The sequence below is a fragment of the Garra rufa genome, chromosome 23 (assembly GCF_049309525.1).
Source record: "Garra rufa chromosome 23, GarRuf1.0, whole genome shotgun sequence".
NCBI classification, from domain to species: domain Eukaryota; kingdom Metazoa; phylum Chordata; class Actinopteri; order Cypriniformes; family Cyprinidae; genus Garra; species Garra rufa.
In genome coordinates this window covers 30,971,524-31,115,702 of record NC_133383.1, presented here as the reverse complement: position 1 = coordinate 31,115,702, position 144,179 = coordinate 30,971,524, and the positions used below count along the sequence as shown (strand labels likewise).

The 144,179-nt window shown below is 37.5% G+C and overlaps 3 protein-coding genes across 5 annotated transcripts; 2 read left to right on the top strand and 1 right to left on the bottom strand.

Annotated features, from left to right (window-relative positions):
- The first annotated feature begins 14,038 nt into the window (after positions 1–14,038).
- Positions 14,039–32,757, top strand: st8sia4 (ST8 alpha-N-acetyl-neuraminide alpha-2,8-sialyltransferase 4). Its single transcript, XM_073829705.1, has 5 exons — positions 14,039–14,202; positions 17,901–18,029; positions 19,431–19,688; positions 23,112–23,405; positions 31,219–32,757. The coding sequence occupies exons 1-5, from the start codon at positions 14,081–14,083 to the stop codon at positions 31,499–31,501; spliced, it is 1,086 nt and encodes a 361-aa protein (XP_073685806.1). The 5' UTR covers positions 14,039–14,080; the 3' UTR covers positions 31,502–32,757.
- A 47,424-nt stretch (positions 32,758–80,181) lies between these two features.
- LOC141299324 (GTP-binding protein Di-Ras2) lies at positions 80,182–82,172 on the bottom strand. Its single transcript, XM_073829680.1, has one exon. It carries the CDS (start codon positions 82,162–82,164, stop codon positions 81,565–81,567), a length of 600 nt encoding a protein of 199 aa, XP_073685781.1. The 5' UTR covers positions 82,165–82,172; the 3' UTR covers positions 80,182–81,564.
- Positions 82,173–84,141: 1,969 nt separating this feature from the next.
- syk (spleen tyrosine kinase) lies at positions 84,142–139,597 on the top strand. Of its 3 annotated transcripts, none has more exons than XM_073829369.1 (13): positions 84,142–84,283; positions 110,363–110,807; positions 114,026–114,186; positions 116,685–116,832; positions 122,520–122,603; positions 126,398–126,466; positions 131,322–131,391; positions 131,481–131,640; positions 132,061–132,270; positions 133,449–133,638; positions 134,027–134,167; positions 135,624–135,736; positions 138,673–139,597. In XM_073829369.1, the coding sequence occupies exons 2-13, from the start codon at positions 110,406–110,408 to the stop codon at positions 138,743–138,745; spliced, it is 1,821 nt and encodes a 606-aa protein (XP_073685470.1). In that variant the 5' UTR covers positions 84,142–84,283; positions 110,363–110,405; the 3' UTR covers positions 138,746–139,597. The 3 variants fall into 3 exon arrangements, with proteins under 3 accessions (XP_073685470.1, XP_073685469.1, XP_073685471.1); XM_073829368.1 differs by lacking the exon at positions 84,142–84,283 and adding an exon at positions 99,903–100,104; XM_073829370.1 differs by lacking the exons at positions 84,142–84,283; positions 126,398–126,466 and adding an exon at positions 99,903–100,104.
- Positions 139,598–144,179: the final 4,582 nt, after the last annotated feature.

The window sequence follows — 144,179 nt, the reverse complement described above, 5'->3', positions numbered from 1 at the left end:
AATATTTTCTGTTCAACTTATTAAATTAAGTAGAAATAAGTTTTAACATGCAAGCAACCATTGAATCAATGTCAAAAACAGTTGGTTTGTCAATGTTAATGACATTGAATTAATATCACCCGCTATTAATGCTGAAAAAATGTTGAAATTTCAACAAGCCACCGTTATTGTGATCAGCGATTGCTTTAGTTGAGCTCTTGACTCTTACCTTTTGTTAAGTTAATTTTTGGAGCTATAATAGTGTTTCAGTGTAAAGACTGATGCCAAATAAAGAGATGTATTAAAATTAAGTTGGAGTAGATTACTGTTTGTGAGGGTGCCAAAAAAAGTTACAGAAAATAAAGCTGAAAAATAATACTGAATAAAATTGATGATCTTTTATTACTGATGTAAATGTCCTGTATCACAAATGCAAATATTCTGTTGCATTTATCATAAAGTTTTAGACATCAACACTTATCATACAAACCTCAATGGTGATAGTCATCAAACTAATTCAGATAAACAGATCAACTGCAATGCATGCTGGGAATCATGAATGAGTTTTGTACTATGTTAATACCCAGCATGCACTGCTGAATAAAATTGTATTTTGCTGGATGTCACCATTGTTGAGTTTCATACACTGATTCTTGATGTCTAATTGATTCAGCAATGCTTTTTTTCCCTGTTAATTCATAAAATCTGTACGACTGCTTAAATCTCTCATTGTAGTATCTCACATTATATTAAACAAACATATAAAACCAAACACACGTGTGAACAAATATTTAAATAAACTCACAATGATTACAGTCAATATCATCATCTGATCCCAGTGGATCTCAGCTTCCATTGCCTTAACCAATGTATTTCAGCACATTGTTACAAAAGAAAATGAAAATCTAACATTAGAGTAAAGAGTCAAGTGTCCAACTAAAGCAAATACTGATCACAACAATGGTGCTTTGACCATTTTTAATAGCGAATGCAAAAGATTCAAAAATCAACATTTTTTTTTACATTGATTCAATGGTTGCTTGCATGTTAAAACTTATTTCAACTTACAACAACTTCACATTTGTGACCCTGGACCACAAAACCAATCTTAAATAGCATGGGTATATTCGTAGCGATAGCCAAAAATACATTGTATGGGTCAAAATGATACATTTTTCTTTGACGCCAAAAATCATTAGTATATTGTGTAAAGATCATGTTTCAACTGTAAATATATCAAAACTTAATTTTTGATTAGTAATATGCAAAGCTAAGAACTTCATTTGGACAACTTTAAAGACTATATTCTCAATATTTAGATTTTTTTGAACCTTCAGATTCCAGATTTTCAAATAGTTGTATCTCGGCCAAATATTGTCCTATCCTAACAAACCATAGATCAATGGAAAGCTTATTTATTCAGATTCCGTGCAATGTATAAATCATATGACTGGTTTTGTGGTCCAGGATCACAGAATTACCAACAGATAAATAAATTACAGTAAATATGAAATGAAATAACATTAGTTTACAAATGTGGCCCTGGACCACAAAACCAGTCTTAAGTAAAACAGTTAGATATGGGTCAAAATTATCAATTTTTCTTTCATGCCAAAAATCATTAGGATATTAAGTAAAAATCACGTTCCATGAAAATATTTTGTAAAATTTCCTACCGTAAATATATCAAAACTATTTTGATATTTTGAACCCTCAGATTCCAGATTTTCAAATAGTTGAAAGCCAAATATTGTTTAATCCCAACAAACTATGCATCAATGGAAAGCTTATTTATTCAGCTTTCAGATTTTGTATAAATCTCAATTTCGGAAAAAATACCCTTATGACTGGTTTTGTGGTCCAAGGTCACATTTCTAAAAACTTACTAATAAAATGCTTTATTACTCATCAGCTGATTGGTAGAGACTAAGTTACAAGACCTGAAATGGATGTGTCAGATAAGGGAGACTGAAAAATTGTACTGTAGTTGTAGGACTTTTTGTATGTGTGTGTGTGTGTGTGTGTGTGTGTGTGTACCTGGTATTCATCACGTTGTGGGGACCAAATGTCCCCACAAGGATAGGAATACCAGTAAATTTTGACCTTGTGGGGACATTTCTCAGGTCCCCATGAGGAAACAGGTTTATATATCATGCACAATGAGTTTTTTTGAGGAAGTAAAAGTTTGCACAATCTCCTGTGAGGGCTAGGTTTAGGTGTAGGGTAGGGTTAGGGCGATAGAAAATACGGTTTGTACAGTATAAAAACCATTACGCCTATGGAATGTCCCCATAAAACATGTAAACCAGTGTGTGTGTGTGTGTGTGTGTGATTTTGTTTGCCACAGTAATGTAATGTCTTTAAATCAACTTTCTTTGGGAACTATACAGTATAAGCGAACAATTTCATTTAAAAACAAATTTGATCAAATGACGACTCATGTAATAATAAATAAAGTAAAAAAATAAAAAAATAACTGTATTGACGTGATACCTAAAAACAGCAAAAAGTAACCCAAAGCATGATAAATACATTATTAAACATCATTAATGATAAAAAAGGTATAAATAATGCAAAAGTTTTTAACTTTAAAACAATATTTTAACTTTAAGGGGAGACACTACAGGCAAAAACACTGTTTTTTCATGAAACTATCAAGTTTGGATTTTGGGCTTTTTGGGTTTTCATAAAGTGTTTTTTCAGACTAGTGGAAAGAAAACATCCCAAAAACACTGTTAAGTGTTTCTTTTATAGCACTTTTATAGCATTTATTTGTGTCAATAGGTTTCAATTACAATGCATCTTTTTTAAGGCAATGAGTTTTTTCTGCTACACTGAGCCATAAATCTCCACTTCAGTAGCACTTACACACACCTAACTTAACATTTTTATTCCAGTCTATATTCTGAAGGTTTTTAAAGAGGGAATTGTTCATATATAAATTGCTTGATTTTATACATTTTATTCCCAAAAAATGGTTAAAAAAAAATTCCTGGCTGTTCTAAGTGTTCTCTGAATTATAGCATGACAAATTAAGATTCCCTCTGTAAAAACTTTTGACTCTAATATGTCAAAAAAAAAAAAAAAATACACAAGAATTTTGAAACTGACTTCATCCAGTGTTTAGATTTTTTCATTAAATAATGGCTCATTTGCATATCTAAACCTAACATTTTAGAAAACTTGTAATACAAAAAAAGGTTACAATTATTAATGTAATCAATCAACTGGGTAAGTAAGGTGATAACTATTAGTTTTTTACCCTATTCACCTGCAGTGTATCGCCTTAACTGCGATTATTAAAATATTTTTAAAACCTCAATAAACATTTATAGTTAACTTACATCCTAATAAGCAACAGCTGTCTATTTAGCCACATACTAAGCCTTCATTCAGTAAACAATCCGTTTGAGAATAAAACGTCAGATTTGCTATTAAATACACTTTCGTACTAGCTATTTGTATCAAACAGCTCTTCATTAAATATTTAATACAAGACCGAAAGTGAACGGCTAGTTGCTTTGCTAACCAATGACGTCGTCTGAAGTTCAGTAAACTTCACTGACACGGATCTAAAACTGAGAAAACACTGACTAAACGACAGACTTATGTGAGACTAACAAAAGAACACAAAATGACAATATACTCTAATCAGAAAAAGAGACAGTTATTTACCTTCACTTCTGTGCTTGTTTTGTTCATGTTCAGTGTCAGACCTGCAGACCAGTGTAATCGATACGTGAGCTCCTGAACGAACGAGCGAGAATACCACGTGATCACGTCTGGGCGAAAGAGTGAAAGTTATCCGTTTAATAATTAAAAAATAAAAATGAAAGAAACATTTTTAATTGACAAATAGACGTATTTAAAATAATAAATAGTTAAAAAAAATAATAACACAGTAAAACAAAGTTACATATTTAAAACGCCAGTTTAAAAAGTCATTGACCTTTCAGAGCGAAATTATCATTATGCTACACACGCAGAGTTGATTAAAGTTTTATGACTCAATCATAACACATTAAATGACTCATAAGTCATAACACGCTCTTTTGTCGCTACCTTGTGGTGTGAATATGAAGATCTCTGAACGAATTACTAAACAAATCTTTTTGTTGCATGAAGACTTTGGTTCAAAAGACTCGGTTCACTGGGATGAATCAAAAGACTCGTTTGAGAAGCCAAACCCATAGCATCAAAACATATTATGCAGTCTAGGGCGGAAATAGCGTGATTCACTCTCAAGAGGAAATATTTCTTTATATTGCTTTTATATGCAAATAACAATATCCAAAGTACATCCTATTTTATTAACCCACATACTAGCACACTGCTCTAAGTAGATAAACCTGTCTAGTATGTCCAATTTCATAATTCAGTAGCCTAGGCTGAAAGTATACCTGATGACCTACTTTCACTGAGATTCTGAAGAGGGCAACTGATGAACACTTTACTATCCCATGAGGCCACAGGAAACTAGATGTGAATAGCAATGTAGCAATGCAACTGACAGTGAACTTCAATTGGCAGTGACAACATAGTTCATTCGTATTCCACAGATTTGTACTATATGCAACGCTGGACCACAAAACCAGTCATAAGGGTCTTTTTTTATTGTGATACAACTTGAAAATCTTGAATCAGAAGGTGTGAAAAAAAAATCTAAATGCTGAGAAAATCGCCTTATCCAAAGTTGTTAGCAATGCATATTACTAATCAAAAATTAAGTTTTGATACATTTACGGTAGAAAATGTACTAAATTTCTTCATAGAACATGATTTTTGGCATAAAAGATCTATAATTTTGACCTATACAATGTATTTTTGGCTATTGCTACAAATATACCCATACCCACTAATAGTTATGAACTTACTTACCCAGTTGATTGATTACATTGATAATTGCAAACATTGTTTGTATTACAAGTTTTCTCAAATGTTAGGTTTAAATATGCAAATGAGGCATTATTTAATGAAGTATGCGCTAATTTGCATACATTTCTAGTACAAAAATCTGAATACTGGATGAAGTCATTTGAAAATTCTTGTTTAATTTTTTGACATATTAGAGTCAAATGTTTTTACAGAGGGAATTTTGGGTATTTCATTTCGTCATGACATAATATAGAAAAAACTTAGAACAGACAGGAAATGATATATTTTTTTTACCATTTTTGGGGGGGATAAAATGTATAAAATCAATCAAATTATATATAAACAAATCCTTCTGTAAAAACCTTCAGGATATAGACAAAACAAAATTAAAGTCTGGTGTGTGTAAGTGCTACTGAAGTGGAGATTTATGGCTCAGTGTATAGGAGAAAAAACTCATTTTGAGAAAACAGCCTTTAAAAAATACATTGTAATTGAAATCTAGTGACACAAATAAATGAAGTGCTATAAAAGAAACACTTAACAGTGTTTTTAGATGTTTTCTTTTCACCCAAAAAAAGCCCAAAATCTCAAACTTGATAGGTGCATGGGAAAAAAATGCATTTTTGCCTACAGTGTCTCCCCATTAGACCTTAAAGGAACACTCCACTTTTTTTGGAAATAGGCTCATTCTCCAACTCCCCCCGATTTAATAAGTTGATTTTTACCGTTTTTAAATCCATTCAGCCGTTCTCCTGTTCTGGCGATATCACTTTTAGCATAGCTTAGCATAGATCATTGAATCCTATGAGACCAATAGCATCGCGTTCAAAAATGACCAACGAGTTTCGATATTTGTCCTATTTAAAACTTGACTCTTCTGCAGTTATATCATGTACTAAGACCGGCGGAAAATGTAAAGCTGTGATTTTCTAGGATGATAAGATTAGGAACTACACTCCCATTCCGGTGTAATAGTCAAGGAAGTTTGCTGCCGTAATATGGCTGAAGCAGATGCAGTAATATCACACCGGTCACATTGGAAGTTACCTAGCTGGGAACTAATTTCAGGTGCTGTGTGATATTACTGGGGGAGTTGGAGAATGAGCCTATTTCCAAAAAAAGTGGAGTGTTCCTTTAAGAAAATACTTTTCTAATGGTCATTAAAAATCGTTTCTTATCAAATGTAGTACCTACTTGCAATTATGGAACGAGATTGACTCATTTCTGGCACGCTTCGCATGATTTTGCTCTTAAATGATCCTCCAGTCCGGTCACAACACTCCTTCACATCACAAAAGCAGAGAGTGATGGAGGGATGACGTATTTTCGTAGGCCAAAACTGTAAACAAGTTAGCATTTTAGCACTTTCAGTTCCATTGTCTTAAATCAGTGGGTTTTTGGTTAAGTAAACTCTGTGGTGAACACAAGTTAAATTTTCACAGCCTCATCAGTGTGTCTGTAATCATACTCGTGCAAACTATTCCACTGTAACTGAAACTTTCAGGGAAATGTTTTTGAAAATAAAGACTGAAAAAGTTGGAAGCTTAGTGGTGGTGAGTCATATGAATGTGGTGTATTTATTAACAGTACATTTAGCTTTGTACTTCTGCCGACTGTATGATGAACAAAATGTGTAAGAATCATAAACTTTATTTATATTTTACACTGATCCAAAAGACAATGGAAAAATCCTACTGGGTTTTTGTCAAGGAAATCCGGGTGATTCTAACCCAGCAGGCACCTGATATCAATATAAGGTCAGGTTGATGTTGGACCATTTTGGTTGAGAATGTAAATCAGGTTAACGTCAATTTGACGTCAGTATTTGACTTAACGTTGGATTTTGGTTACACAACCTAAAAACAACAAAATATCAATGTCAGATGACGTCGTTGTTGGACATCAAATTAATGCTGACAATAAACGTTTGGTTGACATTGAATTTTGGTCACCCAACGTCACAACCAAAAACCCTTGTTTTAAGGGAAGAGACTACAGGCAACCTGTCAAATTTGAGATTTTGGGCTTTTTGCTCTTTCATAAAGTGTTTTTTTTTTTTTAGACTAGTGGAAAGAAAACACCCAAAATACACTGTTAAGTGTTTCTTTTATAGCACTTTATCTATTTGTGTCAATAGATTTCAATTACAATACATCATTTTTAAGTCTATTTTCTCAAAAATCATTTTTTTCTCCTACACTGAGCCATAAATCTCCACTTCAGTAGCACTTACATCACTTACATCAAACTTTAAATTTTTATTCCTGTCTATATCCTGAAGGTTTTTCCAGAGGGATTTGTTTATATACAATTAGCTTGATTTTATACAACATTTGATTTCCCAAAAAATGGCAAAAATACATGGTTTTCTGTAAAAATATTTGACTCTACTATGCCAAAAAATTTAACAAGAATTTTGAAACTGACTTCATCCAGTGTTTAGATGATTTTACTGACAAAGATTATTGTACTAGAAATGGATGCAAATGTATGCAAATTAGTGCATATTTCATTAAATAATGGCTCATTTGCATATTTAAACTTAACATTTTAGAAAACTTGTAACACAAAAGATGTTTGCAATTATCAATGTAATCAATCAACTGAGTAAGTAAGGTGATAACTATTAGTTAATTTTTTTGCCCTATACACCTGCAGTGTCTCGCCTTATAGACAAATTGTTATACTAAATATTTTTATTACACATTTTTATAAATTATATATATATATATTTTAAATATCCTCAGCATTTTTTACTTTCACAGTCTGTTTGTGTCTCTTCAAGTCTCAGTAAGAGATAAAGCTTATACTTTTTACCTTACATATCCAGTTACTCTGAAGGTTAAGGAGACACATTACAGAATTATGTTTACGATTTACCCTGTGACCTATTTTTTACAAAAACAACTTCATTTTGAGGTGGGTCCGTGTGGTTTTTGTTCTTCTTTTCCTGAAACACTTGATCACCTATTCTTTTACTGTGAGGTTACTTCTGAATTCTGGGTTGATATTCATATAAAAATGGAAACATTTTCTTCATTTCTTATGCAAGACATCTTTTTTTATGTGTGATTTAAATTGTCTTTTTTCAGATGTTTTTCAACTTTGTTTTTTGTGGGTAAATATAATCATACATGTAAATGTCACACACACAGACGAATGCAGAGGCAGAGGTGAGTATACATAAAATAGTAAGTTTATTAACAGTGTTAAAGTAAACAGGATGCAGTAGAAGTGGTAGGTAAGTATGCTTAGCTGAATTGTCCTTTGAGTATCTGTATTGCAGGGATCCGGGAAACGAACAGAGAGACAGTAGTCCACGGAATGCAGCATAGGTCTGAGAGTGATCACGGGGATGTGAACGGTAGAACAGACGAGGAAGCACTGAGCAGTCCAGGTATATATAGGGCGGAGGTGACTGGAGTCAGGTGAGTCTCAGTAAGCGGGAGATGCAGATCGTGTGGGTGGAGCTTCAGAGGGAGTGGTTGGAATGGGTGGCTGTGGTGAATGCCAGACATTACCCCCTCCTCCAGGGGCGGCTCCTGACGCCCTCACATGACGTCGAGGACGACCACGATCGCAAGGGGCAGGTCGATCTGGATATTGTTGGTGGAAATCCAGTAGGAGTTGAGGATCGAGGATGTCATCTCTGGCTACCCAGGATCGTTCCTCAGGACCGTACCCCTCCCAGTCAACCAGGTATTCCAAAAGACCGCCTCGGCGTCGTGAATCCAAGATCTCCTGGACGGTGTACACAGAAGGTTGTTTAAGGATTTCAGGAGGAGGGGGTTCAGCTTCAGCTCTCTGAGTATCTGTGGCAGAGGGAGAAAAGGGTTTGAGAAGGGATACATGAAAAGTTGGATGAATGCGGGGGGGAGCTGAAGCTGGAAGGTGACTTCGTTGATCTGCCTCAGGATCGTGAAAGGACCAATGTAGTGGGGACTCAGCTTCTTACAGGTAACCTCAAGCGGATGTCCCTCGTGGAGAGCCAGACCTTGTCTCCAGGTTGGTACGGTGGAGCTGCCCTCCTACAAGCATCCTCGAAGTCCTTGTGACGTCTGATGGCACGTTGAAGATGGCGGTGAGCTGAGTCCCACACTCTCTCGCTCTCTCAAAACCAGTGGTCTACAGCTGGAACATTGGAAGGTTCCTCCGTCCAGGGAAACAGCGGAGGCTGAAAACCGAGTTCGCACTGGAAGGGTGTAAGGCCGGTAGTATCCTGGCGGAGAGAGTTCTGTGCATACTCGGCCCACGGGAGGAACCTGCTCCAGCTGTGTTGGTCGTCGGAGCAGTATGACCGTAGGTAACGTCCGAGCTCCTGGATCTTTCTCTCAGTCTGGCCATTGGTCTGCGGGTGGTAACCTGATGAGAGACACCAAGTAATCGGAAGAAGGCCCTCCAAACGTGTGAGATGAATTGTGGACCCTGGTCCGAGACAATCTCCTCGGGGAGACCGAAGTGACGGAAAACCTGGTGAAACAGTTGTTCTGCAGTTTCCATGGCTGTGGGTAATCCCCTTAAAGGGAGGAATTTACAGGTCTTCGGGAATCTGGTGGTACGATGGGTTCCGGTTCGGTGGGTGCGTCACTGGCGAATTGACGAGACAGAACATTAGCGGGAATGTTCTTGGAACCCGGACGGTAGGCAATCTGGAACTTTAACCGTGTGAGAAATAATGCCCATCTAGCTTGTCGAGGATTGAGTCTCTTAGCTTCTCGGAGGTATTGTAGGTTCTTGTGATCGGTTATGATGAGAAAAGGATGTTTAGCCCCCTCCAGCCAATGACGCCACTCCTCCAGGGCTAACTTGATGGCCAACAGTTCACAATTTCCCACATCGTAGTTCTGCTCCGCCGGTGATAACTTCTTGGAGAAGTATGCACAGGGATGGGGAAGAGAGGACTCACCGACCGCCTGAGAAAGCACCGCTCCTACCCCGACTGTGGAAGCGTCAACCTCCACTATGAAGGGTCTTTCGGGGTCCGGATGATGAAGGAGAGGAGCGGTGCTGAAGATGTTCTATAGATGATGGAATGGGCCGCGGGGTTCCAAGAGAGGTGCTTGGGTTGACCACGAAGGAGGGAGATTAATGGAGCTGTGATGGTACTGTAGTTCTTGATGAATCGTCTGTAGAAGTTTAATAAGCCTAGAAATCTCTGAAGTTCCTTGATGTTCTGGGGTTGGGGCCAGTTCTGGATGGCTTGACCCCCTGGTCCATCTGCACACCCTCGGAGCTGATGACATATCCTAGGAACTGGACAGAAGGTTTGTGGAACTCACACTTCTAGTTTGAGATATAAATGTTGTTGGCGTAGAATTTGAAGGACCTGACGGACGTGCTGGCGATGTTCGGCCAGGTTCCGGGAGTAAATGAGAATATCGTCAATATAGACGACCACAAAGCGATGGAGACACTCGTTCATAAACGTTTGGAAGACCGAGGGACTGATGGATAACCCGTACGGCATGACCAAGTATTCATAGTGCCCGGTAGGTGTAATAAACGCCGTTTTCGCCGTTTTCCACTCGTCCCCCTCACAAATACGAACGAGGTTGTAGGCACTCCGCAGGTCCAGCTTAGAAAAGATGTGAGCTCCACTAAGCTCCTCGAGAGTGGCGGGTACCAGGGGAAGTGGATAGGGTCGTGGGCTGACCTGTGAGTTGAGTTGACGGTGGTCGATGCACGGACGAAGTCCTCCATCCTTCTTGCCCACGAAGAGGAAGCTGGAGGCGGCCGGTGAGGTAGATGGTCGAATAAAACCCTGTGCTAGGGCTTCCTTGATGTATTCCTCCATCGCCTGGCGCTCCGGGTTGGACAGGGGGTAAACTCGACCCTTAGGTGGTTGGGCTCCAGGTAGCAAGTCAATAGCACAGTCCCATGGCCAATGTGGTGGAAGATGGGTGGCAGCTTGCTTACTGAACACATCCTGGAACTCCTCATACTCCGCTAGGAAATCTGGTTGTTGTATAGGTTCGGGGCTTTCAATCTGTGTGGACAACAGGGATAAGGGGACAGATACAGGTTGAGGGAGATTAGACAGACAGTGGTCGAAACAGTTCTTACTCCAGCATATGACATCGCAGGGATCCCAGCGGAGTTCAGGGTGGTGTAGATGAAGCCAAGGACGTCCCAGGATGATGCTCACGGTGGCACCCTCCAGTACCAGAAATTTTATTTCTTCAGAGTGAAATAATCCGATTTGTAGAATGACTGTGGGTGAAGAGTAACGGATCCGCCCACGCCCAAGTGGTTTTCCTTGAATAGTCTTTACTGAATACTCAGTATGATGACGTTAACGCTGAAGTTGGAGTTGATCTAAACAGTCTTGAGATATAAAGTTCCCGGAGGCGTCTGAATCGATCAGAGCAGAAACAGAAAGTGTACTTTCAACAGTATGAATGGTTACAGGAATTAGCGTAAATTTTGCTGTATTAACATCGGTCTGAATGGTACTCACCATAGGGCGTGGGGGTCTCACGGGGCAGTTGCGTAGTATATGTCCTGGTTTGCCACAGTAAATACATAATCCAGATCTGAGACGGCATGCTCTTTCAGTTTTGGAGAGGTGTGAATAATCAACTTGCATGGGTTCTGGTACTGGAGCGCAAGCTGCCATGTTCGCAGGCTGAGGAGCGGTTAATTCGGGCTGGCAGGCCGCTAGCTGCTGGGACACTCGGGTGGTTCGCTGAAGAAAAGCCTCCAGGCCGATAGAATCATCGTACAATGCCATAGCCGTGCGTATCTCGGAACGAAGTCCTTGCCTGTAGGCGCCCAGCAGTGCAGTCTCATTCCTGCTGCTAGCCACCGCCAGCGTGTGGAAGAGGAGTGTGTATTCACTGACCGAAGAAGTGCCTTGTTGCAAACGGAACAGCTGATCGGATACGGTGAGAATACTGGTTGTCGTGCTGAAAAACTCAGAGAAATGGTTAGTAAACTGTTCAAATGAATGGATTATGGGATTGTTAGAGTTCCAGATCGATTTGGCCCATAGAAGAGCTTTCCCAGTGAGTAATGAGATGAGAAGTGCTACCTTAGCGTCGTCAGAAGAGAAATGTTGTGATTGCATGTGCGTGTATAATTCCACTTGTAGAAGAAAACCGCTACACTCAGCCGCGTCTCCAGCGAACAGTGATGGTAAGGCCATGGGACTTCCTGAGGCAGATGGCGGCGCTGGTGTTGGTGTAATGGCCGCCTTGAAGGCATTCACAAGTTCTGTGAGGGAATTTGTTGCAGCGGCTTCCTCAGGATTCATTTTGTATAGGTCTGTTCTTCTGTCACACACACAGACGGATGCAGAGGCAGAGGTGAGTATACATAAAATAGTAAGTTTATTAACAGTGTTAAAGTAAACAGGATGCAGTAGAAGTGGTAGGTAAGTATGCTTAGCTGAATTGTCCTTTGAGTATCTGTATTGCAGGGATCCGGGAAACGAACAGAGAGACAGTAGTCCACGGAATGCAGCATAGGTCTGAGAGTGATCACGGGGATGTGAACGGTAGAACAGACGAGGAAGCACTGAGCAGTCCAGGTATATATAGGGCGGAGGTGATTGGAGTCAGGTGAGTCTCAGTAAGCAGGAGATGCAGATCGTGTGGGTGGAGCCTAGATGTAAGCCCTCTTTTAATGTATTTCTTTGTAAGTTTGTAAAAATAGAGTTTTAAGTACTTTAAAAATCTAAATAGAATGTCTGAAACTCTTTGCCTCTCTATCTCCAAATATGTATTATTTTAAAGGGGTCATCGGATGCAAAACTAAATTTTACATGTTGTTTGAACATTAATGTGTGTTGGTAGTTTGTTTTTAAAATAGTTTTTAAAATCAGGTCATTCTCAGCTTCTTGTGGGTGTGACGACACACAGACAGAGGCCACTACCACGATAGTTGATTGACATGAGCGCCTTGCCTTAGACCCGCCCTCAACCAAGCTGAAACAGTCCGACTCTGATCGCCATTGTGTGACTCAGGTGCAGAGGAAGACAAGAATGTCTCAGATTGAGCGATTGAGGTGTTCTGCTGTTGGATGTAATAATGAACATAGCAGTCATCATTTACTCCTGACATCTGAGCCGCTGAAGATGCAAATGAAAATGTTACTTCCATTTTTAAAAGGAAAGCTCCGATCAACATATGCCTCTACGTTCATGCGAAACATTTGTGATACTGCTTCACCCACAGAAGAAGTGAGTATAAAGGTTTTTTTATGCATCTTTGTGAATGGCCTTTCTTACTAATGTGCTTGTTGGCAAGTTTTGCCGCTAAAAGCGGCTAAACATGGCTAAACGCGCTAAAGTAAACATTATGTCTCATAATCCAAGAGAGGGGCAGGAAACGCAGAGCTCGTTTGTATTTAAAGGAACCATGTATTGATTTGTACCAGATTATTTTTTGGTAAAAAAGGTAAAAGGGTGTTTTTTTACACTACTATTGAGAATTTTTAACCAAAGTATATTACAGACTTTTCATTAAGACCCTAAAGATTCATATGAACTTGTGGAAAATGGGCATCTGATGACCCATTTAATATACTTTATTTGATTGTTCTTTTTATTGATTCTTGCTCTTTGTGTGTTTTTCTTTTCTTTTTCCTTATTCTTGTTATGTTGTTGGATGTATAATATTTATGTTGACTAATATAGTATTTATGGTGGTTGTGCCTTATATTGTTCCCTGTCTTATGTACATGTTCGCAATAAAAAAGTTTGAAATAAGTTTTTTTTTTTTTTGCTTGTTCTAAGCAAAAACTCACTTAATTTTGACTTGTTTTATTTCTGAAAACAAGAAAATAAATTTTACTCGTCTAAAATCTTAGAATCTTACATTTTTGGATATTTTGGCTGGAAACAAGACAAAAAAAATTAAGTAAGAAGGCACAAAAGTGTTCCTTTTAAAAAGGTACCGCCCCAGTGACAGCTTCTGTACCTTTTTTTCTGAGAGTGTGTCATGACGGACTCTGTGTGGACAACATTATATTTATAAAAAGAAATGTCCTGCTTCTCCTGCTTCATAGCGACTGATTTGATTTGAAAGATTATTAGCATGTAAATGACATTACTGGCTCCTGTTACGCGTTACTCACAGTGAGTGAGTGAGAGAGAGAGAGAGAGAGAGAGAGAGAGAGAGAGAGAGAGAGAGAGAGGCGTCTCTCTCTCTTGTTGCGTTGAGATGGGTAATGTGCGCTACTGGCGAGCACGCTTTCTTCTCATCTCCACACACCTTCGCAAGATTCATGTGTGAAATGAGGCTTACACGGAAACGGTGGACTATCTGCACTATAAGCATCCTCCTGATATTCTATAAGACGACAGAAATTGGCAAAAATGAAGTGCATCAGAAGACTGGATTGACAGGGTAAGGACTGTTCTGCTGTTAAAGAGTGAATTACCGCTCCTCATGTTATAAGCATCTAAATATGTTTAAGATGCAGCTTGTATATGCATCTTTTTAAACAATGCATTCATTTATGCTCATAAATGTATCGGTTTTTATTATTAACGTCTTATTGTAAACTATAGTTCATGTGCCCAGCTGTTCCATCTCAATTCAATTAAGATCGATTCACACTGTCCTTTGTTTGAGTCGAAATGGCCATTTTATTCTTACACCCTCTTGTGAAAAAGAAGTGGAATTAATTGAATGTGCACTTGTTGTGTACTTTGTAAAAATGTATATTTTAAGTACTTGTAAGTATACTCTGTATTGACAGATAATACAATATTAATGAACTTAAGAGAGACTTCTTAACTATGTTTTGTTATTATATTGAACATAACATGACAAACAAGTTTCAGTAGAAAATAACATATTTTAGTTACCATATATGCTTGTAGGTTACATTTCCACCATGTGTTTATAAAATTTATGAACATACTCTATAAAAATTCTACTTAAATAGATCCAAAAAGCACTCTTACACTAAAAACTTTTCACCATTCAACTTAAAAACCTAAGTTCAGCAGCTGCCTTAAGTTTTTAAGTTAAATCAGCTTAAAACTACAAGTCATTTTAACTTATTACAAAAAATGAGTTGATATAACTTGTGAGTTTAAATGACTTAAGTTGATTTAACTTAAATCTTATGACAGATGCTAAACTTAAGTTTTTAAGTTGAAACTGGTGAAAACTTTTTACAGTGTATGTTCTAAGAATTTCTAACTAATTTCAATAACATGTAATTAAGTGTCAAAAAACATTACATTCAGGTTATACTCAATTATTTTCATTTAAAATGTATTATTTCTTTAATAATTCATTTTTAAAACTAAACTAAAATGTATAAAAAACCTAAACGTACATGCATTTTTTCACTTTTTTTTTCTTTTTCTTTATGCACTTCTCAAATGTCAAATGTTTGCGTCAGTGTTTGTCAAGAGCAGTTGCAACTTCCCAGAGCTTTTGAAATGGATTTTTGTGTTATTTGTATCTGAATTTTTTACATTTTAAAATGCAAAATGCAAGGTTAATTTAGATGATTCACTGACAGACTTGCACTTGTTTTGTTCCAGGAACTGAAAAAAAAAATGTGGTCAAGTTCATACTTGCTCATAATTTGCTTTGCTTTAGAATTCACGCACATAGCATTGGGCAATTGTAGTTTTTCCACCACAGATGAGTTTTTATTATATTTTGGTGCCAAAAAAGAAAGAACTTGTGATACAACACAGACATTTCAGTATAGAGGTGACTTTGTGTTTTGCTTCTGACGTCTGTGTGTGTGCAAGAGTGTGTGTTTCTGGGTAAGTGAGAGGACAGCAGACAGTTTTTGCTCATCAGATGTGGTTTCCTTTAGTCTCTTGCACTCGTTGCGCATGATATGAAAAAAAAAAACAGAAGTGGAAAAAAACTCACAGTAAATGTCAACTGCTTCTGAACTTGAGTCTTCTCTAGGTTTCGATTTGATTTCATGTGATATAAATCTTTTGACACCTTGCAAAGAAAGTTTGCTCATTTCCAAACTTGTCCCTCAAAGAAAAAAAAAGGTTACATATACAAGAAACAAAATATTAACAAAACAAAACTGGAACACAGGAATCCAGAGAATATACCACAGCCTCTTACAAAAACACAGACAAAGCAAAACACGATTGGACAAAAGACAACTGAAACACAATAAAACAATGAGAACACAAAACTGAGTTATTATCTTTAACTGAAACTAAAACCAAATAATATAAAAAACATTTTCATTACTTGTATTATTAATATCAAATGAATAATTATAAATTATAAAATAATTATAAATTAATAATAATTCATTTTGGTGAAGTAGTCTACTAAAATAACTAAAAACTAAAATTAAAACAAAACTATTAACTAGCATGCTTTTTACTAGCATATTGGGTGTTTATTAGGGTTTATAAAGCACATATTAATGCCTCTTTCTGCACAACCATATTTTCAAACCCTTAATTCACTTCATACCTAAACTCAACAACTACCTTAAAAACTATTAATAAGCAGAAAATTAAAAGTGATTGAGGCAAAAGTTAATAAAACTTAAAATATTCTATAACCTATTTAAACATCATAATAAAGCTGTGAATTCACAAATTTTATGATTCAATTAAATAAATATATGCGCTTTAATTATTTATACATGCGTGTAGGTTACGTTTGTGTCAGAGTGGCTTCATTCACAGTAAATGCTGCCCCACACAAACTGTTATCATTTACATGTGTGGAGCGTCTCAAACTCTCCATCTTTTCATATTGTTGTGAATTTGGTTTTATTATAATGTTCATCTGGGAACGCAATGTGTGTTATTTCATCAGATTTGTAAGGTTTTGTAAATCATTTATAAACCTACGTAAACACAGAATGCATCATTATCTTTCTCAAGATGCTAATTGTTTAGTTTGACGTCCATCTGTTCAAGAAATTACAGTGGCTGTATAATTAATATTAAAGATTAAGTGGACATTTTAATTAAATGTTGTTTAGGTAATATTAAACAAGGGTTAGACTGTGCAAGAAAACCATATGATTACTTGCTTTTGATATTTTATTTGAACAAATTTGTATTGCCTCATTGCTATTTTATATGTATTTTGAGTAATTTCAAAGGCTTTTTTTATTACCACAAAAAATATATAATTTTCCAGTTACTCGATTAATTGCCAGAATAATCGTCTCGATTAGCAAAATAATTGTTAGTGACAACCCTATTAACAATATTTTATTATTAATTATACTAAAATAACACCGATATGCACAATCGATAACCGAGCAATCAATAAGAAAACCAAGCCAAAAAAAGAAGAAGAAAAAAGAGAAGACAGATATAAAATACTAAATAAGAGTCCACAAATGCTTCAAAATAAGGTCTGTGACAAATGCCAAGGTCTTTGGAAAGAGGTTTGTTTGAATTACTTTACTTCTTAAAAGAGACATTGGATGCAAAATTCACTTTTACATGGTGTATGCATATAAATGTGTCTTAGCAAGGTGTGAACACAACTACAATGATAAAAATCCATTCATTCCTTTTTTTAATCAACCAAAAAACCTAAACCGTTATTATCAAATTATCAAGCCGTTTTGATTTTCCTAACAGTATGAGGTCATATTGCTCAAGCCACGCCCATGACTGCTGACAGACTGCCCTATTTTAGCATATTTCCACCCTCAGCTAATTGTTGTATGCTGTCTGCACGCTTGAGCATCCTCCAGTCACTGAGGATGCAGCGGATTAGTTTTGTTTTTGATGGTAATGCGTCACTAAATACACAAAAAAATGGAAGAGGAGGCAGGGTGAAAAATAGCTCATTAGCATTTAAAGAGTCATGCACCGAAATGGGTCGCTGTGAACAGAGCTGTTTTTGACAAGGTAAAAAGGGTGTTGTTTTAATTGACCATTGAGGAATTTTAACCAAAGTATGAAAGACCCTATCATACCAACAATATGGGCCACTGATACCATGATGGATGCCAGTACTTTACGCTGTATGATTTGTGTGTGTGTGTGTGTGTTTGCCTACATAAACACAATATTAAACCCAATAAAAGTATGTTGCATATAATTACAATGTCACTTTCCATTTTTGAACAGGAAGTCTGAGCTGAGTTCCACTAGACTGATGGTCAACGGCTCTGAGAAATTTTTCGGCTTTAGTTTAAGTGATCTGAGTGACATGGGAGTGGGATGGAAGGTTAATACCACTCTTGTGACCATCATAAGGTGAGTAAGCTGCACTGTATTTTATGTACTAATATGTACAGTGAGGAAAGAAATTATTTGAACCCATGCTGATTTTGTATGTTTGCCCACTGACAAAGAAATGATCAGTATGCAATTTTACTGGGGGGTTTATTTGAACAGTGAGAGACAGAATAACAACATTTGCATTTTAATGACTGAAATAAGTATTTGATCCCATATTAATCAGCAAGATTTCTGGCTCCCAGGTGTATTTTTTACAGGTCACGAGCTGGAATGAAGAGTGCTCTCTTAAAGGGAGTGCTCCTAATCTCATCTTGTTACCTGTATAAAAGACACCTGTCCACAGAAGCAATCAATCAATCAATCAGATTCCAAACTCTCCACCATGGCCAAGACCAAAGAGCTGTGCAAGGATGTCAGGGACACGATTGTAGACCTACACAAGGCTGGAATGGGTTACAAGACCATCCCCAAGCAGCTTGGTGAGAAGGTGACAACCATTGGTATATTATTCACAAATGGAAGAAACACAAAATATCACAAAATGACCAAAATCCAGCTCTTTGGCATTAACTTAACTCGCCATGTTTGGAGGAGGAGGAATGCTGCCTATGACGCCAAGAACACCATCTCCACCATCAAACATGGAGGTGGAAACATTATGCTTTAGGTTTTTCTACTAAGGAGATGGGACAACTGCACCACATTAAAGGGACGATGGACAGGGCCATGTACCGTCAAATCTTGGGTGAGAACCATTAAAAATGGGTTGTGGATGGTTCCAGCATTAAAATTACCCAAAATGGCTAAGGCAACAAAGGAGTGGCTCAAGAAGAAGCACATGAAGGTCCTGGAGTAGCCTAGCCAGTCTCCAGACCTTAATCCCGTAGAAAATCTGTGGAGGGAGCTGAAGGTTCGAGTTGCCAAACGTCAGCAATGAAACCTTAATGACTTGAAGAGGATTTTCAAAGAGCAGTGTGACAAAATCCCTCCTGAGATGTGTGCAAACCTGGTGGACAACTACAAGAAACATCTGACCTCTGTGATTGCCAACAAGGGTTTTGCCACCAAGTACTAAGTCATGTTTTGCGAAGGGGTCAATACTTATTTCACTCATTAAAATGCAAATCAATTGATTACTTTTTTGATTTTTTTTTTGTTTTTATGGAATTTTTTGTTGTTATTCTGTCTCGCACTGTTTAAAATTATAGACTGATCATTTCTTTGTCAGTGGGCAAACATTCAAAATCAGTAGGGGATCAAATAGATTTTTTCCTCACTGTACATAAAGCATAGATTTGAGAGGGATGATATTGCTCAACAGTCCTATGAGCATGACATCTTGGGTCATTTTTAGAGCATGTTTTGCACGCTGGTATGAGTAATCTTTTCTCTTTATTTGCTTCCACACGTGGAAAGGAAGGACGTACTTCGCTTCTTGGATGCGGAGAGAGACGTGTCTGTTGTCAAGAGCAGTTTCAAACCAGGTGATACCGTCCACTACGTTCTGGACCGACGCAGGACATTCAATGTTTCTCAGACTTTACACAGTTTACTTCCCGAAGTCTCTCCATTAAAGAACAAGACTTTCAAGACATGTGCTGTGGTGGGAAACTCAGGCATTCTCCTAAACAGCGGATGTGGGAAGGAGATAGACAGCCATGGATTCGTTATACGGTAATGTATTTACTTCTTTGCAGTGATCTAATCATTACCGTCTTATGGCAAGGCATACGGTCTAACAAGGTCTAAATGCTCATTTATTCCTCACTGTATCAGTGTTTTCCCATCGGTAATTTGGCTTGAATGCTATTTGATCCCATTTTTGGAAACCTGAACCAGGAACAAAAGCTCATGTAATTTAGTACATAGCAGCTGAAGTCTGGTTTAGCTCTGGGCCAAGCAAGCAGTTACACTCGGCCCAAATGCAGCAAAAAATTGCGGCCCTTGTGTGGCCCAAACCTGGTCTACAGACATGAGCCACACATGAGCCATAACTGGCCCAAATCTCAGCCAAATAGTAACTAATCACCAGCCCTCAGCTGGGCCAGAATACAATAGTGGTACCCAATCTCAGCCTTCAGTCAACCACATAGAGACCTTCACATGACTTGTACATTCTGCAGTACTGCAATATTTTCACAGTTTTCACCCCCAAATGAAAGTTCTTCTCATCATGTCTTTCCAAATCAGTGTTATTTTGGTTTCATTGATATACTATAATAGTTTGTAATACTCAAAATTGGATTTTATCTTAATAATTTAAAAAAAGTGTTAATAATTTTGTTGAGTTTTATAATTTTTTAGTACTATTTACTATTAGTAAATTTTTTAAGCTGTTTTAGTACTAGAAAATGAATTGCCTAGCTGAAATAAAATGCTAAAATATATTTTTTATATTTTATTTGATTTCATTTAATTGCAGTTACTGTTTGTTTTATGTTAAGAAATAGCATTTTTTTTAATTATTTGCAAAATGTTAGTTGTTTTACCAAAATAAGAGGGATAATACAAAATGCATGTTATTGTTTATTTAGTACTGACCTAAATACGATATTTCACATAAAGGACATTTACATAGAGTTCACAAGAGAAAATAATAGTTGAATTTAATAAAAATGACCCAGTTCAAAAGTTTACATCCCCTTGATTCTTAAAGATCACATATTGTACACAGTTCTGGAGGTTTATTTTCGTTGTTGATGTCCATAACAATATGTATATGCGGTATAAGTGCCAAAATCCATCTCAACATATTTTACAGCTCTTTTTCTAGGAGCTCTGTCAAGAACAGGTCGATTTTGGCCCGTCTAATTAATATTCATGAGCCTCTCTTCTCATTGGCCTGTTGTTTTCTGAGTGACGCACGGCCAGGCCAATCACAAGTGACTACGGTCATGTATGCTGTAGCCTAGCCTGCTGTGGCTTGGTGATACTCAACAGGATGTTTCAGAATAGCACATTTTTTTTTCAAACACCGAATGCAGTAAGCTATGTAACTGTTGCTTTAGAAAAGCCCCTTTCACACTGCGGGCTGATTCCGGAAATTTACGGGGATGAGCACTGTGTGAACAAAAGCCAGAACCTAATGCCATAAAGGCAGTGTTGTAGTGATGATGCACATTATTGAGCAACTCTTCACAATGAAAAAATATGTGTAAGTGGAATTAAGCAGCGATCAGAGAGCTCCTCACTATCAGTTTGTTCGCCAGTTTAGTGAAACGTATGTGTCGCATTAAACCTCACATCCAAATGCCACATGTCTTTACGGGATCTTTATGGGTTATGTGTAAAGCATGCACATATTTTGGAAAATCACTGTGTGAATGAACCAAATCAAACAATTCCGGAACAAATCACAAGACACATTATCTGTGTATTTTCCGGAATAGCTGTGTGAAAGAGGCTGAAGTTGACGTGCCTCTGGTCTCTTATATTAATGTTGTTCAGAAGCCTGTGCAATGATGTAGTTTCCTGACATTAATAGACTGAACAGCTTTTCTCGATTTGTTTCCGTGTTGTTGTTCAGCAATGGCATGGACACTATGTTGTCTAGGGGTTTTGTAAAAGAAGGGTTGGACAGTGGCTCGTGCTCGGGGTGGTGACTGAAGGTGCTGACTGAGTAGATCGGACGTCACATTTTTATGGAAGTCACAGCGGCTCGTGAAAATGAACAACTACTTTAAGCAGGCTGTGTGCATTTTACTGTGGATTGACTGTTTTGAAACTTATATGGTAGTGACATAGCCCCTAGACCTCAGTTATCATAAAAAAGCCAGGAAATTTCAGTTTTGACAATATGAGACCTTTAATACTTGTTACCTAAATGATCCACAGGTTTGTTTGTTTAGTGATAGTTGTTCATGAGTCCCTTGTTTGTCCTGAACAGTTAAACTGCCTGCTGTTCTTCAGAAAAATCCTTCAGGTCCCACACATTCTTTGGTTTTTCACGTTTTAATGTATTTGAACCCTTTCCAACAATGACTGTATGATTTTGAGATCCATCTTTTCACACTAAGGACAACTGAGGGACTCATATGCAACTACTACAGAAGGTTCAAACACTCACTGATGCTCCAGAAGGAAAAAACATGGATTAAGAGCCGGGGGTGAAAACTTTTGAACAAAATGAAGATGTACTGTATATATTTTTCTTATTTTGCCTAAATGTCATTTTTTTTATTTAGTGCTGCCCTTCAGAGGCTACAAAAGATAGTTACATGTTTTTCAGAAGACAAAATAAGTTAAATTTAGAGTACCCTGATCTTCCAATGCTCTTAATGCATTGTGTTTCTGGATCATCAGTGAGCATTTGAACTTCTGTAATAGTTGCATATGAGTATATGAGTATTGCATATGAGTATATGTTGCATATGAGTCCCTCAGTTTCCTCAGTGTGAAAAGATGGATCTCAAAATTATACAGTCATTGTTGGAAAGGGTTCAAATACACAAAAATGCTGGAAAACCAAAGAATTTGTGGGACCTGAAGGATTTTTCTGAAAAAAAAAAAAAAAAAAGCAGGCAGTTTAAGTGTTCAGGACAAACAAGGGACTCATGAGCAACTATCACTAAACAAAGAAACACAGCTGTGGATCACTTAGGTAACAACACAGTATTAAGAATCAATCTTTTGAACAGGGCCATTTTTATAATTTCAACTATTATTTTCTCTTGTGGACTATATGTAAACATCTTTTATGTGAAATATCTCATTCAGGTCAGTACTAAATAAACAATAACATGCAGTTTGTATGATCCCTCTTATTTTTGTAAACTAATTAACATGCAGATTCTGAAAAGGGGGATGTAAACTTTTGACCTCAACTGTAGTCAAACTATGGCTTTATATTAAGAACTTAGTATTACTACTTTAAGTAAGTGTTTACTTCTGAATTAATACCCTACATTATGTTTCACATGGTTGAATGGCATTTTTATGGTAGTTCTATGGTACCCAGTAGCCATCTCAAAACATCTGTGTTTTGAAAAAGCTTTATTTTTAGTTTGTTCTTTAAATAAACTGCAATTTGTCTTATTTTCCACATATTTTTGAAGACCCCTGTCTCTGACGTTTGCCTGTTCTTTCATTCTGGAGCAGATGTAACCTCGCTCCACTGGAGGATTTTGCAGAAGATGTGGGTTTAAGGTCAGACTTCACCACAATGAACCCCTCTGTGATCCCGCGGGTCTATGGGGGTCTGCGGGACGAAAGACAGCAGGAGAGTTTCATCCGGCGTTTACAGCAGCTAAACAACAGCGTTCTCTGGATCCCTGCCTTCATGGTGAAGGGTGGAGAGAGGCACGTGGATATTGTGAACGATCTCATTCTTAAACACAAAATCAAAGTGCGAACAGCGTATCCTTCACTCCGTCTGATCCACGCTGTACGAGGGTGAGTTATAACATTTCATATTCCAGCATTCGGTTTGAACTGAGTAACAGAAAAGTTTAAATTCAAATTTAAATGTAATGAAGTCAAATTTAAAATGAATGGACATTCTAAAAGTGATGTCAGACCAAAAGTTTGGACACACCTTCTCATTCAGGTGTGTCCAAACTTTTGGTCTGTACTGTAGAAATGAATTCAACTGAAAAAACTTGTGAAAAAATATCTTTTAGGTGGTCAAATAGCAAATAGCAAATAGTGGAGCTCTGCAGCCACCTACTGGTAAAATATATATTTTTTTACTTTTAAAACTGGATTTTCCAAAAGATGGGCAAAAATCTTACACTAAACCATGTGAAATTATCCATGTTATGCCCATCAGTGATGCGTGGGTTGATCCAAAATGAGCGGGTGCCTGCGGTTACCCGCGGATTACGAGTCATCCAAAAATATTTTTAATGATATTCGGGTCGCGGTCGGTCAGGTCGTTTGAAATAAAGATGCCAATTAAACCTTTGTAATTTATATAGTACTAGACACATTTTTTTATGAAATACATAGACCAACACTTTATTGGCTGAATATTTACCTTCTGAATGTTGAGCTGACGCGGGACAAAATGCCCGATTTCCCAACACGTTGAACTGAGCAATGCCATTGTACCATTTTAATAGGCTACTTTTAAACGCATATAGCTCAGTAATGTCAGCTTTATGTATTTTCTGAGAGGGGGTGGGATTTTTGTTGGGAAAGTCGGGGAAGAGACGCACACTTCGATTAGACTGGATAAACACATGCAGCATCTTAATTGTTAAGAAAATGGCATTCCTAATACATGTCTTGAATATTTTGATTATGTCCAATGCTTCTCTTTCTTTTTGGAATTATTAGAAACATTTCACTATGTCTTTTCAAATGCCTAGGTCTGTTTAATTTCCTTAATTATAAAATTTCTAGCACTATTTTAAATGTTTATTCAAGTAATAATATATAAATGATCTCATGTATATGCTTGTTTAAAACCAGGGATTAAAAACGAATTCCAAGTAAAACTGTATTTTTTCTTTACATTTCCAGAGAGCGAAACAAACGAAATTAAACATTACTTAATAAATTCAAGGCATCTATAATTTCCTTATTCATTTGATACAACTATTATAGCTATACAATTAATATATATATAAAATAATATTATTTTGTCATATTCGTGATTCCTGAATTTTTATATGAAAACTTAGTTTTGAAGTGCATTCGTTATGTTTGTATAAGAAAAGTCGTTAACCTAGCCTATTAAGTTGATTTAATATTCTTGATAATTTTTTAGAAGAAGTTAAATGCTAAGAAGAAAGGAATTAGCTTGTAGTCTATATATATTTAGGGCTATAGGCTAATCTTTTTCTTAACTTTTATTACACTGTAGATCAAAATAAAATAATTCTTGATCATATTTAACATCAGAGAATCACTGACATCATTTAGAGTACTTCGAAAACAAAACTATTTAAATCTGTATAAAGGAAAGACAAAATAAATCACAACATGAACAATCTGTATTTTTCTTGTAATCAAGAACATTTCTTTTGACAAAATACCTAATTAATACCGAATGATGTTTGACAGTGAACGCATCTTCAACGCATAGCCGCATATAATCGCTGCTGTCAGTCGCAAATATTAATCATGCGGGTCAGGAAGCGGGTCGGGGACAATTTTTACTTTTTTTTTTTGTGGTCCAAGTTGCGGGCGGGTTAGTTGAAAATGTCGGTCGGGTTCGGGTTGTTTATACATTGACCCGCGCATCACTGATCCCCATGAATCAAAGTTGGAAATGTGGGTCTTTTATAAAGTGAATTTTACATAAAAAAGCATTTTTGTATAAAAACCGATTTAAAAAATATTTATTTATTAATTTATATATATTTAAAAAATATCACTAACCCACTGAAAACTGCACAAATGTAGAGTAAAAACTTTAATAAACAGAAAAATATACAGTACAGACCAAAAGTTTGGACACACTGTCACACCCTCTGCACGTTCCCTCAGCCCCAATCACCACGATCCTCCACCAACCAGCCAATCACCACCACAGCACACCCGTGAACCATCACCAGAATACTAATCACCGTCACCTGCACCGGCAATCACCACACCCTTTATATACCTACCTCTGCCACTCACTCATCGGCTGGTATCAAAGTTGCATGGATGTTTCTCTGTGGATCTTCTCCCCCTCCTGTTGTCTCTCCTGTGCTCCTCGTGGATTCTTCCGATGTTCTCCTGTGCTCCTCGTGGATTGTTCTGATGTTCTCCTGTGATACACGTTAATCGTGTTAAAGGGAAGTGACTATTGCTAACGCTATGATCCTTATGAACTTGAACTCACCTGTTGTGTTTGTTTGAAGATTTGACCACAGAGACCTTATTTCACCCGATTGCACGTGTGTTGTACTGTGCACGTTTGTTAATAAATACCTTGAAAGATACTCACCTTCTCCCTTTGTGTGTGGTCGTGACAGGATACCAGCCCATAAAATATTAACTCACCGCTTCACTCATGGAGGCGAGTGCCGCTATCACCGAAGACACCCCCGATCCATTTGCGGATATGGTAAACGTCCTTCGTCAATCTCTACCTGCTGCTCCAACGACGATTTCCAACACGCCCCTCTCTCGCCCCATGAGTTATTCCGGAGACCCGGGTGGTTGCAATGGTTTCCTCCTGCAAAGTTCCCTCTATATTGAAGCCAACGCACACCAGTTTCCTAACGAAATTTCTAAAATATCTTTTATGATTTCCCTCCTCACTGGACAGGCACTCCAATGGGCAGACGCACTCTGGAATTCACGGAGCGACGCTTTAATCTCCTATAATGCTTTCGTTGCCCACTTCAAGGACGTGTTTGGAGCTGCGCTCACTCCCCTTTCGGTGCACGACGAGCTGATCACTCTGAATCAAGGTGCGTCCAATATCCATGAATACACCCTGCGCTTCCGCTCCCTAGCGGCCACCAGTGGTTGGAACCAAGTAGCTCTCCTAGCAGCCTACCGTAAGGGGCTTAAACCCCAGATCCGCAAGCATATGGTTATTTACGATGACAACGTACCGCTGGAAACCTTTATTAAGAAGGCAGTAGGCATTTCTCAACATCTCTCAGCGTGTCCTTCTACAAAGTCTGTACCCAGCTTCCCTCCACTCCGAACACCGTCACCCCAACGAGACGCGGAGGAGCCTATGATTACTGACTCCTATCGCCTGGATCCTGCGGAGAGGAAACGACGAATTAATAATCATCTGTGCCTATATTGTGGAGAAGCCTCTCACTTCATCAGTGCCTGTCCAGTCCGCCCGCCTCGTCCAATGGTGAGTACCGTATCTATTACTCCGGCCATGTCTCTCTTACCCCATATTACCGCTAAACTAATAGTAAACTCTCGTACTCTCCCCATCTATGTGCTCGTGGATTCCGGAGCGGCTGGCAATTTTGTTTCATCACACTTCATTGCTAAACATCGAATTCCCACCGTTCAAAATGAGGTCACATACCACATAACCACAATCCAAAACTCACCATTGGGCGATGGTAAGATATCTCGCCGGACCAGAAAAGTGACCCTCGTCTCCCAACACAACCACCGGGAACATCTGACCCTCCTAGTACTCCCGCGAGCCAACGTGGATGTCATCCTGGGCAGACCATGGCTCATTAAGCACCAACCCCGCATAGATTGGAGCACAGGAGAGGTCCTGGAGTGGGGCGCAACGTGTGAGGACCACGGCTACCATCCTTCCTCGTCAGATGCAAAGTCTCCATACCGTCCTATCCCTCTGCACGCCACCACCATAGAGAGCCCTGCCACTCAATCCGCCACCACCATTCCCCCCGTCTATCAGTCTTTCACCGATGTCTTCAGCAAGGAACGGGCCACACAACTACCACCGCACCGGCCCTGGGACTGTAGTATCGACCTGCTGCCAGGCGCCAAACTACCCCACGGGAAGATCTACCCCCTCTCACGTCCTGAGCAGGAAGCCATGGAGAATTACATCCAGGAGGCTCTCCAACAGGGGTTCATCAGACCTTCCACGTCCCCAGCAGCATCCAGTTTCTTCTTCGTCCCCAAGAAGGATGGTGGGCTCAGACCTTGCATTGACTACCGGGTGCTCAACGACGCCACGGTGAAATTCGCCTATCCACTTCCTCTAGTGCCAGCTGCCTTGGAGGAACTACGGGAAGCCCGCGTCTTCACCAAACTCGACCTCCGCAGTGCATACAACCTGATCCGTATCCGAGAAGGAGATGAGTGGAAGACCGCCTTCATCACCCCCACCGGTCACTATGAATATCAGGTGATGCCCTATGGCCTGGCTAACAGTCCTTCCGTATTTCAGAATTTCATGAACGAAATCTTCCGCGACTACCTCCATCGATTCGTAATCATCTACATTGACGATATCCTCATTTACTCACGTAACCTAAAGGAACATCAAGACCACGTCCGTCAGGTTCTCCAACGCCTCCGTGAGTACCAACTCTATCTAAAATTAGAAAAATGTGAATTCCATCAGCCCACCATCTCCTTTCTCGGATACGTGATCACTGCGGAGGGAGTTCACATGGAAGCCGGCAAGGTGGACGCAGTGGCCAAGTGGGCGGAGCCCAGGACGGTGAAGGAGCTTCAGCGTTTCTTAGGCTTCGCTAACTTCTACCGACGCTTTATAAAGAACTATAGCCTCCTATCGGCTCCACTCACTTCCCTCTTAAAGGGAGGTCGCCGGGTACTACAGTGGACTCCAGAGGCTCAGCAAGCCTTCGACCGTCTAAAACTAATGTTCACCACCGCTCCCATCCTCAAGCACCCCGACCCTTCAAGGCCCTTCGTGGTGGAGGTAGATGCGGCGGACGTGGGCGTAGGAGCCGTGCTGTCCCAGTGGTCTGATGAACCCCGATCCCTCCACCCGTGTGCGTACTATTCCAAAAAACTTACCCCAGCTGAGCAGAATTATGGAATTGGAGACCGCGAACTGCTGGCCATAAAGCTCGCCCTCGAAGAGTGGCGGCACTGGTTGGAAGGAGCCCAGTTCCCCTTCACCGTAATAACCGACCACAAGAACCTCCAGTACATTCAGAACGCCAAGAGACTAAATGCCCGCCAAGCTCGCTGGTCATTATTCTTTGCCCGATTCAATTTCCACATTACTTACCAACCCGGCCACAAAAACACCAAAGCAGACGCCCTATCACGTATGCACTCACCTGAACCTACCTCTGACGATCCTGATCCAATTCTACCCCCATCTGTCTTTCTCGCACCCATACTATGGCAGCTGGATGAAGATATACGGGCCGCCACCTTCGAGGAACCTGCACCACCGGAGCTTCCCCCGGGTCGTGTCTATGTCCCAAGCCGTCTCAGACCCCTTCTGCTGGATAGTACGCACACGTCCCCCGGCTCAGGACATCCTGGCAGCAGGCGAACCCTCTCGCTCCTCCAGCAGAAATATTGGTGGCCCAACATGAGCAGGGAAGTGGAACGGTACGTCCAAGGATGTTCGGTCTGCGCCGTCAACACAACCCCACGCCGCTTACCCGAAGGTAAATTACAACCGTTACCTATTCCCCGCCGACCCTGGACACACTTGGGCATTGACTTCGCCACAGACCTGCCCCCCTCTCAGGGTTACACCACAATTTTAGTGGTAGTCGATCGATTCTCGAAAGCTTGCAAATTAATACCTCTCAAAGGTCTCCCCACAGCACTAGAAACCGCAGAGGCACTATTCCACAATGTATTCCGGAACTTCGGACTCCCAGAAGACATCGTGTCCGATCGGGGACCCCAATTCATTTCCAGGGTCTGGCGGGCCTTCTTCCAACTTCTGGGTACCACAGTCAGCCTGTCATCCGGATATCACCCTCAAACGAACGGGCAGACCGAACGGAAAATACAGGAAATCTCCCGCTACCTTCGGACGTACTGTTCCCAACATCAAAACACCTGGAGCCAGTATCTACCGTGGGCTGAGTATGCGCAAAATTCCCTCCGTCAAACCTCTACTGGTCTAACCCCATTCCAATGCATTCTAGGTTATCAACCAGCTCTGTTTCCATGGACTGGAGAGTCCTCCGAGGTGCCCGCGGTAGATCACTGGTTCCGAGAGAGCGAGAGGGTGTGGGACTCAGCGCACGTCCATCTCCAGCGGGCAGTACGGAGGCATACGGAACATGCCAACCGCCGTAGGTTACCCAACCCAGTTTACCTCCCCGGGGACCAGGTATGGTTGTCCACTCGAGACATACGCCTCCGGCTGCCCAGTAGGAAGCTGAGTCCCCGCTACATAGGGCCCTTCACCGTGCACTCACAGATCAACCCTGTCACCTACCGTCTAAACCTACCTCCACATTACAGAATCGCCCCCTCGTTTCACGTTTCCCTACTCAAGCGCCACACTGAACCCCTGTTCCCTTCCTCCACAGAGTCGGAGTCACCTCCTCCTCCCGACCCGCCAGAGATCCTTGGAGATAACATCTACCAAGTCCAAGAAATCCTAGACTCCCGGCGGCGGAACGGCCAGCTCCAGTACCTAGTGGACTGGGAGGGGTTCGGACCCGAGGAGAGATCGTGGATACCCCGTGACGACATCCTGGACCCGACTCTCCTCGAGGAATTCCACCGCCAACATCCCGAACGCCCAGCTCCCAGAGGTCGTGGTCGTCCCCGTCGCCGTTCTTGGGTGCCAGGAGTCACCCGTGGAGGAGGGGGTGATGTCACACCCTCTGCACGTTCCCTCAGCCCCAATCACCACGATCCTCCACCAACCAGCCAATCACCACCACAGCACACCCGTGAACCATCACCAGAATACTAATCACCGTCACCTGCACCGGCAATCACCACACCCTTTATATACCTACCTCTGCCACTCACTCATCGGCTGGTATCAAAGTTGCATGGATGTTTCTCTGTGGATCTTCTCCCCCTCCTGTTGTCTCTCCTGTGCTCCTCGTGGATTCTTCCGATGTTCTCCTGTGCTCCTCGTGGATTGTTCTGATGTTCTCCTGTGATACACGTTAATCGTGTTAAAGGGAAGTGACTATTGCTAACGCTATGATCCTTATGAACTTGAACTCACCTGTTGTGTTTGTTTGAAGATTTGACCACAGAGACCTTATTTCACCCGATTGCACGTGTGTTGTACTGTGCACGTTTGTTAATAAATACCTTGAAAGATACTCACCTTCTCCCTTTGTGTGTGGTCGTGACACACACCTTATTCATTTGAATTAGAAGGTGTATCCAAACTTTTGGTCTGTACTGTGTATATATATATATATATGTATGTTGATCACTTCAGATGAGCTCACAAAATAGATAACTGACAACAACTAAATGGTTTCTAACTACCTGAACTAATAACGAATTACATTAAAAATATGTGTTAATAAAGCACTTACTGACTAATGTCTAAATAATATGTATAAATGTACATTTAAAGTTTATTAATCATTTAGTTACACTTTCTAAATGATCTTATGAACCGCTGACAACTCATAAATAACTTGTCTAGTAATAGTATAATACTTAATATAGAAATGATAAATTGATCATTAATAAATTATGAAAATACAATTAAGACATTTTAGATAAGCTTATAAATCAGGAACAAAACATTTATAGCTGCATTTATAAACTGCTTACTACTGTCAATTAATGTGGGAATAATGCTTTATAAATGATTAATTGATTATTAACTAATGCTTAATGAGTCATATAATGTTATTATAAAGTATAACTGAAATGTCTGTTTATTTCTTAGGTACTGGCTTACAAATAAGATAAATATCAAGCGACCCTCTACTGGACTGTTAATGTACACAATGGCTACACGCTTCTGTGACGAAATCCGTTTGTATGGTTTCTGGCCTTTCCCCAGAGACGGCAATGGAAATCCAGTTAAATATCATTACTATGACGGACTGAAATATCGCTATTTTTCCAGTGCGGGTCCTCACCGCATGCCACTGGAGTTTAAAACGCTGAAAAAACTGCACAGCAAGGGTGCGCTCAAACTGACGACCTCTAAATGCACATATCCTTGACATGCAGCTCACAGACTCAAATGAAGACTGAGAAATCAAACTAAAATGTGTTTCGAGCTTTGGAGAATGAGTGTGCCTTCAGCTGGAAACTCTGACCTGTTCATCCTGTGACACTTCTGATTCGTTTACTATAGAGAAAGTGCAATGTTTTACGTACTGATTTCAGACGATAAATGAAACAGTTTAGTGCTTTGATGTTACAATCTTAGCAAGTGATCTTGTCTGGAAATGTCTTACACAATGCCAAAGATACTTTTCTCTCCTTGTTTAAGAGGTTGTTTGTCTTCTGTGCTTTTTAGCATATAGAAAAAAAATATTTTTTGGTTAGACAAATGTCCAAACGGCCACTAAAGCAGGTTTTTTACTGGTTCCTTTAAAGGTTAAAAAAAGATAATGTGTGTAAATATGTTTTACAAATTTTCTGTGGATTACAGTCATAGCATAGGTAACTTGTTGAGTTTGTTTGCTCCCATTGTATTAATTTTTTAACTGACAGGAACTATGATTTTCTATTAATGTGAATTAAAGGACACGTCTGGTTTGTTGTCAATGAACCACATCCGTGAAAATATCAATCTCAATACAAAGTAATTTAAAATAATCCTAGTCATTTAGATCAATTTTTTTTTCTTTTTTAATCAAATGTACTGTTGTATGTCAGAATTCATAGGCATGCCTAAAACTGATGACTTGAATATAATAATGCCTTCCATTATTTATGTGGCATTACATTGTGTGTGTGTGTGTGTGTGTGTGTGTGTGTGTGTGTGTGTGTGTGTGTGTGTGTGTGTGTGTGTGTGTGTGTGTGTGTGTGTGTGTGTGTGTGTGTGTGTGTGTCACTGGTCAAAGTGACTTAAATATGGATAACTGAGCAGATAACTAGCAGAATTGTTGGATGAGTACATGCTTTGGGGCTCTCTGAATGAAGACAGGTAGTGTCTTAGAGTATTCATTCATAGTTCTACTTCAGTGTTTTATTCTATTATTTATATTATAATGTGTTTTGTATTTCAAACTGATGTTAAATGCATTTTTTAAATGTGTGTTTAAAAATGTATAGTATTTGTTTTGCTGTAATAATTACTTTTGACAGTTTCCATTTTTTTAATGCCAAAAGCAAAAATCAACTTCATTCCCTGAATTTATGATTGTGTTGTCATTTCTGATATCTTGATCAAAGGACCACTGTAAAATGACATGAAATTTCCATTATTTTGGAATATTAATATAAAACTAATAAACTTATGAAAGCCTGTTTTCACAACAGTTCAGTAAAAAGTATGACTCTGTAAGTCATAAAAATGTCATAAATCTATCTATCTATCTATCTATCTATCTATCTATCTATCTATCTATCTATCTATCTATCTATCTATCTATCTATCTATCTATCTATCTATCTATCTAGGAAATGGTGTAATCATGAAACACATAGTACAAGAACTGCATCTGTGAGGTAGAACATAATGCAAGTCTGTATTTTGGCAAGCGTAATTAGTTGCATAGGCTATTTACATGCAATACAAGCACTTAAATGAACAGACTACATTAGATTCTAAGAAAATCACTCGAGGATATTTACACTTGGCCACTACATGTTTTACAAATCGAATATAGTAAATATTTTGCATATTTTGTCATGGTGCTGCGTTATGCTAAACTGTTTTAAATCACTTTTTTTCCCACATCAGTCTACACTCTATAGACCATAATGGCAATACAAAAAAAGATTTTAACATTCAATGATTCCATTGCATAAGTATTCATACCCTTACACAATACAGTTGAACTTTAGTTAAAGGAGTAGTTCACTTTCAGAACAAATATTTACAGATAATGTACTCACTCCCTTGTCATCCAAGATGTTCATGTCTTTCTTTCTTCAGTCGTAAAGAAATTATGGTTTTTGAGGAAAACATTTCAGAATATCTCTCCATATAATGGACTTCTATGGTGCCCCCGAGTTTGAACTTCAGAAATGCAGTTTAAATTTAGCTTCAAAGGGTTCAAAATGACCTCAGCCAAGGAAGAAGGGTCTTATCTAGTGAAACGATTGGTTATTTTCTGAAAACATTTATAACTTATATACTTTTTAATATCTAACACGTCTTGCCTAGCTAAGTGTGAACTCTGTGTATTCCAGTTCATGACAGTTAGGGAATGTCAAAAAACTCCCGTCTCATTTTCTTCCCCAACTTCAAAATCGTCCTACATCGCTGCAGAAGTACCGACTCAGTGTTTACAAAGTGAACATGCAAATAAGATCAAACACCCTTTACAAAAAAGGTAAAACAGCGATGTAGGGCGATTTTGAAGTTGGAGGAGAAAATGAGATGGGAATTTTTCGACATACCCTAACTGTCTTCAACTGGAATACACAGACCTAGACAAGACGAGCATTTGGGGTTAAAAAGTATATAAACTGTATTTTTTTTTTTTTGAGAAAATAACCAATCGTTTTGCTAGATAAGACCCTTCTTTCCTTGGCTGTGATCGTTCAGAGTCCTTTGAAGCTGCATTTTGGAAGTTCAAACTCAGGGGCACCATAGAAGCCAATTATATTTTTTCCTTCAAAAAACATAATTTCTTTACGACTGAAGAAAGAAAGACATGAACATCTTGGATGACAAGGGGGTGAGTAAATTTCCTGTTTCTGTAAATTTTTGTTCTGAAAGTGAACTGCTCCTTTAATGCTGTGGTGCTGTTTTTCAGTTGTAAAGGCAAGAGGGCTCATCAGACTAGAAGAAAATTTCAATGCACTAAAATATTGAAATAGCCTTAATGAAAACCCAGTCCAGAGCATTCAGAACCCCAGATTGAGCAAGAGTGGCTTATAGACAACTCTGTAAATGTCTTTGAGTGGCCCAGACTCCAAACCCAATCAAATATTTCTGGAGAAACCTGAAAATGTCTGCCAGACTCCATCTAAGCTGACATAGCTTGAAAGGTATAGAGTTGAGGAGAAGAATGGCAGATTATTGCCAAATGCTGATGTGCAAATCTTGTTGCATCAAACCAAAAAGACTTGAGGCTGTAAAGGTGCTTCAGCTAAGTACTGAGTTAAGGGTATGAATACTTATGCAATGTGCTTATTTCAGTTTTTTATTGCGACAATTCAGTTTTATTTTTTTGTCAGTATGGTGTATGGAGTGTAGATTGAGAATTTCAGCTGAGTTTAATGAATTTGGTTATTAAGGCCACATACGTAAACGTTTATCCGATTTATTAAAATGCAAAAAGTGACCAAATGTAAATAGTCCCTTAGTTGTAAAAAATCTTATCAAACTGTGAACTGGAAGATCACCCAATACTAATACAAATATTAATACAAAAAAAAAAAAAAAAACATAAATGTATCATTAGTTATACAAAGAATAGGAAAAGTCATAATATTGTTGTCAACTGTATAAATGAGCTAAAACAGGAAGTAAGATATTTCACTGCTATAAAAAGAGGACTAAATGTTTTAGGGAACAAGCCTTGATAGTGAAAACATGAAGAAAATGTGTTATATACAGTAACAGTGGCAGTGTCTTTACATACGCAAATGCTGAAAATGGAAAACATATTGTAAGAAATCAAAACAGGTTTACAGAAAACTCTCCACTGAAATCCAAGAAACATGCAGCATCTGAATGGTTAAAGTGGATCTAAAACAAGACATCATTTAAAGCTAGAGACTGAGAGAATTAGAGAAAACAGTGTGATGTAAGTCTGAGGTCTGAGGTTTCTACTTATTTTTCTATGCTTCTAGCTTCCATCACAGCACAGCATGCAGTGTATCTGGTTGCCATGACAACTTCATGCACTTGCTGCTGCTGCGTTGTCAAAAAAAGCACTTTAGGAGCTATTTTAGGTTTCATCATGAATTTTTTCAGTAGATGATTTTATCACTTTAGTTTCAATTAGATAAATTGTTCTATTTATTTGCATTCATACAGTTCAATTATTAATTTGTTGTTCACTTTTGCAGCACTTTTTAACTAATCTCCAGATCAATTCATCATAGACTTTTATCAAAACAGTAAAGATCCAACTAGATTGTTTAGCACTGTACAGCTATCTTTCTGATATTGTATCTCAATGCTAATTTGGCATTGTGTGTCTGTAAGGCTGTGCATTTTACAAAACAGACAAGTGATGCTTGTGTAAACTGCAAAAAATGCTTTTTTCCAGCCAAAATATCTAAAAATTCTTAAATAAAGAAGAATTTTCTAGACAAGTAAAAATTTGTCTTGTTTGAAACAAGAAAAATAATCTGCCAATGGGGTGAACAAAATGGTCTTTATTTCAAGCTGAAAACTAGATTATTTTGCTTAGCCCAATGGCTGATTATTTTGCTTGTTTCAGGCAAAATTTCCCTTAATTTTAACTTATTTTTTTTCTGAAAACAAGACCATTTTTACTTGTCGAAAATACTGCTTGTTTTAAGAATTTTTTTTATAATTTTGCTGGAAACAAGACAAAAATCTAAGTAAGAAAATCGTTTTTTGCAGTATAGTCTACCAAAATCCAACTAAACTAAAATCTAATAAAATCTAAGTTACAAGGGCACGCTCTTTTAGGCAAACTACCGTCTTATCTTTCTAGTGTATTAGCTAGATTTGGTTCATGTACGGTATTTAATTAATACTGCCCTCCAAAGGCAAAGTGCAGTATTACTAGTAATAACAGTACATTACTACAGTATTACAGTAACTACGCCAACACTTAAACTGAGAAAAATGCCTTTAAAGTTTTTACAACAGCTAGTCAAACATGTTGGCACTCTCGTTTCTCTGAAATGGGACAAAATTGAACCAGGAGACTTTGCCACAAGACAAAACAGTTGTCACAAAGTCCATTTTAAGCCTTAACTCAATTACTTTGAACAAATGTGTAGTTACTGCTCTTTGCCTTTGGAGGGCAGAATAGTCCCAAGGGTACTGTCAAAATTTGGCAAGTGTGCTTTCTCCTTTTATGCTCCTTGGGCCCGGAATGAACTGCAAAATTTGCTTAAACTTGACACACTTCCAACTTTGAGTAACTTTAAACGTCTTTTCTATAATGTCTTAAAGGATACCTGCTGTTTTTCATGATTTGATTTTATCATATTATTGTCTTTGTGATTCTCTTATGAAACTTTATGTGTTGCAGTCTTAACCAGATCTCACTGGAAGAAGAGATACAATCTCAATGTGATCTCCTGGTTAAGTAAAAGAATAATAATAATAAAAAAATGCTACTGTGCACAATGTCTTGTTGTCTGGATATTCACAGATCTTATTTTAAGAAAAATCATTATGCAATGGTACTCAGACATGTTTGTGTCTGAATTAAACTTGCTGAGAAATGCCAGACTGTCTTGTAATCAGTCTTGTTCACATTCTTGTTTCCTCGGGTGGGCGACTCATGTAGTCTTGAATTGCCTGATGCAGTGGCAGCCATTTTTGCGTGGATGACTTTAATGCACTAATCCATCTAGGAAAACAGAAGAGAAAAAGATCATGTTAATTCACCATGGTAATTAATTCCTAGTTTGCTATTTTAGAACAATTACTGCCATTTTACCCATGTGCGGCCTAAAGAAATTAAGATTTGCGTACAAAAAATCATACTTTTTTTTCATCATGGACAACACTATTTTCAAAAGATACAAAACTGGGTCTCTATGATACATTTCAACATCATAACCACAAACAGATTATCATTTCAACACTTGTGCAGTGTTTTGCAACTTCACCCACCTTGATAAACGACAGTGTCTACAAAATACACTTGATACTTAGGCTGTCAAATGATCAGAACTTAAAACTGATTAACTTTTTGTCAACTAAAATTAGTCAAAGTACAATTGACTCAATTGAATGTATGATAAAACATTGTCAGAAGACCACTGTATGACTCAAACAACTGGTAGGAGATTACGTTAAATCTTTAGTTTTTAATGCACTTTAGTTTAAAAGATGTGCTTTTGTTTGTTCTTTGCAATAAACAATAAAACACAGTAAAGTTGAGACAAAGGTATTCTTAATGATTTTCAGTTTTGTTTAGGATAATTAAAGCAACAGTTAACAAAAGCATATTTAAAAGTATGGTATTTGGGGTAAAAAGTGACCCTGCTGTTGGGGCTAAAAGTGTCACGGTTCACGCATCTGCCGTGTTCTCAGGTCTTGTGATCATGTGTCTGTCAGTGTTGTTTATTATGCCATGTGCTCTGTCTCGTGATCATGTGTCTGTCTGTGTTGTTCGTCATGCTCATTCAGTGCAGCTGCTAATCAGTCCGGCACCAGGTGTTCTTCATTACAGACTGCTATATATACTCACGCCATTCTCTTCTCCCCTGTCCGATAGTTTGTCTGGATGTCTCTTTGTCTTGGTTCGTGTCTTGTTGGATTGTGTATTCGTCGTTGGATCGTCACCGCACTTCACGGGAGTTTCACGACACGTTTGCACTCTGCCATCCAGTCCTTGTGTCATCAGCCGGGAGATCTCACCACCACTAAAGCACCGGTTCACCACGTCTGGATTATCTGTTCTACCCATCATTGCATCTTTCTCAATAAACTACCATAACCTGCACTTGCTTCCCTTTGTTTATTGCTACACGTTACAGAACTATCGGACCAATCATGGAAGCAGCAGGAGGCACCCCAAACACGGCGGAGGAAGCACTGGTGAGTTGTATCTCCCGGCTGAACGCTCAGGAGAAGAGCGTGGGCGCTTTGGTGGCGCAAGTGTCTGACCTGACCCAGCGGTTACATCAGGTGACACTGTCCCCTGCGCCACCCACACCGCCCGCTCCTATCGCTCCGGCCGCCCATTTTGAACCAGCTGGAGCGGCACACCAACCGGAGCCCCGCCTTCCCCCACCCGAGCTGTACAGCGGTGAGCCGAGCTTCTGCCGAGCTTTCCTCACTAGGTGCTCCATGCATTTCGCGCTGCAACCGCGCACGTTTCCTAGTGAGGAGAGCAAGGTGGCGTTCGCGCTCACCCTGTTAACGGGGAGGGCGGCCTTGTGGGGCACGGCGGTGTGGGAGAACCAGGATCCATGTTGTGCCTCGTTCTCGACACTGTCCGCTGAAATGAGGAGGGTGTTTGACCGCGCGGCCACCGGAAGAGAGGCCGCGCGGCAATTGACGGATCTCCGACAGGGGGGGAGATCCGTTTCTGATTACTCTATTGCTTTTCGCACCCTAGCGGCTGAGTGTCAGTGGAACGAGGCGGCGCAGGCGGATATGTTCCTGCATGGGCTGGCTGACCGCGTTCAACAGGAGATCTACGCCCTGGAACTACCCGCAGATCTCAACGGCATCATTGATCTGGCACTGCGGGTAGATTCTCGACTCTCCCGAGCCGAGCGGCGGTGGATGCCCGCTCGGCTTCCCCCTGGGGAGGGACTTCCATCTCGAGCCAGCGGCAATAACGCGGTCGCCCCCTTCAACGATCCCGAGCCCATGCAGGTGGGTCGGGCCAGACTTAGCTGGGAGGAGAAGGAGAGGCGGAGATCTCATGGCCTTTGCCTTTACTGCGGGGCGGCTGGCCACTACGCCTTTAGCTGCCCGGTAAAAGGGCCAGCCCGGCAGTAAGTATGAGGCTACTGTCGGGTGGGATCTCCGCTGCAAAGTCCTCATCCACCTCCACCTCAACGCTCCTCCCAGTTAGACTAGGATGGCAGCATCACGACCTGCACTGCACCGCACTGCTGGATTCGGGAGCTGAGGGTAATTTTATGGATTCTTCTTTCGCACTTCTACATCACATACCTGTCCGATCCCTCACCGAGACCATCGCCGTCCACGCACTCAATGGCCAGACCCTCCCTCCCATCACCTCCATCACGGAACCCATCACTCTCACGGTGTCTGGCAACCACCGTGAGAGCACCCCCTTTTACATCCTGGACTCCCCTCATGCACCCATTGTTTTAGGACACCCCTGGCTCACCAAACATAACCCCCGGATTGATTGGCAGCTCAAGTCTGTGTCTGAATGGAGCATTAAGTGTTATGAGTCTTGTCTTGTGTCTGCTTGTTCATCTGTTTCTAGATCTGTGTTTCAGGAGAAGACGGCGGATCTGTGTAACGTGCCCGCGGAGTACCTCGACCTGAAGGAAGTGTTCAGTAAGTCTAGGGCTGCTTCTCTTCCTCCTCATCGTCCCTATGACTGTGCTATAGACTTACTGCCAGGTACGTCTCCGCCTAAGGGCAAACTTTATTCACTCTCAGTTCCTGAGAGAGAGGCTATGGAGAAATACATTTCTGATTCTCTAGCAGCGGGGTTCATACGACCTTCCTCTTCTCCAGCGGGGGCGGGATTCTTTTTTGTGGGGAAGAAGGACGGATCTCTGCGACCTTGCATTGATTACCGAGGGCTGAATAATATTACGGTAAAGAATACTTATCCTTTGCCGCTAATATCTTCAGCCTTCGAGAGGTTGCAGGGAGCGTCCATCTTCACGAAATTGGATTTAAGAAACGCTTATCATTTGGTCCGCATCAGGGGGGGAGATGAATGGAAGACTGCCTTCAACACCCCCAGGGGGCACTTTGAATACTTGGTCATGCCCTTCGGCTTGTCCAACTCCCCAGGGGTCTTTCAGGCACTCGTCAATGACGTGCTGAGAGACATGGTCGATCAGTTTCTATATGTCTACCTGGACGACATATTGATTTTTTCTTCGTCTCTCCAGGAACATGTTCAGCACGTCAGACGAGTGCTCCAGCGGCTGCTAGAGAATGGGCTTTTTGTCAAGGCGGAGAAATGCGATTTTCATGCACAGTCTGTTCCTTTCCTAGGGTACATCGTGTCGGCCGAGGGTATGCGCATGGATCCCGAGAAGGTGAGGGCTGTGGTGGATTGGCCAAGTCCAGATTCCCGTAAGGCCCTACAGAGGTTTCTGGGTTTCGCCAATTTTTACCGACGTTTTATTCGTAATTACAGCCAACTAGCCGCACCTCTGACAGCCTTGACCTCCCCCCGAATGGCGTTCAGGTGGTCAAACGCTGCGGAAGCAGCGTTTGCTAAACTCAAAAGCCGCTTTGTTTCGGCACCTATTCTCATTACCCCTGAACCATCACGTCAGTTCGTGGTGGAGGTCGACGCATCAGAGGTGGGGGTAGGTGCGGTGCTTTCCCAGCGCTCATCCTCGGACGACAAGATGCATCCCTGCGCGTTTTATTCTCATCGTATGTCGCAAGCTGAGTCAAATTATGATATTGGTAACAGAGAGCTGTTGGCGGTCAAACTGGCATTGGAAGAATGGCGTCACTGGTTGGAAGGGTCAGGGGTACCTTTCATAGTTTGGACCGATCATAAGAATCTGGAATATATCAGAACAGCTAAAAGACTGAACTCTAGGCAGGCTAGGTGGGCACTTTTTTTCGGACGTTTTGACTTCACTATTTCGTACCGCCCGGGTTCCAAAAACGTTAAACCCGATTCTTTGTCACGTATTTTTGACCGTTCCGATCGCCCGTCCACTCCCGAGGGTATTTTTCCCGAGACACTTATTGTCTCTGCCCTCAATTGGGAGGTCGAATCGAAGGTTAAGACAGCCTTACTTGGGGTAACGCCTCCGGCCGGTTGCCCACCTAACCGTTTGTTTGTGCCAGAAGGTCTACGGTCCGAAGTTATCCAGTGGGGACATGGTTCCAATGTGGCGTGTCATCCAGGGGTAAGTCGAACCTTACATTTGGTAAAACAAAGATTTTGGTGGCCACTTATGGCTCGTGATGTTCGCAGTTTTGTTTTGGCTTGTTCAGTTTGTGCCATTGGTAAGACTTCTAACAGACCTCCTGATGGGCTCCTACAACCGCTGCCAATCCCTTCGAGACCCTGGTCCCACATCGCTCTAGATTTTGTTACCGCCCTCCCACCCTCCCAGGGTAACACGGTAGTTTTGACCGTGGTGGACCGATTCTCGAAGGCGGTTCATTTCATTCCCTTGCCCAAATTACCTTCAGCCAAGGAGACAGCGTTGGCAGTCGTGGACCACGTCTTCCGGTTACATGGCCTCCCGACAGACGTGGTCTCCGACAGAGGACCCCAGTTTGTGTCCAAATTTTGGCGAGAGTTTTGTAAATTACTGGGGGCCACTGTTAGTCTCTCTTCGGGGTTCCATCCTCAAAGCAATGGGCAAACTGAGAGAGCCAACCAAGATTTGGAGAGAGCGTTACGATGTATGGTCACTAGAAATCCTTCCTCCTGGAGCCAACAGCTGTCGATGGTGGAGTACGCCCACAATTCGTTACCAGTATCATCCACGGGCCTATCCCCATTTGAATGTAGTATAGGTTACCAGCCACCAATTTTTCCCAGTCTGGAATCCGAAGTCGCGGTCTCCTCCGCTCACGCCTTCGTCCAGAGGTGCCGTCGCACCTGGACTAGAGCCCGTGAGACTCTAGTCCGGGTGGGAGCGCGCACCAAGGCCAAAGCCGATCGCCACCGGTCTAAGCCTCCCGTATACGTCGTCGGTTCCAAAGTGTGGCTTTCTACTAAGGACATTCCTCTCCGATCCGTTTCGAATAAACTTGCTCCCAAATTTATTGGCCCGTTTTCTGTCACCAAGATCATTAGTCCGGTGACAGTCCGCCTCAACCTCCCTCCAGTGTACAGGAGGATTCATCCCGTGTTCCATGTTTCCAAAATTAAACCCGTTTTTTTTGCACGTATTAATCCGCCAGTCCCGGTTCCCCCACCGCCGCGACTCGTAGATGGGGAACCTACCTATTCGGTCAATCGCATTCTGGACTCTAGGCGGAGGGGACGCGGATTTCAGTACTTGGTGGACTGGGAAGGTTACGGTCCGGAGGAGAGAAGTTGGGTACCTGCCAGGGACATACTGGATCACTCCCTTATTGATGATTTCAATCAACAGGTACAGGAGTCTGGGAACGTCAGGGGACGTTCCTAGGGGAGGGGGTACTGTCACGGTTCACGCATCTGCCGTGTTCTCAGGTCTTGTGATCATGTGTCTGTCAGTGTTGTTTATTATGCCATGTGCTCTGTCTCGTGATCATGTGTCTGTCTGTGTTGTTCGTCATGCTCATTCAGTGCAGCTGCTAATCAGTCCGGCACCAGGTGTTCTTCATTACAGACTGCTATATATACTCACGCCATTCTCTTCTCCCCTGTCCGATAGTTTGTCTGGATGTCTCTTTGTCTTGGTTCGTGTCTTGTTGGATTGTGTATTCGTCGTTGGATCGTCACCGCACTTCACGGGAGTTTCACGACACGTTTGCACTCTGCCATCCAGTCCTTGTGTCATCAGCCGGGAGATCTCACCACCACTAAAGCACCGGTTCACCACGTCTGGATTATCTGTTCTACCCATCATTGCATCTTTCTCAATAAACTACCATAACCTGCACTTGCTTCCCTTTGTTTATTGCTACACGTTACAAAAAGGCACAATAATTAACATGATATTTAATAGAAGGTTGACTTTTCCATTTCTTGACATGACATTGTTAGATTCAGATGGTAAATATTATATATTATGTTGATGATCACCATGTTAAGGAACCATCATATTAAAAAACATTCTATTAATCATATCATATAATACAATATAATTTGTATTATAATTTGTATAATTTCAATGCTTTCAGAATCTTTACATTTTAAAATGATTTTGTTTCTGTATTTTAAAATATATGTTTTAAATTAACATAGTTTAATGACATTTATTGAATTTTATTTATCTAAATATGCAGAAAATAGTACAGACTTTGCTAAAGTGATTGTTTTGAACAAGTATTATCTTATACATTATTAAAAAATACATTATTTTAGCTAAAGTATTTGTATCAATACTGTGTGCCTTTTACGGTACCCCCTTGCCTCCAAATTCATTTATGAGATTTTTAAACAAAATAACCAACTTGTATGATTTATTTTTACACAAAATCTGTTGCTCCATAAATGTTCAATACAATTGTAGGCTATGTATTTTTCTGCAATCATACACTTTGGACACAGTGAAAAGCACTTTTTTCTTAGGGGGTGACTTTAGCCCTGTTGTACCTTACTGTTTGGTTAATACATTTTTTTTCACCAAGCTGTTTTGTAGACTGAAACCTTTAAATACAATTTCAGCCCCTTTGGCAGTCCCACTTGTTTGAAAAGTTTAATTGTGAAATAATACTGTCAAAATCTTTTGTGTTTTTGTGTGTGTGTGTGTGTGTGTGTGTGTGTGTGTGTGTGTGTGTGTGTGTGTAAGAAGTCTTAAAATGCATTACTGAACATTATTCAAAATCGAATTAATTACCGTTTATTGTCATTTGCATTCTCTGCACAGAGGTAGAAGACTTTAAACTCTTCAGATGGTGGTCTGAGTTCAATAGCCGATCTTTTGGATCCCACTGGCTGATCCCTCACTGTGTAGCCATGCAGGTAGATTCCTCCTGCAATTAGACAAATGTATAAACTGTTATAGCAAAGCTATAGAGATACTACAATAAAAACCAAAATACACTTACATGAAATAATATGAAGAACATAAATAGAACTACACTGTACAGTACACAGTTTTTAAAAAAATGCTATAAAAAACTTTTTCCATTAAAACAGTAATATACCATAGAAAACATTCTGGTTTTGTGATGTTCAGAGTGGTTTATTTTGTTGATTGTCACCATGCTGTTTTGGGAGTTTTTTAATCATCCTTGATCTTGAGATATCTAATGTCTACTTTTATCTTCAGCTGCAACAAGTCGGGTTGCATAGGCGCCATCCCAGAAGGAAGCCTCATCTGAAGCTGGCTAACAAGAAAGCCTGCAAACAGTTTGCTGAAGACAACCAAGAGCATGAATTACTGGAACCATGTCCTGTGGTCTGATGAGACTATAAGATAAACTTGTTTGGCTCAGATGGTGTCCAGCATGTGTGGCGATGCCCTGCTGAGGAGTACCAAGGAAATAGTGTGTTGCCTACAGTCCAGCATGGTGGTGGTAGCATCATGGTCTGGGGCTGCATGAGTGCTGCTGGTTCTGGGGAGCTACAGTTCATTGAGGGAAACATGGACTCCATTATGTACTGTACATTCTGAAGCAGAACATGATGCATTCCCTCCAGAAACTAGGCCGAACTGCAGTTTTCCAACATGATAACGATCCCAAACACACCACCAAGATGACAACTGCCTTGCTGAGGAAGCTGAAGGTGAAGCTGAAGGTGAAGGTGATGAGGTGGCCAAGAATGTCTCCAGACCTGAACCCTATTAAGCACCTGTGGAGCATCCTCAAGCGTAAGGTGGAGAAGCACCATGTGTCTAATGTCTAACAATCTGTGCAGCTCTGGTTAATGCCATGCCCAGGATGATTAAGGCAGTGCTAGATAACAATGGTGCTAACACAATATACTGACACTTTGGACACAGTTCTGACAAGTTCACTTAGGGTATTTTTGACAATAATGGCTGTATGTTGAGTAATTTTCAGAAGACAGTAAATCTATACTGCTATACAAGCTGCACATTGACTACTCTAAAATATATCCAAGTTTCATTTTTACAGTATTATCCCTTGAGAAGATATACTAAAATTGTTGCTGAAATGTGAGGGGTGTACTAACCCTGTTGTTTTGTTTGTTTCACTTTTACACATTAAGTGTTTGCAGTTTTATATTAAGAAATATAACCTTTTTGTAAACTCAAATGAAAGAAGTTCACACTGTATAAATACCAGTTTTTAAACTCAAATAGTTTGGAGCAGTCGGTTTCCTAAATGAAATAGCCTACTGGTATTATAATAGTAACATATATATTTTTTAAATTTATTTACGTAAAAACATTTTTACTTACTTAAAAATAAAGATGCTTTGAATGTTTTTTTTTTTTTTGGTTCCACAAAGAACCGTTCAGTCTCTGTTTTACTTTTCATAATCTGAAGAACCTTCTTTTGCCACAAAGAACGTTTTGTGAAACAGAAAGGTTCTTCAGATGTTAAAGGTTCTTTATGGAACCATTTAAACAAAAAAGGTTCTTGTATGGCATCATAAAGCACCTTTATTTTTAAGGGTGTACTGTAAAAAGGAAGAGCTGTACATTAACAGTACACTACTGGCAGCCCCAGCTGTCAGTATTTTGTTGTTATTTTACAGCACAATTTGCCACCCGGCATAAGTTGCTGTTGTTCCTAAATTCTTTCTCTTTCCAATAGTAACACTTACATTTGACTGTGGAATATCTAAAATTTCACAAACTGACTTATTGAATCCCATTTTTTCCCACAAATATTTGTATGCAGACTGCATGGCTATGTGCTTGATTTTATACACCTCTGGCAATGTCTTTGATTGAAACCTGAATTTAATCATTCCCACTGGTTTTGTCCATATAGTGTATACTGGGAGTTTATTTTTTTAGGATCCAGACATTTTGTTTTATTCAGAGTCTTGAGAGTTTGCAGTGTTGTTTCATTAGCAGCTGTACAAAAACACAGCAGTATCATAATTGTGTTACCAACGTACCTATTGCACAGGTTGACCGAATGCCTGCATAGAAATAGAGGCATCCATCTTTCAGCACACAGTAGTGCTGCACCCATGAGTCCTTGTTCCGGTCCAGCTGGTGCAGTAACCCAAGGCATTCTGGGTTCTTGACTGCCAGAGGAGGCAGATTTGAGTTGTGCCGAGTCACGTCCACCCACACGTGATTCTGTTTCAACAATCATTATCATTATGAGCATTAGTACAACAACATCAGCCAATGGGATTTAAAAATGGACACAGATTTATTAATTGATCCTGCTAATTTGCATTAATAGAGTTGAAATGTAGAATGAAATACCATATTTTCAGTATGTGTATTGATGCCACAGCAAATAATACATGCACAAATGATTAGGAAGTTACCTGAGTAATAGGATGAAGCGCTCTACCCATAGCCTCCAGCCACCTGAGAAACAAACATGAACTTCTTAAGTTAACTGTTATTTACCAGATGTTTTATTAATTGCCTTAAAGTATTGGCCAGTGTTGGGGGTAACACATTACAAGTAATGTGAGTTACATAATCAGATTACTTTTTTCAATTAACTAGTAAAGTAACACATTACTTTTTAATTTACAATGAAATATCTGAGTTACTGTTTTTTTTTTTTTTGCTATCTATTGATTAAAACCTCTCCTGTCCCCACGTTAAAAGGAAATTGTGAGTAAGATGTTACTTTAGTTCTAGAATAAATGTGAACGTGCATTAATTCATCTCACTCACAAATAAAACAGATTCAGTATTCCTCAAAATGAATAAAAACAGTGAAATGCAACTCAGAATATGACGCAAACTTGCAATAATTAAATATGTTAAATAATATATTCAAAATATCCTTTACAAATGCAGTTATCTTTTATGTATATAATCCGATTTTATTAACCAGTGTCTTGGCTGCTGACCTTCGATGATCCAATTTAACTATACTAATAAGCAGTGTTGGGAAAAGTTACTTTTAAAAGTAATGTATTACAATATCGAGTTACTCCCTAAAAAAACTAACTAATTACATTACTTAGTTACTTTTTATGGGAAGTAATGTGTTACGTTACTTTTGCATTACTTTTTAAATCTGGGCAGGGCTTGCTTGTTTGTTTTTAATATAAAAAGTTATAGTTTTTGCAAATGTAAAAGCATTTTTACACCGATAGCCTCAGGCTTAGAGAAAAGTAAATTCATGTCTGTACAGTAGACTGCAGAAGAAAAAATGTTAACTCTTCAGCAATAAAAAAAAGGAAAACAAATTTTAGATTATCTTGAGTCATTTTGCTTATTAGTATGGATGAATTGGATCATCGAAGGTCGGCAGCAAAGACATTAGTTAATAAAATGGGATTAAATGCATAAAGGATATTTGTATTATTTAACATTTAATTATTGTGTAACTATCTGGGCAGGACTTGCTTTTTTGTTTTTTGTTGCGTGGAATTTCACTGTTTTTGTTCATTATGAGGAATACTGTATCTGTTTTTTAGTGAGTGAGATGAATTGATGCATGTTCACATTTACTAAAGTAAAGAACTAAAGTAACATCATCCTGAGGACAGGAGAGCTTTTAATCAATACATGGGGAAAAAGTAACTGCTGTTACGTATTTGAAAAAGTAACTCAATATTTTCTTGTCAATTAAAAAGTAACGCGTTACTTTACTAGTTACTTGGAAAAAGTAATATTATTACGTAACTTGCGTTACTTGTAATGCGTTACCCCCAACACTGCTAATAAGCAAAAATTACTCAAGAGGAACTAACATTTTTTATTGTTAAATGATGTAAAGATGTGAAATTACTTTTCCTTCAGGCTTTTGTTGAGTTCATTTGCCAAAAATATAACTTTTTTATATTAAAAACAAACAAGCAAGCCCTGTCCAGATTTTAAAAGTAACGCAATATTGTAATTGATTACTTTTAAAAGTAACTTTCCCAACACTGGTATCGGCAGTCCCTCTTAAACTTCCCAGCATTGCTTGAGTCTCTCCATTAATAAAAGTACTGTTTTTTTCTCACCTTTTCATCTCTTGGTTTGATGTAGCACACAGGTAGTAAACTCGGTTCCCAGACACAGGGCAGCATCTGAACACAAAGGGCTTTCCTAAACTGGTGTCGGCCTCCACCACCGCTCCTTCCAGACTTATCACAGACAGAGCTCGGCTCTTCCCTTCATCCTGTTAATGAGAAACAAAGTTTGTATTTCATTGCACAGTTTTTTTATAGGTTTAACTATCCGAATAAAACAGAAAACTGAACTTACACGCTTGTTTCTGTAGTAATAGAGGCAGCAGTCGTGTCTGAGCACAAACCACCTCTTTCTCCAGCCCTTCAGCAAACTGGACTGAGTTCGCTTATGCAAGTAACCCCTGCACGTTGGTCGAGGAGTGTTCGGCATTCGACCAATATCCGAGCCAATGGTCAGAGTCAAAATGTCTGGGCCTTTATTAATTCGAAACAGAAATCACATGAAACAATTAGACACAAACCCAGCAAGGCTGTTCCAAGTAAGGCTTTACACTGGAAAAAAATGCTTTTCTTACTTAGATTTTTTTGTCTTGTTTCCAGCCAAAATATCTAAAAATTCTTAAATCGAGAAGGACAAGTAAAAATAATTTTTTTGTTTTCAGAAAAAACAAGTCAAACTTAACTTTTGAGTTTTTGCTTAGAACAAGCTAAATAATTTGCCAATGGGGTAAGCAAAAAAATCTTATTTCAAACAGAAAACAAGATTATATTTTTTACCCCATTGGCAGATTATTTTGCTTGTTTCAAGCTAAAATGCACTTAATTTTGACGTTTTTTTTTCTGAAAACAAGACAGTTTTTACTTGTCTAGAAAATCCTTCTCGATTTAAGAATTTTTAGATATTTTGGCTGGAAACAACAAAAAAGGTAACACTTTAGAATAGGGAACACTTATTCACTATTAACTTTTTCCACAATAAATTGCTCATTTGCTGCTTATTAATATTTTGTAAGGTAGTTGTTAAGTTTAGGTATTGGGTAGGATTAGAAATGTAGAATAAGGTCATGTAGAATAAGGCATTAATATGTGCTTAATTAGTACTTATAAATGGCTAATAGTCTAGTAATATGCATGCTAATAAGCTAGTTAAGAAATCGTAAAATAAAGTGTTACTGAAAAAAATCTAAGTAAGAAAAGCATTTTTTGCAGTGTATTTGGATAGTACGCTTTAAATAAAAATTATTGCAACTATATATCATCTACCAGTAAATGTGAATGATTACAGAGAAAAATTAGGCATTAAACCAAAAAATCTGAATCTAAATCTAAAATCGCCTCAAAATATGAAAGTGATATCCACCAACTGGATAGAAAAATTTGAGTTCATTCCTATCATACACTACACTCCTAAAAATAAAGGTCCTTTATTGGCATTAATAGTTCTATGAAGAACCCTGAACATCCACGGAACCTTTCAAATACAGAAAAAGTTTTTTTTAGATTTTTTAAATGTTCATTAAATTAGTTCTTTTAAGAACGTTCACTGAAAGGTTCTTTGAGAAACCAAAAATGGTTCTTCTATGGCATCACTGCAAAAACACTCTTTTGGAACCTTCATTTTTTAGGAGTGTACTCAATTTTATGTGAAATGTGTCAACACTAACTGCCCAAAATCTCCAGGCTTGATTCCTACAAACTGCAAATTGAGATAAAAATGTGCAAAAAAGCGAATGTGTGTGCCTCCGGGTGTACCACTGGGATTTAAAAATGAACCTTGTCCATGAGAAATGCTCTAATAATGTTGTCTGAGGGTCCACCCTACCTTGCCGTGCGAGGTCAGCTGCTTCTGAATGTGGTACACTAGTGACATCAGTGCCATTTACTGCCAGCACATAGTCTCCAACCTGCAGCCCTGCCTCCTCCGCTGCTCCATCTGAAACACAGCACAACAATGCCTTTATCTGACTGAGGAACATGGCCCATGAACAACACCCTCTTTCTACTAAGATTCAAAATCGCTAATCAAATCGAAAATCAGTATCAGTCAAAAATGATCAGCATTGAGGGAAACACAACACACACTATTATCATTAGAACAGCAAGTTCTTAACGAAAAAAAAAAACACAGCTGTGGATCATTCAGGTAACAACACAGTATTAAGAATCAAATGAACGACTATATTTGCTCGTCTTGTATGTGAAATATCTTAAGTCAGTACTAAATAAAAAAAAAAATTCTTACTTTGGTAAAATAATTGACATCCAGATTCTGCAAGGTCTATGTAAACTTTTGACTTCAACCAGTGTTGGGGAAAGTTGCTTTTAAAAGTAATGCATTACAATATTGAGTTACTCCCTAAAAAAGTAACTAATTGCGTTACTTAGTTACTTTTTATGGAAAAAAATGCGCTACATTACTTTTGCGTTACTTTTTAAATCTGGGCAGGGCTTGCTTTTTTGTTTTTTGTTGCACTGAATTTCACTGTTTTTGTTCATTTTGAGGAATACTGTATCTGTTTTTTAGTGAGTGAGATTATTTTTTTGCATGTTCACATTTATTCTAGAACTAAAGTAACATCTTACTCACAATTTCTCTCAACATGGGGTCAGGAGAGCTTTTAATCAATAAATGGGGGAAAAGTAACTGGCGCTACTTATTTGAAAAAGTAACTCAGATATTTTCAATTAAATTGTCAATTGTCAATTAAAAAGTAACTTAACTAGTTACTTTACTAGTTACTTGGAAAAAGTAATATTATTACGTAACTTGCCTTACTTGTAATGCGTTACCACAACACTGACTTCCACTGTGTATAATTCGAAGAACTGAAAAGTAAATTTGCTGTCTGTTCTTGAGAGCTTTTAAGCAGGATGGATTCTAATTGGCTCCAAATGTTGTTATTGATTATCAGCTGAAAAACATTCTGAAAGTGGTTCCAACAATATTTTTTTATGTTGTTATTGTTATAGTTGCCTATTCCCTCTCTCTCTCTCTCTCTCTCTCTCTCTCTCTCTCTCTCTCTCTCTTTGGTGTGAACAAGTCCTATACAATGCCTTCAAGCTATTCCTTTTTATAAAATCTAATTTAAAAAAAGCTAGTGAGTTTCTCATTCTTTTACTCCTACATACACCAGATATATATCCTTGATAATAACTTACTTGTGTCCACTTCAGTAACCACGATGGGTTTGGAGAACTGAATTCTGAAGCCCCAGGGATACTCGCCCATGCCTTTGCTGACTTTCACTGTCCGCTCACGAACTGAAATATATAATGTATCTTTAAACACCGTAAGTCATAAATAGTCAGTTCTAGCCTATATTTATCAAAGAAGGCTACCCACTTGCTGCTGGTCGAGTACAGCTGCTGAGACAGTGTGCGCCCTCATTCTGGTTAACTTCATCTCCATGGTATATCCATGATACCGAGTGAAAGGTTTCTGTGTAAAATCCTCTTTCTTCAATATCCCGCATTGACATGTCCACTGAACGAGTGTCCTCAGAGTTCATTGTGTCTTAACAACGAAAAAACAGAAGACAGTGTTGAAAATAAAAATACATTCAACTGTAGCCAGATTTCAGACTTTTTTAACCTATTAACTTATTTAAAAAAGCATGTGTAAATTGTGCATTTAGACTTCATGGTCACACAAAGGCTTAAAAAAGGTGATGTTAAGACCAATACTGCTTAAAATAAGTTTGACACCCATGGCATAAATTGGATTGAATGCATTTGACAGAGTTTTGCAATTTGCACAGAAATTTCCTTCAAAACCAGACAATTCACACATAGCAAATGTAAAAGGTATATATACTGTAAGTGATTACCTGATTCCTCTGTGATATTGCTAGTTATAGAACTTCCTCCGGCAGAACTGCGCTGTTTGCTTTCCTTGAAAAGCTTGCGTCTCTTTGCCCAGTGGTCCTCTGAATCTTTATGAATGGAGTCTGTTGGAGGCCTAAGGCGCTCTTTGACCTCGAATGAAGCTATGAATGATAAAATAGGCCTGATTAAAGCAATATTGTAATACCAAAGTGAACAAAACACTAAGACAATGTTTAGTTGTTTTCAGCTTCAGGGCACAGATTTTACATTGGACATCAAGTGGTGACCCAACATGGATCCTAATTTGATCCAAATACAGTACAGACCTTCTCATTCAGGTGTGTCCAAACCTTTGGTCTGTACTGTAGATATGAATTCAACTGAAAAAACTTGTGAAAAAATATCTTTCAGGTGGTCAAATAGCAAATAGTGGAGCTCTGCAGCCACCTACTGGTAAAAGTTATTTTTTTTTACTGTTAAAACTGGATTTTCCAAAAGATGGGCAAAAATCTTACACTAAACCATGTGAAATTATCCATGTTATCCCCATGAATTAAAGTTAGAAATGTGGGTCTTTTATAAAGTGAATTTTACATAAAAAAGCAGTTTTTGTATAAAAACCCATTTAAAAATATGTATTTATTAATTTATATATATTAAAAAAATATCACTAACCCACTGAAAACTGCACAAATGTATAGTAAAAACTTTAATAAACAGAAAAATATACAGTACAGACCAAAAGTTTGGACACACCTTCTCGTTCATTTGAATGAGAAGGTGTGTCCAAACTTTTGGTCTGTACTGTAGGTTAAAAAATCTGCAAAAATTATTAATATGACAGGCTGAATAGGAAACATTACTATTTTGGTTTCTAAATGGCTTTTTAGTTTTCAAATATATATGGCCAATTTCATGTAAATTCTTAAATTTTATATTATTTAACTTAAATGCAAACTTTAAATATGAACTGAATTCCCCAGTAGGTGACGACAAGTCACTTTATTAATTTGTGAGTCATTTATTCATTATTCAATGATTCAAAATAACTGATTCCTTCAAAGCAAATAAGCCGATCTTTGAATCTTTGACTCAATTAATTCCTTCAAATACGATGAAGCAATAAAACCCAACTGTGTTGATCACACACAGAACAGCTGTGAAGTTTTCGTTGGTGGAATAGAGCAAAAACAGTTAATATTGTGCCTTAAATGTTTGTCACTTAATATGAACCTAATCATATTATTTGTGACCCTGGAGCACAAAACCAGTTTTATAAGTCTCATATCTTGCCGTCTTACTTATGTCACTTTACTTAAAGCATACAAAAACCATTTATAAGTAATAATAATATTTCTCAAAGACCCATAATTTGGTTATCAGATCAGATGAATGTGTAATATCACACTCTTGTATTATCAGTTTAATTATTTTGACAGTACCCTTTAGATAACTTTTGATTAGTAACTCTGCAACTGCATGTCAACTAGCAGTAATTATTATTAGTAGTGTGCTAAATATATGATAACACTGTATTTTGACGGTTCCTCAAAAGACAAACTGATTATAAGTAACTTTGCAAGTACCCGAACCTACCTACACTGTAAAAAAAAAAAACTATTTGTTCAGTCAACTTTTAAAAAATTGTTACCTGGCCATCTTAACATTTTTAATTCAGTCAACTTTAAATGTGAAGTTTTACTAAGTGACAACTTAGATATTTGAGTTGATTCAACTTAAAATTTTAAGGCAGCTGGGTAACTTACCTATCTTTTAAGTTTAACAAACCAAATGTTTTGTTAAGTCAGCTCAAATATCTAAGTTGTCTCTTAGTACAACTTAACATTTCAAGTTGACTAAACTTATTTGAGTTGACTAAACTTCAAATTTTAAGGCAGCAGGGTAACAAATTATTTTAAGTTGACTCAACATTTTTTTTTACAGTGCAAAAGAAAACATTATTTGAACGTTTTTTTTTTTTTAATTTGTTAGAATGTTTATAAGTACAAATAACATAAATGACTTTCCAAAAATGTTTATCTTAGAATGTTTTTTGTCAACATTATGACAAAGTATATCATATATTAATAAGGTTTTAAGAAATTTCCATGAACATTACTTCATGGACACCTTCTGTGTAACTTTCAGAAACATTAATGAAAGTTGTGAGAACACTCCTTCGAAAATTGTTGAGTCAACTTAAAATAATTTGTTACCTGGTTACCATAAATTTTTAAGTTCAGTTAACTTTAAATGTGAAGTTGTACTAAGTGACAACTTAGATATTTGAGTTGATTCAACTTAAAATTTTAAGGCAGCTGGGTAACTTACCTATCTTTTAAGTTTAACAAACCAAATGTTTTGTTAAGTCAACTCAAATATCTAAGTTGTCACTTAGTACAACTTAACATTTCAAGTTGACTAAACTTATTTGTGTTGACTGAACTTCAAATTTTAAGGCAGCAGGGTAACAAATTATTTTAAGTTGACTTTACAATTTTTTTTTCTTTTTTACAGTGTAGCCTAACCTTAATCTAAGTCTACTAATACTCTAAGGAGTTACTCTAAGTTGCTTATAGTCAATAGACTAAGGGGACCATCAAAATATAGTAATATAGTGTAAAAAATACATGTAATATAATATAGTCCATTATAAAAGAAGTAGATTTAATATGGCAACCATTGTGTTATAAATAATCATAATCTTGAAAGTTATAACCTCAAATACGTAAGTATTATAATGTATTATAATTGTTGTTATGATTATTCATGAGATGATATAACATATTATACAGTTTTTAAAATGCATTATGCATTCATTATAATGCCTTAGAACTACCCTTATAATGTATTATAAATAGGGGCTTCATAGAAAGTGTTACCGAAACAGCCATTAGAGAGTGAAGATGTTCAGTTTCAATCGCTTACCATTCAGAACTTTAACCTTACTTAACTTTAAAGACCCACCAGTGAAAACCACTGTTAAGAAAGCCAAAAATACTTCAATGCTTACTTTTTGAGCCACTTTGCCGTTCAGAAGAATCATTTGTATAAAGTTTGGGTGTTTTATAGACATCTGTGCTTCCCATCCCAATTAGCTTAGTGTCCAGAGAGGTTGTGGTATCTTTTGCTTGGGAGCAATCCTGGAGCTCTTCCATAGCTTCTATGATGCTTGCAAGGTCCTCGACTGGAGACACAGTTGTAGACTCACTCACAGGGCTCAACGCATCTATCTGAGACTCCTGTGAAACATCCTCATCAAATGAAAAGACATGATTGCCTTGCAGAAACCTCTGCTCACAGTCCCCAGTGATTATTGTCATGACCGAACCTCTTCGTTTCTTTGGAGCGTCGGCTTCATCTCTGTCAAAGGAGTTAAGCTTGATGCTGCTCGCTAATCCTTCATCGATTTGTTCCTCAGAGTTGCACAGTGAAGGTGGGATGACATGAATAAGAAGCTCCCTTTGATGTCTCTCAATGGTGTCACCAGGAGAAATGGACTCATCAAAATCCACCATCTCTTCATCAAAGCCACTCTCATTGACTTCATTCCGCTCAAGTTGATCCACGGCGTCAATGATTATCATACCAGCAACAGCATCTGAACTTGGTTGCTCCATCTCGTCCAGCTCCTCAGGTCCCTGATATTGTTCGCTCCTAAAGAAGACCTCTTCTGGACTCTCATCGGACCTAGATGGATAGAACGGGTTTTTTATTGAGGTGTAAGCCTTGCATTTGTGAACACAAGAGTCGGGACCATTTGTAGAGCTTGAGCTTGGTCTATAGCTGCTGCTACTCGAAGATTTGCGGCTCCCAAGTGGATGAAGTCTTTCATCCTCAACATAAAATCTACTCGTCCTCTCAGCTTGAGAGGGAAGCGACTGCATGAAAAACGAAGACAGTGTGCCAGAGGAAATCGACCCTCTGTATGAGGGAATGCTCTCTCTGGCTTGACTCATATGATGTGTCACTCCCGGGTACGTCTTTCGTCTTTTAGGTGGTATGTCCATGTAGCCTGCGGGATGAGTTGTGCTTTCTAGGATGGCGATGCTGTTGTTGCGCAAGCGCGTCTTCCTTTCATGCTTGTCGATGAAGTTTTTAGTGAACGAAGATCTGTTTATTGAACCTCTGGGATTCATGAATAAATATTCCCGAGGACTCAAAGACTCGGATAGACGTTCACAGCGCCTGGGGTTAATTGTCCCGTCGTTCCCGTCCTGTGTATTCTGGTGCGTGAACTCTTTGCACAAGGTGGGCTCAGATGCTGTCTGCGTGCAATCCGAGTCCGTGAATCTTTCTCTAGGACTGATCTGACACAACGCAACATTTTCTGCAAGGAAATTCACCTTCTCATCAGCAAATTCATCAGGGGGAGGGATATCCCATAAGGCCTCATTACTGAGACTGCTGGGCAGTGAGCGATGTTTCTGATGTTGCCAGAAATCAGAGGGTGATGAACAACAGGACGATCCGTCAACCAGTGTGAAATCTGTGTCCGTTTGGCCACCCCAACGGAAGTTGTTTTTGCAACAGCTTTTACGGCAAGACATTTCTTCGGGATCGCTCCATGAGCTCTGACTCTTGGGAGCATGCGATGACTCTGAATTTAGCTCTGCAATGCTTATCTTGTAGCTAATATTCTCACTGATGTTTTTGTAATCTGCTCCATGTTGGTTCCATGAGTAGATGTGAGTGTTTTTCTCAGTTTGGCAAGTCTCTTCTCTTTTGTCTCTGCAGTTTTTAAGTATAAATGTGGTCTTGATATTTGAATCGTCTGAAGTCACGACTTGATTGATCTCGAGCTTCATATTTGGGATCATGCACTTGACCTCAGTGGTCGTGACTGCGATCACCCTGTTAACTGTTGCTTCATGGCATCGTTCGAACACAACTCTGGGAGATGACAGTCCAAAGTTATCGATGGTCACAGAATGTGTTATTTTTAACCCTGGACCTCTGTCTGTTGGTTCTTTTTTCTGTTTGTCCGGGAAGAAATTTTCACAACTCTGTGATCTGTTTTCTTTCTCTGTGGTTGGAGACTCAGTCTCTTTCTCGTCTTCAGACACTGACAGTATGTGCTCTTTACAGAACGAGTCCGTTTCTCCCTTCTCTGCAGTTTCCGTAGTGTCAACCATAGTGTGCCTTTGGAAATTATATGGAGAGATGGATTCTGTACAAAAAGAAAAGAGGTTTAGATTGCATTAGCACCATTGCACTGCACATACCTTTCTTGATATGTTTCTTCAGTCTTGTTTGTAATATAATTCTTGTTTATGTTTGAAGGAAAACCCCAAAAGCTTAATTTTAGCAATTATAAATTACTTAACTTCTCAGGGAAATACAGTCAAACCAAAAAGTGCTCAGACATCAGATAGAATTTTTATATACACTGCAAAAAATGCTTTTCTTACTTTTTGTCTTGTTTCCAGTCAAACTATCTAAAAATTCTTAAATCAAGAAGTATTTTCCAGATGAGTAAAAATTATTGTCTTGTTTTCAGAAAAAAACAGACATTTAGATTGCATTAGCAACATTGTATTGCATATGCAAATGTCTCTTTTGTAATAGAATTCTTGTTTATGTTTGAAGGAAAAAACCCCAAATCTTAATTTTAGCAAATATAAATTGCATAACCTCTCAAGGAAATACAGTCAAACCAAAAATTGTTCAGACACCAGATATAATGTTTTATATACACTGCAAAAAAATGCTTTTCTTACTTAGATGTTTTGTCCTGTTTCTAGCAGAAATATTTATAAATTCTTGAATCAAGAAGAATTTTCCAGAAAACTAAAAATTATTGTCTTGTTTTCAGAAAAAAACAAGTCAAAATTAGTTGCGCGTTTCCTTGAAACAAGCTAAATAATTTGCCAATAGGGTAAAAAAAATAATCTTGTTTTCTGTTTGAAAATTTGTGTTTGAAATCTTCCCATTGGCAGATTATTTCGCATGTTCTAAGCAAAAACACACTTAATTTTGATTTTTTTTTTTTTTTCTGAAATCAAGAAAATATTTTTTATTCGTCTAAAAAATCCTTCTTGATTTAAGAATTTTTAGATATTTTGGCTGGAAACAAGACAAAAAATCTAAGTAAGAAAAGCATATTTTTTTTACTAGTGGGTGCAGGACACTATACTTCATTTATGTAAGTGAAAAGTCTATTAAGAATTGCTCCACCTCAAAAACGTTTATTTTTTTTCTTCTTCTGTTGTTATTTTGCACATCACCAACATATTGGTGCACTGCTTCCTCTCACTGCTTTATTAATGTTGTTGCTTCCTTTGTGGCTACTTGAATATTTTAAGCAAGCATTACTCGAAGCAGTAAGTAAATTGATTTACTTGTCTTGAAAGTAGCTGTAACTTAATAAAACCTAGTAAGTATAGCAACTAAGTAAAGATAACTAACTATATCTAAGTAAAGTAAACTATTGAATTTTACAGTGCAGATTTACCGTTTACCGTTAAGTCTCGCCTTAAGCTTATTTCCACATTGAAGAATAAGGTGGACAGCAGCCAACAAATCAGAAAGTCACACACCTTGACAGATAATACCTTACTTCCTTGTTGCTAAACAAGATGAATACAGTGACCTCTAATAGTATTTGGACACTTAAGCCACTTGTCTCGACGTCTGAATGTTATCGCTGAAAAGCTCTAGTATTAGCAAATGCCTGTAAGTTTGATATTTTGTTATCTAATACAATGATTTGTTATGTGTGGCTTAGTATCCAAATGCTTTTTTGGGCCAGTGTAAGAGCATTCAGATTTCTATTATATCACGATTATATTCTACACATACACTGCTACATTTTACATTCCCTTACGAAAAAGAAGTTTATTCAAGTGTGCTATTAGTATACTTCTTTTAAACTAAAAATAGGTAAGTATACTTTCAGACTACTTTTTATGTACTTCTCAGAAATATACTTAAAATGACATTTAAGTATACTTGACGTATACTTCTTAAAGTCTAAATATATTTGAGCTATACTTGTGCTCTGAGAATCCCAATCTGAGAATTTCCAAAACACAAGTGAAGAAGAAACCGAAACAACAGATGCTTCCACATGTAATATAACACAATCATCAGACATAAAACAGCATTAAAACCATAGATATGGAAAACTGTGTAACGCTATGGAATAAAATGTCGACCCATAAAGAGGTAATAATGACTGTCAAGCTTTGGGGTGTTGATCAACTCCATCTATGTTTTGATGATCATCAATAGTCTTTTCTTTTAAGCTTTTAGTTCAAAATGTTGTTTATTTATTCATTTTTATTCATGAAACTTACCCACATTCAAGTGTTTGTAAAAAAGAATGCATGAAGCTAGAATAAAATGTTTTTGTTTACAAGCAGATACCCTGTTCTTTCTTTTGATGTTTTGTATGTTCAGATATTCATATAACAAAATATATACAAATTAATACCTAAATAGGGAAATAGTAGTATACTTAAAGTATGATGTAAAGTTCACTTGAAGATTACGAGTATACTTCGGTATACCTATAAGTTTGCTTTTAGTATGCTTGCAGTACAAACTGAAAACATAGATGTAAACTAGTTGTTCACTCAAAGTTTACTACTGTTATACTTAAAGTATACTTAAAAGTATACTTTTATATACTAGAACGTGGGGCAATTTAGTCCCAAGGAGTATTGAAACAGTACACTTAAATGTATACTACTAGTACACCGATATTTGTATACTTAGTGCATAAAGTATACTTAAAAATATACTTGCACTGCTTTTCTTACTTAGATTTTTTTGTCTTCTTTCCAGACAAAATATCAAAAATTTCTTAAATTGAAAAGCATTTTCTAGACAAGGAAAACTTATTGTCTTGTCTTCAGAAAAAAATTGTCTAAATTAATGGGGTAAGAAAAAAAATCGTGTTTTCTGTTTGAAATAAGTTTTTTTTTGCTTACCCCATTGTCTTGTTTCCAGCCAAAATATCTAAAAATTGAATATATGTATATATATTTTTAATTTCTTGTTTTCAGAAAAACATTAGCAAAATAATCTTTTTTGTTTTACCCCATTGGCAGATTATTTTGCATTTTCTGAGGAAAAACTCGCTTCATTTTGACTATTTTTTCTGAAAACAAGAAAATAATGTTTACTCGTCTAGAAAATCCTTCTTGATTTAGGAATTTTTAGATATTTTGGCTAGAAACAATGCAAAAAATCTAAGTAAGAAAAGCATTTTTTGCAGTGTGAACCTTACTTAAGCATACTTAATCAAATAAACTTGAAGTATACTTCTTTTTGGTAAGGGTCTGTATCTCTAACACTTTTTTTTGTACAAATATAGTTTGGCATTTAATAGATTTCAAAGCAGATTTTCACGTGACAGTCAGTGCTATTAAAGCAGGTGTCTCCTAATCGGGCACCTGTGTCTGGGCTGTGATGCAGGCATGGGCTAAGCGTGACTCAGACAGTGTTTAGAGGATTACGGTCCACACATGGTCCACAAGCCACATTTAGATTAACACTCACGTTTTCTGCTGCTGGAGCTCTGCCTCCTGTGACTGCTTCTCCTCTTCCTCCTACTCATTCTGCCGTATGACGTGACATCTACTGTCCTGTACACTAAAACATACAAACATAATGCAATTTTATCATCTGTGCTGTTGTTTATTTATAAATAACTATTAATAATTCTTGTTCATTCATAAACTAATGATTTAAGGAAAAAAATCAAACTAATGTTCATTTATACAAGCTGAAATGTTGACAATCAAAATTTGATTTATGTAGAAATTACACTGTGATTTCAAATTACCTCATTTAATTTTAAATGACCCTTTTAAAAATTCTCTCAATAGAGTCTCTTGATATATTCAGTATATCTCAATATAGCATGTCTGTTTGCAAGTCAGTCAACAAACAGACAAAATTAGTTGTAATATTTTTGTACTTTCATAATGTACTTTCTCATTTAATTTAGCTTTGATGTTCTAAAAACATTTATGATTATTTGGTAGACAAGGTGAACTATAAGTATGTCTCTGCCTCACAAAGTTTTGCGAGAGTCAACAAAGTCCTAACCTTGCCATGACAATCACTAGCTACATAGAGACACATTCAAACTATATGGAAGTGTATTGATCCAGACAAGTGTATATTCTTACCTTAAGGCGGTCAGCGCACGTTTCCACAGTGGTTTCTTCAGAGAAGTACTGATGAAAGGACGGTATTTACATCAACAGCAGCTGATATCAGGGCATTGCTCCACTTCTTATTGTTCTATTCTTGACATAAAGCCCAGAAGGAGCTTACATGAACTAATCCTCCTCAGACCCAGCCCTATGTCAGTGTATGAAACACCCTTTTGATAGGTAGCCAATAGCATTTCTTCTTTAGTTTTTGTAAGGAAACTTACTTATGTATTTTTTATTTACTTAGTGTGGAGGAATAAGTCCAACTTAAAAATATAATGAGAGAATAAATAAATAACTTAAATTATTATAAAAAAATATTTTAAATATATATATACAGTATATATATATATATATATATATATATATATATATATATATATATAATATTCTAAAAAACAAAAGAAGTAATTACAATTTCAAATGGACAAATAAATATCTAATAATGGGCATATCTAAACTGTTTTTAAAAAACACATTTAAAAAAGCATTTGCCATTTATTTTTGCCAAATTATTAAACTATTTAATACATTGCAAACATATACAGTTGAGGTCAAAGGTTTACATCTCCCTTACAGAATCTTCAAAATGTTAATTATTTTACCAAGATATGAGGGATCATACAAAATGCATGTTATTGTTTATTTAGTTCTGACCTGAATGAGATATTTCACATAAAAGATGTTTACATATAGTCCACAAGAGAAAATAATAGTTAAATTTATAAAAATGACCCTGTTCAAAAATGTACGTACACTTGATTCTTAATACTGTGTTGTTACCTGAATGATCCACAGCAATGTTTTTTTGTTTAGTGATAGTTGTTCATGAGTCCATTATTTGTCCTGAACAGTAAAAACTGCCTGCTGTTCTTTAGAAACATCCTTCAGGTCCTACAAATTCTTTGGTTTTCCAGCATTTTAACACATATTACACACATGTAACACACCAATACCTACAAAAAAATTCTCTTGGAAAAAAATTGGAACCCCAACAGGAAGCCAGTTATTTTTCATTTTCTCAGCAAAATGTGCTCCATTTTTACCATTTCCAGGCCTCATACTTGAACAAACTCCTCCTAGAGATTTATTCACATCAACACCAAATTTGGTGAGTCTAATCTTAAGGCCCATGTGACGTTAAATGTGCAAAGATCTAGAGATTTCATCAGAGGGCATGTCCTTGATCCCCCTTTCGAGGGAACTCTCACTGCGTCCTCTAGAGGGCGCTATTGGGGAACGCCGCAGCATGACTCGTGTCTGAAGTATACATAGAAAAACTACATGAAATGGCCGGCGACAGCCTATGACATCACCGAGGCGCGCCCGTCACTGCCGGTGCATCGCTGCTGGTGCGTCACTACCGGGCGACGCAGTATAAGGAGGCGCCAGTGAAACATAAAATCCTCTTCATCGTCTTCAGCTTCTCTTTGTCTGAGCGTGCATACTGGTAAGACTATCTTTTCCATTATAATTATGGCGAGCACTAACAAGACGTTTAAGAAGTGTGTGGATCCGTGTCCGTGTTATTTAATGCCTGACGACACACACAATCTTTGCGTCTTTTGTTTGGGTGAGGAGCATGCACGCGATGTCCTTGAGGGGACATTGTGTGTTCATTGTGAGCGTTTCTCTATGAGAAAGCTCTGTTCTCGTCTGTCTCTCCTTTTGAGAAAGGATTAGCAGCCAGCTGTTCCCCGTGGCTCGGGTCCTGCCGCGGCTGAGGCTAGAAGGAGACTGAGTTTGTGGGGATCTCAGTTGGATCTGGCTGATGAGCTAAAAAAGGGGCTTTCCCTTTTACGCCCATCAGCCAGAGTTGAGGATGAGCTGTTGGATGACAATGATGCCATTTATTTGACGTAATCGGATCCTGCAGCGAGTTCTCTTTCGGGTTCCACCCAGGAAGAGCAGGAAATGCTATACGAAGACGAGTAAGCCTAGGCCGAGTCTTCTCAACCTTCCTGCCCTGCGTACGAGGAGCTTTTGGAGGTTATGGATCGTACTACCGCGGGACCACCTTTCTGACACGCTATCTTTCCGATCATAACCTCCCGGCTCCAGTGAGTCTTCCATTTCTTCCATTCAGAGATCGAGAAGGTATGGAAAAACCCCTTTTCTTCCTGCATCCATAGTTTCCCAATGGCTAACTATGCGAATATTGAGGGAATGCGAGAATATGGCTATGAGCGGATACCCCCTGTTGATGAGATGCTAGCCAGCTATCTCTCTACAGAAGAAGCATCCTCTCTTAAAGGAACACTCCACTTTTTTTGGAAATAGGCTCATTCTCCAACTCCCCCCGAGTTAATAAGTTGATTTTACCGTTTTGAAATCTATTCAGCTGTTCTCCTGTTCTGGCGATATCACTTTTAGCATAGCTTAGCATAAATCATTGAATCCTATTAGACCAATAGCATCGCGTTCAAAAATGTCCAACGAGTTTCCATATTTGTTGTATTTAAAACTTGACTCTTCTGTAGTTATATCGTGTACTAAGATCCGCACCACGGATCTCGCCCTCCTTGCCACCAAGCAGGCTGCTACCCACATGGGTAGGGCTATGGGTGCTATGGTGGCTATGGAGAGACATCTGTGGGTAAACCTGGCTGACATCGGGAGGATAGAAAGGGGCTTTCTCCTCGTTTCGCCTTCTGAGCTTTTCGGTGCCTCCGTCGAGACGGTGGTCGAGAAGTTCAGGGAGGCGAAGACGCGTGCTCAGCTGCTTTTAAATCCTTCATTCCTCGAAGGTCCAGGTTCGAACCCGAACAGACTAGGGGTTCTGGTCCATCCCGCTCCGAGGAGCAGAGACGGACACAGAAGGCTAGTGTTGCAGCTCGCGCCCCTCCTAGGAGACTGAGGGGAGGCAGACAGGACCTGAGAGAAGTGATCCAGACGAGACAACGATCTCGTATGGATCAGAGTAACACCTAAAATCTTTTACTCCCTTTTCTTGGTCCTTCTGTCTGTTCCCTCGTTAATTTCCCTGCGATTACCATCAGCTCCTGACCAAGGTCAGGTGGGAGCTGCCTGCACTCTCGCTGGACCTGTGGTAAACCACCCCTTACAGCCAATATGTTAAACATAGGACTTGTGTCCTCCTTAAGGTAAGCTTCCTAAGTTCTTCCTCAGGATTGCCCCTAGCATGTTTAACGCTGTCCTTTACAGGCCTTCCCTGAGAATCCCTCTTCCTACCCTCTCTATGTGGACTACCAGATCCTCTGAGGAGTGATCTCATCAAGCTGAAGGGTTCTTTCCGGCACCTCCCTGAGTTTTTGTCTCCGAGGAGCAATCTCTCAGACTCCAGCTCCTGTTTCGGAAAATTTATGCCCTGTTGAGACATGAACATAAGTCCACCTAGACTGGTGTTAGTGGGAGGGTTCTTCCCCTGTTCAACTACTTGTCATCATTGACAAGCCTGGAGCCTTAGTAGTGAAACCCCCTGTGAAAACACTCTCCTAAAAACCATCTGCTATGGTAAGTGCACACGCAAGTCTCAGGGCACTTTCTAAAATCCACACGAGTGGTAAGTACCCACCAAGCTCTGGGTTCTTCCTAAAACACTGTAAGGTATGGGTTACACGGTCTCTTCGTTCCCATCCTTGAGTTGGTATTAAAACTCCGGTCTCCCTGGGCCCAACTCCACTCAGATATCATCTCTGATATCCCTTGACCATCTGTTATCCAGGGCGTGTTACCTTACGGTGACCCCTACTAGAACGGTTTCTGTCCCAGGACAGATCTGCTACTCTCTATCTGTGAGTCAGTTCGCTGAGGGAACTAGACCCGGTAGTAGTGGCAGTTCCTGTTCTATATAAGTTTAAGTTTCTCCTGATACTTAGCCGTTTCCCCTGAAGGAATCGCTTGATTCCGAGCCTGAGCTGTGCCCTGGGTTTGCCTTTGACCCACCCAGGTAAGTGGGTAACAGTTCAGGCCTTTGGCCGGGGGATAACGTTCTGACAGCCGTCACCACATCCTAACGGGGCAATTCGTATCTGAATTGATATCTAGTGCTCGCAATAATTGGCGCTCCCCTCAGCATGGCAGCGTGGGTATAACCGTTCCCCAATAGCGCCCTCTAGAGGACGCAGTGAAAGTTCCCTCGCAAGGGAACGTCTCTAGGTTACGTATGTAACCTCGGTTCCCTGAGATAGGGAACGAGACACTGTGTCCTCTACTCTCCTCGCCATGTTTCGGACGATAAGCTTCAGACAATGAAGCGGATGTTATGTTTCACTGGTGCCTCTTTATACTGTGTTGCCCGGTAGTGACACACCGGCAGTGACGGTCGCGCCTCGGTGACATCATAGGCTGTCGCCGGCCATTTCATATAGTTTTTCTATGTATACTTCAGACACGAGTCATGCTGCGGCTTTCCCCAATAGCGCCCTCTAGAGGACGGAGTGTCTCGTTCCCTATCTCAGGGAACCGAGGTTACATATGTAACCTAGAGACGATTTCGATGTTTCGCCATGAAACAGGAAGTTGCTATAACTCAGGCATACAATGTCCAATCAGCCCTAAACTTCACATGTGTGATAACACTCCTGACCTGAAGATATCTACATGTCCATATTCAGTTATAGTCATAGCGCCACCTGCTGGCAGCAGGAAGTGACATGCTTTGTGCTGCAACAAACTCCTCCTAGAGATTTATACAGATCCACACCAAAATTAGTCAGTCTACTCTAAAGGCCTTAGCAATGTTAAATTGCGAAGATCTTGAGTTATCGTTGAAGGGCGTGTCCGTGGCGGCCTGACAAATTTAGATGTTTCGCCATGGAAATAGAAGTTGTTATAACTCAGCCATAAAATATCCGATCTGCCTCAAACTTCACATGTTCGATAAGAGTCCTGGCCTGAACACAGCTGAAGGTCAGTATCTGTTATAATCATAGCGCCATCTGCTGGCAACAGGAAATTACTTGTTTTACAGTAACTTAAACATGCAATATCCAATCTGCACCAAATTTCACATGTTTGGTGAGAGTCCATGCCTGAAGACATCTAAAGACCAATATTCAGATATAATCATAGCGCCACCTCTTGGCAATGGGATATATCATACTTTGCACTAACTTAAATGTGCCATCTTCAATTTGCACCAAACTTCATATGTTTGATAAAAGTGCTGGGCTGAAGACATCTACAATCCAATATTCAGTTATAATCATAGCGCCTCCAGCTGGCAACAGGAAGTTTGGCACATATAAATGACTTATGACATATTCCTACTATATTTACTATATTAAAAGCATACTGCCCACAGTTTGCTGTTTTCCTAAAGCCACTGGTTGGTGTTGAGCCTGAGTGCGAGGGCCCTTTCATCGCTGCTTGCAGCTTTAATTTTATTAATTATATTTATTACATTTATATTTGTTATATTTAAAAACTTTTAACACTTTTGAATTGCATGTTTAAGTGTATCAATAGCCCTCAATGACACAATGTTTACACTTTAATCTATCACATTCACAACCTCATATTCTCCAAAACACATCCAGTATACACAGAATAAGTAATACTAATAAAACAAAAATATGCAAATTAATTCTAGAGTCACAGTACTGAGCGTCATTAAACTTCAAAGATTTTTTTGTGTTGAACTGTCCCTTTAAGGATCAGAGTCAGAGGTGACTGAGATAAGCTATGAGCTGCGTCATGATACCAGCAAAGGCTGATTGGATTGCTTCTGTCAGCACAAAACCATAACAGAAATAGAAATGAACAGAAGTAGAGGCATAAACTCAACACTATCTGCTGTTAAATTTTCTGACCTAAAACATTTTGTTTCATTGTGAACTCCAAATATAGCTCACTCCTGACTAACTATTTAATGGCAAACACATTGGAGATTAGCAGACAGGCTGTCAATTCATTAAGGGATAAGCTGTTTACAAGCTGTTAACTGAAGCCACTCTTCCATTGACATCCATTCCATTGAAAACATATAATCCGTTCATTGAACTGCAGCGTAATTGTATATCTCTTTTTACAATTAAAGGCTTTCAGAGTTGATATGAAGTAATGGTCATGTGGGTCCGGATGTCTGTAGACTTCATTGGGTTCACTGACATTATCATTGTCCAAGACAACCGCATTCACCAGGCATGGTTGAAAGAACAATGCGGCAAAGCAAACTGGCAAAACACAGAACGACAGGGCTGACATTTGTTCTGTGTGTCATAAGAGTTTATCAGCTAATAAAAACTGGACTGATGTCAGCAGTGTTGGGGGTAACGCATTACAAGTAACACAAGTTACGTAATAATATTACCTTTTCCAAGTAACTAGTAACAAATTCATTTTTAATTGACAAGAAAATATCTGAGTTACTTTTTCAAATAAGTAACGCCAGTTACTTTTCCCCCCATTTATTGATTAAAAGCTCTCCTGTCCCCATGTTGAGAGAAATTGTGAGTAAGATGTTACTTTAGTTCTAGAATAAATGTGAACATGTATTAATTCATCTCACTCACTAAAAAAACAGATACAGTAAAAACAGGGATAATCAACGCAAACCTGCAATAATTAGATATGTTAAATAATACAAATATCCTTTATGTATTTAATCCCATTTTATTAACCAATGTCTTTGCTGCCGACCTTCGATGATCCAATTCATCCATACTAATAAGCAAAAATTAAGATAATCTAACATTTGTTTTCCTTTTTTTTATTACTGAAGAGTTTTTTTTTCTTCTGCGGTCTACTGTACAGATGTGAATTTACTTTTCTCTAAGCCTGAGGCTTTTGGTGTAAAAAGGCTTTTACATTTGACAAAAATAGAACTTTTTATATTAAAAACAAACAAGCAAGCCCTGCCCAGAGTTAAAAAGTAACGCAAAAGTAACGAAACGCATTACTTTCCATAAAAAGTAACTAAGTAACATAATTGGTTACTTCTTTAGGGAGTATAGAGTTTTTTATTTATAGAGTATAGATTGACTTGCCGTGGTGAAGGTAACGCATTCCAAGTAACACGAGTTACATAATCTGATTACTTTTTCAAGTAACTAGTAAAGTAATACATTACTTTTTTATTTACAAGAAAATATCTGAGTTACTTTTTCAAAAAAGTAACGCCAGTTACTTTATGCATTAAATCCTATTTTATTAACCAATGACTTTGCTGGTGACCTTTGTTGATCCAATTCAACCATACTAATAAGCAAAAATTACTTTAGATTAACTAACATTTGTGCTTCATTTTTCTCATTTCTGAAGAGTGTTGGACTTCTACAGTTCTATTGTACAGATGTGAGCTTACTTTTCCTTCAGCCTTAGGCTTATTCATTTCACTTTTTGGTGTGAAAGGGCTTTTATATTTGCTAAAAAAAAAAAAAAAAACATAAATACAAACAAGCAAGCCCTGCCCAGATTTAAAAAGTGCTGCATGTAACGCATTACTTTCTATAAAAAGTAACTAAGTAACGTAATTAGTTACTTTCTTAGGGAGTAACGCAATATTGTAATGCATTACTTTTAAAACTAACTTTCCCCAATACTGGATGTCAGTTATTATCAGAGATCTTGCCGAAGCAGATGTGCATTTAATGACTGATGTTCTTGTAATGTTTTTCTTGAATGTGTGGCCCTTAGAGAGACGACAAAGCATTGTGAAAATGCTTTTAAATGTTATGAAACTACAATATTCAGGGTTAGGATATAACCTGTGCTGTGTTGTCTTCACAAGTTTGTTAGAGATCCATCTCAAGGGTTTTAACGTCCTTTGGGAGGGAACATCTTCAGTTCTAATGGCCTCTCTGCACTTGTCTTGTTCACACTTTAGTCTCACACACACTTTCACACACTGCTTGACTCAGTTTGTCTGTGAGAGGCTGTTTTCGGACTTTGACTGACAGGTTGGAAGCCAAGGGAGTGAAACTGGCTGTTATGATAGGGCCTATATTTCCTGTCTGGGGAGCTTTCAGTTTCAGACACCAGTCAAATTAAGAACAATTCAACGAGAATATTTAAAGCTGCCTGCCAAAGTGTAAGTGATATGCGTTGGCATCTTATATACTGTTAAAATAAAACTGTTATAAATGTTAAACAAATTATAAACCACTAAAACAAGTGCAAAAAAAAACCTAGAAACTAGAAAATGAATAAATGAATATATATATTTATATATTTACACTGATGCTTAAGAGTTTGGGATCAGTAAGATTTTTAAGGAGACTTTTCTGCTTATCAAGGCTGCGTTTATTTGATTAAAAATACAGAACAAAAACTGCAATATTGTGAAATGTTAATGCAATTTAAAATAGTGGTTTTCTATTTTAATATACTTCAAAATATAATTTATTCCTGTGATGCAAAGCTATATTTTCAGTACTCATTACTCCAGAATTCGGATTCACACGATCCTTCAGAAATCATTCTAATACGCTGATTTATTTTCAGTTTTGCATAATTTGTAACCTGACATAATTTATGTCATTGGTTTCTCCCATTTGTCTTCCCCCGTTGATCTGTGTGATTTGGTTTTGCCCTCGTTTGCCCTGATCCCCGTCACCTGTGTTTATTAGTTACCCTTTATAAGTCTGTTTGTATCTTGAGTTTATGTCGGTCTTTAATCGTTGTTTATGTTATGTGTGTGGATTCTCCTGCCAGTTCCTGCCTGCATATCGAAGTGTATCTATTAAATATAGTGTTTATTGTTAATCTTGTCTCGTCCGTCCAGCACGTTTATAACAGTATGCCACTAGAATAGTTTTAAAATGATACAATCAAGATGAAATTGAAGTGCAGACTTTAAGCTTTAATTCAAGGGGTTGAACAAAAATATAACATAAAATGTTAAGGAATTACAACCATTTTTATACACAGACCCCCCATTTTCAGGGGCTCAAAAGTAATTGGACAAATAAAATCATAAAATGTTCATTTTTAATATTTTGTTGAGAATCCTTTGCAGGCAATGACTGTCTTAAGTCTGGAACTTATGGACATCACCATAGACTGGGTTTCCTCCTTTTGTGGTGCTTTGCCAGATCTTTACTGCAGCTGACTTCAGTTGTTGGTGGTTTGTGGGTCTTTCTGCCTTTAGTTTTGTCTTCAGCAAGTGAAATGCATGCTCAATCTATTTGAAATCAGAAGACTGACTTGGCCATTGCAGAATATTCCACTTTTTTAACTTAAACTCCTGGGTTGCTTTTGCTGTTTGTTTTAGGTCATCGTCCATTTGTACTATGAAGAGCCGCCCAAACAACTTTGCTCCATTTAACTGAATCTGGGCAGACAGTATATCCCTATACACTTCAGAATTCTTCTGGCTGCTTCTGTCTTCTGTCACATAATCACTAAACACCGGTAACCCAGCGCCACTGGAAGCCATGCATGCTCATGCCATTACACTGCTCCACCATGTTTCACAGATGATGTTGTAGGCTTTGGAACTTGAGCTGTTCCAAGCCTTCTCCTTCTCCTTTTATGTTGCTGAGCTCACCAGTGTGTTCTTTTTCTTCTCAGAATACACCAAACTGCTGATTTGGCCACTCCTAATGTTCCTGCTATCTCTCTGATGCATTTCTTTTGTTTTTGAAGCCTAACAATTGTCTGTTTTACTTGCATGCAGAGCTCCTTTGACCGCATGATGGCTTCAGAGCAACAGCTTCCAAATACAAATGGCACACTTAGAATCAGCTCCAAACCTTTTACCTGGTTAAATTGATGTAGAAAAAATGAAGGAATAGCCCACAACTGTCCATGAAACAGCTTTTGAGTCAACTGTCCAATTACTTATGGTCCCTTGAAAAAGGGGGGAGGTACATATTAAACAGCTGTAATTCCTTAACCTTTCTACCAATTTGATGAGACTGCCCTAAAAATTAAAGCTCAGAGTGTGCACTTTAAGCCCGTATTCATTGTATAACTGTAACTTGAATATGTTTTGGTCAACAGCTAAAATAATAAAAATTGTTTCAGTGTCCAAATATATATGGACCTGACTGTATATTTCCCCCCTTTTCACACAAATGCAGATTATTGATTAATATAGAGTTTTTTTTGATGTTTTAATCACATAACCATATGTATGGTTTTTCTGATGTGGTAAATTTGCTCATAAGCGCACCCGGTACAACATTGCACCTGCGTCTGCATTGCATGCAGAGTGCCCGAGAAACACTACAATTAAAGACCACAAAGGTTTTCAGAAGCAAGGTAAAATGACATGTTTGCTTCCACAAATGCATTTTAATCTAATGTTTGCTTTAGGTAACACTTTCTGTTAGGCTTACGTTCTTTGTAAAAACCATGGAGCATTAACATTAGCTCAGATTCACATTCACCTGTTTAGAATAAATCCAAATGCACTTTTAGTTCCGCTCACTGGATATTTCACTTTGAAAGTGTCTTAAAAGTACAAGAAGCAGTGTAATATAATTTTGCAGTGATATCCCCACAGGTATGTATTTCCAGAAGTGGATTGGACCTGGTGACTCATTTCTGCTGTTTTCACTGGTACGTGTTGTCGCCTCATGAAGGCAGTAGGTTCATTGGTGAACAGATGTAATGGAGGATTTATGGCACCAATGATGAGGTGCAGTTAAACACCAGTTGTGCGTCATCACATTTTCAGTCGTGTTGTTTACACAGTGAACCTACAGGTGCACCGTCTCCCGCAGCCAAAGCCCTCATCTCATGGGTCCGCTACTATCAGGACGCTATCAGCTGCAGTTTAATGGGCATGAATTCAGTGGAGAGCAGTGACTTGTTCAACTCCCTAATCCCCCTTTCCATTTCTCCATGACACAGCCGTAAGGAAAAATTCCAAAGTCAGAGAAAAAACAAAGGAAACACAATGACATTATTTCTATTTTCTTTCCTTATTTGTAGGTTATTAATTAGAAAAATCATTGCCTAGTTCGTACTGCATTAAATTAACTGCATTAGGTGAATCCAATGGGAAGAAATGTTTTCTGTGAATTGTCACAAATTGTTTTGAGAAAAACTTAAAAATATACACTTATGGTTTACTTTTTTGTTTGGCATGAACTGCATTTAGGTGATATCTGGCAATGGTTCATTGTTTTTTTGCTTGGATGATGATTGCCTACCAAATACAGAAAAAATAGTAACCTAAACCCTAACTTTAACCATAGTATTCCCAAAATTGTATTAATTCATCTTTTTTTGGGGGGGAATTAAGTTTCTCGGTTGGGCAGGCCATAAACTTTATAATTAACTAATAGTTATCACTTTACTTACTAAGTTGATTAATTACATTGTTAATTGCAAACATTTTTTGTATTACAAGTTTTCTAAAATGTTAGGTTTTATTAAGCAAATGAGGCTTTGTTTATTGAAATATGCACTAATTTGCATACATTTCTAACACAAAAATCGAAACACTGGATGAAGTCAGTTTCAAAATTCTTGTTTAATTTTTTTGAAATATTACAGAAGGAATTTTGGATATCAAATTTTTGTCACTCCATAATTCAGAAAATACAGGCAGAAAACGATAGATTTTTTTTACAGTTTTTTGCGGAATAAAATGTATAAAATCAAGCAAATTATATATGAACAAATTCCTCTGTAAAAACCTTCAGGATATAGACTGGAATAAAAATGTAAAGTTTGGTGTGTGTAAGTGCTACTGAAGTGGAGATTTATGGCTCAGTGTAGGTGAAAAAACTCATTTTGAGAAAAGAGCCTTTAAAAATATGGATTGTAATTGAAATCTATTGACACAACTAGATAAAGTGCTATAAAAGAAACACTTAACATTGTCTTTTGGATGTTTTCCTTCCACTAGTCCAAAAAGCCCAAAATCTCAAATCTGACAGGTGCATGAAAAAACAGCATTTTTGCCTTCAATGTCTCCTCTTAATCATGGCGAAGGGGAGACAGATTGCTGTAGTGCAGCTACATTGCCTTTATCATTAAACAGACCTTAAGGCACCGCAGTATGCGTTTTCACTAGATGCATCCAAATTTAGGGGCTGCATCCTTCAAAGGCTTGATTCAAAGACTGATTGCATCACTGGCATGACAAAGGCTGTCCCAATTCAAAGGCTCCTTCAAATGTGGCTTCCCAGGCAATGAAGGATACAGTGATGGTTCCATCATGGCCCAGGTTCTCCTGAGATTCTATTGTGTGCAGATGACGAGAGAAAATGCCGGAATACACTTAAATTTAAGTATTGGGTTTCAGCTTGCTCAAATAACTAACAATACAAATGTGAAACAAACTTTAAAAGTTTAAATGTTGACATATCTTACTGAGATACAGTTTTATAAATATTTTATATTTGTTATTGTGTAAATAAATAGACCAAGGTGAGCATGTTTAGACACCATTTTAACCTTTTCAAACTGTTGAATATCACTTTCGAAGAAGTCTCGCCAGTGGCAGCTATCACAGATGCTAAGTGGCAAGATCAATCCTTCGTCCCTGTTCAAACTTCGTGGACTTATGAGGATCCAACCTTTGTCCAGGGTTGTTAGGTTTTCACAACCCGCCCAATTGCCACTAAAATCTAGCCCAAAAGTAGCCCAGTCGGGTTTTGATTGCATTCCAGGGGGTAAAATACCTGTGTGCTCATTCAAAATGTGTCCAATTTTGTACAACATGTGACCGGACGATCTTTGGACCGAGCTGCACAGCGAAGTCTACACAGATTTTTGATATTTCTTTCCATTCCCAAGAAATACCTCTCCGAAGTTGAGCGTGCCTGTATTTGTTGACTCATAGAAGAACCATTATTGGTTCCACAAAGAACCATTCAGTCAAAGGTTTTTTAAAGAACCATCTCTTTCTTACTGTTTTATAATCTAAAGAACCTTCTTTTGCCACAAAGAACCTTTTGTGAAGCAGAAAGGTTCTTCAGATGATCAAGGTTCTTTATGGAACCATTTAGACAAAAAAGGTTCTTCAATGGCATCGTGATGAACCTTTATTTCTAAGAGTGTAGATTAGTGCGTTAATCTGGTCAACATATAATAATTATAAATAAGTAATAATGCTAAATTTTGTGTGCTCATTCTCACACTGAAAGCTTTCCGTAGCAGCCTAATGAAAGTGTGCTGATTGATTTGTGTGCTCTGTTTAGCCACTGGTCCTGAATATTTTAGGTTGTAGCACATACAGTCACGAAGCGAGTTTATATACAAAATCTTAATAGTGTTTTGTACTTTTGAGATGCACATTGTAGTGCTTTCAGTCTGTTCAGTCTGCTTTGACTGCTTTGATGACACTGCTGTGATTGTTATGCTTGCTGTACATGCTGTGCTTTCTCTGCTTGCTGCACTTGTTCTGCCTGCAGTTGTTAACAGTTTTTACACATCTTTTGTTTCGTGTGGATATGTACATTCATTTCCCACTTCCAAAATGCTTTGTTTCAGTGCAGACTTGGCAGCCATGCGAATCAAGTTGATTATCAATTTACAATAGGCTACTTTACATTTTAAATGTTCATTTATAAATATACTTATTTGTATTACTAATGTATCAACTATTGTTATATTATCAAATATTGTAAACCTGGATTAGAATGCTTTAAAGGTGACATATCATGAAAATTTGACTTTTTTCATGTTTAAATACTATAATTGGGTCCCCATTGCATCTACCAACCCAGAAAATGAAAAAAAAGGACGACCTAATAACTTTGTTTGCATGCAATTTTGTTCCCACCTGTTTACCTTCCTAGACATAACCAACTGTTTTTATAACTCTTGTATGTGTTTTTAACATAAACGTGTGTGTATTTTGACAGTTTAAGTGCAATAAGACATGAAAGAGAACTTAGTTTAGTACTCACATGCCCCGTGACAGACGCTTTCTGTGTGCATACTTCCGATAAGCACTGAGAAAACCCTATATCAGAAGTTTGAAGTAGCATGGTTTAAAACGCATGATTTCAGTGCGATAGACACGTTTTTGCTTCCACTCAAAATAGGCATTTCCAAAATGATATTATAAATAATCCGTGTGCTGCAATTTCACAGACTCGTTCTGGGGACACTCGACAACTATATTAGGATACGACGGAGATGAAGGGACCCGGTAAAAGGTGCCTTTGATATAATTTTCCTCTAAACCACTAGATGGCAGAAAAACGTGCTGTAGCTTATTCCAAAACATCTGCTTTTCAAGACACACTTTGGCTGAAGCTTGATTCGATTACGGACAGCAGCGCAAAATCGATTCTGTGCTTACTTGATCTAATATTTGACCTTTTTAAAAATGTTGTAGATTTAAGTAGCCAATGAGAATCGCTAAAATTCTTGTATATATCTTGAGACAAAGGTCTTCCTAATGATTTTCAGTTTTGTTTAAGATAATTAAAGTAAGAGTTTTTAAATAACAAAAGAATATGTAAAAGCATGGTATTTGGGGTAAAAAGGCACAATAATTAACATGATAATTAATAAGGCTGACTTTTCTATTTGTTGACATGACATTGTTAGATTCAGCTAAAAACATACTATTAATCATATCATATTATAAAATATAATTTGTTGTTACAACTGTAAATCTATATTAAATTACTATGGGATCTCATTTAATGCTTTCATAATCTTTACATTTTAAAATGACTTTGTTTCTGTATTTTAAAATATATATTTCATTTTAAGATATTTTAATGACAGAATATTTATTGAACAAAAATAAATGATTATATTTATCAGAATAAGCAGAAAATAGTACAAACTTTGCTAAATTGATTGTTTTGAACAAGTATTAACTCAAACATCATGAAAAAAAAAACATTTGGGGGAAACGTGGGGGGTAAAAGGACTTGCCTCCTCATAGATTTTTAAACAAAATAAACAACTTGTGTGATTTATTTTGAAACCAGTTCTGTTGCTCTATAAATGTTCAATACAAACTTATATTAAAACTTATTTCTCGGCAATCACACACTTTGGGCACAGTGAAAAGCAAATTTTTTTCTTAGGGTGTCTTTAGCCCCATAGCACTCTACATATTGTAAAAAGGGGCATAATAGGTCTCATTTAAAAAGTTGATGTTTCAGTTTCAAAAATGCATTTTACAAATAAGTGTTTTTTTTTTGAAAATCATAGTTTGGCGCTCTCTAATTAAATATGGAGCAATTCAGTATTCTCACGTGAGGTCAGACGCAAAAGTCTGATTTCATGGACATCCAATTTTCATATACTGTACTTAAGTATTTTTTGGGAGTACCTGTACTTTACTTGTGTTTTTATTTTTCAGCCTACTTTTACTTTTACACCACTACATTTCCTAATTAAAATGTATACTTTTACTCCGATACATTTCCCAAAGCATATTCGTTACTTACAGTACTACAAAATAGTCAGAAGTCAGGATGTAAACTCGCAACTGTGAAAAAAAAGTTTTTTTATTTATTTTGCAAAACTGTATGAAAAAATATCCCACAAAATATCTAGAAAGTGTTTGCTCACCAAAATATTGCCTTTCCCTAAAAAAAAAATTTGCGTTTGCATTGAAATTTAGTCTTCTTCCTTTAACCTTCTTTATTTCCATCACAAAACATTTTGTGACCAAACACAAAGTTTATGAACTCATAATAAGTATTTATTTCTCTGAGATAAAAAGTCAGAATTGCAAGATACAATTTAAAATTCTCAAAAAATTAAAATTTTTCTCGCAAATGCAAGTTTGTATCTCGATTTCTTTTCAGGAAATTCTGGCTTTTTTTTCCAGAATTGCATGATATAAACATAGAATTGCGAAATAAAACACAGAACTCTGACTTTTTCTCAGAAATTGATGATATAAACTTGCAATTGTGAGAAATAATTTTTTAATTGCGAGTTTGTATCTTACAAAGCTTGACTTTTTTCCTCACAAATGCAAGTGTGTATCTCGCAATTCGGACTTTTTTTCTCTGAATTGGGTGATATAAATTCACATTTGTGAGAAATAAAGTCAGAATTGCAATATAAACTGATCATTCAGACGTTTTTTTAAGAATTGGGTGATATAAACTCACAATTGTAAGAAATAAAATCAGAATTGCATTATGAACTGATAATTCAGACATTTTTTCTCAGAAATGGATGATATAAACTCGCATTTGTGAAAAAAATTGCATTTACTTGTACTTTTACTTTCAATACTTAAGTACATTTAGGATTAAAAAAATACTTTTTGTACTTTAGTACAATAAATATCACAAACTTTAAGACTTTTACTCAAGTAATGTTCTAAATGGTGACTTCGACCACCACCAAAGTCATTTTCTGGTAAGATATATTTATACACAACTGGACCTTATTTTTTATTGAATCATATTAAATTGCATTTAATTGGAATATTGGTAAAATGCAATTACATTTCTGTCTCTTTCCTCATACTGACTACATATGGTGTTTTTTCCCGTTTCTTATGTTCAGTTTCAGACATCACACGTGGTCATTATAAATTGTTGCTATAAATCATATGATTATAAATGAATGTCAAGGCGCTGCTAGTTTTTGTTGTTTCTAAATAACAGAATGTTTTACTCAGATTAATGGTGCACGATGCTGGGGGAGTCTGGCACTGCTCAACGTGACAGAGCTTGCGTTACTGGCTTGATGCTTGTTAAGTGCTGGCAGGTGCTCTATTATACTGCAGGCCACTTGACTTGCCGGTAATGAGCCAGGCGGGCGTATTACTCCGACATGTCTAAATACCACACACATTCTTCCCCCACACACCTTCGAGTCAAACCATTCATCATCTGTTTGAATAAGTAGACACATAAACATAGCAGCTGGTAGACTGACCTTAGCACAATTGTTTGAACTCAAAGGGAGAAGGTTTCTATTGCAAGCCTTAATGTGAAAATGTTGGTTGCATTTATAGATTATAGATTATTTAAGAAAAACTGACAGCTGTTATTAGTATAATAAGACACACTATTGCGATTCATCATCAAATGCATAATATTATTTATTCTTGTGAGCTATAATACAATCATATAAACTTGTAGGCACACATGATGTCTATACAGGCATTTCATCAAAACAGTATTACACTGAGTACTCCTACTGTATAACAGAAACCCACTGTAAGCTTTGGGACTAAGCAATTCCTGCATCCATAATAGCTACATATGGCCACAGATTCAAGTTAAATATCGCATTAAAGGTCTATAGTTAGTCTAATATAAAGCTGTTCACATCACTCTAACCAGACAAGTGAGTTTCAATACAGTTTAGCACTTGAACTTGATTAATAGCTCACTTTACAAGACCTGTCATGCTAAAAATATATATTACAAAATATATCGATCTTAAAAGCACTTGCTGATATTTCACTAAATATGTGTAAACATGTAGGGCTACAGTAGTTGATAGATCATCTTAGTTCACTCGAAAAAACACTGCTGCCAATTATTATCGTCATTTTGTCAGCAATTAATGTTATTGTTTACAATATTCAGAAATGAAACAGCCACACTGCAAAAATGATTTTCTTACTTAGTATTTTTGTCTTGTTTTCTACAAATACCTAAACATTATGATTAAGATTTACTTGACTTTTTCCGAAAAATGTATCAAAAATTAAATTTGTTTTTGCTTAAAAGAAGAACAAATATCTGCCAATGGGGTAAAAAAAAAATATGACCCTGCACTCTTAAAAATAAAGGTGCTTCACAATGCCATAGAAGAACCTTTTTTGTCTAAATGGTTCCATAAAGAACCTTTAACATCTGAAGAACCTTTCTGTTTCACAAAAGGTTCTTTGTGGCGAAAGAATGTTCTTCAGATTATAAAAAGGTAAGAAAGAGATGGTTCTTTAAAGAACCTTTGACTGAATGGTTTTTTGTGGAACCAAAAATGGTTCTTCTATCGCTGTGATGGACCTTTTAAAGCACCTTTATTTTTAAGAGTTTGGGTATTTTTAAAAAAAAATTGAGATTTATACATCATCTCAATAGTTTGTTGGCTGAGATACAACTATTTGAAAATCTGGAATCTGAGGGTGCAAAAAAATCTAAATATTGAGAAAATCGCCTTTAAAGTTGATTAAATTAAGTTCTTAGCAATGCATATTACTAATTACTAGACTGTAAAAAGTTTTCACCAGTTTTAACTTAAAACTTAAGTTCAACTTAAGTCATTTCAACTCACAAGTTAAATCAACTCATTTTTATTATAATAAGTTAAATGACTGTTAGTTTTAAGCTGATTTAACTTAAAATTTTAAGGCAGCTGCTGAACTTAGGTTTTTAAGTTGAATCTGGTAAAAACATTTAACAGTGTAAGTTTTGATATATTTACGGTATGAAATGTCCAAAATATCTTCATGGAACATGATCTTTACTTAATATCCTAATGATTTTAGGCATTAAAAGAAAAATCTATAATTTTGACCCATACAATGTATTTTTGAATATTGCTACAAATATACCTGTTTTACTTAAGACTGTTTTTGTGGCCCAGGGTCACAAACAATATTAAATCAAATGGAAAACAAGATGTTTGAACAAAAAATACTAAGAAAATCATTTTCCGCAATGCGATTTTCATCGACGTCTTACAATTGATTAAAGTATATGTGAATTTAGCTGATCTTTCTTTTCATACTACAATATCCCTTGATACAAATACTGTACTAGGAAAATAGTCAACTCCCTTTTCGAAAAGCACATTTATAAACTCTCAGCCTAAAGAGAAAACTATAAGCTTGAATACAATTTAATCTAAGGCATATGGAAGTCAAATAAAACTACAGCAGCCTAAAACCTTGATAATAAATTGCACAATTATCACAGCAACAACCATTTAGCTTATTTTAGTTGACTACTACCTTCACTACTAGCTGGCGGCATGCCTTGACATGTTCCCATTCAGTTGATGTATTCGAGTATGAACTGCAATATATGATGTATTTGTTATACAGTACATTAATATACTGTAGCCATTGGGTCCATGCACATCAGACACTCTTTTTTGTGGTCTAGTAAAACAGTCTAGAAAAAGTTGCTGAAATCTGGTGCAAACCTGCAGCGGCATCACAAGCTAGAGAAGTTGTGTAATTAAAATAACTTAATGAACATTTCTAAGTTTTATAGACACTTCTGCACAGGAAATAGTGTCAAAGAACTTTATAGTGTAACCTTCATAAAATGGAAAAGAGCAGCTAACATATTTTTTAAAAATGTTACACTGCAAAAAAGGCTCATTTTACTTTTTTTTGTCTTGTTTCTAGTCAAAATATCTAAAAAATCTTAAGGCGAGACACTGCAGGTGAATAGGGTAAAAAAATGAACTAATAGTTATCACCTTACTTACCTTACTTTTTTGTATTACAAGTTTTCTTAAATGTTAGGTTTTAATATGCAAATGATGCATTATTTAATGAAATATGCGCTAATTTGCATACATTTCTAGTACAAAAATCTAAACTCTGGATGAAGTTTCTAAATTCCTGTTTAATTTTTTTTTTTTTTTTTTTTTTTTTTGACATATTAGAGTCAAAAGTTTTTACAGAAGGATTTCTGGGTATCTCATTTCGCCACAACATAATTCAGAAAAAAATTAGAACAGACAGGAAACACTATATTTTTTTAATTTTGGGGGGAAATAAAATGTTGTATAAAATCAAGCAAATTATATATGAACAAATCCCTCTGTAAAAACCTTCAGGATATAGACTGGAATAAAAATGTTAAGTTTGGTGTGTGTAAATGCAACTGAAGTGGAGATTTGTGGCTCAGTGTAGGAGAAAAAACTAATTTTGAGAAAACGGCCTTTAAAATTTTGCATTGTAATTGAAATCTATTGACACAAATAGATAAAGTGCTATAAAATAAACACTTAACGGTATTTTTTTTTGGATGTTTTCTTTCTACTAGTCTGAAAAAACACTTTATGAAAAACCAAAAAGCCCAATATCTCAAACTTGACAGGTGCATTTAAAAGTGTTTTTGCCTGCAGTGTCTCCCTGATGCATTTACTAAATAAGCAAGATGACATAAGATATTTAGTCTTGTTTGTAGAGGGAAAAAACTAAATTGAGTGCATTTAGCTTAAAACAAGTTTAAATGCATCCTACACTGCAAAAAAATGATCTTCTTGCTTATATTTTTTGTCTTTTTTCCAGCCAAAATATCTAACAATTCTTAAATCAAGAAGGATTTTGTTGACAAGTAAAAATTATTGTCTTGAGTCAAAATTAAGTGCCTTTTTGCTTGAAACAAGCTAAATAATCTGCCAATGGGGTAAGAAAAATCATCTAGTTTTCTGCTTGAAATAAGATTATTTTTCTTACCCCATTGGCAGATTATTTTGCTTGTTCTAATCAAAAACTCACTTAATTTTGACTTGTTTTTACTTGTGTAATTTTTACTTGTCAAGAAAGTCCTTCTTGATTTAAGAATTAGATATTTTGGCTGGAAACAAGACAAGAAATCTAAGTGAGAAAAGCATTTTTTGCAGTGTAATTAAATGCATCGTAATTTAAGAGTTTAGGATGCATTTTGACTAGAAACAAGTTAAAAATACTAAGCAAGATAAGCCTTTTTTGCTACTTCTGTGTTCCAAAAGAATGAAAAGTTCACCACGAGTTTTGGAGTAAATGACAGATGTCTCACTGAATCCTTGTTCCTGGAAATGTACTACATTCTTGTCTTGAGGTGTAAACGGTGTTAACCAGAGCATTAGTGTCATGAAAGTAAAACCGTTTGGTTTTCACATGACCACACATTTGCCTTTCAGTTTCTCGGCTCGTTTTTGCTGCTTGCTCTTCTTGCCGTCGATCTGAAGGCTAACAGTCCTACGTTTCTCTAAATTAAGCAGCTCTTGAAAGAGCTCCTTAACGTTGTGATTGGTCTTAGCTGACGTCTCCATGAAGGCACATTTCCACCTCCTGGCCGTGGCCTCTCCATCACTGTTCTCCACTTCACGACCGTTCATCTCATCGTTCTTGTTGCCCACTAGCATGATTGGGATGTTCTCTATGTCCCCCTTAATCAGACAGATCTGCTCGTAGATGGGCTTGAGCTCCTCCAGAGACTGTTTGCTGGTGACGGAGTACACTAAGATGAAGGCGTGGCCTTTGGTGATGGATAAACGCTGCATGGCAGGAAACTGGTGGCTGCCTGTGGTGTCTGTGATCTGTAGTGTGCAGATGCTCTTGTCGCAGCTGATCACCTGCCTGTAGGTGTCCTCGATGGTGGGGATGTAGCTCTCGCGAAAGGTTCCCTTCACGAAACGCAAGACCAAGGAGCTTTTGCCTACTCCGCCGGCTCCAAATACAACCACCCGGTAATCGTTGCTTTGTTCTGGCATGGTGTCACGCAGAAAGACCTGGATGGGGGCAAACAAATAATTATAGAGAATAAGTACACTTTCTGAAAAAAGGTACAAAAGGTGTCACTGGTGGTAAATATGCACAGTACAGGAAAACACTGCAAAAATTGCTTTTCTGTTTTCAGGCAAAATATCTAAAAATTCTTAAATCAAGAAGGGTTTCTAGAGAAGTAAAAAAATAGTCTTGTTTTGGAAAAAAACAACAACTCAAAATTAACTTAGAACAGGCAAAATAATTTCAAATTATTTCAAACAGAAAACAAGATTAATTTGTTTACTCCATTGGCAGATTATTTTGCCTGTTCTTAGTTAATTTTGCCTATTTTTCTGCAAACAAGACAATCATTTTGACTTAAGAATTTTTAGATATTTTGGCTAGAAACAAAACGAAAACAAATCTAAGAAATCTAAGAGTTTCTGCTTGTTTTAAGCAAAAACTCACTTAATTTTGACTTGGTTTTTTTCTGAAAACAAGACAATAATTTTTATTTGTATCCTTCTTGATTTAAGTATTTTTCGAAATTTTGACTGGAAACAAGACAAAAATCTAAGTAAGAAAATAGTTATTTCTGCAGTGTTGTACCTATATAGTGCATAGTTGTACCTAAAGTGGACATTTAACCAAGTAAGCAAGCAAGCAAAATAATCTTATTTCAAACAGAAAACAAGATTATTTTGTTTAGTATATTGGCAGATTATTTTGCCTGTTCTAAGTTAAATTTGCCTTGTTTTTCTGAAAACAAGACAATCATTTTGACAATAATTTTTATTTGTATCCTTCTTGATTTAAGTATTTTTAGATATTTAGACTGGAAACAAGACAAGGCGGCACGGTGGTTCAGTGGGTTGCACTGTTGCCTCACAGCGAGAAGGTCCCTGGTTCGAACTTTCGAGATTTCTGTGTGGAGTTTGCATGTTCTCCTCGTGTCTGCGTGGGTTTCCTCCGGGCGCTCCGGTTTCCCCCACAATTCCAAAGACATACATAGGTGAATTGAACTGTCTAAACTGGCCGTAGTGAATGAGTGTGTGAGTGAATGAGTGAGTGAGTTGGTGTGTCCCAGCACTGGGGCTGCACGAGTTAGTGTAGTCTCAGGACTGGGTTGCGTCAGGAAGGGCATCCGGCGTAAAACATGTGCCAAATCAGTTATGCGGATGACTCCGCTGTGGCGACCCCTAAGTAGAAGGGAATAAGCCGAGGAAAGACAAAAATCTAAATAAGAAAATAGTTATTTCTGCAGTGTTGTACCTATATTGTGCATAGTTGTACCTAAAGTGGACTTATAACCAAGCAAGCAAGCAACATAATCTTATTTCAAAGAGAAAACAAGATTTTTTTTTTTTTTACACCACCACTGGCAGATTATTTTGCTAGTTTCAAGCAAAAACTCACTTAATTTTTACTTGTTTTTTACTGAAAACAAGACAATAATTTTTTACTTGTATCGTTTATGATTTAGGCTACTAATATGTACACTTTAGGTACTAATATGCACAATTTAGGTACAAATATGTATCTAAAATGCACCTTTGCAGAGCCAAGGTGTACAGAGGCGTACCAAAATTTAAATACCCATTGGAAATTTAAATCAGCTAAACATCATATTATTGTATATTACACTGCATTAATACACGAGAATACCTGCAAGGTGAAACACTTTCTGATTGCGTCGACATAACATGAATTCATGCCTATCATAAATGTTTCAGTAAAGGGATTTTTCTACAAACATTTCTTTAAACAGATACATACACAATATAAAATAAAGCATATAAATCATGTAAAAATGAATGCAGTTCAATGCAATTAAATGTTTCCAATATAACCAGAGTCAGTCGAGACTGTTGGCCAATGAGACCTCTGCCAGTCTGACATGAACGTTTTCCTGATTAGTACGTTTCCCTCATTCCCTCAAAACAGGAGCAGCATCTCAGTGAGCACATGGATGCGAGCTAAAACGGCTAGATGAAATATTCCTGAGTGCGTTAGTACGTATTTTATTTAGTAAACTGATGCAGCGCTGTTGGATGCTGCAGGCAGGATGCGGAGAAAACACAGGCAAGATAAAGGACAAAGAGAAACCAGCCGTCAACTGTGACTGTGAGTAGCATCTGTATTATATCTTTACGATTACTCGATATATAATACATTATATGTAAATTGTAAAAAAAAAATAATAATAATAATAAATAATAATTATTGCATAAAAGACTGGTCGCGGGATTTAAATAGATGCGATTCGAAACTCACCAAAATTTTGATAGTCGTAATTTTAAATTCCAGCTCTCATGTCGCGGTAGACGATGGAAATGATAGGATCTCAGTTGTTGTTTTTTCTGGAGGTTTGCGATTCCTCTAAAGATCCATCTGAGGCATGGCTGTGATATTTAAAGGGAGAGCGCTGTTTCCTGTATGCGCTGCTGACTCTCTCCCATTCTCTCCCCGTGACGTCATCAGGGATTTCAGCGTTTCTCCGTCGGTTCTCCCCTACTGCCCTATGAACATATGCAACAGCGCTCCTTTATATACTGTGTATTCCTCCAACATGCATTTTTATAGTGCTTGCATAACACACAGACTTTCTTATGCAGATTATTCAGCTTTAGTTGTGCCATCTGTGTCAAGTCACCTGTAGGCTATACAGCTCTTTATACAGTAGCCTACAATACAGATTATTTCAAAGTAGCTTTACAGGGTTGAACGGTAAAATAATGATGTTAGGGATTTGTTAAGTTAATATAAACAGAATTCAATCAAATGGCGTTATTAATTCTATTTGCATACTGAACTGTGATTGGCTATATCTTTTCTGCCGAGGCCTACATTTAACTGTTTATAAGCATCTTTGCACTGCAAAGTGCAGTTTTCACTCAAAATGAATAAAAACCAGTGATATTCAACGCAAACTTGCAACAATTAAATATGTTAAATAAAACAAATATTCGTTATGTATTTAATCCTGTTTTATTAACCAATGTCTTTGCTGCCAACCTACGATGATCCGATTCATCCATACTAATAAGCAAAAATTACTCAAGATAATCTAATCTATTTCCTTTTTTTATTGCTGAAAAGTTGTCATTTTTCTTCAGCGGTCTACTGTACAGACGTCAATTTACTTTTCTCTCAGCCTGAGGCTTTTGGTGTGAAAAGTTAGATATATATTTGCTGTAAAACTTTTTATATTAAAAACAAACAAGCAAGCCCTGCCCAGATTTAAAAAAGTAACACAAAAGTAACGTAACGCATTACTTTTCATAAAAGTAACTAAGTAACATAATTAGTTGCTTTTTAGGAAGTAACTCAATATTGTAATGCATTACTTTTAAAAGCAACTTTCCCCAACACTGCGTGGGATAAATGTCATTTTTGTAAAGTGAAGTTTCATACCGTATGACTAATGTTTTATACAGAACACATTCTCAAACTGTATACATACAGACACAAAGACCAACGCAACACACTGTTTTGTAATACAAGCCACGCCAGAGAAAAACATTAAAACATCTATTTTTACATATATGGTTACATATTTCATATTTCATATTTTTATTTAAATGTATGTTACTGAGATACCTCTCTTCAAGGACATCTTAATCGTATTCTTGATGATCAGTAACTTGCCTTCATAGTCATGAACATTTTTAAAATCTTGTAATATTTTAAAGCCTTTATTAGTTTTCAACTCTACAGCTGTAAAATAAAATTCACTTCAAAGATTCACTTTTCATTCATGAAGACGATATGGAAAAAAAATCACGGAAAACAACATCTTTTTTTAGATGAAAATGACATGAAATGACCCACATAACCAGAAGATGGCAGCAGAGGATCAACCATTGGCTGCAGCTGCATTATAATTCGCTATTTTTTCAAGACTTCTTGCTTTTTCGATTTATTATAAAATGACTAGTATAATAAATTGTAGTACTTTTACTGCACTGAGGTATATAGTATTGTCAGAGTTCTACCACAGCCAGATCCACCAACCACGCCCACTGAAGTCACGCACACACGATCACAATCACCAGACTTCTAGCGCACCTGATTTCAATTACCTCACCCCTTTATATACCCAGACTGGTTCACTCCTCGTTGTCTGATCTACAGATCACATCCATGCATCGCACTCTCTGTTCCCACAGAGCTGGACTCCATGCCTGCTGGTTATCCTGTTGGATCGATTCTACTGAACATTGTCACAATTCAGATAAGCATACTTACAACGATATCTGCAACTGTCTACTTACCAAACCTGTTAATAAACTTTATACTTACATTTTATACTTACCCCCGTCTCTGTCTCTGTGTATGCTGTGACAGAAGATCAGACCTTTAAAAATGGACAACGAGGAATCACCCGCACCTGATCAGCTCACCGAACTCATCAAAGCCTTCAAAGCGGCGTTCACAACATCTCTCACGCCGCCATCTGCCTCAGGAAGTCCCATGGCTTTACCCAACACGTTTTCAGGTGAAGCGGCTGAGTGTAGCGGTTTTCTTCTTCAAGTCCAACTGTACATCAAGATGCAACCACAACAATTCCCCACGGAGGAGTCTAAGGTAGCACTTATCATCTCACTACTTACCGGAAAGCCATTGCAATGGGCCAAATCCATATGGAAGGCCGACACACTCCTTATTCAATCTTTTGAACAATTTACATGTCATTTTTCTGAGGTTTTCAGTACCACTACCGAAATTCTCCCCGTCTCTGATCAGCTGTTCCATCTACAACAAGGTTCTTCTTCCATCCACGAATACACTTTGCATTTCCGCACGCTGGCGGCGGCTAGTGGCTGGAACGAGACATCACTGCTGGGTGCCTATCGTCATGGTCTCAATCCTGACATCCGCGCCGCTATGGCCATCTATGATGATAACATCGGATTGGAGACTTTCTTACAACGAGCCACATGGGTATCCCAGCGCCTAGCCGCCTGCCAGCACTCCGAAACCGCTCCTCAGTCCGCTATGGTGGCAGCTTGCTCTCCAGTACCAGAACCTATGCAACTCGACACTACACGCCTCTCCTGGTCTGAACGCCAACGTCGCCTAAAGGATAAGCTTTGCCTATACTGTGGGAAAGCTGGCCATCTCTTACTCACCTGTCTCGTCAGACCCCCACGTCCAGTGGTGAGTACCATACAATCTGATATTGAAACTGCTCATCTGACACTCTTACCTGTTCAACTGCATACTGCTGATCAAACTCTCTGTGTATCTGCTTTGGTTGACTCAGGCTCTTCGGGAAACTTCATCTCACAAGAATGCATAAAGATCCTTCATCTACAACGTCACCGCCATAACCCTGAACTATCAGTTAAAACTATCCAGGGAAAACCACTTGGACGTGGACGGATCCGGTTTTCATCACCATTCCTCACTCTTCAAGTCGGCTTATTTCATCAAGAACGGATCAAATTTCTGGTACTGGAGAACTCCACGGTGGACATCATTCTCGGTCGCCCTTGGCTTCATCATCACCACCCTGAACTCCGCTGGGATCCATGTGACATCATCAGGTGGAGTAACCACTGCCAGAAGAATTGTTTTACCAGAATACCTAACCCCGTTAGTGCTCCTCTCACCATCACAGCTACCAGGATTGAAAGTCCAGAATCAGTAAGCAGTGTGGAAATCCCAGCGGAGTATCAAGATTACGAGGACGTCTTCAGTAAGCAAGTTGCCACCCAACTTCCTCCTCACCGGTCATGGGACTGTGCTATCGACCTGCTACCTGGTGCTCAGCTACCTAAAGGACGTATCTATCCCTTGTCCAACCCGGAGCGCCAGGCGATGGAGGAGTACATCCAGGAAGCATTGAAGCAAGGATTCATCCGTCAATCCACCTCACCAGCTGCTTCTAGCTTCTTCTTCGTGGGTAAGAAGGATGGAGGTCTCCGTCCCTGTATTGATTATCGTCTGCTTAATTCACAGATCATCCAACAACCATACCCTCTTCCACTTGTACCTGCCACCCTCGAGGAACTCCGTGGGGCTCACATCTTCTCTAAGCTGGACCTGCGGAGTGCTTACAACCTCGTTCGTATCCGTGCGGGAGACGAGTGGAAAACAGCGTTCATAACACCTGCTGGCACTACAAATATCTGTTTATGCCGTATGGTTTGTCCATAAGTCCCTCTGTCTTCCAAACGTTTATGAACGAGGTGTTCCGGGAATTTCTCCATAAATTTGTTGTAGTCTATATTGACGATATTCTGATCTATTCCCGGAACCAGGCCGAACATCGCCAGCATGTCCGTCAGGTCCTCCAGGTGCTTAGGCAACATCAACTCTACCTTAAGCTAGAGAAGTGTGAGTTCCACCAGAACAACATCCAGTTCCTAGGCTACAACATCAGTCCTGAGGGTGTGCAGATGAATCACGATAAGGTGCAATCCTTTCTGACATGGCCCAAACCCAGTACAGTCAAGGAACTCCAACGATTCCTGGGATTCTCAAACTTCTACCGCCGGTTTATCAAGGATTACAGCATCATTTCTGCACCCTTGACCTCCCTCCTTCGTGGTCGACCGAAACACCTGGTCTGGAACAACTCTGCCCACAAAGCCTTCCATCAGCTACAGAAGATCTTCAGCACTGCTCCACTACTCCATCATCCCAACCCGGATCTACTATTTGTGGTAGAGGTAGACGCATCCACCATCGGCGTCGGAGCAGTGCTGTCACAAGCAGCTGGTGAGTCCACTCTCCTCCATCCCTGTGCTTATTATTCCAGAAAACTGTCTCTGGCGGAGCAAAACTATGATGTAGGAAATCGAGAGTTACTTGCCATCAAACTCGCCTTGGAGGAGTGGTGCCACTGGCTGGAAGGGGCTAACCATCCGTTTACCATCATCACGGACCATAAAAACCTCCAGTACCTGCAAGAAGCTAAACGCCTCAACCCTCGCCAGGCCAGATGGGCGCTATTCTTCACCCGTTTCCAGTTCAAAATTACCTACCGTCCTGGATCCAAGAACATACCGGCAGATGCGTTATCCCGACAATTCGCTCAAGATACAACCATGGAACCCGATAACATCATACCCACGGATCTCATTGTTAGCCCCATCCAGTGGGACATCGACACCTGGATCCAAGAAGCCACCGTCCAAGAGCCTGCTCCGCCGGAGTGTCCAGAAGGTAAGATCTATGTACCCAGCTCCCAGCATCAACAACTTCTGGACACAGTTCATCAATCTCCGGGCTCTGGACACCCAGGTAGCAGGCGGACCCTCTCGCTCATTCAATCTCGGTACTGGTGGTCCAGTATGACTCGGGATGTCATCAGGTACGTCCAAGGTTGCTCAGTCTGTGCCACTTCTAACACTCCACGTCATCTACCCACAGGAAAGCTGGTACCACTACCCATCCCGCAGAGACCCTGGTCCCACCTCGGGGTTGACTTTGTGACGGACCTACCCAACTCAGAAGGAAACACCTGCGTGCTGGTTGTAGTGGATCGTTTGTCTAAATCCTGCAAATTCATCCCCTTGGCAGGCCTCCCCACGGCTATGAACACCGCGGAGTTACTCTTCCAGCACGTGTTCCATCACTTTGGTCTCCCCGAGGAGATTGTGTCGGATCGGGGTCCACAATTCATCTCTCATGTCTGGAAGGCCTTTTTCAAATCACTTGGTGTGTCTGTTCATCTCTCCTCAGGATACCACCCTCAGACCAACGGCCAGACTGAGAGAAAGATCCAGGAACTTGGACGTTACCTCCGGTCATACTGTTCTGCGGACCAACACAGCTGGAGCAGGTTCCTCCCGTGGGCCGAGTATGCACAAAACTCCTTACGTCAGGACACTACTGGATTGACCCCCTTTCAGTGCATACTCGGTTTTCAGCCACCGCTGTTTTCCTGGACGGAGGAACCCACGGATGTTCCAGCTGTCGACTACTGGTTCCGAGAGAGTGAGAGAGTGTGGGACTCAGCTCATCAACACCTCCAACGAGCCATCAGACGACACAAGGAATTCGCCGATACTCGTAGAAGAGCCACTCCATCATACCAACCTGGAGACAAGGTATGGCTCTCTACTAGAGACATTCGGTTGAGGTTACCTTGTAAGAAGCTGAGTCCCCGCTACATTGGTCCATTCGAAATCCTGAGGCAGATCAACGAAGTGACATATCAGCTTCAGCTCCCACCCAGGTACCGAATTCATCCCACCTTCCATGTATCTCTACTTAAACCTCACTTTCCCTCTGCCACAGATGAGCCGGAAGCTGAAGCTGAGACCCCTCCTCCTGATATCCTGGATCAACCCTCAGTTTACACCGTGAAGGAGATCCTGGATTCCCGTCGTCGGGGTAGTCGCCTGGAATACCTCATCGACTGGGAGGGGTACGGACCTGAAGAAAGATCATGGGTGGCCAGAGATGACATCCTCGATCCTCTTCTTCTTACGGAATTCCACCAGAGCCACCCAGAATGTCCTGCCCCTCGCGGTCGAGGTCGCCCTCGACGTCGGAAAAGGGCGTCGGGAGTCACCCCTGGAGGAGGGGGTAATGTCAGAGTTCTACCACAGCCAGATCCACCAACCACGCCCACTGAAGTCACGCACACATGATCACAATCACCAGACTTCTAGTGCACCTGATTTCAATTACCTCACCCCTTTATATACCCGGACTGGTTCACTCCTCGTTGTCTGATCTACAGATCACATCCATGCATCGCACTCTCTGTTCCCACAGAGCTGGACTCCATGCCTGCTGGTTATCCTGTTGGATCGATTCTACTGAACATTGTCACAATTCAGATAAGCATACTTACAACGATATCTGCAACTGTCTACTTACCAAACCTGTTAATAAACTTTATACTTACATTTTATACTTACCCCCGTCTCTGTCTCCGTGTATGCTGTGACAAGTATAGCAAGTGCATAAAGTCATTTGAATAAATAAATAAATAAATAAATAAGCTCAGACGCAAACAACCTATAATGGTGAATTATTTAAATACTTATATATAGTCCACTACAAATTAAAAAGTGAAATATTAATGGTATAAGAATTAAATAATGCACCAAATATGAATTGATATGAATTTGAAATATTTTATATAGTTTAATAACTTTTAAGCTTTATCTTGAACTGTAAAAGCTATTAAACAGCCTTTAAATTCTAATAGCTATTAAATTTAACCAACACAAACTTGTTACTGCTGTAATTTTGTTACTCTAAATTTAGTCTGAATCATTTAATGCACAGCTGTTTTTTTGCTCTCAGCTTGTCTTGTTTGGTCTGGTTATAACTGTCAATCATTGCAATGACTCGTGTATATTTAGCCGATTTACTTGCATATTTTTCAAACTGGCATTTGTCATTCTTGAAACGTTGTACATGGACGATTGGACCACTTAGACAAACAAATCTTTGCTTAGATTGTGAATGAATTATGTAGAGAAAACAAGCAAAGTACACTGCTATTACGGCTTTAGTTGGCTAGTCTAAAACAAGGAAGTAATCCATGCATATGGTCAATTGAGGGGGAGTGTAGAGAGTGGACAAATTAACAGAATCCACAGAAGAGAACGACCATGCTGTCAAAAAGTTATGGATTTCGTGTTAATATATGAAACGGTTTTAATTAAATGCATCAACAAATTTTCTGGAAAGATGCCAAACTGCATCTGAGGCTGTATCTCTGCAAAGCTTCAACATGTTTACACCAAATTTTGCATGTGTCATTGTGACCTCACACCTTTTGGTCAAGAGTAACAAAATCATTCATTACCTTTAGTTATGAAATTTTAAAAAATGCTAAAAACTGTTGACTGCATTAGCCAGGGGTCATGACGACAATATAGACACCAATTATGCCATAGTTGGCTGAACTTCCTGTCTGCCATTTTGATTTATGTTGAAAACCTACTTTTCAGAACTCTTTTTAGAATACTTTTTATGACCGTTTACAAAACTCGGTTCAAGTCATCTTCAGATTGTGCCGACAAAAAAAGTTATGGATTTTATGTTGATAGATGAAACCATTTTCGTCCAGCGCTGCAACAAGTTTTAGGCTTGATGCCAAAATGACTCTAAGGCTTTATCTCTGCAAAGCTTTGACATAATGACTCCAAACTTTGTGTTCCTTTGTCACCTCACACTAAACAAGCCACATCGATTTGATAACAGCACCACCTGTTGGTCAAATATGATAAGCTATTAAATCATATTACAAGAAGCTCCAGATAATTTTTTGTCATTTTGATTAAAATCATCTTAGTGAACAAACTCCACCGCACACCTGCAAGTGATAGGTGCGTAGGATAATAAGATCAACCAGGTGGATCCTTTCAACATATAAGTAATTCCCGCACACTATCGTGACTTGCAAAGTAGTAATCTTTATTAACAACGTTTCGGTCAAACGACCTTCATCAGGAGTATACAAATGTTCAAATTCATCTCTTTTAAGATAAACACATGACCAATTAACAAAACTCCATCTGTAAACAATTAAACTCATTAGGAGTATAAATTAGCATCACATCATAAACAGTTACAAATTCTGATAGTTACAAAAATCAACAAAGATCCCACTGCAGATCAACAAGATCATCCAAAATACATAAACAACACATTGTCATCAAACAGCATCAAATTGTTATAACGGGCTCCATAGCCACTCAAACTCATTGTAAACACATAAAAAACGACACATCATTCAAATCAATTCAATCACTATAACATTACATTAAATGGTGCTTCATCGTTCATGCCCATAGGTGATAAAGTTTGAAGGGTATAAATCCAGAACAGTTCGCGTCTCTGTAGAAGTAATTCAATGTCTCCACCTCTAGGTGGCAAAGTTACTTTCTCAATCCCACAGAAACGTAAAGAGGTAACGTCGTGATTCAGATTTAGAAAGTGTGCCGCAACTGGATAATTAATATCTTTTCTTCTGATCGAACTCTTATGTTCACTAATTCGTTGTTTCAATTGACGTGACGTTTTTCCCACATAGCCTATACCACAAGGACAACGGATCAAGTACACAACATGAGTGGAAACACAAGTAATCACAGATTTGATGCTATATTTTTTACCCGTTCTAGGATGACAAAAAAAGGATGTTTTAAAAGTATTATTACACTGAGCACAATTCCCACAACGATAATTGCCCTTCTGTATAGGACTAAGTAAACTCTGAGATGCACAAGGACTGACGCTCTGAAAACGAGCATGTACCTATCTTTTAAATTCTTGGCGCGTTTATATACAATCAAAGGAGGATGTCTAAAAATATCGTTCAACTCCGGATCAGAAGACAATAAATGCCAATGTTTTTTAAAAATTGATTTTATCATGTAGGACGTAGGTGAATGTGTTGTAATACAGGCAAAGGAATACTTTTTTGTTTTCATTTTCTTCTTTTTTAACAATTCAGACCGTGTTTTTTTAAAAGCTGTATTGTATCCTTCTTCGACCCAATCCAAAGGATAACCTCTGTTCAAAAAATTATTTTTCATGATTTTCGATTTCTCAATAAAATCGGAATCAGAATAACAAATCCTCCTCAGTCTGTAGAACTGACTCTTAGGCAGTCCTTTTTTTAAAAAAGTCGGATGAAAACTAGTAGCAAGTAAAAGTGTATTACGATCAGTCTCTTTTGTAAACAAAGTTGTAGTCAAACTGCCTTCGTTCTTTTGGACCCACATATCAAGAAAGTGTACTCTAGAGGAATTAATTTCAGAAGTAAATTCTAAGTCATCAACCAAGTTATTCAAATATGTCACAAATTCTCGAGCCTCATCGTGATCACCCAAGAAAATACAAAATATATCATCAATGTATCTATACCACTTGATAATCTTTGAATAGAAAGGATTATTTTCTGTATTCAATACATAACTCTCCTCAAAAAACCCCATAAATAAATTGGCATAGTTAGGGGCAAAATTCGAGCCCATTGCTGTCCCACTTATCTGAAGAAAAAAATCCATATCAAAACTGAAATAATTATATTTCAAAAGGTACGAAGCCATCTCGACGATAAAGTCAGATGGTGGATCAGAGTCCTCGCGTAACAAAAGATAATGTCTAAGTGCAATAAGTCCTTTTTCATGTGAAATGTTAGTATATAAACTTGTTATGTCCAAAGTTAATAATAAAGAGAAGTCCGGTAAATCATACACCTCAGAAATCTTATTAATGAAATCAGTAGAGTCTCGAATGTAAGAAGGTAACGAATAAACAAAAGGTTTTATAAAAAAGTCAACATACTGAGATAAAGGAGATAAGAGGGAATTAGTCTGTGCCACAATCGGACGACCTGGTGGGTCAGTAAGTCTCTTATGAATTTTAGGAAGAGTGTAAAAAACAGGTCTAATCGGATGTTGACAATACAGGAATTTAAACTCTGATTGAGATATCCAACCCTCTGTTTTAGCATTTGTTAAAAATGACAATATCTCAGATTGATAAGTATTGGTAGGATCGCTGGGAAGTTTTTTATAAAACCTAATATTCTGTAATTGAGAAAAAATTTCATCTTGATATTTTTTCGTATCTTGGACTACAATAGCCCCTCCTTTATCAGCAGGTTTTATAATGATGCCTGGGTCACTTATCAATTCAGTCAATGCTTTTTGCTCATTCAATGACAAATTATGAGAGATTTTATTACTAGAAGAGCAAGCTTCCATCACCTCTTTTTCGACCAAACGACAAAAGGTATGAATAGTGTGGTTAGACACATTAGGACAAAAATTACTTTTAGGTCTAAAAGGTGTCATAGATGAACTCGACTCTGATTTGGAGAAAAAAATACCGTAATTTCATCTGTCTAAAACATTTGAACAAATCCACTTTTAGACCAAAACAATTAACACCACTAGTAGGCACAAAAGATAGTCCTTTAGATAAAACCGCAATTTGATCATCAGATAGTTCCTTTTCAGAAATATTAATTACCGTCTCTTTGAGTAACTGCGGGTCCACGGTCGTAAACTTCTTTGAGGCTCTTGAACCTCTTCGACATTTCTTCTTTGTAGTCTCCGTGGAGGGGCTCGCCCATCCAAAAAAGAAGTCGAAGCGTGTGCACTCGAATCACTGTCGATGGTAAACTCACTCTCAGTGGAATCACTCAGTCTGTTAAAAAAGTTAGAGACATTTCTTCTTGTACGATTGCGAAATCGAGCCGTAGTTTCAGATGGTCCCCGGACTGATGCATTGGCCTCTCGGGTAACACTGTCTCTAGTGGCTGGTCTACTATCCCATGGGTAAACTTCATTCCGAAGGTAATCCTCTGTATCTCGTTTGTATTTCTTCAGCTTGATTTCTTTCAAATAATCTCGGTATTTCTCCGTCGACGACTTGATCGAGGAAAGAAAGGAATCAAAGTCAATTTGGGAAATAGATTTAATCTTTTCTTCGAGTAGGACGATTTTTTCGTGGGTCTCATGAACATCAGCAGATACTTGTTCCACAATCAGAAGCATCAAGTCCATAGAACACTTGTTAAGAATCTCGGTCCATCTCTTTAAAAACAATTTGTTTTGTTTGCACAATGTTGGAGGTTTGGGAATTCTCAACCCGCGTGGGATTCTCTTGTTCCTCCAATATTCGCTCAATGTAGAACCATGCATTTTTAGACGCATTTCGTTATGGTACAGTCTCTCAAGTTGCACCCGGTGTTCATCATGTGATAAATTAAAATCCATGTTCTTCTCTGGAAAAAGGATCTTATCCGCATCTTCTTGTGTAAACGCCAATGTGTTAGCGCAGTTGTCCGTCAAATTATTAATCTCTTGAAAAGTAGTCATGTTTCTTTTGTTGCAAGCCTCAGGGTGCGTAGGATAAAACTCTCTCAGTCAACAAGCAGTAGAGACAGAGTCAATTAGTGAACAAACTCCATCGCACACCTGCAAGTGATAGGTGCGTAGGATAATAAGATCAACCAGGTGGATCCTTTCAACATATAAGCAATTCCCGCACACTATCGTGACTTGCAAAGTAGTAATCTTTATTAACAACGTTTCGGTCAAACGACCTTCATCAGGAGTATACAAATGTTCAAATTCATCTCTTTTAAGATAAACACATGACCAATTAACAAAACTCCATCTGTAAACAATTAAACTCATTAGGAGTATAAATTAGCATCACATCATAAACAGTTACAAATTCTGATAGTTACAAAAATCAACAAAGATCCCACTGCAGATCAACAAGATCATCCAAAATACATAAACAACACATTGTCATCAAACAGCATCAAATTGTTATAACGGGCTCCATAGCCACTCAAACTCATTGTAAACACATAAAAAACGACACATCATTCAAATCAATTCAATCACTATAACATTACATTAAATGGTGCTTCATCGTTCATGCCCATAGGTGATAAATGGGTTTCCATGGGTTTTCATGAGCTGTATGCCAAAATCATCAATATTAAAACAATAAAAGGCTTGAACTACTTCAGTTGTGTTGTAATGAATCTAAAATATATGAAAGTCTAATGTTTATCAGTACATTACAGAAAATAATGAACTTTATCACAATATGCAATTTTTTTGAGAAGGACATGTATTGTATCCAATGGTGTTCTTCTTCATCTTCTTCTTCTGTTTCTTCCGCTCTTGAGTCTATTGCTGAAATTTTGCACACTGATAGAGGACAGTGCCAACATTAACCATAGCAAATTTGGAGTCTCTAACTCAAACTCTCTAGCGCCACCACTTGTCCAAAATTCTAAGGATATACAAAAAATTTGGTGGGATTGTGCCTCTTGGTGGCGCTATAATTAAACAAAACAGGAAATTGCTATTGACTTAAATAGAGTATTATGATATAAAATGCTACATTTTTAACAATGCATTGGTGTACCATTACAAAACTGTATATGTACCATCGAGACCATGAACTAAAACCATTCCAATCATTTTCAGACAGTGCCACCTTGTGGTCAAAAGTGATAACCGAATAAATAGAATTACTAGTGTTTTTTTTATGATTTTTCACCCATTTTGACTAAATCAGTTTAAAATGGCTTCAATTCTCCTTTGCTGCACTTGTTCTGATGTCTAATTGATTCAACAATTTGATAGTTTTTTTGTATTTTCTGTAAATTCTTAGAAGTGTGATATCTGTACCAATGCTTAAATCTTACATTTTAGTATCAGACGTTAAAAAAACCCGACACACTTGTGAGCAAATATTTAAATAAGTCACCATCATCTGACCCCAGTGGATCCATTGTTATAACCAATGCATTTTAGCACATCGTTACAAAAGACTGAAAATTAATATTAACATACAAAGAGCCAAGAGTCCAACTAAAGCAAATGCTGATCACAACAATGGTGCTTTGATGATTTTTCAACATTAATAGCAGATTCAAAAGATTCACAAATCAACTATTTTTTAACATTGATTCAATGGGTGCTTGCTATCAAGGTGGTCTCTATGTGGTTGACTGACGGCTGAGATTGGGTAGCACTATTAAAACATGTTCTGGCCCAGTTCAGGGCTGGTTATAAGTTAATATTTGGCTTAGATTTGGGCCAGTTATGGCTCATGTGTGGCTCATGTCTGTAGTCCAGATTTGGGCCACACAAGGGTCGTAATTCTTTGCTGCTTATGGGCAAAGTGTAACTGCTTGCTTGGCCCAGAGCTGGGCCAGACTTCAATTTCTATGTGGATTATTAATATTCTAAAGTATTCTAATGTATTACCAGTTACTTTTGAAGCATTTAGAAATCTGTAGTGAAATACATTTTAGTAACCTATTCCTAACCAACCCTGGTAATAATGACTTAAACTTCATGATTCCTTAAGCAAAGTCTAAACAGAATTTTGAAAACCATTAAGATGCTTTTAAAGTTTTCTTTTTGTATAATGTTTTATGTAAACATATTCGCATTACATTTCAAACAGTAAAATGATACCAGACCCAAGTCTTGGCTACAGTACTTGTGGGTTTGATAAAAATCAACTTTGATCGGTTTAGGAAAATAAACGGCTGCTAACCACAGCGTCTATTGCACTACAGATGTGGTCGCTATGAACGAGTTTCAGTTGATCACTAGCATTGTGCTGCCCCCTGCTGACAGCAGATGAAACTTCACAAACCGACATGTGACTCTTTATCTGGTGACCAAAATACTCACTGCGTTTTTCATTCAGCATGTTAGAATGATTTCTGAAGGATCATGTGACACTGAAGGCTTGCGTAATAGTGCTCAAAATTCAGCTTAAAGTTCATCTTTAAAAATATAAAATTCGATCAGAATAAATAAAGATTGCAATATTAAAAATGTACAGTTTTTAATGTTATTTTCATCAAGTAAATGCAGCCTTGGTGAGTAAAAGAGACTTTATTAAAAACGTTTAAAAATCATAATGTTTCCAAATTTTTGACAAGTACTGTATTTCAAATCAAGTGCCTATCTAGAATCTTCCAGAAAAGAAAGAAAGAAAGAAAGAAAGAAAGAAAGAAAGAAAGAAAGAAAGAAAGAAAGAAAGAAAGAAAGAAAATGCATTGCTGCCACCATTTGCCAGGTCTTCACATAGCATTCATGAAGCGTAAAATGCAATCCAGCTTTCAGAGTTTAAATGTCACTTTGTTGCGAAATTTCTCAGATGATTGTTTGTAGCGCAACTGTGCATTTCTCTCTGTTGCTATAGGATGAAAAAGCATTTTTTTTGTGTGTGTTGCCATTCATAGCATGAGAGATATTTTTTTAACATTTATTGTCTTTATTATAATTATCACACTTATAAAATACATGCAACTGCATATAATCACAGACTAACATTCAAGTAAACAAGTAAGTTTGTACAGTGGCCATCACAGCTGGGTTCAGCTCAATGAACCGCAAAACACATCTGCTCTTCCTGCTACTGATAATAAACCTTAAAAAATAAACTTGTTTATTTTATGTTTGGTTAATGCATTATTTTAGTGCATTAGCTTTTATTAATTGTTTAATCAAAGCATTGCTTATTTGCATATGCTTATAATCTTAAAATTGTACCTAAATAAGAGGATTATTTGGTCTAAATGTACTGATTAATACAAATCATCTTGATTTAATTTGAAAACACAATTTCCAGTATATTTTGTACTAAATAGCATGATGCAAACTTTACACACTGCAGAAAATGCTTATCGTACTTAGATTTTTCGTCTTGTTTCCAGCCAAAATATCTACAAATTCTTAAATCAAGAAGGATTTTGTAGACAAGTGAAAATTATTGTCTTGTTTTCAGAATAAAAAATCTAAATTAAGTGAGTTTTTGCTTAAAAAAGCAAAATAATCTGCCAATGGGGTAAGAAAAATAGTCTCATTTCAAGCAGAAAACTAGATTATTTTGCTTATCCCATTGGCAGAGTATTTAGCTTGTTTCAGGCAAAAATTCCCTTAATTTTCTGAAAACAAGACAATTTTTACTTGTCTAGAAAAGAATTTGTAGATATTTAAGCTGGAAAAAATTAAGAAAAGCATTTTTGCAGTGCATAGAGGAATGACCATTTTAGCTCAATTCTTTTATGTCATGGAAAACTTTATTTCATGGATTACGCCTTGGGCAACTCCTTGGACGAAATATCTGTTATTATGTGTTTTCGTTCTCAGATAGAAGAGGAAGTCAAAGACAGGACAAAAAAATAGTGAAGGAAGTAGGCAGAAGTTTCTCAAAATGAGGAAGTCTACAAATAGTTGCATTTACTTACTGAAGTTTGTCAGTTCAATAACAGCAACACAAAGGTGAAAAACTTTTCAGTACATCAAAATTCGCTCACAGTTTCAGTAGCGCTAGGGTTTCTGAATTGGCAGCTTCTTTTGAACTATCCACTAAGTTTTTGGTCATACCACATCCTGTTGAGTTCAACAGCTATTTTAACATGGTATATAGTCACTGTCCAAAGTGAGGGGAGTCGAACACTTTGTAAGGTAAGAAAATGTCTATTTCCCTACATGTAGTACATGTTTTAGGTGTATGAAAGATTATATGCTTGTTGAGTGATTGTTTAATTCGTCAGGCGTGATATAAGCGTGAATTAAGCCATTTAATTATATGATGTGAAAAAAAAGTACAAATATGTTTAATTACAATTTAACTTTACTATGCAATGTTATATTAAACACTTAATAATGAGCATCGTACAGTATACAAAATATCTAACATTCTAATTGTAAATCTTAATATATTTATATGCAGTCATAAAAACAAAAGGGAAAAGTTCTAGTGAAATTGTTTAAATTATCTGTATAATTTCTCACTTTGTTGTGGCATTACATGATCTCTCGTTATTTAGTTACTTTGAAGTAAAAAAGCAAAAAGCAAAGCAAATGCTATCAGACGTTTCTCTGCCTTATTGTAGACTTTAAAGAAGGGAAATATTTGTTTTTGATTACTGATTAAATTCCACATTTATTTAATGCATGTGTTAACAATTCAACAAAAGTTTATTAATGATTACTACACTGCAAAAATGCTTTTCTTACTTAGATTTTTTGTCTTGTTTCCAGCCAAAATAACTAAATAGTCTTAAATCAAGAAGGATTTTATAGATGAGTAAAAATTATTGTCTTGAGTCAAAATTAATTTTTGCTTGAAACAAGCTAAATAATCTGCTAATGGGCTAAGAAAAATAATCTTGTTTTCTGTTTGAAATAATATTTTTTTGCTGATTCATTGGCAGGTTATTTAGCTTTTTCTAAGCAAAAACTCACTTCATTTTGGCTTGTTTTTTTCTGAAAAAAAAAATCCTTCTTGATTTAAGAAGCTATTTTGGCTGGAAACATAACAAAAAATCTAAGTAAGAAAAGCATTTTTGCAGTGTATAGAAATTCTAAATATTTGCATTAATGTTTTTCACATGTTGGCAAACATCTATAAAATAAAATGTCAAATATATACATGGTAACGTCCAAATGTCGTTGGTATTCAAAATATAATAAATAAAAAAAAAGGAAAAGACATGAAAGTTATTAGATTCTGAAAATTGTACAACAAAGACGTTATAACAAACATAACAAACATAACACATGCTACAAAATTATGATATTCTTGTTTTTAAAACATTTTACTAACAAATTTCTAATAATATAATTTATAGTGAAATGACTGTAGAATTTAGAAGTTCGTCTAGAGTTTGTTGATTATTATGATATCTAACACAAAGCAAGCCATTCTTAAAATATCTTTATAAAAACCTATTTCCATATATACATCTTAATATAGGGTACATTATTATTATTATTATTATTATTATTATTATTATTATTATTATGTTTTCATAAAACACCTTAACAAAATACATTTTATAATAGCTCACAAAAAATGCCTTGGAACTAAATTAGTAAATCTACCCCTGGTTTCACAGACAAGGCTTAAACCTATAGTCCTAGACTAAAATGTAAGTCTGAGCTGTTTCAACTGAAATTAACTTGCGCTGACTGATCTAAAAATATACCAGTGCCTTTGTTTTGTCTCGAGATGCACGCCTGTAATTTTTTTCTAAGCACGTTTATAAAAAAAATTACTTAAATGTCCTAATTGAACTATGGCCTAATCCTGGTTTAGTCTAAGCCCTGTCTTTTGTAAACTCCCCAAATTACATAAAACGTGCACATCTGAGCAGTGGCACACATCTTTGTAGCTATACATGTTTTGTTAAAGTAATTGTGCATGCTTTGCTGCATTTACTGATTTAACACAAGGCTACAACCACATTTTCCATTGCAAACCTTGCATTTTGCTGTTAGGTTAGAATAAGACTGACCTTTTCTTGCTCAGCCGATCTGGCTTCTTCTTTATGGAATCTTTTGTGGTTGAATTTGATGAATCTTTTCAGACTTGCTTCTCTTTCATGCATGAACACAAGACCCTGAGGTTTTGTATTAGCGTTTGTGTTTGAGGTTGCTTTTTAGTGAGTAAAAAGGCTATAGAGGATGTATTTTGCATTGTGACAGATACTTCAGTCACAGAATTTCTCATTAATGGAACATTTTGGCATTTTTGAATGACGCAGAATGAAGTGCACTGTATTTAACTCAAGCCATTTGATCCATTTGTAATCTGACCACCAGATAACAGCTAAACAAAAATCTAAACAGTCATACCAAGATATATAAACTTGGGTTAAATTGCAGAAATGAACTGTTAGTTATGAGTTTGCATGTGAGTGTTTATCATTTACATTGCAGCAAGTTTGCATCAAGCAATTTCTCATTTAAAGCATGAAATCACTCATTTCCATGTAAGGTGTTCAGCTGTGTGGCCTTGATTTGTGTTCTTGACTTCATCTGGTTGGCTTAAAGTGCCTTAAACATCTCATGGGAGTGGGCTTAAGTTGTAGTAGAGGCTGAATGTTATTGCAAAAGACTTGACCGCTTCCTCTTTCAGCGTGAACTAGTTTCTCAGTGGCGCATGTCTTTTGTCTTTTAACTTCTTACCCAAGTTAGAGTTTGAAATATACATAGACATACACATACATTTGTTTGTGGAATTGACTTTGTAAGAACATATTTGCTTAAAAAAGGGGGGAAGAAAATGGTTATATGGTTTAAAAGCTTAAATGCTCCAACTGTGTTTTGTATATATATATATATATATACAATGTCGCTACATATAAATGTAAAACATTTTTTTAATGGATCAGGAACTGTTAGAGAAGTTAAAATAAGTGACTTAGAAACTTGAACTGAAATATAGGGTTTCATTTTATTCATCATTTTTCACTCTTATAGTTTTGTGCTATTTCATAGTTTACCTTTGTAGAAAATGTGGACTGCTATTACACAGTGAAACTATTTTTTATAAATGTATAAAGTTTCTTTCTGAAGTTTGACATGCTCTTCTGCAAATAATGCTTTTCTTACTTAGATTTTTTGTCTTGTTTCCAGCCAAAAATATTTAGAAATTCTTAAATCAAGAAGCATTTTCTAGATTAGTAAAAATAATTCTTGTTTCAGAAAAAAAAAAAAACAAGTGAAAATGAAGTGAGGTTTTGCTTAGAACAAGCAAAATAATCTGTCAATGGGGTAAGCAAAAAAAATATTTTTTCAAACAGAAAACAATATTATTTTTCTTACCCCATTGGCAGATTATTTAGCTTGTTTTAAGAAAAAAACACACTTAATTTTGACTTGTTTTTTTCTGAAAGACAATCATTTTTATTAAAATCTTGATTTAAGAATTTTTTGATATTTTGGCTGGAAACAAGACAAAAAAATCTAAGTAAGAAAAGGATTTGTTTTGCAGTGTACCATATTTAACTTAAACAATATATGTTGACAACCTATAGAAAAATGACATGGTACATGCATAATGTGAGCTAACAGCAACTGTTTAACATAAACCGTTACCAAAAGTGAGTCTTTCAAAACTTCAGACGTGTACGTCCAACAATGTTCTGGAATGTTACAGAAATATAAGTGAATATTATAAAATCTCTTAACTGGATGTTCTAGAATGTTCCCATCCTTGCAAAACCATGCAAACCTAGTACAAAAACTGTTACAAAATTAATGATAGAATTCTGAAACTGAGCTGACCTAGATATTCTTTGTAAAACATTGATGCAATGTGAAAATAAATAATTAGCACCACAGAATTATATAATGATGAGAACCATAAACATTTTAACATCAAATTTATTACATAGTTTTTTAGTGTAAATAAGACAAAACAAAGAAATAAAAAGAAAACAAATATTTTAAAACTTAAGCAAGTCTGTTTAATATACATTTAAAAAATGCATTTAAGGAACCTATGCTTGGAATAGTTATCAAAAAATGAGAAGGAACAGACAAGCAGATTAAAATGAAACCCTAAAGATAGTGTTATAGATAACACATGACATTAGTGAACAGAGGTCTGAAAGGCTGTGAGTGAACAGAGTTCAAAATTCATCACAAATACATTTTGGTGCAATATTTCATTTCTTTGAAAATAAATTTATAATGTAATCATGGCTAACTGATGTTGTTGGGCACAACTTTTATTTATAATTTACTGTAATGTACAGTCTTGAGTGCCTTTACAGCATGGAAATTTAATAAACTGTAAAATGAAATTAATTTAACCCTCTTATTGGTCACACATTAGTTTGAGAACCACACTGCAAAAAATGGTTACTTAGATTTTTGTCTTGTTTCCAGGCAAAATATCTAAAAATTCTACAATCAAGAAGGATTTTCTAGACGAGTAAATAACATTTGTGTTGTTTTCAGAAACAAACAAGTCAAAATTAAATGTGTTTTTGCTTTAAAAAAAAAGCAAAAATAATCTGCCAATGGGGTCAGAAAAATAATCTTGTTTTCTGTTTGAAATAATATTTTTTTTTTTACCCTATTGGCAGATTATTTAGCAAAAACTCACTCAATGTTGACTTGTTTTCTGAAAACAAGACAAACTCGTCTAGAAAATCCTTCTTGATTTAAGGATTCTTAGATATTTTGGCTGGAAACAAGACAAAAAATCTAAGTAAGAAAAGCATTTTTTGCAGTGCAGTTCTCACTATTAACTATCTATTGCCTTAATAAACTCCTAATTTGCTGTTTATCAAAAGCTAGTGTAGTTGTTGAGTTTAAGAGATCTAATTGTTTAAGTTTAGGTATGGGGTAGGAAAAAAGGAGTAGTTCACTTCCAGAACCAAAAAAATGTCATCCAAGATGTTCATGTCTTTCTTTCTTCAGTCGTAAAGAAATTGTTTTTTGAGGAAAACATTTCAGGACTTTTCTCCATATCATTGGCTTCTATGGTGCCCCCGAGTTTGAACTTCCAAAATTCAGTTTAAATGCAGCTTCAAAGGGCTCTAAAGAAAGAAGGGTCTTATCTAGAAAAACAATCGGTTATTTTCTAAAAAAAAAAAAAAAAAAAAAAAAAAAAAAAAAAATACAATTTACATACTTTTTAACCTCAAATGCTTGTCTCGTCCAGGTCTGTGTGAACTCTGTGTATTCCGGTTCAATACAGTTAGGGTATGTTGAAAAACTCCCATCTTATGCTCTCCTCCAACTTTAAAATTTTCCTACATCGCTGTTTTACCTTTTTTTGTAAAGGGCGTTTGATCTTCTTTGCATGCTCACTTTGTAAACACTGTGTTGGTACTTCTGCAGCGATGTAGGATGATACTGAAGTTGGAGGAGATAATGATATGGGAGTATCGCAGAGCTAGACCAATACAGTACGTGCGTTTGAGGTTAGGTTAGTACGGTATATAAATTGTACAATTCTTTTAGAAAATAACTAATCGTTTCGCTAGATAAGACCCTTCTTCCTCGGCTGGGATCGTTTAGAGCCCTTTGAAACTGCATTTTGGTAGTTCAAACTCAGGGGCACCATAGAAGTCCATTATATGGAGAGATGACAAGGGGGTGAGTACTTTATATGTAATTTTTTCTTCTGGAAGTGAACTAATCCTTTAGGGCGATTAATATGTGCTTTACAAGTAACGTTAAGCCTATTGTGCTAGTAATGTGCATACTAGTTAAGAATGAGAATTTGTTCTTAAAATTAAGTGTTACCCATTTATGTGATCAAATTAGCTGATTTAATGACATCCTATATAGTCTCTGTAACATAAGGAGTTTATAGGTTTTGTTTAGCCCTCTGGTTGTGTACGGGTCAAATTGACTCAGAAGAGGTTTTCTTTTTCCTGAAAATACTAGTTATGTTATTACATTGGAATCAAACTTCCTCACTTTGTTCACACAGGGTATAAGTACTTCTCATACATTTTATTTTTTAGAATTTTCGCTGTTTTTTGTGGGTTTTATTTAATTTAGTCACACTCAAAAATGACCAGACTCCAAACAATGCTTATAAATCTCTCATTATGCTATTATCACCAAATATTGCATTATTATTATTATTATTTTTTTTTTTTTGTCAACTTGTTTTCTTTCATTTAGGACTGGTTTTATGTTTCTATTTGCATCTGATTAATCGCAGGCCTCATTTATCTGGGAGTAGGTACCTTGTTTTTTTTTTTGTTTTTTTTTGTGAAAAAAGCAATTTTTATGAATAATTTTCACAATATCAAACAAAAAATGATAAAAGTAGCACTGTTTATCACACTAGTGTGATTTAATGTTTAATCAGGAAGTTTGCTTTTAAATGCTTTTGTTTTGTACAAAATTGTAAAAAGTCACATTTGTTCCCGGTCAAAAATGGCCGCATTCCAAACAACTGCTTATAAATCTCTCATTATGCTATATTTTCACCAAATATTGAATTCAATCTTTTTGTCAACTTGTTTTCTTTCATTTAGGACTGGTTTTGTGTTTCTATTTGCATCTGATTAATCATAGGCCTCATTTATTTGAGAGTAGGTGGCACTTAATTTTTTGAGTGAAAAAATCATTCATGAATAATTTTCACAACATTAAACAAAAAACTGATAAAAGTTGCACTGTTTCTCACACTAGTGTGCTATAATGTATAATGAGGAAGTTTGCTTTGAAATGCTTTCATTTTGTACAGAATTGCAAAAAGTCACATTTGTGGTGTTCCCGGTCAAAAATGACCGGACTCCAAACAATTGCTTCAGAATCTTTAATTTTTCTATATTATCACCAAATATTGTATAAATTTTTTTGTCCACTTGTTTTCTTTCATTTAGGACTGGTTTTGTCTTCCTATGTGGATCTGATTAATCATAGGCCTAATTTATCTGAAAGTAGGTACCTTGTTTTTGAGTGAAAAAAAAATAAAAAATAAAAATTTTATGAATAATTTTCACAATATTAAACAAAAAAAGATAAAAATTTGCACTGTTTATCACACTAGTGTGCTTTAATGTTTAATCAGGAAGTTTGCTTTTAAATGCTTTCATTTTGTACAAAATTGCAAAAAGTCACATTTGTGGTATTCCCGGTCAAAAATGACCGGACTCCAAACAATTGCTTAGAAATCTTTCATTTTTCTATATTATCACCAAATATTGTATTATTATTTTTTGTCAACTTGTTTTCTTTCATTTAGGACTGGTTTTGTTTTTCTATTTGCATCTGATTAATCGTAGGCCTCATTTATCTGAGAGTAGGTGTCACGTATCTGGTCTATCCTGTCATCATGAACTCTTGCACCACACTTCATGGACTTCATTCCCCACAAGCCACTGCACTAATCACTGCATTCACCTGCTCTCACTTTACTGATTACCGCTCACAGCTGCACCTCATCACACTGACTGCATTTAAGCTTCTCACACACACAGCCACTCTGCGAAGTCTTATTGTTCCATCTGGTCATTATTTCCGAGCGTTTATTCCCGTGTTTGATTTCCTGTGTTTTTGATTCCTGGACTCCTTCCCGTGTTTTGATTCTCGCTGCCAGCCCCGACCTTTCTGCCTGTTTTGACCACGATTTCTGCCTGCCTCTTAGTGTTTGTTTTGTGTTTGTTTTATTTAATAAAATGCTGCAAATGGATCCGCACGTCTCTGACCCTCCTTGTGACAGAAGACTTCGCCATTACAAGGATCCAGCAGCTATTGTGGAGTTATCCGGTTCCAGCATGGATTCAGCTGTACAGATCATGCGTCTCAAGCAGGGTGAGCGGTCTATTGAGGATTACGTTATGGACTTTGTGGAATTAGTTAAGCAGACTTCTATGGATAATCTGTGTCTGATGATATTTTTTCATGGAGGACTTTCTGAACCACTCCGCTCCTCAATGCCACTTTATGAACCTCATTGGGCTTTAGAACACTACTTGGACATTGCACTTCAAATGACTGGCTCACCTTTAACTGTGGGTGATCTAGAAGAGCAACCGCCCAAGCCTGTAAGCAAGATGGCTTCCCTTCTAGAGTCTTTTCACAAGATGACCTCCCTTCTAGAGTCTGTTCGCAAAATGGCTGCCCTTCCAGAGTCTGCTCTCAAGATGGTCACCCTTCCAGAGACATTGCACAAGATGCCCGGCCTCCCAGAGCCTCCGCTGGTTCAGCCCGGCCTCCCAGAGCCTCCGCTGGTTCAGCCCGGCCTCCCAGAGCCTCCGCTGGTTCAGCCCGGCCTCCCAGAGCCTCCGCTGGTTCAGCCCGGCCTCCCAGAGTCTCCGCTGGTTTCGCCCGGCCCTCCAGAGTCTCCGCTGGTTTCGCCCGGCCCTCCAGAGTCTCCGCTGGTTTCGCCCGGCCTTCCAGAGCCTCCGCTGGTCCCGCCCGGCCTTCCAGAGCCTCCGCTGGTCCCGCCCGGCCCTCCAGAGCCTCCGCTGGTTTCGCCCGGCCCTCCAGAGTCTCCGCTGGTTTCGCCCGGCCCTCCAGAGTCTCCGCTGGTTTCGCCCGGCCTTCCAGAGCCTCCACTGGTCCCGCCCGGCCCTCCAGAGTCTCCGCTGGTTTCGCCCGGCCCTCCAGAGTCTCCGCTGGTTTCGCCCGGCCCTCCAGAGTCTCCGCTGGTTTCGCCCGGCCCTCCAGAGTCTCCGCTGGTTTCGCCCGGCCTTCCAGAGTCTCCACTGGTCCCGCCCGGCCTTCCAGAGCCTCCGCTGGTTTCGCCCGGCCCTCCAGAGCCTCCGCTGGTTTCGCCCGGCCCTCCAGAGTCTCCGCTGGTTTCGCCCGGCCCTCCAGAGTCTCCGCTGGTTTCGCCCGGCCTTCCAGAGTCTCCGCTGGTTTCGCCCGGCCCTCCAGAGTCTCCGCTGGTTTCGCCCGGCCTTCCAGAGTCTCCGCTGGTTTCGCCCGGCCTTCCAGAGCCTCCGCTGGTCCCGCCCGGCCTTCCAGAGCCTCCGCTGGTCCCGCCCGGCCCTCCAGAGTCTCCGCTGGTTTCGCCCGGCCCTCCAGAGTCTCCGCTGGTTTCGCCCGGCCCTCCAGAGTCTCCGCTGGTTTCGCCCGGCCTTCCAGAGTCTCCGCTGGTCCCGCCCGGCCTTCCAGAGCCTCCGCTGGTTCCGTCCGGCCTTCCAGAACCTTCACTGGTTCCATCCAGTCGTCCTGAGATTCCTGTCTGCCCGGTTCTGCTTCTCCACCTCTGTCTCCTGACAGTCCCTCTGCTCTCCCACATCCCACCTTCGGTGCAGAGGACTTGCCGTGGGACTGCCAGTTTCAATCGATGTCCAGACTGAAGGATCCCTCACCATCACCTCCAGTCTCAGAGTCCTGGACCATCGACTCTCCAGTTTCGCCTCGGGCTCCACTGGCTCCACCTCCGTCGGTCGGTCCCAGGCAGGAGCCAACCCTTCCTCCACCATGGCTTCTCCCTCCGTCGGTTCCGCCTCAGTTCGTGGTTCCAGTACCCCTACATGGACCTGGCCCTCCATCCCTCCCCGTTCCGCCTCCGCTCCACCACCCTTCAGGTTGTATTAGGTGGTTAGAGCGTCTGGAAGCTGCTCCTTGGGGAGGGGCTCTGTCACGTATCTGGTCTATCCTGTCATCATGAACTCTTGCACCACACTTCATGGACTTCATTCCCCACAAGCCACTGCACTAATCACTGCATTCACCTGCTCTCACTTTACTGATTACCGCTCACAGCTGCACCTCATCACACTGACTGCATTTAAGCTTCTCACACACACAGCCACTCTGCGAAGTCTTATTGTTCCATCTGGTCATTATTTCTGAGCGTTTATTCCCGTGTTTGATTTCCTGTGTTTTTGATTCCTGGACTCCTTCCCGTGTTTTGATTCTCGCTGCCAGCCCCGACCTTTCTGCCTGTTTTGACCACGATTTCTGCCTGCCTCTTAGTGTTTGTTTTGTGTTTATTTTATTTAATAAAATGCTGCAAATGGATCCGCACGTCTCTGACCCTCCTTGTGACAGTAGGTACCTAATTTTTTGAGTAAAGAGGGATTTTTTATGAATAATTTTCACAATATGAGAAAAAAAATAATGAAAATTTGCACAGTTTTTCTCACTGGTGTGCTTTAATGTTTAATCGGGAAGTTTGCTTTTTAAATGTTTTTATTTTGTACAAAACTGCACAAAGTCACACTTAATAAAAAACACTTTTTTTACATTAAAAAAAATGAGATGCCTACTTTTGAACAAATGAGGCTTATGATTAATCAGATGCAAATAGAAACACAAAACCAGTCCTAATGAAAGAAAACAAGTTGACAACAAGATCGAATCCAATATTTGGTGATAATATACCATAATGAGAGATGTATAAGCAGTTGTTTGAAGTCAGTTTCGTGTGACTGGAATCCGGACACAACCAAAGGGTTAAATGTGTCTATTTTCTAAGAACTTATCTAAACATTGTCTTTTTCAGGTTATTAGCTGTCCTCTAAGCTTTCACAGACGGTTGAACAGATATGGTGGACAGGGTGCAGGTTCTGCCGTACTTCTTCGGCAACATCACGCGAGAGGACGCAGAGGAGTACCTGAGGCAAGGAGGAGCAGGAGATGGCCTGTACCTGCTGCGCCAAAGCCGCAGTTTCCTCGGCGGATATGCCCTGTCTGTGGCCTACGGCCGCCAGTTCTACCACTACACCATCGAGAGGGATATGAACGACACCTACGCCATCGCCGGTGGCAAATCTCACCGAACCCCCATAGATGTGATCGACTACCACTCGCAGGAGTCCGACGGGCTCATCTGCCTGCTGAAGAGGCCCTTCAACCGGCCGCGAGGCACAGAGCCTAAAGTCGGGCCGTTTGAAGACCTGAAGGAGCAGCTCATCAGGCAGTATGTCAAACAAACTTGGAATTTACAGGTTGGTGGCAGTTTAACACTTTATTTCTATAGTCCACTATAGACTAAAAGTGACTTTGTGAGTACATGACAACTCTAACCATAAACGTCTACTAATACTCTGATTATTGATCATTGACATGCACTGGCAAACAATGTTTTCATGTAACTAGTAAATTAACGTATCCCATTTTCATTTAGACTCTAAAAAATAAAGGTGCTTTAAAAGGTTCTTCACAACGATGCCATAGAAGAACCATTTTTGGTTCCAAAAAGAACCTCTCAGTCAAAGGTTCTTTAAAGAACCATCTCTTTCTTACCTTTTTTTTAAACTTAAGAACCTTCTTTCAACACAAGTAACCTTTTGTGAAACTTAAAGGTTCTTCAGATGTTAAAGATTCTTTATGGAACCATTTAGACAAAAAAAGGTTCTTCTATGGCTTCTTCTATCATGAAGCACCTTTATTTTGTACAAGAAAGAGTGTACATGAAAATGTTTCCTTTATGTATTTAATTCCATTTTATTAACCAATGGCTTTGCTGCTGACCTTTGTTGATCCAATTCAACCATACTAATAAGCAAAACGTATTTTAACATTTGTGCTTCATTTTTCTCATTGCTGAAGAGGGTTGAACTCCTTTTCCTACAATTCTACTGTACAAATGTACAAATGTGAATTTACTTTTTCTTTTAGCCTTAGGCTCTTACTTACTTAACTTTTTATATTAAGGCGAGACCAAGTGAATAGGGTAAAAAAAAAAACAACTAATAGTTATCAGCTTAGTTACCCAGTTGATTGATTACGTTGATAATTGCAAACATTTTTTGTATTACAATTTTTCTCAAATGTTAGATCTAAATATGCAAAAGATGCATTATTTAATGTAAAATGCGCTAATTTGCATACATTTCCAGTTTCAAAATTCTTGTTTCATTTTTTGACATTTTAGAGTCAAATATTTTTACAAACAGAATTGTGGGTATCTCATTTTGTCACTCCATAATTCAGAATAAACTTAGAACAGACAGATTTTTTTTTTCTTTGAGAAAACAGCATTTAAAAATATGTATTGTAATTGAAATCTATTGACAAAAATAGATAAAATGCTATAAAAGAAACACTTAACAGTGTCTTTTGGATGTTTTTTTCCAATAGTCTGAAAAAACACTTCATGAAAAACCAAAAAGGCCAAAATCTCAAACTTGATAGGTGCATGAAAAAACAGCGTTTTTGCCTGCAGTGTCTCCCCTTAAAAAAAAAAACCTACCCAGATTTAAAAAGTAATGCAAAAGTAATGTAATGTAAGTAATGTTTCCATAAAAAGTATCTAACATAATTAGTTACTTTTTTAGGGAGTGACGCAATATTGTAATGCATTACTCTTAAAAGTAAATTTCCCCAACACTTCTGTCTAAAGTAGATTATTTCTCAGAAGTTGCTCTTTCATAACTCTGTATTTTTAAAACACATCCATGACGATTCATAATGTAACTACTGTATTTCTTGGACAGCTTTTATAAATTTGCCTAATCTCTTTTGTACTTTTTAATACAGTACAATCTGCTTGTGCTCCGCTGACATTTAGGAGTACTTTATTTCTAAATACCTTTTGTATAACTTATTGGGAAACTGAGATTTATACATAATCTGAAATCTGAATATAAGCTTTCAGTTAATGTATGGTTTAGTCAAAATACAGATATTTGAAAATATTAGGAAAATCACTTTTACAGTTGTCCAAATGAAGATCTTAGCAATGCATATTACTAATGCATATTACTAATCAAAAATTAAGTTTTGATATATTAGAGGTAATTTTGACCCAGACAATATATTTTTGGCTATTGCTACACATATACCCATGCCCAGAGAGACAGTTGCTTGAATAGAGTATTGAGCTTATGTATTTACTATTTATGTACTGTTTATTTGTGTTCTTGTGCATGAAACAACTTTCTATTTTGGCAGACCTTTCAAATCCTTACTTTTCCGGCTACTTCCCTCCAATCACCTTGCTTATTTTGGTGCACTGTAAAAAAACAGACTATTTAAAAACAAAGGTTATTGGAGTATATTTTACAAGAAAATACTATGACAGTCTGAGAATTTCCTGAAATTTTTCAAAACCAAATTTTTCAGTTTACATAATACACTGCAAAAAATGCCGTTCTTACTTAGACTTTTTGTCTTGTTTCCAGCCAAAATATCAAAAACATTCTTAAATCACGAAGAATTTCTAGACGAGAAAAAGTAATTGTCTTGTTTTCAGAAAAAAACAAGACAAAATTAAGTGAGTTTTTGCTTAGAACAAACAATCAATAATCCTGCCAATGGGGTCAGAATTTTTTTTTTTTTATTTCAAACACAAAACAAGATTCTTTTGCTTACCCCATTGGCAGATTATTTTGCTTCTTTCAAGCAAAAACGCACTTAATTTGGACTTGTTTTTACTGAAAACAAGACAATAATTTTTACTTGTCTAGAGAATTTTTAGATATTTAGGCTGAAAACAAGACAAAAAATCTAAATAAGAAAAGCATTTTTTTGCAGTGTACCCATTTTGACATCCATTTTCATCAAGTTCATTATCAATAGACTGCAAAAAATGATTTTCTTAGACTTTTTGTCTTGTTTCCAGCCAAAATAATAAAAAAAAAAAAAATTAAATCAAGAAGGATTTTCTTGGCGAGAAAAAAAATTGGTTTTAAGAAAAATAAATCAAAATTATGTGAGTTTTTGCTTAGAACAAGCAAAATAATCTGCCAATGGGGTAAGAAAAATAATCTTATATTAAACAGAAAACAAGATTATTTTTCTTACCCCATTGGCAGATTATTTTGCTTGCTTCAAGCAAAAATGCACTTAATTTTGACTTGTTTTTTCTGAAAGAATTTTTAGATATTTTGTCTGGAAACAAGACAAAAAAAAAAAATCAAAGTGAGAAAAGCATTTTTTGCAGTGTTCAAGTTCCTAATCAATAAAGTCCCATCTTACATTTTCTTGTTGAAAACACCATTTTAGTCGGAAATATGTGAGATTACGAGAATAAAATAAGATGTGAATATTGCATGTTTCACTTCTCAAACAACCTTCACACATTTTGTTTTAGTTGGAGTCAGCTTTTGAACATTTGCAGCAATTATGAATACATTTATGCCACCCCTGTTCTACATAAAAAAAACATTGTATGTCATTTTTTGGTATTCTAAGGTAATTAGTTGTTTTTGTCGTGTGGCAGGGTTCGGCTCTGGAGCAGGCTATCATCAGCCAGAGGCCTCAGCTGGAGAAACTCATTGCAACAACAGCTCATGAAAAGATGCCGTGGTTCCATGGCAAGATCGAACGTGAGGACTCAGAGCTGCGGCTGCTCAGGAGCTCACACGTCAACGGCAAATTCCTGTGAGTCTCATGCACTTTATGCAAGTTCAAGAAAAATGAGAAATGATCTTGAGCTTCTTATTACATTTTCTGCTTCACCCAGAAAACATACTGTATTAGCTACATTATAAAATCTAGATTTGCACTACCATTCAAAATGTTAGAGTCAGTAAGATTTTTATTTATTCAAAAATGTTTAAAGAAATCACACTTTTATTCAAAAGGAGGCATTGAGTTGAACTGACAGTAAACACTTACATTGTTACAAAAATATTTCAAATAAATGCTGTTCTTTTGAAATTTTAAAATCAAAGAATCTTCAGTATCTGAGTTTCCAAAAAACATGAAGCAGCACAGCTGTTTCCGAGAAGCGTGTCTTGAGCAGCAAATCAGCATATTAGAATGATTTCTGAAGATCATGTGACACTGAAAACTGGAGCAATGATGCTGAAAATCCAGCTTTGCGTGACAGAAATAAATGACATGTAACAATATATTTACATACGAAACATTTATTTGAAATGCTAATAATATTTCACAATATTACTGTTTTTACAGTATTTTTGAACAAATAAACCAGCCTTGATGGGCACAAGAGACTTCTTAAACCAAGTTCATAAAAATATGTAATTGTTTATATTGTATCAGTATTTAATTTATTTTTCTAAGGACACCAAAGTAAAGCACTGTTTTTATCTTGCATATAACATACTCATGTGCATGTAATCATTAAGATTTGATCTAATCTATAATATATATATATATATATATAGAGAGAGAGAGAGAGAGAGAGAGAGAGAGAGAGAGAGAGAGAGAGACAGAGAGAGAGAGAGAGAGACTGCAAAAATGCTTTTCTAACTTAGATTTAAAGAAGGATTTTCCAGACGAGAAAAATTGTTGTTTTCAGAAAAAGTCAAAATTAAGTGTTTTTGCTTGAAACAACAAAAAATACTCGTTTTCTGTTTGAAATATTTTTTTGGGCTTACCCCATTGGCAGATTATTTTGCTTGTTCTAAGCAAAAACTCACTTAATTTTGATAATTTTTACCCATCTAGAAAATCCGTCTTGATTTAAGAACTTTTAGATATTTTGGCTGGAAACGAGACAAAAAAAAAAAAAAAAATCTAAATAAGAAAAGCACTTATATAGATACCTTCAACATTTCTCACATTATCACAGTTTATTTGCTATAGTTTAGAAAAAGGTAATAAAATATGATAAGAACTCAAGCGTTAAACAGTCAGAATAAATACATATTAATAATGTCAGATAACTTTGATAGAAAGGTATGTAACAAAACATGGTCAGGTCAAAGTATCAAATCTAATTTTTGGTCCCAAATCTTTTTTAATTTTACTGGTAGTCCGCCTGTACACTGCAAAAATGCTTTTCTTACTTCGATTTGTTGTCTTGTTTCCAGCCAAAATATCTCAAAATTCTTAAATCAGGCAGGATTTTCTAGACGAGTAAAAATTAGTCTTGTTTTGCTTAGAACAAGCTAAATAATCTGCCAATGGAATTCAAACAGAAAACAAGATTATTTTTCTTACCCCGTTGGCAGATTATTTTGGTTGCTTCAAGCAAAAGCGCACTTAATTTTGACTTGTTTTTTTCTGAAAACAAGACAATAATTTGTACTGGATATTTTGGCTGGAAACAAGACAAAAAAATAATTTTTTGCAGTGCATGTAGATATATTTTTGGTATATTGTGTCACAGTTTACTTATCCTCCCTTGCATAAATGAACTATAGTGCCCTGTAACCACTAGTAAAAAAAAATCAAAAATGATATTTGGAATCATTTTTGGTTTGACTGTATATAGATTTTGAGCTCATCACTAATCTTAAAATTTAATCCCAAAACTAAACAAAAACGACATAAGATACAGATTAAATTCAACAGTAGATTTGAGTAAGTGCGCTGGATGCGCATAAGACAGGGCTTTGGACTGTAGCGCCACTGCTCTGAAGTGAAAGAAGCGAGGCAGAGAGGCAGCGTGTGGTTTCCGCTGTGACACTGTTTGAGAGGACTTCCTGAAGTGACCAAAGACGCTGTGTGGAGGCGGAAAACAAGAGCAGGGCTGGGTGGGGGTAGTGTGTGTGTGTCAGTACTGTGTGCGCTTGCTTTAAATAGATCACTTGCCTCCATCTTAAAACACGAGTATGCGATGTAGTGTGCAAAACGATGGAAAAAGAAGAAAGTTTGTTTATAAGACAAACATGGCTTTATCATCATGAGGATCATGTCATTAGGATTTGAACTGCCTAGCTTTTACTATATATCTACATAATATTAATATATCTACTTTTTATATTTTTAATATTAAAACATTAGTTTTCTACACTGACTACATCCACTGTCTACTGAATCTCACTACTGAATATCGGTTTAAAAAGCATCAGTTTTTCTCCTCCAGCTCCATCTAGTGCTCAGCTAGCAAAAGGCTGTTTATTTTTGTGGATTATTTTCTATCCTCTGCTTAACATTTACTGTATCTTTCTCTCTACTCTTGACAGAATTAGACAAAGGGAAAACAATGGCAGAAATGTATCCTTTGCACTGTGTCTCCTGCATAACAACCAAGTCATGCATTATCGCATTGATAAGGACAAGGCTGGCAAACTCTCCATTCCTGATGGGAAGAAGTTCGACACACTTTGGCAGGTAAATAAACCTAAGTGAAACCTATCAAACTTGGTCTTCAGAGCAGACTACAAAGTCTACACTGCAAAAATGCTTTTCTTACTAAGAGTTTTGGTCTTGTTTCCAGCCAAAATATCCAAAAAATCAAGAAGGATTTTCTAGGTGAGTAAAAATTCTTGTCTTCAGAAAAAAAAGTCAAAATTAAGTGTGTTTTTTTGCTTAAAATAGCAAAATAATCTGCCAATGGAGAAAGAAAAATAATCTTGTTATCTATTTGAAATAAGTTTTTTTTTTCTTACCCCATTGGCAGATTATTTTGCTTGTTCTGAGCAAAAAAAAATCACTTAATTTTAACTTGTTTTTTTAGAGAATAAGACAAAAAACTTTACTTGTCTGGAAAATCCTTCTTGATTTAAAAATTGAAAGATATTTTGACTGGAAACAAGACAATAAAATCTAAGTAAGAAAAGCATTTTTGCAGTGTGTACATTCAGTAGCCTACTTGCACACTGCAAAAAAAGGTTTATCTTAGTATTTTTGTCTTGTTTTGTAGTCAAAATATCTAAAAATTCTTAAATTAAGATGCATTTAATAAATAAGCAAAATGACATGAACTATTTATGACATGAGATATTTACTGTACAATAAAATATTTATAATAAAACAAAAATTCTTATCCCATTGGCAGATTATTTAGATTGTTCTGAGCAAAAAAATCCCTTAATATTGATTTTTTTTTTTTTTTTTCCAGAAAACAAGACAATTTTCACTTGTCTGGAAAATCCTTCTTGATTTAAAAATTGTAAGATATTTTGACTGGAAACGAGAAATTTTTTTTTTTAGTTTTAGTATTTTTTGCAGCACAGTAGCCTACTTGCACACTGCAAAAAAAAAGGCTTATCTTACTTAGTATTTTTGTCTTCTTTCTAGTCAAAATATCTAATAATTCTTAAATTAAGATGCATTTAGTAAATGAGAGAAATGACATTCGCTATTTAGTCTTGTTTGTAGGGGGGAAAACTCAATTATGTGCAGTTTGCTTAAAATAACATCTCGGTTACGTATTGTAACCCTCGTTCCCTGAAGGAGGGAACGGAGACGTCTCGTCGAGGCCGACGAATTGGGATCTCGGCTAGAGAGACCAATATACTTCGTGTGTATAGTAACGAGCCAATGAACACTGGCATGCATGATTACAGCCAGCTGCAGCTGATCACAGCGTGAGCATATAATGCGCAGCAGGTGCAATGCATAGACAAGCTTTCGCTGAGGAGCCGGGACGGGCCCAGGCTTACAGCGGTGGTACAGGAGCCACGGCGATGGGACGAGACGTCTCCGTTCCCTCCTTCAGGGAACGAGGGTTACAATACGTAACCAAGACGTTCCCTATCAGTCGGTCTCTTCGACGTCTCATCGAGACCGACGAATTGGGATCCCTAAAAAGTGCCGCGGCTGCTGCCCTTTACTGGCTTCGGCCAGGGCTCGCATCAAGGAGAACCAGTCTCCGTATAACATGGCACCACCCATTTCAGAGGTTGGAGCACTGGACATATGCAGAGCTCACGTCCTTCCAACAGGAGGTTCGGAGCAATACACATATAACTCAATTCAGGAAAGATGGAAGATTGGAAGTGGTTGAACCCTCATATACTGGTAGAAGGTCTACCGGGGAAACACACAGCCTCTAGGGCGCATTGTGGAAAATCGTAAGAGATGCAATTCAGTCTCTACGTGGAGCCTAGCCCTCTATCAGTTCTGAATGATTCATCGAGTAAGGGCCTGACGCCTGTCGTTCCGCTATGTCGGCTGTCAAGCTCAGTAGAGGAACTACGCAGTACTACTCTTTGGTTACTCTGGAGCAGTATAGCAAGCCGACCCGAGGCCTCTCTGTGCCTCTACCTGTTTGAGGTGAGAACACAGGAGGAAACTGTCTCTACACGAAGGCTATAGAACCTAGTGAATGTGTAAGGGGTCGCCCAGCCCGTCGTTCTACAAATGTCATCTAGCGAGGCGCCACGAGCCAACGCCCAGGAGGATGCAACACTCCTAGTTGAGTGTGCTCTCAGCCTGAGGGGGCAGGGCACACCCTGAACCTGATAGGCCAGGGTAATGGCATCCACTATCCAGTGGGCCGTCCTCTGCTTGGAGACGGCATTCCCCTTCTGCCTGCCTCCATGACACACAAAGAGCTGGTCTGAGGTCCTGAAGCTTTGTGTCCGGTCAACGTAGCATCTTAGTGCTCGGACGGGACAGAGCAAAGCTAGGGCTTGCAGGCTCACCACTTGGTCCCTGAAGGGAGTAGTGGGAACCTTGGGCACATAACCGGGCCGGGGCCTCAGTGTTACCTGGGAATCCGCCGGGCAAAACTCTAGGCACGAATCGTCGACCGAAAATGCGTGCAGGTCTCCTACCCTCTTGATGGAAGCCAATGCAAGCAGGAGCAGAGTTTTCATTGAAAGAAACTTCAGCTCGACTGACTGCAAAGGCTCAAAGGGAGCCTGCTGTAGCACTGTGAGCACTAGAGTCAGGTCCCAAGAGGGCACAGAGGGGGGCCTAGTAGGATTTAACCTTCTGGTGCCCCTAAGAAAGCTGGTGACCAGGTCGTGCTTCCCTACCGACCTTCCTTCTATGAGGTCGTGGTTAGCAGAAATAGCAGCCACATAGACTTTAAGGGTTGAGGGGGACAGCCTACGCTCCAACCCTTGCTGCAAAAAGGAAAGCACGGCTCTGATCGAGCATCTTCGGGGGTCCTCTCTTTGAGAGGAACACCAATCAACGAACAGGTTCCATTTTAGGGCGTAGGCATGCCTCGTAGACTGCGCTCGCGCCGAAGTAATAGTGTCAACTACCCCATGGGGTAGGTCACTTAGAACCTCCGCGTCCCGTCCAGGAACCAGACATGTAATTTCCAGAGGTCTGGACGCGGGTCCCATAGGGTGCCCCGTCTCAGAGTCAGAAGATCCTTCCTCAGAGGAATTTGCTAGGGAGGGGCTGTCGTGAGGAGCATAAGTTCGGGGAACCAGGTCCGAGTGGGCCAGTATGGGGCTGCCAGAAGGACCTGCTCCTCGTCCTCCCTGATCTTGCACAGTATCTGTGCGAGAAGGCTCACTGGGGGGAATGCATATTTGCGAAGGCAGAAGGTGGGTGGTGCAGACCAGCAGTGTGCTTCCACTCGACACGGAAGACCACCGCTGAAGCGCCATGCCACCAACACAAAAAGAAAAAGAGACGTTGTTTTTTTTTTTGAAAAATAGCTTCGATGACTCGTCAGTAGACTGGTCCAGCTCCGAAGCGAAAGCTTGTCTATGCATGGCACCTGCTGCGCATTATATGCTCACGCTGTGATCAGCTGCAGCTGGCTGCAATCATGCATGCCAATGTTCATTGAGCCGTTAGTATACACATGAAGTAGATTGGTCTCTCTAGGTGAGATCCCAATTCGTCGGTCTCGACGAGATGTCAAAGAGACCGACTGATAGGGAAGTAAAATTATCTGCCAGTGGGGTAAGTAAAATACTTTTGTTTTAAGAGTTGTTTTAAGATCATTTTACTCGCTTCCAGAGAGAAAAAACTAAATTAAGTGCATTTAGCATTAAAAAAGATTAAATCTCTTATGTCATTTTGCTGATCTATAATGCATCCTAATTTAAGACTTGTCTGATATTTTGACTAGAAACAAGATAAAAAAAAATACTAAGTAGGATAAGCCTTTTTTTTGCAGTGTGTCTAAAGTGCTTGATTTTTTAAAATGTTTTTATTGTGCACTCTTCTGCTCACCAAGGCTTCATTTGTGACCCTGCACTCGTGGGTTATTTTTTTGAAATTGAGATTTATACATCATCTGAAATCTGAATATAAGCTTTCAATTGATGTATAGTTTGGCCGAGATACAACTATTTGGAAAATCGCCTTTAAAGTTGTACAAATGAAGATCTTAGCAATAAATTTAGAGATTTTTTGCATTAAAATATATATATAATTTTGACTCGAATGCATTTTGTCTATTGCTACAAATAATGCAAAAAATGCTTTTCTTACTTTGATTTTTTTGTTTTGTTGCCAGCCAAAATATCTAAAAATTCTTAAATCAATAAGGATTTTCTAGACAAATAAAAATTGTCTTGTTTTCAGAAAAAACAAGTCAAAATGAAGTGCATTTTTGCTTGAAATGAGCAAAAAAAAAAAATCTTGGTTTCTGTTTGAACCAAGATTATTTTTCTTTCCCCATTGGCAGATTATTTTGCTTGTCCGAAGCAAAAACGCACTTAATTTTGACTTGTTTTTTCTGAAAACAAAAGATAATTTTTACTTTTCTAGAACATCCTTCTTGATTTAATAATTTTGAGATATTTTAGCTGGAAACATGACAAAAATCTAAGTAATAAACAGCCTTTACATTTATGCATGGTTATAGGATAGGACAATATGTGACCCTGGACCACAAAACCAGTCATAAGGTTAAATTGTATAAAACGGAGATGTATATATCATATGAAAGCTCAATAAATAAGCTTTCTATTGATGTATGGTTTGTTAGGATAAGACAATATTTGGCCGAGATACAACTATGGTGTACGGAGGGTGCAAAAAAATCTAAATACTGAGAAAATCACCTTTAAATTTCTCCAAATTAAGTTCTTAACAATGCATATTACTAATCAAAAATTAAATTTTGATGTATTTATAGTAGGAATTTTACAAGAAATCCTCATGGAACATGATCTTTACTTAATTTCCTAATGATTTTTGGCATAAAAGAAAAATCGATGATTCTGACCCATACTATGTATTTTTGGCTATTGCTACAAATATACCCCAGCGACTTAAGACTGGTTTTGTGGTCCAGGGTCACATATTTGGTTGAGCAATGCATATAACTAATCCACAAAATATTTTTAATATATTTACGGTAGGAACATGATCTTAATATCCTAATGATTTTTGGCATAAAAGAAAAATTGGTCATTTTGACCTATTCAATGAATTTTTTGGCTATTGCTACAAATATACCCATGCTACTTAAGACTAGTTTTGTTGCAAGTACTGTATACGTAGAAAATAATGACCTCAGATAATAAGCAAATGGTGATTTATAATTTTTCAGGTTTATTGTATTTGCTAAAATCCTAAAGAGAATCTTGTAGAGGTAGGCAGTTGTTTTGCTAAGGTGACCAACAAGACAAACGCCATGTTAGATTTAGATTTCCTGGTTGAGTGGCTGCACATGATGCACAACATCAAAGGTTTGACAAGGTAAATGCTACAGCTAGACATTAACTAGCCCTCAGAAACATCTTTTTTTACATTGTAAATAGAAGAGCACTGCGTGGTTCGAATGAGGTGAGTATGCATTGAAAGTTTACAATGAAGCAGAAATAGTTTGATATTGGTGATGCGTCACAAAACTACTTTGTAGCTTTTCAAAGGCGTGCTCATTTGGAGAACACAAAGATGTAATGCTTTAAATGATATAAACAGCCTTCTATGTACAGCTATATGTCCATAAAAGATATAAATTGTATGAATAATCTTTTCAGATGAAGCCTTATCAAAGAAACGTACAAATGGCGGAAATGGATGATAGTTTATCGACTGTTGGTGAAAAACAAAGTATTCTATGAAGCAGGTCGTAACCACAATACTCTGTGACACTGTGATGATGTCCAGCAAATATCTGGCTTTGATGTGCATTGTGTTGTGTATTATAGCTGGTAGAACATTATTCGTACAAGCCTGACGGCCTGCTGAGAGTGCTTACCGAGACCTGCCCGAGACCATCACCCAACTCAGACGTGAGTACAGTCACATCACTAACAAAAAACAGTGCAAATGTCTTCTGATATGAGCTTGCTTTAAAGAAAAGACTTTAAAGTGCACTGAAATCTCAGACCATATACAGTGCCTTGCAAAAGTATTCATACCCCTTCATTTTTTTTTTCATATTTAGTTTTGTGTTAAACTGCTTTAAATTACTTTTTTTTCCACATCAATCTACATCTCATACACCAAAATGACCAAGCACAAAACAGGTTTGTAACAACTTAGCAAATTTATTAGAAATAAAAAACTGAAAAGATCCCTTTGCATAAGTATTCATACCCTTTTCTGGGACACTCGAAATTTAGCTCAGGAGCATTCATATTGCTTCTAGATGTTCCTACACTTGGAGTGGAGTTAAACTGTGGCAAATTCATTTGAATGAGTCTGATTTAGAAAGGCAAACACCTCTCAGAAAAGGTCTAACGGCTGAAAATGCATATCAGAGCAAAAACCAAGTCCTGAGGTCAAGATAACTGCCTGTAGAGCTCAGTGACAGACTTGTGTTAAGGCGATGATCTAGAGAAGAGTTCAGAAAAAAATCTGCTGCATTGAAGGTTGACAGAAGCATTCTCCATAATGGAAGATGATTGGAACAACTAGGACTCTAGAAAATGTCTGCCAGCCCCCATCCAAGCTGACAGAGATGGAGAGGTGAAAAGGGGAGGCAAAGAATGGCAGATAATTGCCAAATGCAGATGTGCAGAACTTGTCACATCAGACCCAGAAAGACTTGAGGCTGTAAAGGTGCTTCAACTATGTACTGAGTTAAGGGTATGAATACTTATGCAATGTACTTATTTCAGTGTTTTATTTTTAATAAATTTGTAAAATTAGCAAATCTGGTTTTTGCTTTGTCATTATTATGGTGTATGGAGTGTAAATTGATGTGGGGAAAAACTAATTTAAAGCAGTTTAACATAATGCTGCAACAAACCAAAATGTGAAAAAAATGAAGGGGTATGAATACTTTTGCAAGGCACTGTAAACCGCTAACATTCAGGACTATTGCCTGCTAAAATATCCACAGATAATTGTTAATTGTTTCACCGAAAAAAATATTTTTAAAAGGAAAATAAACAGTTTATCAAATTTAGTGCAATTTCTCAGTAGTTTGATAAAGTAGAGAAGTGGTTCTCACCCGGTGGGCCGTGACCCAAAAATGTTGTCACAGACCATGCTAAAAATGCAACAATACAATGCAACAAACCATATAATTTACAAACCGTATAATTATAATGTTCGCTTGCAAAAGTTTTGTATTCCTCTGAAAATATTTGTCAGAAACTTTGCATTTGATCACGAATGCTTTACTCCAAAAAACTTGCAAAAGTTTCCCCAAGAAAATTGGTGTTTAAATGCAAACATTTGCGATTCCCTCAAGAAATTGCATTTTTTTGTATGGAAGAGAAAAATTTGCCTAATTAACTTCCCATTCGCCCCTGAAAATTTTGCATTCCTCCAAAAAATCTGCAAGGAAGGTAAAATTTCACCCAAGAATGTTTGCATTTGTTGTATTCTTTCAAGAAACATTGCTTTCTGTTCACTTGCAAAGTTTGTCCAAAAAACTCAAAGAAAAAAGTCCAAATCCAAAGTTCCCATTTGAAAACCGTTTTTTCAACAAGTGTTCCAAAAAAGTTTTTCAAACTTTGCGTTTGCTCACAAAAATGTTGCTTTCCTCTGAAAAACATTGTATGCTGTTTCAAGGAACACAAAATTTGACCTAATACACTTTCTGTTCACTTGCAAAAGTTTTGCATTTCTCTGAAAATCTTTCCCAGAAACTTTGCATTTGCTCTCAAGGATCACAAAAGTTAGCCAAGGAACTTTCCATCCAGAAGTTTTGCAAACAGCAGCAAAGTTTCTTTGTGGAATGCAAATCTTAGCAAGCAACCACAAATGCACTGAAATATAATTTTCGTCTCATATAATTTTTTGGTCCCATCACCATGTGCTGTTAGGGTCTGTGTATTATCTAAACAAATTAAACCTTATTACATTTCCTTATGCTCAAAAACCTCAATTAGGTTTAAAGAAGAAGCAGATTATACATGATTAAGCACTTATGTTTTGACTACAACTGACTGCAAAGAACATGAAACCACTAAAGTTAAAGATATTAAGAAACCAAATAGTACATATTCTTATTCAGCCTATTCTGAAAATTGTACATTTTCTTATGTCACATTAATTAATTTACACCTTATTGGGTTTATGCAGTACATGTTATGCAATACATTTCAACATTTGATTTTAGGGACATTTAACCAATTCTGCTCCTGCGTTGAGTCACCACTTGACGTCCAATGTAAAATCTGTCCTAAAGTAAAGCCTGCTGAGAACCACTGACCTAGACTGTACAAATCCACACTGTTAGACCATTTTTTTTTAAAGTAAATATTGGCAACATTATTGCCAGATAGTTGCTGTCGGTCATACATCTACAAAAGCTCTTATTGGGGTCAAATTTCCTAAGCCACCATTTATGTGATCAGTGTTTTCTCAATGTGTGCTCTAAGATCTTTCCATCACAACAGCTGTATTAACTTTACCAAACAGATCTTTAAAACAAATCTCTTTGACATTATTACTAATTAATTTAACAACTTTCTGATGCAACTTCAGTCACCAGAAGAGCATAAAGGTGCATTTATATAACTCCCTTTTAATATCATGGCATAAGCATACAAAATAAGAGAAAAAGATAGTGTAAAAGAAAGACAATGGTCAAGAGTTCTTCTAAAGCAAACACTGATCACCATAATGGCGATTAAACATAATCTAGAGCTAAACCTTCATTCTCAATAAGATCTTAGACAGGTGATAGAAATAAAGTGAAAGTGGTGTCTGTAATAAGTGAAGATGTTAATGATGTTTGTGTTTAATTCTCCTCCGGGGGATCTTGACAGATTTAATGTGTTCATCTGTTATTTAAAGATGATGTTCCTTTTAAGTGAGTTAATACGCCTTTAAAAATAAAGGTGCTTCACGATGCCATAGAACAACCTTTTTTGTCTAAATGGTTCGATAAAGAACCTTAAACATCTGAAGAACCTTTCTGTTTCACAAAAGATTCTTTGTGGCGAAAGAAGGTTCTTCAGATTATAAAAAGGTAAGAAAGTGATGGTTTAAAGAACCTTTGACAGAATGGATCTTTGTGGAACCAAAAATGGTTCTTCAGTAGCATCGCTGTGAAGAACCTTTTAAAGCACCTTTATTTTTAAGAGTGTAGATCTTTTTAATGACATATCTTCTAACTGTTATTGTAGGAGTTTGCTGTAAAATGCCTTCAGTATGTTACCGTAAAAAGCCTGGTACACTCTTAAAAATAAAGATGCTTCACGATGCCATAGAAGAACCTTTTTGTCTAAATGGTTCCATAAAGAACCTTTAACATCTGAAAAACCTTTCTGTTTCACAAAAGGTTCTTTGTGGCAAAAGAACTTTCTTCAGATTATAAAGCGGTAAGAAATGAAATGGTTCTTTAAAGAACCTTTATCTGAATATGGTTCTTTGTGGAACCAAAAATGTTTCTTCTATGGCATTACTTGAAGAAACTTTTAAAGCACCTTTATGTTTAAGAGTGTAAGGTTTAACAGTGCATTTAAATGCAAATGCCATCATGTAAATGTTGCTGAATGTACATTGAATTAGTGACTTTGCAGAGCTAGTTATTGAAGAATGGGTCATGGATGTATAGCATTAAACATAAGCATCAAATAGTGTAGGATAAAAATAACCTAATGCTCTTTAAAATTGTGGTTTCTAGCAAGGTGCCACAGGTGGGATTCTCTCCAGAATCAAATCATACTCCTTCCCCAAACCTGGCCAAAAAAAGGTGCACTAACACACCCCTCTCTTCCTCCCTATCCCCCCTGGCAGTGGTAGGACACCCGCCTTGCTTGCGTGTGGTTTTTGCTTCTAACTTTGCCTGTGGGACGCCTGACCCCCTCTCTGATCTCTTCCTCCATTCACTGCCCTGTACATCACATCCAATCACCAGCAATAAATTTACTCTACATTTGATCTTCACATTCATATAGATACATTTGGAATCAATTTCTGATTTACAGTTTTTTTGTTGACCCACCTTGATTGCCTATCCACCTTATTTTTAACATAAGTGTGAGCATGACTATTTTTACTTTGAATGTGCGAAGCTTCCAGTGTCATTCGCTTTGAGTTAATTTAACCGTACAAAAACAATGCAAACTATTTTAATTGATTAGCAAAATCATGAACACATTGGTTTGTAGCAAAACTTAACCATTTATTTTTTAGTGCGCTGTTATTCTTCTAGTTATTTAACAACAGTGGATAATGAATTGGAAATCTCACACATTCAAAGAAAATAGCTTATTTCTGCCTTGCAAAATAAGGTGGATAAAGGATGTCAGTCAGGGCACATTTGCTTGAGATTAATTTAATTTCTCTGTAGTTAAAAGTTTTTATAATACTATAGTATTCCAGCCTTATTTATGTGGTTTGCAGATCTTAGCTGGTCTTCAAGCATGGCTGATTTTATCTGGGTTTCAGGAATTAAACCGGGAGACCAGCTTGTCCAGCTTAGACTGGTTTAAGATGTTTTTTTTTTTTTTCCAACAAGGATTTGAAAAACCTAAACTATTGTATTGTATTTTTTATGCTAAGCTGCATTGGTAAAATCGGTTACAGTATTTATGCACAGACCCAGCTGTGAATGTTATTGTTCTAAGAATGTTCTAATAACATTGTGCCATGTTCTGGTGATGTTTTTAGCAAATTTTATTTTAGTTCCCAGAATATTCTCCTAAAAGGTAGGATAACTTTCTCTAAAAACATTCTAAAAATGTTTATTGATAACACTGTTAGGACATCCAACATTCTCCCCATTGGACATTGGATGTGGACTCAAATGTTGCTTAGATGTTAAAGATTGGTTGAAAGTAAAAACCCAACTTTTGTTTTTCATTAAATAACTCCAAAACAGCATTACCAGCTTCACATATTATAAACTAGATTGACTTCATTTCTGTCATACATTTACTAAAGGTCTCATTGAGATTAACAGGTTTATTTGTTGATATCTGTTTGGAAGTAATCTCGACTCTTGACTTTTGCATGTTTGTTACGGCAAAAACAACAAGAGAAATTCTTATCAGATTATGCTGTTTGTTTGCTGATGATTAAGCTATCAAGTAGCGCTCTGATTTCATCTAATCTAATGTATGGTATTAGTTGCACATTATTCATTATACAGTAGCAACACAAAGAGACTGAGATCCATCTGAATTTTTCAAGAATTAAAAAAACAACAACATCCTTTGTCACAAACATCAAGAATCAGTGTATGAATCTCATGAAGCATGTCACCATTGTTAAGATTCATACACTGATTCTTGATATCTTGTGTGTGTCTAAGCATTCAGTATTTCAAAGTAATTAGTAAACAATGTGTTTTAAAAATTACAGGTAGAAAAACAGATTATTTGATTAGAACACTACTGGATCTTATGCTGTTGAAACGCATTCTACAATCACTAAAATGAAATTAATAGCATCATCACTACACTCTCATGATGATGATATATTTAACATCAACAAGTAGCTAACAACATCTGATCACACTTTCTTTTGCTGTTTTGGTCATAACAAACATCCAAAAGTCAAGAGTCAAATTGTCCATCTAAAGCAATAGTGGTGATATCAGACCAAACTAATACTTCCAAACAGACATCAACATCTAAACCTCTGTTAATCTCAATAAAAATTTGTATGAATGTATGACAGAAATAAAGTCAATCTGGTTTCTAACAAGTGAAGCTGGAAATGCTGTTTTTGGAGTTATTTAATGACGCTGGAGCTTGACATCAGACAAAGGTTGGGTTTTCACTTTCACCCAAAATTTGACATCTGAGTAATGTTAGTCCACATCTAGTGTGATGGGAAGCTTTATTAGCATGTTAGAGGATAATGTTCTAACAACATTAACAATGCAGCTGAAAACATTCCCAGGACGTGAACAATTCCTAGCTGGGGAATTGCATAATATATTTTGGGGGTTATTTAGCATCTTCCAAAACCATCCGAAACTAATAAAGACAATTAACAAGAACGCATACTAACGTCATTTTAAATTGACACTAAGTAAAGACTTCTACATTATTGATATGATATCATCATAACACAGATCCAGTGAGTAACAAAATAATTTGATCCTGTTAATTTTGTACATTTGCCATCTAACAAAGAAATGATCGCTATAATTTTAATGTTAGATTTATGTTAACAGTGAGAGACAGAATAACAACAAAAATCCAGAAAAATGCCTTTTAAAAAGTTATAAAGTGATTTGCATTTTAATGAGTGAAATAAGTATTTGATATCAATCAGCAAGATTTGGTGTCTTTTATACAAGTATCTCTTAAAGGGAGTGCTCCTAGTCTCAGTTTGTTACCTTAAGCCCTTTTTACACATAGAGTCTTTACTGTAAAATTACCGTGTGTGAATAGGACCCTTTCAAAAATACTACTAGTTGTAAAATTACCAGTAATTTGCCGGAATGATGCTGTGTGTGAATGTGGAATGAAGATTACCGGTATGAGCACGTAGAACGTGCTGACGAATAAAGTTTGCTTTGGAAAAAACTGGTCAAGCATAGTTCTTATGGAGATGCCGTTATTACTCTGAGCTGTTTACAAAGCTCTGCTGCTTTTTTAAATTTTTTAGTTTTTACTTTGTAAATATGCACTTGATGAATATCTTGATGGATATCTTTGATGATGGACGAGGCCATGTACCGTCAAATCTTGGGTGTGAACCTCCTTCCCTCAGCCAGGGCATTGAAAATGAGTCATGGACGGGTATTCCAGCATAACAATGACCCAAAACACACAGCCAAGGCAACAAAGGAGTGGCTCAAAAAGAAGCACATTAAGGTCCTGAAGTGGCCTAGCTCCCAGGTGTCTTTTGTACAGGTAACGATCTGAGACTCTTTTAAAGAGACTGCCCGTAATCTCAGCTTGTTAACTGTATAAAAGACTCCTGTCCATAGAAGCAATCAGATTCCAAACTCTCCACCATAGCCAAGACCAAATAGCTGTACAAGGATGTCAGGGACAAGATTGTAGATCTGCACAAGGCTGGAATGGGCTACAAGACCATCGCCAAGCAGCTTGGTGAGAAGATGACAACCACTGGTGTGATTATTTACAAATGGAAGAAACACAAAATACCACAAAATGACCAAAATCCAGCTCTTTGGCATCAACTCAACTCGCTGTGTTTGGAGGAGGAGGAGGAATGCTGCCTATGACCCCAACTGCACCAAATTAAAGGGGCGATGGACAGGGCCATGTACTATCAAATCTTGGGTGAGAACCATTAAAAATGGGTTGTGGATGGGTATTCCAGTATGACAGTGACCCAAAATGGCTAAGGCAACAAAGGAGTGGCTCAAGAAGAAGCACATTAAGGTCCTGGAGTGGCCTAGCCAGTCTCCAGACCTTAATCCCACAGGAAATCTGTGGAGCGAGCTGAAGGTTCGAGTCAAACGTCAGCTTTGAAACCTCAATGACTTTGAGAGGATCTGTAAAGAGGAGTGGGACAAAATCCTTCCTGAGATGTGTGCAAACCTGGTGGGTAACTTCAAGAAATGTCTGACCTCTGTGATTGCCAACAAGGGTTTTGCCACATAGTAATAAGTCATGTTTTGCGAAGGGGTCAATACTTATTTCACTCATTAAAATGCAAATCAATTTATAACTTTTTTGAAATGCAACTTTCTGGATTTTTATTGTTGTTGTTATTCTGTCTCTCACTGTTTAAATAAACCTACCATTAAAATTATAGACTGATCATTGGTCAGTGAGCAAACGTACAAAATCAGCAGGGGATCAAATTAATTTTTCCTTCACTGTAGCAGCTGTTTTCACCTATTAAGCAACATCATTACATCAGCACAGATGTTGCCTTCATTACATACACTTGATGTACACTTGATTATTTATTAGTTCAGATGCATTTAAAGGCACCACAGTGCTGGTCCAAAACAGAGGTAGCATAATCGTTCTCCCTTTTGAGATACCTCTCCCAGACGCGAGAGTCTACTGGAATCAGAAATGCTATTTAAATGACCCACAAGTTGCTGCCAGTGTTGAATATTTCAATCAGTCACCAGATCAATCTACTTGTATCTCAGGGTTTGAACAAAGGCAATGACTGGCTCTTTTTTGGAAGAGATGGCAATCATTTGATCAATAAATTGACTAGATGCTCTTTCAGCTTCTAACAGGTGCCCCAGTCGTACCTCCATATTTTCATTCTCCTTTTCTATCATTCCTTTTTAATGATATAAATGACAATTATCAATCCTATCTGCAAGAGATCTCTTTTTTATTTATTTATACACTGTGTGTTGGCTTTTGACCTTTTGGAAGAAGGTTCTCCTCTTCTTCATGGACACTGATCGCATCACGTATAATACCGTATCTATGAATTGCCATTCATTTTCCATTGAAACATCTCAGTAAATGTAATTATGCATTCAATTCTGATTTAAGGTGCCATGAAGAACACAGGAAAGTTTGGTTTGACCCTGTCCCTCTTTCCCATTGATGCATGCAGGCATTTCAGATACCGTGCCTGTGTCCTATCAGCTTTTTCTACGCCAATCTGTGTGTTTTCACAATTATAATTGTGTTGTGTGCTTGTAGGGTCATACTGAAAATCCATATAACTTTAGATCGAACATCAGAGGTGAACTTCCTAAGCCCAATACCACAGGTTGGTTTACTTATTTTTCCTTTAACACACTACCACTTCAACACAATTCTTTCTTTGCTGACTAAACTCTCACACTGTTGTCTTGACAGAGGCTATGCCAATGGACACCCAGGTGTATGAAAGTCCATACGCGGATCCTGAAGAGCTGCGATCAACGACAGTGAAGCGTTGCGACCTGACTCTGGAAGACGGAGAGTTGGGCTCAGGCAACTTTGGCACTGTCCTAAGAGGAGTCTACCAGATGAAAAAGTTAGTTGACCAAGTTTACACAGAAACTCATTCCATGTAAATTGTTTTAATTGTTATTTTAAGGAAATCAAATGTGTAAACATTGCCCAAAATAGTTAAAATTCAGCATCAGTCAATCAAACCTTTATCCAAGATCTTATAAGTTATATAAAAATATTTATTGGTATCATATTCTAAAAGCCTGAAATTGTTTTTACAAACAAATAAATTAGTGCTTAGATATGTGGTTTGGTTGCTTAGTGGATGGTCTGCTTCCTCATGTATTGCAGAAGTGCAAAGTTTCCCACTGGTAATTATGACGTAGTGGTGCCATTCATGTACACTCAACTTATAAATATGATTTCTGTAATGACTCGAAAACTGACATAATGGACATAATGTTCAGCATTCAGAATTGATCTATTTTTATCTTCAATTTAGGACACAGAAGGTTGTCGCTGTTAAGATCCTGAAGAATGACGATAATAATGCAGCGGTGAAGGAAGAGATGCTGCGAGAAGCGAACGTCATGCAGCAGTTGGATAACCCATACATTGTTCGAATGATCGGCATCTGTGAAGCGGAGAACCTTATGTTGGTCATGGAGCTCGCGGAGCTGGGGCCCCTGCACAAGTTTCTACAGAAGAACAAGTATTCCATGCTAGATTTCATAAGATATGAGAGCTGTGCTGAATTGTGAAAATACAGTTGAAGTCAAAAGTTTTCATACACCTTGCAGAATCTGCAAAATGTTCATTATTTTACCAAAATAAGAGGGATCATGCAAAATGCATATTATTATTTAGTACTGACCTGAATATATTTCACAGAAAATAATAGTTGAATTTATATAAATGACCATGTTAAAAAGTTTACATACACTTAAATACACAGATTTTTACTGTGTTGTTACCTGAATGATCCACAGTTGTGTTTTTTTTGTTTAGTGATAGTTGTTTATGAGTCCCTTGTTTCTTCTGAACAGTCTGCTGTTCTTCAGAAAAATCCTTCAGGTCCCATAAATTCTTAGATTTTTTTACCATTTTTGTGTATTTGAACCCTTTCCAACAATGACTGTATGATTTTAAGATCCATCTTTTCACACTGAGGACAACTGAGGGACTCATATGCAACTATTACAGAAGGTTCAAACACTCACTGATGCTCCAGAAGGAAAAAACATGCATTAAGGGGTGAAAACTTTTGAAAAGAATGAAGATGTGTACATTTTCTTATTGCCGTTAAAAGTTGTCCAAATGAAGTTCTTAACAATGCATATTAATAAACAAAAATTATGTTTTGATATATTTATGGTAGGAAATTTACAAAATATCTTAATGGAACCAAATCTTTACCTCATATCCTAATGATTTTTGGCATAAAAGAAACATCGATCATTTTGACCCATACAATGTATTTTTGGCTATTGCTACAAATATACCCATGCTACTTAAGAGTTTTTTTTTCAGTACTGCTACAGAAGATACTTACATGTTTCCCAGAAGACAAAATAATTCAAAAAGTTTGCACTCCTGGCCCTTAATGCATGTTTTTTCCTTCTGGATCATCAGTGAGTGTTTAAACCTTATTTAATAGTTGCATATGAGTCCCTCATTTGTCCTCAGTGTGAAAAGATGGATCTCAAAATCATACAGTCATTGTTGGAAAGGGTTCAAATACACAAAAATGCTGGAAAACCAAAGAATTTGTGGGACCTGAAGGATTTTTCTGAAGAACAGCAGACAGTTTAACTGTTCAGGACAAACAAGGGACTCATGAACAACTATCATCAAATTATATTCATAGTTTTTCCCTTTTTGTGTTTTCAGACACATCTCTATGAAGAACATCACAGAGCTGGTTCATCAAGTCTCTATGGGAATGAAATATCTGGAGGAGCATAACTTCGTGCACAGAGATCTTGCAGCCAGGAACGTGCTTTTGGTCACTCAGCACTATGCCAAGATCAGCGACTTTGGACTCTCTAAAGCCCTGGCAGAAGAAGAGAACTATTACAAGGTAGAGTCACCAGTAACTAATCAGTCAATATGGGTTTTTCAATGACTGATGCATGCAGTGCCTTCTTTATGAAGAGCTCCAATGCAAATGCCTCTAAAAGCCAACTTGATCCAAAATTAGATAATGATACTGAGTGGATGCTCTCCACAGAGTATATGTTCATCAAGAACTTTCACTTCTAATGCGCTAAATCCCAGCCTCAACCTGTTCAGAAGTACCAGTACTTACATAAAAACCTGTACATAGTAGCCAGAAAGAAATGCTAATTAAAAAAAAAGGTCAGATGTACTTAGAGGCTTTTGCATCTGAACTCTGCAAATGTTTTAGCAAAAATTAAGACATGTTTTACCAAGTAAGAATGAGTAATCTTTGTTCACTGCTCCTGTAGGCCAAAGGTCATGGTAAATGGCCGCTCAAGTGGTACGCTCCTGAGTGCATGAACTACCTGAAGTTCTCGTCTAAGAGCGACGTGTGGAGCTTTGGAGTCCTGATGTGGGAGGCCTTTTCATACGGACAGAAACCATACAAGGTTTGAATTTGTATATTATAATCTAACATTTGTTATCCTTTTTTATTGCTGAAGAGTTTACATTTTTTCTTCTGCGGTCTACTGTACAGACGTCAATTTACTTTTCTCTAAGCCTGAAGCTTTTGGAGCGAAAAGGCTTTTACATTTGACAAAAATAGAACTTTTTATATTAAAAACAAACAAGCAAGCCCAGCCCAGATTGAAAAAGTTACGCAAAAGTAACGTAACGCATTACTTTCCATAAAAAGTAAACTAAGTAACGTAATTAGTTTCTTTTTTAGGGAGTAACTCAATATTTTAATGAATTACTTTTAAAAGTAACTTTCCCCAACACCGATAAGTAAATATGTTTGAAAATGAAGCTACATTGTGAAATGGTCACAATGCTTTTTAAGCCTGAAAATAAATACAATTGTGACCCTGGACCACAAAACCAAAAGTCATAATGGTACATTTTTTGAAATTGAGATTTAGGCTGTGCATCATCTGAAAGCGGAATAAATAAGCTTTAAATTGATGTTGATTAGGATAGGACAATATTTGGCCGAGATATTTGAAAATCAGGAATCTGAGGGTGCAAAAAAAAAAAAAAAAAAAAAAATCTAAATATTGAGAAAATTGCCTTTAAAGTTGTCCAAATGAAGTTCTTAGCAATGCATATTACTAATCAAAAAGTACATTTTGATATATTTACAGTAGGAAATTTACAAAATATATTCATGGAACCTGATCTTCACTTAAGATCCTAATGATTTTAGGCATAAAAGAAAAATTGATGATTTTGACCCATACAATGTGTTTTTGAATTAAATGCTTTTCTTACTTGGACTTTTTGTATTGTTTCCAGACAAAATATACAAAAATCTAGAATCAAGAAGGATTTTCTAGAAGAGTAAAAATTATAGTTGTCTTTTCAGAAAAAAACAAGTTACAATTTAGTGAGTTTGTGCTTAGAACAAGCAAAATAATCTGCCAATGGGGTAAGAAAAAACTTATTTCAAACAGAAAACAAGATTATTTTCTCTTCTTTTGACTTGTTTTTTTCTAAAAATCCATCTTGATTCAAGATTTTTTAGATATTTTGGCTGGAAACAAGGCAAAACATCTAAGTAAGGAAAACATTTTTCAGTGTAATATTAAAGAAACATGAAAACCTCACAAACATGAAAAGTCCATAGTAGCTCATAAGATCAAATCTTATCTTCTAATTTCAAATACTGACTATAGCTGCGTTCACATGGCTTTGTTTGTTATATTTTATTTATGAACTTAATAAAGTGTATGCAGTATGGTATGTGGGATTTAGGATCTTTAACATTGACCTACATATTAAATGTCATCTAAATCTCAAGCTGCATATCTATTTATTTAACCACCGGACATGAGCTGGTGTTTGAAAGTGAGCATTTATTTTTAGTAATGTTGCTTATGTTGGTTTATTCTATATTGTCTGTAGGGCATGAAAGGAAATGAAGTCATCCAAATGATAGAGAATGGTGACAGAATGTCCGCTCCAGCCGACTGCCCGGCTGAGATGTACGACCTCATGAAGAAATGCTGGACATACAAGTAAGTGAACACGCATTAGAATAGACTCACATAAAACACATTGATTGAATAAATAAGCTTTTTATCAGCATTTATATATTGATAATTCTAAATAATAATGCAGTCATTACTCATTATTCAAAAGATAAATGACTGCAGAAAAACAAGATTCTGATTATTATATTTTTATTTTAAATGTTATAAAGTTGTTTTATACTACTATAAGATTAACATTACTACATTATAATCATTATATTTAGTTCTCAGTGTTTCATGACGTATTCCATAGTCATCAAGATTCTGAGACACTGGAGTTTTGACTAATTTTCTGTCTATATACATTTAATTAGCATATGCTTAATCAATTTCTTAATAAATATACAGGTGCTGGTCATATAATTAGAATATCTTCAAAAAGTTGATTTATTTCTCTAATTCCATTCAAGAAGTGAAACTTGTATAATGTATACATTCATTCCACACAGACTGATATATTTCAAATGTTTATTTCTTTTCATTTTGATGATTATAACTGACAACTGATGAAAATCCCAAATTCAGTATCTCAGAAAATTAGAATATTACTTAAGACCAATACAAAGAAAGGATTTTTAGAAATCTTGGCCAACTGAAAAGTATGAACATGAAAAGTATGAGCATGTACAGCACTCAATACTTAGTTGGGACTCCTTTTGCTTGAATTACTGCAGCAATGCGGCGTGGCATGGAGTCGATCAGTCTGTGGCACCGCTCAGGTGATATGAGAGCCCAGGTTGCTCTGATAGTGGCCTTCAGCTCTTCTGCATTATTGGGTCTGGCATATCGCATCTTCCTCTTCACAATACCCCATAGATCTTCAATGGGGTTAAGGTCAGGCGAGTTTGCTGGCCAATTAAGAATAGAGATAGCATGGTCCTTAAACCAGATACTGGTAGCTTTGGCACTGTGTGCAGGTGCCAAGTCCTGTTGGAAAATGAAATCTGCATCTCCATAAAGTTGGTCAGCAGCAGGAAGCATGAAGCACTCTAAAACATCCTGGTATACAGCTACGTTGACCTTGGACCTCAGAAAACACAGTGGACCAACACCAGCAGATGACATGGCACCCCAAACCATCACTGACTGTGGAAACTTTACATTGGACCTGAAGCAACATGGATTCTGTGCCTCTCCTCTCTTCCTCCAGACTCTGGAACCCTGATTTCCAAAGGAAATGCAAAATTTGCTTTCATCAGAGAACATAACTTTGGACCGCTCAGCAGCAGTCCAGTCCTTTTTGTCTTTAGCCCAGGCGAGACGCTTCTGACGCGGTCTGTTGTTCAAGAGTGGCTTGACACAAGGAATGCGACAGCTGAAACCCATGTCTTGCATACGTCTGTGTGTAGGGGTTCTTGAAGCACTGACTCCAGCTGCAGTCCACTCTTTGTCAATCTCCCTCACATTTTTGAATGGGTTTTGTTTCACAATTCTCTCCAGGGTGCGGTTATCCCTATTACTTGTACACTTTTTTCTACCACATCTTTTCCTTCCCTTCGCCTCTATATTAATATGCTTGGACACAGGCCTCTTTTGCAATGACCTTTTGTGTCTTGCCCTCCTTGTGCAAGGTGTCAATGGTCGTCTTTTGGACAACTGTCAAATCAGCAGTCTTCCCCAGGATTGTGTAGCCTACAAAACTAGACTGAGAGACCATTTAGAGGCCTTTGCAGGTGTTTTGAGTTAATTAGCTGATTAGAGTGTGGCACCAGGTGTCTTCAATACTCAACCTTTTCACAATATTCAATTCAGACACTGAATTGGGATTTTCATTAGTTGTCAGTTATAATCATCAAAATTAAAAGAAATAAACACTTGAAATTTATCAGTCTGTGTGTGTCACACCCCCGGTTTGGTTTTTCCCATTTTCCCCGCTGTTCTGAGTGTTTTGGTTTCTCCGTCATTGTCTGCACCTGTCTGTGTAATTAGTCTGTGTGTTTATAAGGTGTGTGTTTCCCCTGTATTCTTGTCGGTCTTTAATGTTATATGGATGTCTTACCCTGCTGTTCCTGTGTCTGCTTGTATTCCGTTGGATTTATTAAATATTCGTCTTTTACTACGTCGTTGTTCGTGTGTTCCTGCCTACATCGTGACAGAGTGGAAGGAATGTATGCATTATACAAGTTTCACGTCTTGAATGGAATTAGAGAAATAAATCCACTTTTTCAAGATATTCTAATTATATGACCAGCACCTGTACTGCACATGTACTTGTTCATTTGAAATATTTATGTAAGAAAAAGCACTGTAAAAAATGCTTGATTAGATTTTTTTTCCAGCCAAATTATCTAAAAATTCATAAATCAAGAAGGATTTTCTAGATGAGTAAAAATGTTCAGAAAAACAAAAACAAGTCAAAATTAAGTGTGTTAAGTGCTTGAAACATGCAAAATAATTTACTTGTCTAGAAAATCCTTCTTGATTTAAGAATTTTTAGATATTTAGGCTGGAAACAAGACCAAAAAAAATGCAAAAAAGCAATTTTTGCAGTGTATTGATTTGAAATATTAATAAGAAACAGCACTGTAAAAATGCTTTTCATACTTTTGTCCTAAATTAAGAAGAATCTTCTGAATGAGTAAAAATTGTCTTGTTTTCAGAAAAAAACAAGTCAAAATTTTTGTAAACAAGAAAATAATTTTACTTGTCTAGAAAATCCTTCTTGTTATAAGAATTTGTAGATATTTAGGCTGGAAACAAGACAAAAATCTAAGTAAGAAAATTATTTTTTGCATTGTAAGTGTACTAAAAATGAAGATATTTTTAGCCTTAATTAATGTCAATTAATTATATCTACATGTTTATAGTAATAGTGAATATTTCATATTACATAGGAATACTTTATCATAGTACATAGTAATATCTATGAATACTATTAAGTACACTGAAGAATAACAAATGGTTCTGTTCTGTTTCTGTAGGGCGGACGAGAGACCTGGATTTTCAGTAGTTGAGCCCAGATTGCGGCATTACTATTATGACATATCTCAGTGATGAGCAAACCCAGAGCATACGCACATTTATACAAAATAGTATTTCAGTCGGTCGGTATAAGAAGGTATAGGAATCTTTTGACATTTTTTCATAAAAAATTTCCATGACAATATTTGGATTTTTTTATTTTTTTTTCCTTCATCACTGGTGCAAATTACAATTAGATGATTCACAGCAGTTCATTTTTAATCATTCAAAGCAATAACTTTTATTGTATTATTTGTACTTCCAAGCTATTTTTGTTAGAAACTGTACGGATTGGATTAATAAGCAAAACATGTATTAAATGGTTGATTTTGCTTCTAAAAGCATGTTTAGAAAGAACATCAGGGTTTTGTGTTTGAAGCCAAGTCAGTGTTTTACTTGTAACAGCAATACCAAACAGAACGATGACCAGTCAAGAGCTAGACTTGACTATGACTACAGTATTCTCATTTCCTTCGCTTTCTGTTTTGTACACATTTACTAGGTTTTTTCTAAATGCCAAATTCTATTTTTTTTTAACATCGAGCGTATGGATAAAACGTTGAGTGTACATGAACAGGTTAAAACAGGCTTATATTCATTCTATGTGTGGGCAGTGTTTACTTCACATGATCAGGTACTATGTAAGCATATATTCTGCATGTCTTCATCTTTTAGGATTTGTTTTCTCCTGTCCTATGTGAATTCATTGCATTCATCAGCTTGATTCAGTCGTTCCCGACTTTGTACAAGTTTGATAAGCGAACAGCATGGCATGACAGATTAAAATCTTGCTCTTCCTCAGTTTGATGATAGTGATAAATGATACTGAGCAAACAGAATGTTTGTATGGCTGCAATAAGATTGTCAAAAAATGCTTTAAAAATAAAGGAGTTGTTTTTTTAACAGATTTGTGTGATTGTTTCTTGGATGGACAAAAATATGTAAATAGAGAAATGTAAATGTTCTTCAATCTCATTTGATTTAAGCATAACTGGAATAATATAATCATATCATATTTGATTTAAAGTAATTGGGGACATTTTCAGACTTCTGTACACTCTTAAAATAAAGGTGCTTTTCACAGTGATGCCATAGAAGAACCGTTTTTGGTTCCACAAAGAACCATTCAATCAAAAGTTCTTTAAAGAACCATTTCTTTCTTACCTTTTTATAATCTGAAGAACCTTCTTTCACCACAGAGAACCTTTTATGAAGCAGAAAGGTTCTTCAGATGTTAAAGGTCCTTTATGGAACCATTTAGACAAAAATGGTTCCATGGCATCGTGAAGCAGCTTTATTTTTAAGAGTGTAGTTTTTTTGCTTTGCTCTGAAACAGAAATGAAAATAGTTTTAACTGTCCACACACAGAAAACTGAGAGGAACACTGTACACGTGTCATCCTACTGAATATACCAGACACCCATCTTCCTTTTATGATCAAGGACTACATCATGTCTAAATTGGATTTGTGCCGTAGTTTCAGTGTATCGGTTTCAGTTTCACTGATGTTTGAGTAAAATGGATATATGTGACCCTGGACCACAAAACCAGTCATAAGGTTAAATTTTATAAAACTGAGATGTAGGCTATACATCAAGTGAGAGCTCAATAAATAAGCTTTCTATTGATGTATGGTTTGTTAGGATAGGACGATATTTGGTCGAGATACATCTATTTGAATATCTAAAATCTGAGGGTGCAAAAAAATCCAAGTACAGAGAAAATCACCTCTGAAGTTGTCCAAATAGTTCTTAACAATGAATAAAAATTACATTTTGATATATTTATAGTAGGAATTTTACAAAAAATCTTCATGGAACATGATCTTTACTTAATTTCTTAATGATTTTTGGCATAAAAGAAAAATCAATAATTTTGGCCCATACCACATATTTTTGGCTATTGCTACAAATATACCCCAGCGACTTAAGACTGGTTTTGTGGTCCAGGGTCATATATATAGAGAAAGAGTATGCAAGAAAATATGTTAACATTTAAAATTAATTATAAAAACCCTGAGGTTGGAGGCATCACTGATGTGTTTTTTTGTAAAAAAAAAAAAAAACATGACACATGGTCAAAAATTGTATAGAGACATTTCCACATAATAGTGTCCTTACCAGATACCAGGATACCAGATCACCCTGAGCTCATGATGTTTTGAGTTAGTTACTTCACTTTTTGATTTACAGTAGGTTCCACTGGATAATTGAGATTTCATTAAAGGGTTTTCATGAGTACTAAACTTAGTTCCTCTCCAATATTAAGTGGCTTTTTTGCTTTGGAAATCAATAGCGAACACTCAAAGGGAGCTTTAGTTGCCTTCTGCAGGTCATTACCTGCTCTTTCGAATACCTTTCTGATGCCTGTCATCTTGTTTTTTCTCTCAAAGAATACCCGATCTTTACCGATTGTCTCTGTTTGTCTCTTTGTTTCCTGGTGTCTTTTCAATTTACTTGGTTTCATGCCATCATTTGCCAATTTTTCACCACAGAACACACATTCTGGCCGGGACTTGCCTTGACCTTCAATAAAACCAAAAATTAAGTAGGTTTTGTCATAGTGTATAAACTTTTTCTTCACATCTGATGAAAAATCACAGCATTTTTGTTTTTCTGATATTATTTCCATTTGATTTTGATATTGTGTTCGACACACATTATCTGAACTGACAACAGCCAATGACTGCCCTTCCAGCTTGAATTGTAAATGCAATTGGCTAGCGTAAAAGAGAATCGTTAATAATATTTTAAATGAAATAATTGTTTTTTTTTGACTGCCTTATTTTTAAAAATGTGACACTGCACACGATTTTAAAAAAGTACAAAAATATTTTATATACAATACTATTAATTAGTGAAACATTTAATGCATCTTTATTTTACCTCAAATCGTTTCAGCTCACACGACCCTCCTGGGAACTCTGGTGCCCCCCTCAGGGCTCTGAGATAAGAGCTGCTTGAGGGTAGCAAAACTTTGTTCTGTCTTATCAGTCCAGAGAAAGTCAAAGTTCATGTCAGTAGAGGTTCTCAAAACTTCACGCAGTGATTCTACCACCAATGCATAATCGGTCCGAAATTTGCTATACCATGAGGTAAGGAAGCATAAGGAGGCCAAGTCATGGGGAGCAGGCGCATGTATGATAGCAGCCATCAAGTTATCAAGTTATCAGTGTCCGGACGCAGTCCCTCTTTGGAAATTGTGTGAGCCAAAAACCTCAGGGTTTGCAACTTGAATTTGCATTTCTGTGTATTCAGTTTCAGACCAGTCTCCTTTAGACGGTGAAGTACTGAATTTAAGCGAGTGTCATGGGTGTCCTCCATGTCTCCATACACAATTAGGTCGTCCAAGTAGGCTTAAACACCTGCCAATTCATGCAATATAGTCATCATAATTTTCTGAAAAAAAGGCACGGCCGAAGCCAGACCATACAGGATGCGTTTGAAATAGAACCCATCCTGGGTTATAATAGTCTCAGCCTCAGATGTCATGCCCACGGAACGTTGGCTAAACGTCTGATGCATATGGTACGCTTAACTAGAAACACTTCAGGAATGTCGAAGTCATCAGGTGCGTTCGAGATGCACTACACTAGCCTGCCGCCAGCTGGCGAGAGCAGCCGCTTGCAGTCGGAGGAGGAGTAAAGAGGCGGCCGTCAGGTCGGACACTTACAGAGGATGAAACTGTATTCCAAACATACAAAAAAAAAGGAATAAAGAAAAAGAATAAATGTACGGTGACCGGGAGGGGACACCTTCGGTTCACTTATGTTTGTCGTGGCCACGACATATAAACTCGTGGGAACGTGATATTATGTCGTGGCCACGAGATATTAATTTGTGGTAACGTCATATTATGTCGTGGCCACGAGATCATTTTGTCGAGGTAACGGCATCCTTATGTCGTGGCCACAAGATGCGATGATGAGGGAACCAGATCCATTTCTCGTGGCCACGACTTCTTATGTTGAGGAAACAACATGCATTTCTCGAGGCCACGAGTTTAATGCATAAACAAACCTGTGTGACCATAGTAACCCTGGATTATCAGAGATAGGTTTATTAATATTTTATTTTGAGTTAAGAAATTATTATATTAATTGTTACAGAAATTAATCCAATATTAAATTATTATATTAAAAATGGGCGAAGCTGTATGCCAATGCTGTCTGTGTGCGATGTAGACAGTATATTCAAAAGTTTATCCTGAATAAATATTACATAAAGTACATCAAATAAAATAGTCCTACAGGAAACATTTTATCCCACAGTCTTGTCCATTAACTGATCCTCCTCTTTCCGTAATATTTTTATTATTCGTTTATATTCGTTATTTTCCCCTTCATTTCGATCTCTTTACTTAACGTCCTGAATGTAGGTTCTATGACTGGGATTTTTACAGTTCAAAGGCTGAATTTAACATATATTGTATTTAATCTAATTAATAGACAAATAGTGTTTCAGTGAAGAGTGAATTATTCACGTAGTTTCATTTGGAAATCATTTATCGTCACACCGTAAAATAGGCCTACATGATATTCCTTCTATTAACTGATCGTCTTTTTTCCTTATTTGTATTCCGTCAACACCTTAGAACACACCAAGAGCTAATTTCAGGTGTTTGCGAGCAGTTTTATTTAAAACGGAGAGAGCTGCCTTCAGCCAGTGTTTTCTGTTGTACAGGAATGTGGAAGGATGTTAAAAAGTGGTGTAGTGAATGTGAGCGGTGTGTATTGGCTAAGGCCACACAGCCTAAATTTCGCACCTATATGGGAAGTCTTAGTGCATCAAGGCCGCTGGAAATCATTGCTATTGATTTCACTCTTATGGAACGAGCTAGTAATGGTCAGGAGAATGTTTTGGTGGTAACAGGTGTGTTTTCTAAATTCACACAAGCCTTTGCCACCACAGATCAGAGAGCAAAGACTGTGGCTCATATACTTGTGGAAAAGTGGTTTTGTGTGTATGGTGTACCCAAGCATATACATTCCGACCAGGGCCGTAGCTTTGAGAGTGAGTTGCTCAAACATCTTTGTGAGATCTACGGAATTCAGAAGAGTTATACCACCTCATATCATCCCGAGGGAAATGGGCAGTGCGAACATTTTAATCGAACGTTGCACGATTTGCTGAGAACTTTGCCCCCAGATAAGAAAAGAAAGTGGCCACAGTTCCTTTCGCAACTCTTATTTGCGTATAACACAACTGTTCATCAGTCAACACAGCACTCCCCTTATGAACTTATGTTTGGTCAGAAGCCACAGTTGCCCATTGATTTTCTTTTGGGTGTGGCTGGGGAGGAGCTGGTAGAAGGTAGTGTAGGTGACTGGATTCTTCAACATAAAGAGCACTTGTCTGTGGTCTATGATAGCGCCTGGAGGTATTTAGAGGAAAGGGCTCCATACCAGAGAATACCACCGAAAGATGTATCCATCCTTGCTCCAGGCACATTAGTTTATTGTAGGAGT

Excerpts from the sequence above, each read along its gene's own strand:
- st8sia4 (XM_073829705.1), top strand. The coding sequence starts at position 14,081 with ATGTGTGAAATGAGGCTTACACGGAAACGGTGGACTATCTGCACTATA. Across the intron at positions 14,203-17,900 it reads CAGAAGACTGGATTGACAGG|GAAGTCTGAGCTGAGTTCCA; the intron begins GTAAGGACTGTT and ends ATTTTTGAACAG. Across the intron at positions 23,406-31,218 it reads CTGATCCACGCTGTACGAGG|GTACTGGCTTACAAATAAGA; the intron begins GTGAGTTATAAC and ends TTTATTTCTTAG.
- LOC141299324 (XM_073829680.1), bottom strand. The coding sequence starts at position 82,164 with ATGCCAGAACAAAGCAACGATTACCGGGTGGTTGTATTTGGAGCCGGC.
- syk (XM_073829369.1), top strand. The coding sequence starts at position 110,406 with ATGGTGGACAGGGTGCAGGTTCTGCCGTACTTCTTCGGCAACATCACG. Across the intron at positions 116,833-122,519 it reads AGTTCGACACACTTTGGCAG|CTGGTAGAACATTATTCGTA; the intron begins GTAAATAAACCT and ends TGTGTATTATAG. Across the intron at positions 122,604-126,397 it reads GACCATCACCCAACTCAGAC|CAAGGTGCCACAGGTGGGAT; the intron begins GTGAGTACAGTC and ends TGTGGTTTCTAG.